At 46.4% G+C, this 115,892-nt stretch overlaps 1 protein-coding gene across 1 annotated transcript; it reads left to right on the top strand.

Annotated features, from left to right (window-relative positions):
* Positions 1-18,838: 18,838 nt before the first annotated feature.
* On the top strand, positions 18,839-92,018 carry znfx1 (zinc finger, NFX1-type containing 1). Its single transcript, XM_056274214.1, has 19 exons — positions 18,839-18,941; positions 29,355-29,447; positions 29,580-30,442; positions 33,137-33,371; positions 39,187-39,539; positions 41,488-41,667; positions 42,565-42,671; positions 46,642-46,880; positions 50,562-50,681; positions 53,452-53,594; positions 55,902-56,045; positions 56,809-56,935; positions 67,435-67,670; positions 75,464-75,603; positions 81,927-82,059; positions 82,498-82,665; positions 88,154-88,264; positions 89,031-89,126; positions 89,495-92,018. Exons 2-19 carry the CDS (start codon positions 29,402-29,404, stop codon positions 91,691-91,693), a joined length of 5,640 nt encoding a protein of 1,879 aa, XP_056130189.1. The 5' UTR covers positions 18,839-18,941; positions 29,355-29,401; the 3' UTR covers positions 91,694-92,018.
* Positions 92,019-115,892: the final 23,874 nt, after the last annotated feature.

Raw genomic sequence — 115,892 nt, 5'->3', positions numbered from 1 at the left:
TGCCAATAAAGCAACATTGAACTGAATTGACTAAAAGCCTCTCTCAGCTGCTGCTGCTGCGCATGTATTATGTCAACATAAAGATAACTTCAGGGGTCGGGAAAAACAAGTGTTTACTTCCTCCTACTCCTTTTCGAACATGTAACAAATAATCTGACGCATATGTCACGTGGACAAGAATCAAATCAAAAATCAAATCAAATCCATTTTATTTGTATAGCCCAATATCACAAATTACAAATTTGCCTCAGTGGGCTTAACAGCAACGCGACATCCTGTCCTTAGACCCTCTCATGGGATAAGGAAAAACTCCCTAAAAAAACCCTTTAACAGGGAGGAAAAATAGGAAGAAAGCTCAGGGAGAGCAGCAGAGGAGGGATCTCTCTCCCGAGACGGACAGCGTGCAATGGATGTTGTGTTCACGCAATTTACATAATACAACATTGAAAGAATGGCGTGAAGTTCACTCTGGTGCAACACATTCAATTTTTTGTCGGGAATCTGTTGGAAAATATGGAAATACAGTTCAGGTCAGAAGCGCTGTCTGTCGCGTGCATTTGAACTCATGACGTTCTGACGGCTCCCACTTTTACTGGCGCCAGCTACTGATGCCGAGTACAATGCATAGTGTGCCCTCTGCTGACAATACTTTGCGTAGCAGGAATAAAATAATCACAAATCCCAACAAAGGACCAACAGACTTAACTTTCACACTGGCCAAAAAAACAACAACAAAAAAAACCCCGCAGACATCCGCCTTTTTACACTGACCAAAGACGGACATCAGCGGGTTTTTTGCGCCACAATGAGCGCACGCCCCTGAATTACATTGCAACATGCATGAAGTGGACAGGGAAAGGATACAGGGTAAAGTCCGAGAGGCGGGACGGGAGTGGAGTCTGATGGGGATACTGGGAACAGGGGGAGAGGGGATTAAAATAAGAATTGAAGAAATAGGGTAAAATGACACGACGTTACACACTCTTGTGCAGTAGGTGGCGGTATGCACCTTAAAGTTGTTTGCGGCCCGCCATTAAACCGAGAGCACGTCACGACGTCGACGACCGTTGGCGCCCCTTTCTTCACTGGCGGGAAATCCGGAGGCTGAGGCGGGTGAGTATTTGATTCACAATTCACAAACGTTCTTTGAAAAAGTTCGCCTACTTGTTCTGACATGTCCACTCTGTCGGCGTAAAATATGTCGGACGTTATTATAATACAATATTCTCAAAATATGTCGGTTTGGGGGTCTTAGGACGTGTCTGGCAGTAGCGCCGTCGAAATGTGACTTCTTTTATACTTTCTTTACACTGTTTTTCACCTTTTACCAATGCTAAGCTTTAATATTGCAGCTATTTACTTTTAATTTATTTTTCAACTGAGGATAATGTAACCGGTTACTTTCTTGCCCGGTGCGGGATTCGATACTGGTGTATTGCACCATAAGGCGACATCACTACGTTAGTCCCTAGCTAACGGGTCTGATCCTTTAGCCGAGCGGTCAGTGACGTCGCCTTGTGGTGCAGTACACCCCGTATCGAATCCCGCACCGGGCAAGAAAATAACAGCTGCAACAGATGACAGCTGCATCTATCAGTAGATCCCAGAGTGTGTCTGAGTTGAGGTTGGACCGCCAATCACTTTTAACCTGTTTTATGGTGTTGAAGCTAGCACACAGCTAACGTTAGTGCAAGCTAGGTGTCACATACTAGTAGGATTACCAACATTCTATCCCAGGAAAATGGGATAGGAGGGATGGGAGGGTGGAGGTCATCAAGAAAAAATTGCCAGAGTAATAGCCTACATGACACTTTGTATAGGTAGCCCAGAGCCTTATGTAGCCCAAAGTGATTTTACATTTCAACACAGAAGATACTATAGTAGGCTAAGGATATAGAGTAAGCATATGTATGTTAAAGATATATCCAAACATATAATAATAACAATGTAACGGGTTATTTTCTTGCCCGGTGCGGGATTCGATACGGGGTGTACTGCACCACAAGGCGACATCACTAACCGCTCGGCTAAAGGGTCAGACCCGTTAGCTAGGGGCTAACGTGTCTTATTAGTAGTTTACAGTCGTCACCCTCGCCCGGAAGCGCGCCCTCGCGCTTTGTTATTCCCGCGCTCCGAAGAGACTTCTGAGGATCTGCACACTTCCGGATCCCACCGCTGCCACCAATGTAACGGGTTATTTTCTTGCCCGGTGCGGGATTCGATACGGGGTGTACTGCACCACAAGGCGACATCACTACCCGCTCGGCTAAAGGGTCAGACCCGCTAGCTGGGGACTAACGTGTCTTAATAGTAGTTTACAATAACAATAATAACTTTATCTATCGAGCACTTTTTGCTGTTAAGCTTATGTTACAGTCCATGCTGTTGTAGCTCAGTCCGTGTTTAACTGTAGGATATTGTAGCGAATTCGGGGGACAACGCAACCACAGGAACTGCCGCGGCCGGGACGCGAACCCCCCTCCTTCGGGAAGCGCGTCCCCGCGCTTAAGCATCTCAGCTCCTTCACGCCTCAGGGCGCCTACGCTTCCGATGGCCTTACGGCCGCTCCATCCCACTTCTGACACCAATGTAGCGAATTCGGGGGACAACGCAACCACAGGAACTGCCGCGGCCGAGAAGCGAACCCGTATCGCCCGCACCGCAGGAGACATCGCTAACCGCTAGACTAAAGGGTCAGACCCGCCAGCCAGCGGCCAGCGTGTCTTCTTATCCATGCACGTTTCAATATACAGATGAAATCATTTTCAGTAGTAGTCGTGGTGAAGAACTTGCTAAGGCTAGATGCACCTTTAGCTTGTGTAGTCCTCTTGTTGTGGCGGCGTGTCGTTTCACGTCGTTTTCTCCTCCGTGGCTGATCAAAAACTCCCGACGACACAGGCTGCAGAAATTTCTAGCCAAATGACTACTGACAGGCTTAACTCAGTTATAGACCCTTTCACAGTTGGTAAACTGATCACGTGATTTTGCTGCCAAAATGCGCGCGCATACTATGCGTGACGTAGGTCATATAAGGGTCCATTGAGCGGTCTTTCCCCCGGTGGAATGCTAGACCTGTTCTGGCAACCCCACAACACAACAAGAGGACATTTTAAAAACTGAAATATCAGTCGATCAAAAATCCACTTGCACTTTGCATTGACTGGAGATGGAGAAGGCGCCTCTGCTGCTGCCAAAATGCGCGCGCATGCCATGCGTGACGTAGGTCATAAAAAGCTCTATACTTCTTTTGCCACTGCTTATTGTATGTACACAACCTTTTCTTTTTCGGAGGGCCCGAATCGTCATCTACACTTGTACTCATTTTTCCCAACAGGATCGAGAGGAAGAGACGAGTAAGTTACACATACGGGCCAGTTAGTTTAAAATGATGCTTCTTTCCAACTGAGCGCCACCCATCGGTACGCCCACACAGCACACATAGGCCAGATTTAAAGGCAGTATACGTGTATGTATGTATATATATATATATATATATATATATATATATATATATATATATATATATATATGATATTTTTTAAATCATTCAGATACGGGGCAAATGTCCCATACGGGACGAACCACTTTTGATCTAAAGACGGGGCGTCCCGGCTAATACGGGACAGTTGGCAACTCTAAATACTAGTGCTAGCTGGCTAACGTTAGCTACAGCCAGCACGTTGTTTACGCTGTAAGGGAGCTTGCCTATGTTCCCACAGCTCTATGTTCCCACAGCCCTATGTTCCCAAATTTCTAAGATTTTTTTCCAAAATTAGGCCCTATGTTCCCACAGCCCTATGTTCCCAAATTTCTAAGATTTTTTTCAAAATTAGGCCCTATGTTCCCACAGCCCTATGTTCCCACATTTCTAAGATTTTTTTTTCAAAATTAGGCCCTATGTTCCCATAGCCCTAACCCTAACCCTTTGGAGAAAAATCTCAGAAATAAGAAAAATCTTAGAAATGTGGGAACATAGGGCTGTGGGAACAGAGGGCTGTGGGAACATAGGGCCTAATTTTGAAAAAAATCTTAGAAATGTGGGAACATAGGGCTGTGGGAACAGAGGGCTGTGGGAACATAGGGCCTAATTTTGAAAAAAATCTTAGAAATGTGGGAACATAGGGCTGTGGGAACAGAAGGCTGTGGGAACATAGGGCTGTGGGAACATAGGGCCTGATTTTCAAAATGTTCAGTGAAAAAAAAATTCTTAGAAATGTGGGAACATAGGGCTGTGGTAACATAGCGCTGTGGGACCATTGGGCTGTGGGAACATAGGGTTGACCACCGCTGGGGAAGGATATTTTGAGACGACAACTAAATTCACTTACTCGCACATCCATTCGAAGTCGGAGAGTGGTCTGGCCTTCTTGCCAGTGGCATGCACAGTCCTAAACATGTTCTGCATTTCCCTGCTGGTCTGCTCGGACACGGCTATTAGCGCCTTTACGGAGGACGTTGCGAGGAAAGGCTCCGACTGAGGCCGAGAGGCCTTCATACAGGTGATGTGACCTCTGGAGGTCTCATGTTCCTTGATGTTTTCTACCTTCATCATCTTGTTACCGATGACAAATGAGTTGCTACGGTTTTTGGCCTCCTGGCGACAGACGGAGCAACTCCTTATCACGGTCTGTGGGTTACACTCCAGCCAGCCTCTCGCTGCTCCTTTATCGCCATACCGCCACTTTTCACTAAACTACTTTTGTTCGGTTTGGTGGTGATGGTGGCTTCTTCCTCCTCTTCGGGGCATGGTTGTCTTTTTGGCCTTCTGAATATCGCCGCGTAACTGGTGTTGCTGGCTAACGTTACTTAAAAGAAGAGAGTAGGCCAGTGCCGAGTGTGACGGTGCTGCTGTCGTCGTTCCTCTCGAGTGTGGGCGTCATGTTACCCGCCAGCAGCGTCTAGCAACATTCTAATGCACTTTGGTTAGTTTCTGTTGTTGTTGTTGCTATGTTATTACTGTTGCTAAGGAGAGACAGGAAGAGAGAGAGAGAGAGAGATGGGGGGGGGGGTTAAGTGGTTGGATTTCACTTTTTTTGTTACTCGCCACATGGTGGGTAGGCTTCTGAGATTTACTCGCCAATCAGAAAATCTACTCGCCTTTGGCGGGTGGCGAGTGTTAATTTCTTTCATTTATCTTTCTATGACACCGAGTGGATATTTGGGTTGTACATACTGGCACTGAGATCTGTTTATTCTTGCTACATGACATCAGGATGCGGTTCTCTTTGTTCTTCTCTTCCTCCAGGTGTTTCTGAAGGGTGCTTTTTTTCTCTTATTGTTCACAGTAGTTGAGTTTGTATTGTGCAGCACAACTTGCATGAATCTGAACTACACAGTACAGTGGGAATTGAGCTTGAAATGTGTAGTAGCTGAATTAACTTAAGCGTAGGTGAGAAGTGGTAGGACAAAATAAGTGTATACTTCCTCCTATCTCTTTCCCAACATGTAACACATAATCTGATGGACACGGAGATGTGTTCGCTGAGTTTGATGTGTGGATTTGTTGATCACTTCAGATTATGGACGATGGCTTATCAATCAATCAATCAATCAATCAAGTTGCGTTTTATATAGCGCTTTTCTAGCCGCAACAGCCACTCACAGTGCTTTACAATGAATTCACACACACACACACACACACACACACACACACACACACACACACACACACACACACACACACACACACACACACACAATCTGCTTTTCTCAGGCATCATTTTCCGTATTTTCATATTTATTCATTTTGTTGTGTGGATTTCAGGGAGGAGGTAAGACAGGCGCTGGGTGGTAGTGAAGAGTTGCTGGATGGCTGGGCAAGCACTGCAGAAATAGTGAGGGAGACAGCTAGGAAGGTACTTGGTGTGTCATCAGGACAGAGGAAGAAAGACAAGGAGACTTGGTGGTGGAATGAGGAAGTACAGCAAAGTATACAGAGGAAGCGAAGTGAAGAAAGAGGTGGCAAAGGCCAAGGAAAAGGTGTATGGTGAGTTGTATGACAGATTAGACACTAAGGAAGGAGAAAAGGACTTGTACTGATTGGCTAGACAGAGCGACCGAGCTGGGAAGGATGTGCAGCAAGTTATGGTGATGAAGGATAGAGATGGAAATGTGCTGACAAGTGAGGAGAGTGTGCTGAGAAGGTGGAAGGAATACTTTGAGGGGCTGATGAATGAAGAAAATGAGAGAGAGAGAAGGTTGGATGATGTGGGGATAGTGAATCAGGAAGTGCGGTGGATTAGCAAGGAGGAAGTTGAGGGCAGCTATGAGGAGGATGAACATTGGAAAGGCAGTTGGTCCTGATGACATACCTATGGAGGCATGGAGGTGTTTAGGAGAGATGGCATGAGATTAACACAATCTTGGAAAGTGAGAGGATGCCTGAGGAGTGGAGAAGAAGCATACTGGTACCGATTTTCAAGAACAAGGGTGATGTGCAGAACTGCAGCAACTACAGAGGTATAAAGTTGATCAGCCACAGCATGAAGATATGGGAAAGAGTAATAGAAGCTAGGTTAAGAGGAGAGGTGATGATCAGCGAGCAGCAGTATGGTTTCATGCCATGAAAGAGCACCACAGAAGTGATGTTTGCTTTGAGAATGTTGATGGAGAAGTATAGAGAAGGCCAGAAAGAGTTGCATTGTGTCTTTGTAGATTTAGAGAAAGCATATGACAGGGTGCCAAGAGAGGAGGTGTGGTATTGTATGAGGAAGTCGGAGTTGCAGACACGTATATAGGAGTGGTGCAAGGATATGTATGAGGGAAGTGTGACAGTGGTGAGGTGTGCAGTTGGAATGACAGCTGGGTTCAAGGTGGAGGTGGGATTACATCAAGGATCAGCTCTGAGCCCTTTCTTGTTTGCAATGGTGATGGACAGGTTGATGGACGAGATCGGGCAGGAATCTGCGTGGATTATGATGTTTGCAGATGACACTGTGATCTGTAGCGAGAGTAGGGTGCAGGTTGAGGAGAGCCTGGAGAGGTGGAGGTATGCACTGGAGAGAAGAGGAATGAAAGTCAGTAGGAGCAAGATGGAATACCTATGCATGAATGAGAGGGAGGACAGTGGAATGGTGAGGATGAAAAGACAGGAGGTGGAGCTGGAAGTGACAGAGTTGAAGATGCTAAGATTTTCATTGGGAGTGATGAAGAAGGCCAGGATTAGGAACAGAAGGAGGAAGAGGAAAATGATGAAAGAATTAGAAAAGTTTAAAGAAAAACTGGCACAGGAAAAGAGAAAAGCAGAAAAATACAAAAATGGGTACCGGAGGATGAAGAGAGAAGCACCATCAGTGTCTCCTCATTCAAAACTCTGGAAATTGGTAAGAAGCCAAAATCTTAGGTCACCCATTAAGAAAGCCTTATTTCACACCACCCTGGTTGAGAACATCCAAAGAACATGTTGCTGAGTTAGGCCATTTTGGGTTATTGCACCCACAGATGCTGACCGTGTGTTCTCATGTGTTTTGCACAAACACATGCAAAACATGAGAACACACAACTCATGGCCAGATCCTCCACAGTCATGGTATGTTGTCCACCAAAAGCATTGAAGATATGGCCAACTCAGTCATGTGCGATTCAAAGACAAATGCACATCCTTACAGTGAGTGTAGGGAGTGCCTCCTCAATGCGTATCAGACTCTTAAACAACCTGGGGAAGCAGAGGTTTGTGTGGCCCAATGGACCACAGAAAGGATCCATAAAGAAGAAAAATCCTCCATGATTACAGTTAAGAGCTTGTTGTTTGCTGATATTAGACCGAGATTGTGGAGTTGCAACCTCAGAGTTGCTCGACTATGGTCAACTGAATCTGACCTGGTTAGCCAATTTCAAGAAAGGCTCGGCAGATTTAAGCCGGTCAAAAATGACCCGCATGCATTTCCTTTGGAATGTCATGGGAACCTTTGATTCTTATCAACTGTGGCTGTCAGGAATATATTTAGTGTGGACCACACAGACTATATCAGAAGTGTCACCCCTCAGGAAGATTATTTTACACATTAAGATCTGATACATGTAAGTATTATCTTCATTTTTTACCTCAGAAAATATTTGATGTCATGAAATTGATATATTCCAACAACATACTTACATTCATGTGTGTGTGCGTATCATTCATGACTATTGTGTGAGAGAGTATGTTATTATCATGTATCAACAAATTACCCTATTTTATAGTTAGCGAACACTAGCTAGCTAAAAAAGCTAGCTAACATTGCTGTACTGTGTCTGTATGTATGTATGTGTGCGCGTGTCATTCATGACTATTGTGTGAAAGAGTGTTATTATCATGTATCAACAAATTAGCCTATTTTATAGCTAAATAGTGATCGATAGGTTTGCTTTCATTCAAAAAAATATCTTCCTTTTATGTTTCCTCATCCAAGGTGTCATGGCTGCCAGGTATACAGTTGAAATGGTCCTACAGATGCTGGATGATGAAGAGGCAGTTATGGGGTTGGGCTCAGAATCTGAAATCTCAGATGATGAGGACCCAGACTATTGTCCAGGTGACGATGTCGGTCGTCTACCTGGAAACCCAACTCTACTAACTGAAGGGGATCAATCAGACACAGAAGATTCCTCTTGTGAGTCCTCTGAAGAAGAAAGTGAAGTCCAAATCACTCCCAACAGAAGGAGTCATAAGGGCTCCTACTGGAGCGAGTTACCTCCCACCCAGGGCAGAACACCAAGCCACAGTATCCTGAGAAGTCAGCCAGGGCCTGGACCAGGGCTTACCACCTCTGTCTTACCAAATGATGCATGGGAGCTCTTTATCACTGATAACATCATACAAGAAGAGATGAAGTACACGAACTTGGAGGGACAGCGAATCAGTATGCGATATATGAGAGTATAGAGGAATTATTTGTTATCAAACACTGGGGATGCACGCGCAGCTTGGCTGCAGGAAGAGTGTTACCCGACCGTTGATTACCGTCTCGGCTTGGTATGAAGAATTCCAAACTTTCGATGGTTTGATTTTAGTTTTTAAATGTTTTCCGCCTTCTACATCAGCTTGTCAGACTGGTAAGACCAGTTATGCTATGACATTAACCTTGGTGGATGGGATACGTCTTGGAGACCCATGCTTTAGGCGCAGGTCAGTGGGTTGATGACGAGACAAAATGGTCCAGTCTTCAGTGGCCAAATATTCAAGAATACCTGATCGACACACCAAGTCGACAAACTTGAAAGCGTACACGTCTCTGGATGCATACAACTATGTTACTAGCGGTCATGTCCAGTACATACTATTTCATGATTACAAAGTTGAAAACTTTGTAGTTCTGAGGACTGAGGTGCTGCCTAGCCAAACACAGGGCAGGAATACAGCGGTGTACAAGGTCTGGGTTGTTGTGAACAAGAGAAACAACTGTATTCTGACCGCAAACTGCACCTGTATGGCTGGGTATGTACAGTGCATCCGGAAAGTATTCACACCCCTTCACTTTCCCCACATGTTGTTATGTTACAGCCTTATTCCAAAATGGATTAAATTCCTTTTTTTTTCTCATCAATCTACACACAATACCCCATAATGACAAAGCCAAAAAGGTTTTGTAGAAATTTTTGCAAATTTATTAAAAATAAAAAACTGAATTATTGCATGTACTGTATTCACACCCTTTACTCAGCACTTGGTTGAGGCACCCTCGGCAGCGATTACAGCCTCAAGTCTTCTTGGGTACGAAGCTACAAGCTTGGCACACCTATATTTGGGGTATTTCTCCCATTCTTCTCTGCAGATCCTCTCGAGCTCTGTAAGGTTAGATGGGGAGCGTCGCTGCACAGCTATTTACAGGTCTTTCCAGAGATGTTCAATGGGGTTCAAGTCTGGGCTCTGGCTGGGCCACTCAAGGACATTCACAGACTTGTCCCGAAGCCACTCCTTCGTTGTCTTGGCTGTGTGCTTAGGGTCGTTGTTGTGTTGAAAGGTAAACCTTCACCCCAGTCTGAGGTCCTGAGCGCTCTGGAGCAGGTTTTCATCAAGGATCTCTCTGTACTTTGCTCCATTCATCTTTCCCTCGAACCTGACTAGTCTCCCAGTTCCTGCCGCTGAAAAACATCCCCACAGCATGATGCTGCCACCACCATGCTTCACTGTAGGGATGGTATTAGCGGGGTGATGAGAGGTGCCTGGTTTCCTACAGACGTGGCGTTTGGCATTCAGGCCAAAGAGTTCAATCTTGGTTTCATCAGACCAGAGAATCTTGTTTCTCATGGTCTGAGAGTCCTTTAGGTGCTTTCTGGCAAACTCCAAGCGGGCCGTCATGTGCCTTTTACTGAGCAGAGGCTTCCGTCTGGCCACTCTACCATAAAGGCCTGATTGGTGGAGTGCTGCAGAGATGGTTGTCCTTCTGGAAGGTTCTCCCATCTCCACAGAGGAACGCTGGAGCTCTGTCAGAGTGACCATCAGGTTCTTGGTCACCTCCCTGACCAAGGCCCTTCTCCCCGATTGCTCAGTTTGGCTGGGTGGCCAGCTCTAGGAAGAGTCCTGGTGGATCCAAACTTCTTCCATTTACGAATGATGGAGACCACTGGGCTCTTCGGGACCTTCAAAGCTGTAGAATTTTTTTTGTACCCTTCCCCAGATCTGTGCCTCGATACAATCCTGTCTCGGAGGTCCACCGACAATCCCTTTGACTTCATGGCTTGGTTTCTGCTCTGACATGCACTGTCAACAGTGGGACCTTATATAGACAGGTGTGTGCCTTTTCAAATCATGTCCAATCCGTTGAATTTACTACAGGTGGACTCCAGTCAAGATGTAGAAACATCTCAAGGATGATCAGTAGAAACAGGATGAACCTGAACTCAATTTTGAGTGTCATAGCAAAGGGTGTGAATACTGATGTACATGCAATATTTCAGTTTTTTATTTTTAATAAATTTGCAAAAATTTCTACAAAACCTTTTTCACTTTGTCATTATAGGGTATTGTGTGTAGATTGATGAGAAAAAAAAGGAATTTAATCAATTTTGGAATAAGGCTGTAACATAACAAAATGTGGGGAACGTGAAGGGGTGTGAATACTTTCCGGATGCACTGTAACTTAAGTTAATTTACTAAATGCTCTTAGCTTTCCATGACTATTTAACCTCTTCAGTCACTGTCGTTAATGTAGTAAACAAAATTTCACTGCTCATTTGCTGCAATTATACAGCTGTGCCTGTGGGCATATCTAGCCTGAACACCATTTAAACCAGTGTGTGTAATAAATTAGATTGCTAGGAATTAATCTCTATACTATTTTCTTGCAGCTTGGGGTCATGATGCAGGCATGCTGCTGCACTTATGCTCAAAAGTTGAGCTGTGGGTCAGATATGGAAAGACCGAGAAGTCTTGTACCTCAGGGACAAACAAGTGGCTCCTCACATCCAAAAGAGAGGTGACGCCAGCCAAACTGATGAAATCTGCATCAGGGAGCCGAGGAGGACAGACACCCAACTGCAACCAGCCAGAAAGGCCAATGTCAAAAGTATAATATATAAAATTAAAAAATGAATTTGCTTCATGTAAAGCTATTACTATCACACACATTGCACCCAGGGGTGTAGTGGAGGGTAAACCCAGTTAAACTCATTTTACCCACCATCTTTAAATGAGGCGGAGTGTTTACTCGCTTATTTTCTGATCAACTGTGTTAGTAAATGAGGGGAAACAGGTGGGTAAACTCTGCACTCGACAGAGTTTACCCACCTCTGTATTTCCCACTACACCCCTGATTGTACCACATTGTATCCCCCACAGTCATATTGATGCGTTATCTAAGATCTATTGTATCATGTATTCAGAGCTGAGGGACGAAGACATGAAGAAACTGAAACTACTGGAACCTAAGGCAGCTTTGCTCACTAGCCTGGACTGCAGTGACACCGACTCCACATCGGAATCGGACAAAGAGAACGGAGACCCGCTGGAGCCACTGGTAGCTCTGTATGATGTCAGTCTGAGAGGCCTCTGCCCAAGTGAATTACAGAAGAGTGAAGAGACCTTTTCCAAACAGGGGCAGGAATCAACACAGGAGCAGTGTGTAAACCTTGAGTGTATCACTAAAAATCAGGCCTAATCCCAGGCTTGGCCCACACACAGAGCCGGACGGATAACTAGCACCACCGTACATCGTGTATGCACTGTAAGAGCCGAGACAGCTAAAACGAACTTAGTCAACGGGTAATGCACTACGATGACAAAGACTTGTCTCATGTAAATGCAATAGACTGGGGAAGAAAGAACGAGGACACAGCAGTAAGGAAAGCACAACATCAAAACTTCCGATGTGAAACTCTGCGGTCTTGCTGTGTGTCCAGACAAACCGCATCTTGGGGCATCACCAGATGGAATGGCAAACTGTACCTGCTGTGGGAGAGGAAATGTAGAGATTAAGTGCCCATGCAAATACTGTGAAGGTCTGTCAGGAAGCAGTGAGGACACACAGTTTTGCTTAGACAAATCACTACACCTCAAGAAGAACCATGAATACTACCACCAAGTTCAGCTTCACGTGTTTGTATGTGACGTGCAGTACTGCGACTTTGTGGTTTGGATGGGGCAGGATGTAGCAGTCACTTGGTTAGCCAGAGATGAAGAAATGCTGCAAACAGTCCTGCCTATTGCTGAACAGTTCCTCAAACGAAGTGTTTTGCCTGAGCTCTTAACCCGTAGCATGGACCCAAACATACGTACAAGCACCTACAGTCTGCTCCCACTGTGAAAGGTCAGAGTTCGGAAAGATGACCACCTGTGCAAAGTGCGAGAACCATTTCTGCTACGAAGGTGCAAAAATCAAAAGAAAGGTTGTGGATTGGTATTGTGAACAGTGCATAAAAGGAAGTCAAAAAGATGCACTGTGAAACAAAACATTTGCATTGTCTGTAGTTGTATCTTAGGTTAAAACAATTGAATGTTGAATTAATCTCAATAATAACATTTTTTACAATAAGTGTGCATCTTGTAAAAAAAAAAAAAGAAATTATTACCTCATGTCACTGCGGCTGTACCTGCACATAAACGTATGACTAATAAAAACCTTGAACCTTGAAATTTATCTTTGACTCTGCATGCTGGAAAATGTAGATTACAATTTCACGGATCCTTTATCAAAACATTGACACGTTATTTTCTAGGGACTATACATCTACAAAGGGTTGTTAATGCTGCGCACACAACCACCGTGTCATCTAAGAGGTCTACCTGTGTGAGTGGAATACCAGTTGTCAGAAGTTTGAAATTCGTCCATCTACCTGTTACTCTTTCAATGTGTATTCTCACGTTAGACAAACGCCTCGATGTTTCCACTTCTTGAGCAGAGAGCTGCTTTTTACCTTTGGTAAAGTGAGGGATTCTAAGGGTGGCAAGCTCCTCTCTGATGGTGAAACCACGATCTGCTGGTATCTCATCATTTACTTCTAGAGGGTCGTAAACTCCAGACTCAGCTGTAAGTTGCTTATCAGAAACACGCCCACCCCAACCTGCGGGCAGAAAAGTAATGGCTCCTGCAGGGGACATGCCAACCAAATACTATACTTGGTGTTGTTGTGGCTCTTCTAATTCGAATATGTTTGGGCTCTGGAGGTTAGATTTGTGGGTTTTAATAAAAATGTCAGTGCAGTCAATAATGCATCACAGTTTCATCAGGATAGCCAATGGATGGTCCTCCAGGGACCATCTATTGGCCACGCACAACCTCTACACTGTCTCTAACCGTTTGGAGCAACCACTCAAAAATGACACTGGTCAGACCTGTGAAAGACAGAACCTGTGCTGCTTTGCATTTGGTAGAGCTAAAGGAAAACTGTGTGCTCCTGAGTGTTGCTTTTAGCTGTTCATTCTCGGCTTTTGAGCTTGTTGATGTCCACACGCAGGTTGTCACATTCGGTAGGAAGTCGGCTGTACTTCTGTTCGAGGTCATCAGGGAGAGCCCTCGGGACCGTGGCTTCTGAAAAAGAGATTAGATATAAAGGTAAATAGAAATTTCACAGTCCCATTTTTCATATCTGGGAAACGGCTACACTCTGGGTGATCATTCAGACTCCCCGTGTCTGCGTGGGTTTCCTCCGGGGGCTGCGGTTTCCTCCCACAGTCCAAAGACATGTAAGTCAGGTGAATTGGCGGTACTAAATTGTCCCTAGGAATGAATGGGTGTGTGTGTGTGTACCCTGTGTGATGGCCTGGCGGCCTGTCCAGGGTGTCTCCCCACCTGCCGCCCAATGACTGCTGGAATAGGCTCCAGCATCCCCGCGACCCTGAGAGCAGGATAAGCAGTTAAGACAATGGATGGATGGATGCAACCTGGTTAATCCTGGTAGTGACTGTCCTACTGTACAGTAGTTAAGATGTTAGAAGTTCTTATCAATGCAAGGACCAGCACCAGGCTCCATTCCGCAATCATTTGGGGGAGAGGGAAGCGCGTGTGGATTCCGATGCAGCCTCATCAACAACTTCTGTGGACTGATGTCCATTGTCTGGCCGTCTGTGGGGGGGTTTCATCCCTTCTTCTTTTCCTCTCATATCTAATACACACAGAAGAGAGCAAGCAGTTAGTACAAAACATTTAATTTACTCAGCTGGCCACAGGTTTATCACATCCTCAATTCAAGTCAGTGGAAATCACATAGCTCGCCTCAAAGGGCTTCGTGAGATAATGTAGACATAGCAGAAACTATCTGGCCTAACAGATAATCCTGACAAAAATATACCTACATCAAATTACTCACTATTTCTTCTCTGCACTTCCAGTCATGCTATGTCGAGTCATGCTGAGTGATCACAGTGAGCAACAAATCACAAGGAAGTGACCATATTTACCTCTCGTGTCTTGCATCGCCTTTGCTGGACTGGGTTGAGTAGGAGGAGACAGACGGGACAAAGTCAGGACTGTCGAAGTCCTCAGACGCCTCTCCTGTACAAATAAAGTGCATTCCAGTGACTTCCAGTAACCTTAACACGCCGAAACAGGTCAGTGGCCTACTGGTAACAGTTACTCGCAACACAACTTTAGCAAAATTGAACCAAGGTACGTTAGCTTCTAAGCTAGTTCAGCTCAAACTTGAACATATTTACTCCGTTTCTTGCAGACATCGTTCGTTATATATGCATAGGACTCAATAGTTACGGTATTTAACGTTTGTTGTTCTAAGTTAAAACGAGCGATGTAACGTTATGGCTGATTAGCCTGTTAGCCGAGGCCTAACGTTAACTTACCTGTGATGAATCGCTTCTTCTGATTGCTTGCAACCTAAGACGTCCCCGGTCAGCCTTACAAGGGGTGCGAGTTGACCCGAATTCGGTAAAACTTGAGCTTTTGTTTTGTTTTGTTTGTCAAAACAATTCTGGCAACCCACCGCACGACAAGACATGACGACGCCGGCCGCCTCCTTGCTGCAGCCGACATGCGCAGTAGAACCTGCGTGACTTTAGAGTGACGTAACTGATCATTCTGAGAGTAGCATATATCGGTACGCGAGTCTCACTGTGTGTGTGTGTGTGTGTGTGTGTGTGTGTACGTGTGCATGTTTGTGTGCATGTGTGAATGTGTGTGTGTGTGTGTGTGTGTGTGTGCATGTGTGTTTGTTCGTGTGTGCATGTGTGTTTGTGTGTTTTGGGATGTTTGTGTGTGTGTGTGTGTGTGTGTGTGTGTGTGTGTGTGTGTGTGTGTGTGTGTGTGTGTGTGAACACGTTCGGCGTGGCCACTCGCGGTTGCACGCGCGCGGGTGACGTCCTTGTCCGCGGTCGGTTACGTCACGTCGTAACTCCGCCTGATAAACGTTTATAAAAGTTGTGATTTTGACTTGAACGTGAACTAATTGTTGTATATTTTTATCTAAACAATATTTAATACCGGATATTACATTCTGCGTAAAGCCTGTCGAGGTGTGACGGAGATCGCTGTTTTAAACTCTTGATAAGTTTCGTTAAGGAGAAAACGGCCTGTCTGTCAACCTAAACTCCGCCCTGCTGCCGGTCCTCCTCCAGAAACGTGTCCACGTGAACCGAGTCAACGTCCTTTGACAGAATGAGTGATGATTTATTTCGAACATGTAAATAAGCAGGATACAACATACATTAATAATAAAGTTAACCAATTAATAAAATGTAAAATGAATAAGATAAATAAAGTAATAACATAAAAATAAATTCATAAAATTTTAAAATTCATAAAAATAATGAATATGGAAATTGATATTTATACAATTTAAAACTCCTCAAATTTAAAAGTAATACAATTACATTAAGGAAATAAGAAATTAATAGCAATAAATTAATAAATCAGTAACAAGTTAGAATTAATAAAAATGAATAAATACATATCTACTACTAGTTTCGGCTGCTCCCGTTAGGGGGCGCCACAGCGGATCATCCGTTTCCATCTCTTCCTGTCCTCTGCATCTTCCTCTGTCACACCGGCCACCTGCATGTCCTCCCTCTCCACATCCATAAACCTCCTCTTTGGCCTCCCTCTTCTCCTCTTCCCTGGCAGCTCCATATTCAGCATCCTTCTCCCAGTATACCCAGCGTCTCTCCTCCACACATGTCCACACCATCTCCATCTTGTCTCTCTTGCTTTGTCTCCAAACCGTCCAACCTGAGCTGTCCCTCTAATAGACTCGTTCCTAATCCTGTCCTCCTTCATCACTCCCAATGAAAATCTTATCATCTTCATCTCTGCCACCTCCAGCTCCACCTCCTGTCTTTTCATCAGTGCCACTGTCTCCAAACCATACAACATAGCTGGTCTCACTACCATCTTGTAAACCTTCCCTTTAACTCTTGCTGGCACCCTTCTGTCACACATCACTCCTGACACTCTCCTCCACCCACTCCACCCTCCAAATTCCAAATGCAGGAACAAATACAGTTCTATCTATAAAAGGCAATGTGACCAGTTTCTATACTGCTGGAATAGCAAAGAAACATAGGCAGTATTAAGAGGGGGTCTCGTGACTGCATAACGGAAAGCTAGCATGTTATATATTTTTTTGCTAATTCTAAACTGTCATAACACCTCCTGTAGATAGTATTATTTTGTGGTCTTGGTAAACTTGCATACATGTATTTTTCTTCTCTTCTGGAAACCTGCCATACTATCTCACATACATGAAGACCTTAGGGACATTATCTAATACCGGCACTATATTTAGAGAACACCAACCCTTTATCTGGTGTTGTGTACTCCTGATCCATGAAAAGCTACTCGGCAGGTTAAGCAGGATCTGGTTTAGCAGTACATACATACCATTCTCCAAAATCCCTCCCCTACAGGTAATATGAAGATACTACATGGCTGCTGTATTTTTTAAAATTTAAAATGTTTTATGGTGCCTACGAGTGTTGTCATGTTGATTACATTGTATTTGGCGGTGGAGAGTCGAGCCCTAACCCTAACCCTAACCCTAACCCTCACCCTAACCCTACCCTAACCCTCACCCTAATCATCGCCCCCTGCTGGCACTGCACCTTCATACACGCGTGTACTTTTCATGCCTGAACGAGGCAAACAGTGACACTGACACGGTGGACCGGCGGGTGTATTAGAGGGACCGCTCAGGTTGGACGGTTTGGAGACAAAGCAAGAGAGGCAAGATGGAGATGGTTTGGACATGTGTGGAGGAGAGATGCTGGGTATACTGGGAGAAGGATGCTGAAGATGGAGCTGCCAGGGAAGAGGAGAAGAGGAGGTTTATGGATGTGGTGAGGGAGGACATGCAGGTGGCTGGTGTGACAGAGGAAGACGCAGAAGACAGGAAGAGATGGAGACGGGTGATCCGCTGTGGCGCCCCCTAACGGGAGCAGCCGAAAGTAGTAGTAGTAGTAGTAGATCAACAATCAAATGTCCTCCATCACCAACTGCAATGTCACAGTGTAAGAAGACTAACCTGTCACATCCTCCCCGGTGAACTTGATGTGGTGTCCACAGAGTCCAGGTGGTCGGTGAAATGTGGTACGTCCTGAGATGTAATTTGAACCCAGGTGTCGTCCACAAATCTGAGCCAGTGGCTAGGTGGTGTCCCTGGATAGGACATCAGAGCCTCTTTTCCACTTCCTCCCTATACAAGTTGGCCACTACAGGTGAGACTGGGGAACCCATAGCGCCCCCATGCCTCTGCCTAGAGTACTGCCCCTACTGTACCCTCCCCTGGTGTCATTTGTCACATCCTCCCCCGGTGATCTTGATGTGGTTGTGCACAGAGTTAATGGTTGGTTTGGGTCGTTACGCCACCGTATTGTTTATAAGGGTGGGGATACCTGCAGTCAGCTGAGACCGAAGAGGTCGCTTAGACGAGCGACGACACGTCTCTGTCCGCAAACGTGTCCGGATGAACCGATTCCACCTTCTCCGACGAGTCTTCTTCGAGGCCTCCTCGTTAGCGAGGGGGGGGGGGTTGCCACGCTTGCCAAGCGAGCCTCCTCCAGCTCTCTCTGTCTGAGCTGCCTCCGACATATCCAGACTAAGCCGTTCTGTGACGTCATCACGGTGGCTTCTCTTTCGCTTTGCTGACGACAGAGGCAGTATCACGAGGACGTCAACGAACGTCATCGTGATACTGATTTGTGATCTTAGAGCAGGTTTTTTTTTTTGTCCGTTTCGTAGTTTATTCGTGTATATTTGCAAAAAAAAGGTATGTGATCTGAATAACTGTACCGAAATGAGCTTGTAATCATTTTTTGACACGGTTGTGCGTGGAGAGTGGATGGATGTTTTTGCTCCGGTCGGAACATGGCCACCAGAGGGCGTAGGTGTTCATTTCCCCTTTTGGTTGCGCAATTCTTTTTCAGGCGAAACGAAACTTATCGTCCTGCCCTCTTTCTCGGCAGGCTGGCTGGTCGCTCGAGCCGCCGGGATATTTCTCTACACGGACCAAATGAATGGCAGCCCTTTACTTCCACTCCTTGGAATAGTGCGCGTGAGTCTGCCTGGCGAGTTTTGGCCAAGGTAAGTTGCTGGGGAAGGCTCATCAGCCACTTCTGAATACGCAGAGAGAAATGTTAGAGAGGCATCACTGAGTGGTAGACTGAGCTTTAGGATGCTGCCGGTACTTAAACCAACCCCCCCCCCGCATTTCTTAGTTTAAAGTCCTATGCTGTCCATGCGGGGCAAAACCAACCCGAGAAGACGCAGCTTGAACTGGCGCATTAGATATGTGGGGACGACTTTACGCAGCCTCATCATCATCCAGGAGAGGGAAGTCACAGAAAGTTGAATCAGTTCATCTGCACGCAACAGAAACGTTTCACCACTCACCTGAGTGGCCTCTTCAGTCTCAACTGACTGCAGGTGTCCCCACTCTTACATATATATATTATTTCTATGTTGTAACGATGCTTCTTGGCAGTAAATCTTGTACCGTTGGAAAGCCTGTTTATTTGCCTTTTAAATGGGGCCACATGTGTAAGGAACATGCATCTGTGGGACTGAGTATGTGGGTTGCGCCCATGAAAAATTTGCCAAATCTTCTCTGCCAATGCCCAACAGCTTATTTTGCTGCTGCTATTGACTCTTGTTTTGAGCTTCTGGTACCCCAGGTGCTGACAATCAGCTGCCTGATATAAGATTTATTGCCAAGAAGCATTGTTACACCAAAGAAATAATCTACCAAACACATTTCCTTACTTTTTGTGCTAAATTTATATATATATATATATATGTACATACAGAGAGAGAGCGCCATAAGCAATCATCGGCTGTCAATATTGATAGCTGATGATTGTTTATGGCATGAAACATGCTTGTACTGTCTCATATGTCTCATTAGGAATTTACTTGACTCACTGGACTATATATGTGTGTGTATATATATATATATATATATATACATACAGAGAGAGAGAGCGCAATATTGATAGCTGATGATTGTTTATGGCATGAAACATGCTTGTACTGTCATATGTCTCATTAGGAATTTACTTGACTCACTGGATTATATATGTGTATATATATATATATATAGAGAGAGAGAGAGAGAGAGAGAGAGAGAGAGAGAGAGAGAGAGAGAGCGCCATAAGCAATCATCAGCTGTCAATATTGACAGCTGATGATTGTTTATGGCATGAAACATGCTTGTACTGTGTCATATGTCTCATTAGGAATTTACTTGACTCACTGGATTATATATATATATATATATATATATATAACTTTGTTAAAAGAAACACTCAATCGTAGGGAAAGTGCCCAACAAATAAGGAGCAAAGTAATCGATTATATGTCCTTATGCCACTGTGTTGTTTATAAGGGTGGGATACCTGCAGTCAGTGTGGCCTGGAGAGGTCACTTAGATGATGAAACGTATCTGTTAATACACGTGGTGTCCAGATGAACCGATTCATCTTTCCATCATCTGGGTTTGACGGTATCAAGTCAGTTTTTAGACGCCGACACTTGAAAATGAGTCTTGCTTAAATTACTATTTGATGACGTTATCTCTTTTGAAAGCCAGTTGATAGGCCAGTGTTGTGGAGGATGATAGGATGGGACCTTATCGTTTTCACTTATAGTTTTATAGGCCCTGTCAGGGGAAATGAAACCTATGCTCCTGCACATGTCCGTTTGGCTGCGCTCTTGTCGGATAAGGATTCCACATTCACACAGTCTCGAGTCTGAAAAGGAAGAACAGCTGCGTATCAAATATTAACTTCACAGTGAAACACCACAAACCACTACCTTGGCAAACATTGCCAACTATGTGCCATAGAATGTTGAGTGTCAAGATTCAAAAGGTTTATTTTTCATGTCAGAGTCAAGTCAAAGTATCTCTATCGTCCCTTGCAGGGAATTAGTTTGGAGCCAGTATAAAAACTCTCACGCAAAGACAAAACATACAAACACCAAGGCGGAATTGACAACAGGACATGGTGGGCAAGGAGAACCAAAGCAGGTCAAATAGAAAATATAAAAGATGTAAATACAAAATATACAGACCAAGGAAACTAGCGGACTGCAGACAACAGATAAATACTATGTACTACTTAACTGGATGGCAGTGGGGACAAAAGAAGCCCTGCATCTCTTAGTGTACAAGTACACTAAATGTACTTTGTGTACATGTACAATAAGCAGTGAAATTATTTTTGGCAAACTCCAAAAATGCAACAAGAGAAATGGAACAACAAGGTTAACAGAATAAGAATAAAATAAAAATACAATACATTTTAAAAAAAAAATCCGGAGTATACATAAGCTGTATCCCGATAAATGCAATGTGCAGCTGCTATACTATACAATACAAGTGTGCAAATAGACTGAACGATTAACGTGTCTAGTGTCTGGAAAGTGTCTGAGGTAAAGAGCAAGGGTATTACAAATGCAGAAACTCCCGAGTCTCTCGGTGTCGGTCTCTTGAAACGGTCCGTTACTGGGGCGATGGGACCCCATAATAATCCTTCTAGCCCTGGTCCTGCACCGCCTGGTTTAGAAGTCCTGTAGTGGGGCGATGTGGTCTCAGGGGTCCGCTCAGCTGACCGTACCACCCTCAGCAGGGCTTTTTGGTCTAGATAGGTGCAGTTCCCATACCAGGCAGTGGGGCACCCTGCCAGGATGCTCTCAGTGGCACCGGAATAAAAGGTTTTCTGGATTTGTGGGGAGACACCGAACTTCTGCAGAGTGACGCCACAGAGTCAGATTCGTAAAAAAGGGCCTTTGGTTCCTTCGAATATCTGAAAGTATTTTAACAAAATAGGGGGGGGGTTTGGGGGAACTACTCTATCAAGTGAGGTCACCGCAGACGCTTGCTGAAATCCGTATCAATATCATCGTCATTCCATGGTGGAACCCAGGCATCTTGTACAGCACCAAGTAAAGTCTTAACACATTATACGAATGTTGGTAGCAATAATTATATCACCATCGCGGTTCACCAGAGCGCCCGTGTGACGTGTCCTCGGCGATGCTGAAGACAGGCGAGCGTGGGTCTTCCGCCGTGCCTGCTGCGTTAGCTAGCATAGCGCCGTTAGCCTCGGAGCGCGCGGAGAGCGCGTTAGAATCCCCCCCCCCAGACCGAGAAAAGCGTCGACGCTCCCCCGCGGTGACGGGCCTGCCTCCGTCGTCCGTAACAGTCCCGTTAACCCCGGCCGGTGTCGGAAACCGGGAATACGGACTCCACTTTGTTCCCGTGCCGCCGCCGCCGCTTGGCGGCTCCCGCGGCTCCTCTTAGCCGACACGACGCCGCTTCGTGCTCGCCCGTCGGCCCCCCGACGCGAGTCCCGCGCCGCCGACAGCGGTCCGCGAGTTCAGGGCGTCCCTGGTGGATTCATCCACCCACCGGCTTCTGGTTGGAAAACACCCGCTAGTTACCGTTGGTTCGTCTTCTTCCTTTTCTTCCTTTTCTTCTTCTTCTTCTTCTTCTTCTTCTTCTTCTTCTTCTTCTTCTTCTTCCTTTTCTTCTTTTTCTTCTTCTTCGTCTGATGCTTCTTCTTCTTCGTTGGTAAAGAACGAATTGGCGCCCTACCGCCACCAGCTGGTATGGAGTGTGGATCAGAACGTCTTATTGTTATTTACGCGATTCTTTCCGAAACAAAACAAAACTCAAATCTTCTTGATTAAATGAGTTACGCTAAGAAACTGAAATGAGATGTTTATAACACCCAGTTGAATTCTCCTGTGGAATATCTACTAAATTGTATGTTTAGTTATCTGGGATTTCTGCCTCATATTTCTGACAATGCGTGTGTCATAACATGCTCTAATGGGTCTTCTGGTCCACAGGGGTCACATCTGCCTGTATGGTGTTGGCTTGTTTTGAAAAGTGTACTGTTCAGTCCAGTGTGTCCAAATCTGAGTCTTGCAGCTATCGTCTCATCTCTCCTGTTCCTTCATGCTCTCTTCATTTCTCCCACCTTCCTTTGAGACCGTGTAAAACCACCGTCCTCTCCTCCCTTCCTCCCACTGCTTTTGCCACCTTTCCTTCAATCTGTGCTGCTCTTTATCTCTGTCTTGCTTAAAGCAACCACCAAATCAGTGTGATTATGTTTTGTAGCCTTCCTTTGCAACCTCACCCGCTATTTCATTTGCCCCAATGCCATAAAAATGGTACTGTAAGACCCATCACTTGAATGCTATGAAATATTTGTTTGGACCTCGATTAAAATGCCCGGTCTGCTATGTGAATGGCTGTATTGTAAACTGGAGATAAAAACAAAACGAGGAACGCTTCAGGAATCTGCGTGTCATCCTAGTTACCGTTGCTACGACGTCGCCCACCACTCTAGCGACGCCCCTCAGCGCGCCTGCGGCGTGGCTTCTGATTGGACGGTCCAAGCGCTTCAGCTCCGGTCATTGGACCTTCCCGTACCAGCCACTGTTTATATTCGGTATCAGGAAGATGGCAGCAGCGTGGTCAGGGGTTTTTTGTTGTTGATGTTGTTTGGTCGTAACACCTATTGATTACCAGAAATTTGGAAAGCACGAAGATCCGCTTATTTATACGTTCTGAACATCTCGAATAAGAAAAAAATATATATATGAAAGAAAAAAAAAACGAGGTTATAGTGTGTACCCCACGTGGAGAAATGGGCAGATTCTGCGCATCTGCGCAGATTCGGTCCACGCAGGGAAGGGGCAGAACGTAAACACGCCTTTGTTCCCACTGTTGTGGCAAATCTAATGCCTGTTCAGGGACAATGAGATAAAATGAAAGGGACAGAATAGCTCCCTCACTGCTGGGATAGGCTCCAGCATCCCCGCGACCCTGAGAGCGGGATAAGCGGTTCGGATAATGGATGGACAGACTAGAAAAGAGTGGGAAACTCTTTTATATGGAAAAGAGTGGGGAACTGAAAGGGTTGGCGCTGGTACATCATCGCCCCCTAGTGGCTTCCATTAAGAAGACGCGCTATCTTAGGGAGACAGGAGACAGAAGCACATGGTGTGAACCATGTTTTCTCGCGTGGTCAGGTTTGCCGGACGGTGGGCGGTGGCTCTGTGGGCCTCTTTAACTGCGTGTAGCAGTGGTCTAAGCCTCTTCTGCCTGCATTCTGTTAGTTTGTCTGGAGACGTGCTCTGCCTGTTTTTGACGTCACCTTTGCCGTCGTTTTGGGACTTATCTGCGTTTACTCTTGGCACTCCGCGGCACATGATTGTCTTATCTGGCCTTTACTTTTGGATCTGGGCGATTCTTCAATTTGGGGCACTTTTGGCTTTTGAAATATTGAAAAAAATGAATTTCTTTTAACACAACATCGGTACTCAAAAGAGCCATGCATATATCTATGGCTCTGGTAGCGACGGGCGTTGGTAAACATCTGATCACAAAGAGCCACGCATATCAATAGCTCTGACAGCGACCCCTAGAGGATAAATACTGAGTCTCATCACCAGCCGGTCAGACTAGCTTGGTCTAGTCAGAAAGGCACGAACTGAGGAAGCCTCTTGGATGAGAGGCGAAACGTCTTCACGGATATATACCAAGTCCAGTTGCACTCGATTAAACTCCTTTGGATAACCATGACGTGGATGAATGAGAACATTCACAGACTTCTTTAAAATCTGTTTTTTTTCTTCCGAAAGCTCTGTTAAGTGGTGTGGAACAAATATCGTAGCATAGCTTCGACCGTCCTCCAAAACAAGTTTGGTATCGTGATTGTGACGTTACTTTATTAGAATGTGAGAAGAGAACTTTTATTTTGAAGTTTATTTGCTCCCTCTAGCCTTCCTCACGTGACTTTAATTCAGGAAATAGTTTGCTGCCTGGTAGTCATGGTAACAGTACAGTCCAGCTTTCCATGCGGAGTTTCATATGTTTGCCCAGCTCCTGTGTTTATTGCTTCTATCTACGTTTGTGCCTTGGAGAGCATCGTCTGTAAGTTCAACATCACAGCATCTCCCTGAACGATGTGCTACTTACCGGCCCGGATCTGAACAGAAGACCATGCAAAGGGACTGCAAAACTTGGACTTCGACGACAACTCCACCCTCATCCAACGCAGCCTGGGACTCAGCTGGGAACTCAAGCACGATATCTTCACCTTCAGAGCAACGGCCACAGAGAAGCCCTTCACCCGCAGAGGTGCTCTAGCCACGGTGAACAGCTTGTTTGACCCCCTCGGTCTCGTCGCTCCAGTCGTCATTCAGGGAAAGTTTCTGCTGCGAGAACTCACCTGCAATGAAGCTCTCGACTGGGACACCCCTCTACCAGGTGAAAATGAAGCAGAATGGAGGATGTGTAAAGATTCATTAGAGGACCTGAAAGACATCAGGATACCAAGAGTCTACACTCCCACCACCCTATCTACCACGCAAAGGAATGAGCTCCACGTCTTCTCTGACGCTTCAGTGAAGGCTATCGCCGCGGTAGCTTACCTCAAGGTGATCGACAGTGATGGAGAGTGTCATGTCGGTTTTGTCCTGGGAAAGGCGAAACTGGCGCCTCCGTCCGCTCATACTATCCCAAGACTGGAGCTCGGCGCCGCTGTGCTGGCAGTGGAAATGGCAGAGCTGGTGGAGAGGGAGTTGGACATCAGTCTTAGGGTACATATACAACCAGACCAGGCGGTTCTATGTGTACGTCTGCAACAGAGTGCAGCGAATCAGGAAGTTCACCAAACCAGAACAATGGAGCTACGTCCATACAGCTCAAAACCCAGCGGATCATGCTACCCGATCGGTACCTGCCGCCGAGCTAACAAACACTACATGGCTCACAGGACCCCCTTTCCTGTCCCCGCCTGACGGAGTTCACACTCCTGAAGAGGAGCCTCACGAACTCGTCGACCCGGATTCTGACAGTGAGGTGCGTTCTCATGCCATGACTCTCTCCATCCCTCCAACTAACCTGGGATCTCATCGCTTTGAGCGGTTCTCCTCATGGAAGTCTCTTGTGTGAGCTATCGCATCCCTAACCCGCATCTTGGAGCTCAAAAAAGCTGCTGTGGAAGACAACCTCAAAACCTGTACCGGACCCACAAAGCCTTGCACGGCGGAACAGCTATCGATGTCCGAGACTCTCATCATCAGCTGTGTGCAAAGAGAGACCTACAGAGAAGAGTTCACCTGCTTGGCTGCAGGGAAAAGTATTCCCAAACACAGTCCTCTAAGGAAGCTGGACTCCTACGTGGATGAAGATGGTCTTCTGATGATAGGGGGAAGACTCAAGCATGCAGCAATCGACACAAGAGAACAGTTCCCAGTCGTCATCCCAGCTCGCAGCCACATCGCGACGCTCCTTGTGAGGCATTACCATGAGAGTCAAACATCAGGGTCGTATCTTCACGGAAGGGTCCATCCGCACAGCAGGATTCTGGATCGTCGGAGCCAAGCGGTGCATCAACAGCGTCCTCCGCAAATGCGTGGCTTGCAACAAACTTCGAGGGAGGACGGCCGAATAGAAAATGGCGGACCTACCCTCCGACCGTCTGAGCACAGAGCCACCCTTCACCTACGTAGGACTCGACGTGTTCGGTCCTTGGGCTGTCACCACAAGACGAACCCGTGGCGGTCAAGCTAACAGCAAGAGGTGGGCAGTCCTCTTCACGTGCATGAGCACACGTGCCGTGCACATCGAACTCATCGAATCGATGGATACATCAAGTTCCATCAATGCCATACGACGATTCTTTGCACTGAGAGGCCCTGCGAAGCAGATTCGTTCTGACTGTGGTACGAACTTTACAGGCGCCTGCAAGGAGTTGCATACGCTCGTCACAGATCCCGAAGAGTCCAACGTCAGGAAGTACTTGGGTGAGGAAGGGTGTTCATGGGTATTTAATCCCTCCTCATTCCTCCCATATGGGAGGAGCCTGGGAGCGTATGATTGGAGTCTCCAGACGTATTCTTGACTCCATGCTCAGGGAAACCAGCCAATCACGCCTTACTCATGAGGTGTTGTCTACCTTAATGGCAGAAGTTACGGCAATCATCAACGCCAGGCCCCTCGCACCAATCTCCTCGGACCCAGAATCTCCCTTCCTCCTGATCCCTGCTTCGTTACTGACGCAAAAGGTGTGTACTCTCCCTCCCCCTCCGGGGACCTTCGACAGCAAGGATCTCCACCGCCAGCAGTGGAGGCAGGTGCAACATCTCGCCAACACCTTTTGGCACCGATGGAAGCGTGAGTACCTCCTCACACTCCAAAGTCGCAGCAAGTGGCAGGACATGCGTCCTAACGCCAAGGAGGGCGACCTAGTGTTGCTGAAGGACAATCAAGTGACGAGGAACGAGTGGCCCCTGGCTCTTGTTACAAAGACATTCCCTGGCCAGGATGGAAAGGTCAGGAAGATTGAGCTCAAGGTCACAAAATATGGATCTACAAAGACCTTCCTGAGGCCTGTCTCCTAGACAGTCCTACTAATGCCTGCTGAGGATATGTACTGAGTTAGTTTGTGTTCTCCGGACATGCTCCTCATGTTAGTTTAAGATAGTGGTATAGTAATTAAACCAGGCGGGGAGTGTGACGTTACTTTATTAGAATGTGAGAAGAGTACTTTTATTTTGAAGTTTATTTGCTCCCTCTAGCCTTCCTCACGTGACTTTAATTCAGGGAAATAGTTTGCTGCCTGATAGTCATGGTAACGGTACAGTCCAGCTTTCCATGCGGAGTTTCATATTGTAGCGAATTCGGGGGACAACGCAACCACAGGAAGTGCCGCGGCCGGGAAGCGAACCCGCATCGCCCGCACCGCAGGAGACATCGCGATCCGCTCGACTAAAGGGTCAGACTCGCCAGCCAGCGGCCAGCGTGTCTTCTTATCCATGCACGTTACAATATGTTTGCCCAGCTCCTGTGTTTATAGCTTCTGCGTTTGTGCCTTGGAGAGCATCGTCTGTAAGTTCAGTTGCGACATTATTTAAGTGATCGATGATGTCCGTTATAAGAACTTCGTTGTATTCATGTTGATATGAAAATAGCTATGTGTAACGTTAGCTTCTCCCATTTTCTGTTAGCTAGCCAGCCAGCCAGGCTTTCGGTTGCTAGTTAGCTGTGTCAGCTCCGTGGTAGAAATGTCACGTTATTCCGTCTACCCGTATTCCGCCTATATTATAGCATACTGATCTATGTTATATGCACATTATTTACAATAAGTTCATAAGTCATGTGTGATTTCGTCATTCCTAGGTTACGTACAGCTATTTACGTGCAGTTATGTAGCCTACAATTATTATTTACATGCAGTCATGTGCAGTTATTTACATGTGTTATGTAGTTATGTCACAGACATGTGATAACATTTTATAATTTGTGCGATGTTTATTGAAACATTCTTTCTCTGTATTGCCCCCCTATACAGTTTTACAAAAAAGGGTTGAATTCTCAAAGCTCGTCAGTAAAGTTCCTCAACTTGGACCGGGACTCTGTATTTCTTTGGGATTCTTCATGTTGGCTATCTGTCGGCCTGTTTATATTTGGACACAAACACGTAGGACAGAACAGTGACGCTTTTCAAAGTTGTAACAGCCCAATGTGATGGTCATGACACGTGATGGTCATGACACGTGATGTAACGACACGTGATGGTCGTGACACGTGATGTGACAACACGCGATGGTTATGACACGTGATGTAACGACACGTGATGGTCATGACACGTGATGCAACGACACGTGATGGTCATGACACGTGATGCTAATGACAAGTGATGGTCGTGACAATGTTCACTGTTTGGAGGAAAAGCTGGCTAAGTCTTAGACTTGCTAAGCTAACTTGTTAGCTAGCGTACAATGTACAATGAATATACGTGGATAAAGGGACATTTCTTATTTCTGAACTAAAATACTCAGTTAGTCACTTGTCCGGTAATAAACGTGCTCTCGGATCAGGACATGCAAATCTTCACGTTACATTTGTGGACAGAAGTCACGCTTCTGCCACGACCGCTCATGTGGCGCTTCTCGTTTCCATGGCAACCACGTTGGGTGTGACGGTGATGACAGCTGTAACAGCGCTATTTAACTATACAAATGTGCAGATTGCTCCTATATAAACCATATGAATTTGAAATACGTCTTTTTAAATTATTATGAGAAAATGCAAAGTTAAGCTTTGATTAATTTAACCATTTTTATTACTTTTATGAAAAGTCTGGGTTGGGGACAAGCCCAAAACGGTGGAATTTTGGCACATTTGAATTTTCAACATACTGAAAAAGTATTAAAATGTCATCATTGAGACACCAATCTTTTTTTTTTGGTTTTTGTTTCATAGCTAACACAACCTAACTCTAACAAATACAGTAATTGTTTTTTTTTGAAAAAAAATTTGTTTTTTTTCCATGAACATCTACCCTGGGGACAGAAAAACTCCCACCCACCGATTCTCCACCTTCAGAACCCTGTTTTATTTACAACCGAGTGTTTGTGTACTGATTTGGTCGGAAACAATTCACTAAAGCGTTTTCCACTTCTATCCCTCTCATTAAGGACCACTATCCCTGTCCTGGATTTCAAAGGTGTCCAGCAATAGCGGAATGGATAGAGTGACTCATAAGAAGGAGAGGAAGGGCCCCAACCACGGTAATCATTCCAGAGGTTTCCGAGTCATAAAGATATGTCAAAATGAAGCAAACAGGTGGATTTTGAAACTGCTTTTTTTTGTCTCTTATTGATACCACTGTACCGCTGTCTTGACATTGCTTTTTTTATCAGATACCGGAAGCTCCACTGAAAGAAGGAAGGGCGTGAAGCAGGACAGTCCAAGGAAAAAGAAGGGCAGTTTAAGCAGCAGGGATGAAGTAGAAAACTGTAAAGAGAGGGACAGCCGCGCGAGTAAGCCCGCTTCTGTGGAGAACGGCAGAGCGGGGGAGGCCGGGAGAGGAGGACGGAAGAAGCCGAGAGGGACCGGAGAAAAGGGGGGAGCGGATGGAGGGAAGGGAGGGGAAAGAGGAGGCAAAGGGATGAGAGGCGACGGAGGAAGGGGGAGAGAGAGAGGGCAAGGTGCAGTGAGAGGCGGCGCTGGCAGAGGACGAAGAGACGAGGAACAAGTCACGACTGTGCGAGCGTTAGCGAGACAAGATATAGTTGGTCAGCGAAGGGGAGCGCATGGTGGCGAGAGAGGGAGGGGAGGACGGGGAGGTGAGAGAGGAGATGAGGCCAGAGGAGTAGGAGGAGGAAGGCCAAAGAGGGATAATTGGGGGAGGTCAAATTCCTCAGCAAGGGCTCAGACACCACACAGTTTGATACAGAGCCTCGAAACACTGAAGAAGCTCTCTGGGAAAGACCCATCAGAGGTCGCCATCACCCTCTCTACCGACGTGGCCTTGCAACGCCTCCTGAATGAGAGGGTGATGAGCTGGGACACGGTGCAGCTTGTCTGCCTGGTCCTCAGCAAGGCCTTCCTGGCGAAGGATGACCGGAGCACACTCCGTTACCTGGCCGGCGTGGTTAAAGACTCAGAGTTCCTCCTCACCATACTGCCCCTCCACGTCAGCAGCGTGTGTTCAGAGGTCGACTCTGGCGGCAAGAGACAGCAACCGCAGCATCTGGACCACATCTTGTTTCTATTATCCAAGGTAAAGAATTAACAGAATAAATATGGAGCACTTCACAACACACTTGTTAACATTAACAGATGGCATGAAAATATGAAGGGCGGCGCTAAATGTAAATGTGAGAATGTGGACCCTCTTTTCTTACGACATTTTTTGAGGGAGTTGTTCCTTATCCGATGCGAGGGTCTAAGGACACATTTGTAATTTGCGATACTGGGCTATGCAAATAAAATTGACTTAACTTGACAAATGATGACAGACAAACGGCAAAATAAAGCTAAAAACAGCAGTAACGATGTAGCTTGTCATATAGTATCTTTTTCTACGGTTGTGCGTTACAGTGAGTTGCTGTAAATAGTGATCAATAAATGAGCAATAGGGGTGACTGGGTAGCGTAGCGGTCTGTTCCGTTGCCTACCAACACGGGGATCTCCGGTTCGAATCCCCGTGTTACCTCCGGCTTGGTCGGGCGTCCCTACAGACACAATTGGCCGTGTCTGCGGGTGGGAAGCCGGATGTGGGTATGTGTCCTGGTTGCTGCACTAGCGCCTCCTCTCGTCGGTCGGGGCGCCTGTTTGGGGGGGTAGGGGGAATAGCGTGATCCTCCCACGCGCTACATCCCCCTGGTGAAACTCCTCACTGTCAGGTGAAAAGAAGCGGCTGGCGACTCCACATGTAAGATTGACTGGTAAATTGAGAGCTTTGCCTTCCGGCTCAGCTCCCTCTTCACCACAACGGTCCGGTACAGCGTCCACATTACTGCTGATGCTGCACCGATCCGCCTGTCAATCTCCCACTCCATCCTACCCTCACTCGTGAACCCCGAGATACTTGAACTCCTTCACTTGAGGCAGCAACTCATCCCCAACTCGGAGGGAGCAATCCACCATTTTCTGGTAGAGAACCATGGCCTCAGACCTGGAGGCGCTGACTCTCATCCCGGCCATTTCACACTCAGCTGCAAACCGCCCCAGTGATAAACAATTGCTAATACTGGACATTTCAGGCAGTAAGCTTTTTTTTTGTTGAACATTTCCCTCCTTTTCTCCCCAATTGTATCCGGCCAACCACCCCAGTCTTCTGAGCTGTCCCGGTCGCTGCTCCACCCCCTCTGCTGATCCGGGGAGGGCTGCAGACTACCACAGGCCTCCTCCCATACATGTGGAGTCGCCAGCCGCTTCTTTTCACCTGACAGTGAGGAGTTTCACCAGGGGGACGTAGCGCGTCAGAGGATCACGCTATTCCCCCCAGTTCTCCCCCCCCCCCCCCCCGAACAGGCGCCCCGACCGACCAGAGGAGGCGTCAGTGCAGCGGCCAGGACACACACCCACATCCGGCCTCCCACCCACAGACACGGCCGATTGTTTCTGTAGGGACGCCCGACCAAGCCGGAGGTGACACGGGGGGCCCAAACTGGCGATCCTGTGTTGGCGGGCAATGCTCTTTTGTCACTTCCAAATGTGTGGTTTGGATAATTGGGTTGAATTGGACTTGTTGAAACATGTCTGACACGTGTGTCCGGTGGCCCCGTAGGACACCGTTGTAGAGCTGAGTCTCAGTGGTTGTCCAGCGGGGGATCTTGTATCGAAAATGAAGCTGGTGAGTAAAATTATATTATGACCAATCTGCACGATGGCAAAAACCAGAACATGAGACCCAGGATGTAACACCCCCCCCCCCCGAATTATCCTTGACCCTCTTCATAGTAGCACTTACCAGACTAGAACAAAAGGATTGTCCTAATTTTAAACATTCAGGACTTTGTGCCTGAACTTAGTCTTTGGGTTCGGAAATGTCGAGATAGGTAATAATGTTTTTAAGCCATCTGCTAATGTCAACAAGTGTACTGTATGAGCTTATAAGTACCCTATCACTCCTTTATTCGAAATTAAAAAGGAAAAGAAAAAAAGAAATGTTATAAATCACTATTCACAGCTACTCATTGTCACAACAATGCATTTTGCCAATGTTTTCAAATCACGTTTATGCTTTTATGGGGTTAAATGAAATAAGCTTGACTAGCTACACTGGGGGCGGGACAGTGGCGCAGTGGTTAGAGCGTTCGCCTCACGGCAAGAAGGTCCTGGGTTCGAGCCCCGGGGTAGTCCAACCTTGGGGGTCGTCCCGGGTCGTCCTCTGTGTGGTGTTTGCATGTTCTCCCCGTGTCTGCGTGGGTTTCCTCCCACAGTCCAAAGGCATGTAGATCAGGTGAATCGGCCATACTGAATTGTCCTGAGGTGTGAATGTGTGTGTGTGTGGGCCCTGTGATGGACTCGCGGCCTGTCCAGGGTGTCTCCCCGCCTGCTGCCCAATGACTGCTGGGATAGGCTCCAGCATCCCCGTGACCCTGGGAGCAGGATGAGCGGTTTGGGTAATGGATGGATGGATGCGTGGATGGATGACGACACTGGAGTGTGTCCAGATGGAATTGCGACGATGACATGCAGACATATTAGCATGTCTCCTGTGCATGGGCAGCACGGCAGTCCCTCCTCAGACACGGGGGCGAACAGGTTGAGAATCACTGCTGAGTCTCCTCTTCAGCGTCCACTATGACACAATTACTATGTAGCGCTCCATGATGCCAGTCAGTCACACTTAAATCCGTCTGCTAATCCCTGACTCTCTTGTAAGTTGCTTTGGATAAAACTGCTAAGTGAGTAAACGTAGGTGTAAAGTTAACATGACGCTAATACATCCCCACTGTCCAACAAGGTGTTCAGCGTCTTTCCAGGCAGCTTGGTCAACACGGTGTCCATGCTGGCCACCCTGCTTCAAGCGTCCATCAGCAGACTGACGGCGCTGGGCGTGGACGTCCATCCTGAGACGAAGAGGAGGCTGGAACAGCTTCAGGGTTTGGTCGACCTCTCTCAGCAGAAGTTAGCGGAGGGAACCCTCTATCTAGACAGGCCCGCCTATGCCCCTCTATCCACCAGCAGCGACAAGACTGGTGAGAGACATTTACTTTAGAGTAGTCCCAAATGTACATAGGTGGCACTAGGGAGGGGATTGGAGGTACCATAGCACCCCTTGGATGGTTGTAGCATCCCCATCGCACACCCAAGAAATTTCTGCTTTAGGTTTAAATCATAATTTATAATTTTATGTGTGAATACAAGCACTTCTTCCTTTTTCGGCTGCTCCCATTAGGGGGCGCCACAGCGGATAATCCGTTTCCATCTCTTCCTGTCCTCTGCATCTTCCTCTGTCACACCAGCCACCTGCATGTCCTCCCTCACCACATCCATACACCTCCTCTTTGGCCTTCCTCTTCCCTGGCAGCTCCATATTCAGCATCCTTCTCCTTTTAAATTTTTTTTTTCATCCTTCTCCTGATATCAGAATCAGAATCCGCTTTATTGGCCAAGTTGGCCTATGCACGTGAGTAATTTGACTCCGGCCCACAGCAGCTTCTAGCACTTAAAGACTCACCCAAAAAAACAAGGGGAAAAAAAACCATAAAAGAAATACAGAAGTAATAAATGGAACAACAACAGGACATTGGAAGCAAGCATGTCTGCACAGCAGGTATGTCACCACTGTAGATGTCACAGAAAGTTGGCTCTGTTCATCTGGACACAGTGTTTAGAGACGTCTCATCACTCATCTAATGCCCCCTTTCCACTGCATGGTACCAACTCGACTCAACTCGACTCGCTTTTCTTGGTTTTCCATTGAGCAAAAGTTAGAGATAGTACCTGGTGCCAGGTACTTTTTTTGGTACCACATCCGTCGAAGTTCCAAGTGAGCTGAGCCCATACTAAAAGGTGACATGAAAATACCACTACAAATAAATGAATAAAAAAGTATATATAAATAAATATAAATACATGCAATTAACTGTAAGCAGTTACTCAGGCTAATTGTGTTCACTTTTAAGAAGGAAAGGATTGGCACCATAGGAAGTTTATTGACCTGATCTGTGAATGGGCCCTGTGATGGCCTGGCGTCCTGTCCAGGGTGTCGCCCCGCCGCCCACCCAATGACTGCTGGGATAGGCTCCAGCATCCCCGCAACCCTGACAGCAGGATAAGCGGTTTCGATAATGGATGGATGGATAAATATATGTATATTTACTTAAATATAAAGAAAAATGTATAAAACAAACAAGTAAATGAAAATATTTACATTTAAATATAAGTGAAATATAAATAAAAATAAATAAATAAAATATAAAAAATAAATACAATTTATCTATATTTATTTAAATATAAATAAAAATAAATAAATAAAATATAAAAAATAACTACAATTTATCTATATTTATTTAAATATAAATAAAATCTGACTATTGATTTGTCAGAGAGAAATTGGACAGCTGTGTTTATAACGAGGAAATGCCAAAGCGAGTCTTATGAAACGTGTATTATAGTTGATGATCTGTCCATGCAAAAATGTATTTGTTGTCAGTGAATCTCTTAGTTACACTAATATTGTTCATGTGGAGCACACATTTACAGTTGGCCTTGTTGATTTTTTTGGAAATAAACACTCGTGTGGGGCGCTGGTAGACAAGGGAGGAAAAACTAGTGAACACGCCCACAAATGACCAGCGGGGCTTCGCCGTGAGGGGGCGCTATCTGCAGTGGAAAACCACATCCCAACAAGTAAAGCGAGTCGAGTCGAATAGAGTAGAGTCGAGTTGAGCCAGTACCATGCGGTGGAAAAGGGGCGTAAGTGACCAGTCTCAACTGACTGCAGGTATCCCCACCCTTCTAAACAATACAGTGGCGTAACGACCGAAAAGGGTGGGGAGACCTGCAGTCAGGTGAGACTGATGACGTCACTTAGATGATGATGAAACGTTTCTCTCGATAAATGTTGTGTCCAGCTGAACTGATTCAACCTGGATTATTAAGCATGCATGAAGATGCTACTATGAAGACTTATGTTATGGTTGACTAATCAACAACCTATGCCCATATATTGCTTATATTGGATATACACCACACTATACTATATACCATCCCACGACTCCACAACCCACCATGCCCGTACAATGCTTTATACGCCCGCTATGTTACACTATATTATGTTCCAGAAGAACACACAGTATGTTCACCTACCATCCAACTCACAACTGCATACTATATCATATATACCTATGGTACAATCACAACAATGACAGCAATAATTGTAATCAATATACAGCAGTTGCATATGTATTTACAGTTGTACATTTGTATTGAGCAAATGTATTTCACATCAGGTTTAAAGAGCTGGTGCACACATACCAGCATCTCTCCTCCACACACGTCCAAACCATCTCCATCTTGCCTCTCTTGCTTTGTCTCCAAACCGTCCAACCTGAGCTGTTCCTCTAATATACTCGTTCCTAATCCTGTCCTTCTTCATCACTCCCAGTGAAAATCTTATCATCTTCACCTCTGCCACCTCCAGCTCCACCTCCTGTCTTTTCATCAGTGTCACTGTCTCCAAATCATACAACATAGCTGGTCTCACAACCATCTTGTAAACCTTCCCTTTAACTCTTGCTGATACCCTTCTGTCACACATCACTCCTGACACTCTTCTCCACCCACTCCACCCTGCCTGCATTCTCTTCTTCACCTCTCTCCTGCACTCCCTGTTACTTTGGACAGTTGACCCCAAGTATTTAAACTCAAATGCCTTTGTCACCTCCACTCCTTGCATCCTGACCATCCCACTGTCCTCCCTCTCATTCACGCATAGGTATTCCGACTTGCTCCTACTGACTTTCATTCCTCTTCTCTCCAGTGCATACCTCCACCTCTCCAGGCTCTCCTCCACCTGCACCCTACTCTCACTACAGATCACAATGTCATCTGCGAACATCATCGTTCATGGAGACTCCTGCCTGATTTCATCCATCAACCTGTCAATCACCATTGCAAACAAGAAAGGGCTCAGAGCCGATCCTTGATGTAATCCCACCTCTACCTTGAAGCCATCTGTCATTCCAACCACACACCTCACCACTGTCACACTTCCCTCATACATATCCTGCACCACTCCTACATACTTCTCTGCAACTCCTGCCTTCCTCATACAATACCACACCTCCTCTCTCGGCACCCTGTCATATGCTTTCTCTAGATCTACAAAGACACAATGCAACTCTTTCTCGCCTCCTCTATACTTCCCCATCAACATTCTCAAAGCAAACATCACATCTGTGGTGCTCTTTCCTGGCATGAAACCATACTGCTGCTCGCTGATCATCACCTCTCCTCTTAACCTAGCTTCTATTACTCTTTCCCATATCTTCATGCTGTGGCTGATCAACTTTATACCTCTGTAGTTAGTATAGCCCATCACATCACCCTTATTCTTGGAAATCGATACCAGTATGCTTCTTCTCCACTCCTCAGGCCTCCTCTCACTTTCCAAGATTGTGTAAAACAATCTAGTTAGAAACTTCATTGCCATCTCTCCTAAACATCTCCATGCCTCCACAGGTATGTCATCTGGACCAACCGCCTTTCCACTCTTCATCTTCTTAGCTGCCCTCAGTTCATCTTTGCTAATCCACCACACTTCCTGGTTCACTAGCCCCACATCATCCAACCTTCTCTCGCTCTCATTTTCTTAATTCATCAGCCCCTCAAAGTACTCCTTCCACCTTCCCAGCACACTCTCCTCACTTGTCAGCACATTTCCATCTCTATCCTTCATCATCCCAACCTGCTGCACATCCTTCCCAGCTCGGTCCCTCTGTCTAGCCAATCAGCACAAGTCCTTTTCTCCTTCCTTAGTGTCTAACCTGTCGTACAACTCCCCATATGCCTTTTCTTTTGCCTTCACAACCTCTCTCTTCACTTTATGCCACATCTTTCTGTAGTCCTGTCTACTTTCTTCATCTCTCTTACTGTCCCACTTCTTCTTTGCCAACCTCTTCCTCTGTATACTTCGCTGTACTTCCTCATTCTACCACCAAGTGTCCTCGTCTTCCTTCCTCTGTCCAGATGACACACCAAGTACCTTCCTAGCTGTCTCCCTCACTATTTCTGCAGTGGTTGCCCAGCCATTCAGCAACTCTTCACTACCACCCAGTGCCTGTCTTACCTCCTCCCTTAACGCTAGACAACAGTCTTCCCTCTTCATCTTCCACCATTTGATCCCATGCGCTGCCTTCACTCTCTTCCTGTCCTTGATCTCAAAAGTAATCCTATAGACCAGGGGTGTCAAACTCCAGGCCTCGAGGGCCGCAGTGTCTGCAGATATTTGTTGCAACCATACACTACACCACCTGATTAAACTAGTTCCTTTCCCTCCTTGATCCAGGAGGTGAGCTAATTAGTTAAATCAGGTGGTGTAGTGCACGGTTGCAACAAATACCTTTCAGATTGTGCCTCCTGCATAAGATATAGTCAACCTATGTGCACTTTCGGGCGGCACGGTGGCACAGTGGTTAGTGGGGTCACCTCACAGCAGAAAGGTCCTGGGTTTGAGCCCCGCGTTTGTCCAACCTTGGGGATCATCCCAGGTTGTCCTCCGTGTGGAGTTTGCATGTTCTCCCCGTGTCTGCGTGGGTTTCCTCCGGGTGCTCCAGTTTCCTCCCACAGTCCAAAGACATGTAGGTCAGGTGTGACTCGGCCGTACTGAATTGTCCCTAGGTGTGAATGTGTTGGCCCTGTGATGGATTAGCAGCCTATCCAGGGTGTCTCCTCACCCAATGACTGCTGGGATAGGCTCCAGCATCCCATGACCCTAGGTAGGATAAATGGCTTGGATAATGGATGGATGAATGTGCACTTTCCTCCACTCTTACATCACCCTGTGTTCCTCCCTCTTCTTGAAATACGTATTCACAACAGCTATTTCCATCCTTTTTGCAAAATCCACCACCATCTGTCCTTCAACATTCCTCCCCTTGACGCCATACCTGCCCATCACCTCCGTTCCCATCACTAACATACCCATTTATGTCTGCTCAAATCATCCCTTTCTCCTCCTTGGGTACCCTCTCCACCACTTCATCCGACTCACTCCGGAATTTTTCTTTCTCTTCCATCTCACACCCAACTTGTGGGACATATGCACTGATAACATTCATCACCGCATCTTCGATTTCCAGCTTCATACTCATCACTCTGTCTGACACTCTCTTCACCTCCGACACACTCTTGGCATACTCTTCCCTCAGAATGACCCCTACCCAATTTCTCCTCCCTTCCACACCATAATAGGAGAGTTTGAACTCACCCTCACCCCCCTTCCACCAGGTCTCCTGCACACACAGTATACCTACCTTCCTTCCCCGCATCATATCAGCCAGCGCTCTCCCTTTACCAGTCATAATGCCAACAGTCAGAGTTTCAACTCTCACCTCCACACTTCGACCCTTCCTCCTCTCCTGCTGCCTCTGGACATGTCTTCCCCCTCTCCTCCTTCGCAGTAGCACAGTTTCCACTGGCACCCTACAGGTGGCAATCGTTGGTAACTCGGGCCTCGACCGATCTGATATGGAAATCTGATTTATGATCCTATTTGATTTGGCAAAGGTTTTCCGCTGGATGCCCTACCTGACACAACCCTCACCACTCTGCGCTTGAGACCAGCACTAAGAATCCACTGGGCTGTGCCTCCCCAGTGGCTGGGTTTTGTGAATACAAGTACTGCAACTGATCATTTTTAAAGTCGCGAAATTGTAAAGCCTATAACTTTTTGGACTGAGAGCGACGCTGTAACAGGTGGTCTGTTTGTTAGAACATTACACCCAGAGCCTCTTTGCCATTTTATTGTCAGTGAAATCTCAACCGCATCACCTCTCCCTAATCCAGGTGGAGAGGAGGAGCAGGACTTCAGGGACATATCCATCTATCCAACCTACGAAGAGTTCCACCAAGATCAGAGACCCGCCCTTCAGGTCAACCTCACCAGTCAGCGGTACGCAGACACCCATCACTACCTCGACACCCAGTTCCGGCTGCTGAGAGAGGACTTTGTGAGGCAGCTCCGCGAGGGCATTCACCAGCTGCTGCACAGTCAGCTGGGCGTGGGCGGAAATGGCAACCCCTCGAAAAAGAAGCAGTCTGATGACATCACAGTGTTTTCCGACACGCGATTTGTGGTGCCGGTGTACACGCACGCAGGCCTGGCCTACACAGTTCGCTTCGATTCTCGACCTCTGAAGGTCAGACACTGGATGCGAATTTGAATATGTTTTTTCCTCCTCTTTTTTTTTTTTTAAACTTGCCATGATATAGAGAGGGAAAGCGAAAACCTACACTCCCTAGTGGTTGTTCCTACCAGAGATGAATTGCAGAATTTTCCACTCACTCCTCCATTAACCCGTTTTTACGAAAATTATTACGAATCCATACCAGCATCGTTACTGGAATTGCAACTTTTTTGCTAAATATATATATGTGTGTGTGTGTGTGTGTGTGTGTGTGTGTGTGTATATGTATATATACATATACACACACACACACATATGTGTATATATATATATATATGTGTGTGTGTGTATATATGTATGTATATATATGTGTATATATATATATATATATATATATAGCAAAAAAGTTGCAATTGCAAAGACATGTATATAAAGTAGCGAACTATGGATTATAAAGAAAGAAGAAAAAAAACAATCGAACAAGTTCCAAGTTCATTTCGTGTGTAATTGCACAAAGATAATCAAACTCAACAAAGTTGGACTCAAATCATCTCTAATTGGCATTGCTGCTTTGATATCACAATGTAGCCTATTAAAAAAACAAAACACAACTCAGGCATCTGGGTGGCGTGGCGGTCTATCCCGTTGCCTACCAACACGGGGATCGCCGGTTCGAATCCCCGTGTTACCTCTGGCTCGGTCGGGCGTCCCTACAGACACAATTGGCCGTGTCTGCCAGAGGGAAGCCGGATGTGGGTATGTGTCCTGGTCGCTGCACTAGCGCCTCCTCTGGTTGGTTGGTCAGGGCGCGGAGGGAATGGGGGGGGGAATAGCGTGACCCTCCTACGCGCTACGTCCCCCTGGTGAAACTCCTCACTGTCAGGCGAAAAGAAGCGGCTGGCGACTCCGCATGTATTGGAGGAGGCATGTGGTAGTCTGCAGCCCTCCCGGGATCGGCAGAGGACCACCTCCCACTTCCCTCCCTGTACGACTGCCATTGTTTTTGTTATGTGATTATTACTGCCTTCATCAGACTGATTGTTTTAGTCACATTGTAACCACAGATATATCTAACTAGAGATGTAGACTTGTACTTTGTGAATGACAAAGATGTAATGCTATATGAAGAGCAGCTGTTAGTAGTGGCTGATAAATGAGTAATAGAGCATCTATAAGCTCGCACAACACACTCACTAACATTAGCAGACAGCTTGAAAATATTGATAACTTATTATTTCTAAATAATTGAAAATAATAGTGATGCAAGAAATGAGAAAATGTAAAATGGAATTAGAAATTGGACCTGACCTTCCCAGGTCCCAGGTTCCCAGGCGCTGTTCCCAGGTCCCAGGTTCCCAGGTCCCAGGTTCCCAGGCCGCTGGTCCCAGGTTCCCAGTTCCCAGGTCCCAGGTTCCCAGGCCGCTGGTCCCAGTTTCCCAGGTCCCGGGTCCCAGGTTCCCATACCGCTGGTCTCAGGTTCCCAGGTCCCAGGTTCCTAGATCCCAGGTCGTCCTCTATGCGGGGCGGCACGGTGGCGCAGTGGTTAGTGCGGTCGCCTCACAGCAGCAGTGTCCTGGGTTCGAACCCCGCGGTTGTCCAACCCTGGGGGGGTCATCCCAGGTCGTCCTCTGTGTGGAGTTTGCGTGGTGGGATGGATGGACCTGACCTTCTTGGAGCTTCTGGTTAAGTTTAGTTAAGTCCTGGAGTATTCAGGTGAATACAGATGTTTTGTTTGAAACCGTCTAGTCTGAATAAAGACCAGAAGACAGTAGATGCAGCACCCAAACCTCCATCAATAAGATAGTTATTGATATTTTCAAGCAGTCTGCTGTTAACAGGTGTGTTTGTAAAACCTCGGGTGTCCCGTTCCTCATTTATTAATCACCATTTACAGTGACTCATACACGGTTGATCACCCATACGACCAGTAATACCCTCCGCCCCAACATCTCTCCTCCAGTCCGTACGCTGGGAAAGCTCGAAGAAGTTGATCTACGGCTCGCTGGTTTGCCTGTCGTGTGACAACTTTGACAGCTTCCTGTTTGCCACGGTGTCGAATCGGGAGCCCAAAACTCTGAGGACTGGGCACGTCCAGCTCATTTTCACCGAGGACAGCAGATGCAAGCTGACCCAGATCCAGGTGGGACCGTACTTCATGTCTTATAACGGCCCTTTCTTTAAAGTTGGACCAAAAGAAATAATCAGATTTAAATGTTCATGTCTGGAAATCTTGAACACAGTATAAAAAAACATTTAGTAATGACTTTTCATTAATAAATGACTAATATTGTGTTTTTTTTGTTTTTATTATTCCTTTATCCGTAACTGTTCTCAGTTGTCTCAAGAGCTGTGAGGGAGTGGTCCAGTCCCCATTAATATTCAGGAGCTGATCTTTGATCTTCAGTCTGAACTACCTGGATTATTGAGCTTGCAAAAATAATATTAATAATGGCAGCACGGTGGCGCAGTGGTTAGCGCGGTCGCCTCACAGCAAGAAGGTTCTGGGTTCGAGCCCCGGGGTAGTCCAACCTTGGGGGTCGTCCCAGGTCGTCCACTGTGTGGAGTTTGCATGTTCTCCCCGTGTCTGTGTGGGTTTCCTCCGGATGCTCCGGTTTCCTCCCACAGTCCAAAGACATGTAGGTCAGGTGAATGGCCATACTAAATTGTCCCTAGGTGTGTATGTGTGTGTGTGGGCCCTGTGATGGACTCGCGGCCTTTCCAGGGTGTCTCCCCACCTGCCGCCCAGTGACTGCTGGGATAGGCTCCAGCATCCCCACGACCCTGAGAGCAGGATAAGCGGTTTGGATAATGAATGGATGGATGATAATAATATTGATATCATGGTGTCCTCTGCAAAGCAGGAGCTCATCTCCATGCCACTATTGTTCATACTCGTAAGGCAAACCCTGCACATCTCCAGGAGGCCCAGTTGGGAAAATCCTCTCGTTACTGTCTCGCTATACTGTGTTGTTAGTGGGTTTAGTTCCTTTAAAGCGTCGGTTATGGTTATCGTAACTAAGTCTGACCCATCTTGCAGATGGACCAGTCCTTCCTGATGGTGGAGACCCCAGCCTACTTTGAGGCCTACCGTTATGTCTTGGAGGGTCTACAGGAGCAAAAAGAGGATGAGCTGCCCTTCCAGAGGTGTTTTGTGTGTGTGTGTGTGTGCGTGTGTGTTCGCACGTGTAAATGTGTGTGGTTATCATATAAGTAAGTATCATAAAAGTAAGTGTGTTCCCAACCACATTGCTAATGCCCCTTTTCCACTGCATGGTACCGACTCGACTCGACTCGCTTCTGTGTCGTTTTCCGTTACTGTAACAGTACCCCCTCAGTGTAGCTGGTCGTCATAGCGACGCCTCGTTAAACTGCTGTGACATCATCTTCAGCGCGACCATTGCAAGAACAAGCGAGAACAATGGCGGACATCGAGGGGGTGCTGTACTTAATCCTCGGTTTGTGGCTGTTTGCCACCGCAAGAAGAAAACATTTGTTCCAGAAGAGGCCACAGAGCAAAACAACGGACTGCAGAAAAATGTCACAATGTACTTTTAGGATGATTCCACTTTGACCGCTTTGGAATTTAAAAATGCCAGGTCATATCCCATACGCGCAATAATAACGCAGTGACAAGTCAGAGGTCTTCATTGATTTTGGCGCCCGCTCCAGTTTGGTTTTTTTTGGAACCTCGACAAAGGTGGTACCAGAAAAGTGGTAACAGTTACCAAGACGCCGGTACGAAAAAAGGGCGAGTCGAGTCGAGTTGGGCCGGTACCATGTAGTGGAAAAGGGGGATAATGTGGCTTAATTTGTTGATGCCTCAGAAACTTTGAGCATTCAGAATGCTAAGAGCTCCATGGCACTCCCAGTGAGATTCTGCAGTAGATTTGGTCATCATGTCCATAGCCCCTGAAGGCCTCTGCTGAGCTATATGTTGTTGCTTTTTATATATATATATTGTAACGTACGCGGATAAGTAGACACGTTGGCCCTTGGCTAACGGGTCGGACCCTTTAGTCGACTGGTTAACATTGTCTCCCGTGGTGCAGGAGATACGGGTTTGTGTCCCGGCTGTGGCGGCGGTCTCGGGTTGCCCCCACGAATTCGCTACAATATATATGTGTGTATATATATACATATATACACACACACACACACACACACACACATATATATATATATATATATACAGTGCATCCGGAAAGTATTCACACCTCATCACTTTCCCCACATTTTGTTATGTTACAGCCTTATTCCAAAATGGATTAAATTCCTTTTTTTTCTCATCAATCTACATACAATACCCCATAATGACAAAGCCAAAAAGGTTTTGTAGAAATTTATTAAAAATAAAAAACTGAAATATTGCATGTCCATAAGTATTCACACCCTTTACTCAGTACTTGGTTGAGGCACCCTCGGCAGCGATTACAGCCTCAAGTCTTCTTGGGTATGAAGCTACAAGCTTGGCACACCTATATTTGGGGTATTTCTCCCATTCTTCTCTGCAGATCCTCTCCAGCTCTGTAAGGTTAGATGGGGAGCGTCGCTGCACAGCTATTTTCAGGTCTTTCCAGAGATGTTCAATGGGGTTCAAGTCTGGGCTCTGGCTGGGCCACTCAAGGACATTCACAGACTTGTCCCGACAGGTGTGTGCCTTTCCAAATCACGTCCAATCAGTTGAGTTTACTACAGGTGGACTCCAGTCAAGATGTAGAAACATCTCAAGGATGATCAGTGGAAACAGGATGAACCTGAGCTCAATTTTGAGTGTCATAGCAAAGGATGCGAATACTTATGTACATGCAATATTTCAGTTTTTTATTTTTAATAAATTTGCAAAAATTTCTGCAAAACCTTTTTCACTTTGTCATTATGGGGTATTGTGTGTAGATTGATGGGGAAAAAAAGGAATTTAATCAGTTTTGGAATAAGGCTGTAACATAACAAAATGTGGGGAAAGTGAAGGGGTGTGAATACTTTCCGGATGCACTGTGTATATATACACTGCTCAAAAAAATAAAGGGAACACATAAGCAATGCAATGTAGCTCCAAGTCAATCACACTTTTGAGATATCAACCTGTCCAGTTAGGAAGCAACACTGATTTGTGAATCAATTTCACCTGTTGGTAAATTGTCTAATTTCCACCTGGTGGAAATTAGACAATTTGCAAGACAACCCCTATAACAGGAATGGATTTGCAGGTGGTGGCCACAGACCATTTGCCTGTCCTCATCTTTTCTGGCCGATCTTTGGTTAGTTTTTCATTGTGCTAGTGCCCTCACCACTAGAGGTGGCATGAGGCGGTATCTGCAACCTACAGAAGTTGCTTAGGTAGTGCAGCTCATCCAGGATGGCACATCAATGGGTGCTGTGGCAAGAAGATTTGATGTGTCTCCCAGCACAGTGTCCAGAGCATGGAGGAGGTACCAGGAGACAGGCCAGTACACCAGGAGACGTGGAGGGGGCCGCAGGAGGACAACCACCCCGCAGCAGGACCGCTATCTGGTCCTTTGTGCAAGGAGGAACAGGAGGAGCACTGCCGGAGCCCTACAAAACGACCTTCAACAGGCCACTAATGTACAGGTTTCTGCTCAAACAGTGAGAAACAGAATGCATGAGGATGGTATGAGGGCCCGACGTCCACAATTGGGGCCTGTGCTCACAGCCCAACACCGTGAAGCCCGATTGACCTTTGCCAGAGAACATCTTGGTTGGCAGATTCGCCATTGGCGCCCTGTGCTCTTCACAGATGAGAGCAGGTTCACACTGAACACATGTGACAGACGTGAGAGAGTCTGGAGACGCTGTGGAGAACGTTCTGCTGCCTGCAACATCCTCCAGCATGACCGGTTTGGCGGTGGGTCAGTGATGGTCTGGGGAGGCATATCCTTGGAGGGCCGCACAGACCTCTACGTGCTAGCCAGAGGTACCGTGACTGCCATTAGGTACCGGGATGAGATCCTCAGACCCCTTGTCAGACCATATGCTGGTGCAGTGGGCCCTGGGTTCCTGCTCATGCATGACAATGCTCGTCCTCATGTGGCCAGAGTGTGTCAGCAGTTCCTGTATGTCGAGGGCATTGATGCTATGGACTGGCCTGCACGTTCCCCAGACCTGAATCCAATTGAGCACCTCTGGGACATCATGTCTCGTACCATCCGCCAACGCGATGTCGCACCACAGACTGTCCAGGAGTTGACCGATGCCCTGATCCAGGTCTGGGAGGAGATCCCTCAGGAGACCATCCGTCGTCTCATCAGGAGCATGCCCAGACGTTGTAGGGAGTGCATACAGGCACGTGGAGGCCACACACACTACTGAGCCTCATTTTGAATCGTCTTGAAGAATTTCCACAGAAGTTGGATCAGCCTATGTTCTCATTTTCCACTTTGATTTTGAGTATGATTCTGAATCCAGACCTTAATGGGCTAATGATTTTGATTTCCATTGATCATTCTTAGGTTATTTTGCTCTAAACACATTCCTCTGTCTAATAAATAAAGATTTTCAGCTGAAATATTTCATTCATCGAGGTCTATATTGTGTTTTTAGGTGTTCCCTTTATTTTTTTGAGCAGTGTATATATATATATATATATATACATACATACACACACACACACACACACACACATACTTGTATATATATTGTATGCACACACACACACACACACACACACACATATTATATATATGTATATATACACACACACACACACTCATATAAATAAATAAATAAATAAATAAATGTATTTATTTTATTACAACCTAAATACATGGAAAACGTGAATAAAAAGAAAAAAATATATTGAAATAATAGAAAAATATGAACAAAATAGATAAAACAATAAATTAGAATTCAAATAAAATTTCAGTAAAATAAAATATAAATAAAAAAATACATAGACTTATTACATAATAAAAAGACAAAAACTACTACACAACACGAACTAAAAGAATGGAAGTAGTGTCAGGGAACGGTTTGAGTTCATGCTCGATCTGATCCCTTTCTTTAAAACTTGCCATTAAACCATAGCCTCTTCGTTCTCGTCTTTCTCCAGTCGACTGGCAATCAGGGATAGACTCACCTTATCTCTTAATGCTTCTAGGTACATCGTGGAGTGCTGCACGGATGTGCGCCCCCCTGCTTATCTGCTAAAAACAGATATTTACGACCTGTCGTCCATCACTGACCCGAAGCACCAGCGCAGAGCCCGGCTCTTCCACAGCCTGCGGTCGGAGGCTTGGCCTAGAAAGGAGGAGCTGGGTCTGGATGAGTCTCAGATGAAGGCCCTTCAGCTGGCCCTCACCAAGGAGCTGGCCATCATACAAGGACCTCCTGGCACCGGTAAGAAGGCCGCCGGTTACTGTCGGGTGGATTAAGAAGTTAGGGTTATGAAAGACCGTTCAGTTGTTGAGGCCAGAAATGTGTTATGATACATGAGGAAATCCGAGTCTTGGCAATATATGGAATAATATCCGGCACATTCTGTAGATATTGGAAAATGGTGTGTTCGTAGTAGTAGGGAGACGAGACAGAATTAACAAGTATTGTTTGTTTTAGAGACGTTTATTGGTTGAAACTACTGCTGTCTCTGATTAAGAGTCGATTTTTTTTGGAAAAACGACTTGAGTGTCGATCTCCACCTCAGTTTGTTTTGTAATTACCGTTACACCTTCAAGATTAGAACGTATGCATCTTTATGGTTAAGTCAGATAAATATGCTCACGCTGCGTGTCACGGGTTCAAATCCAGCTCATCAAAAAGAAACGAGTGTTAGGGTTAATACTCCTGGCTGTGCCCCTGAGCAAGGCATTGGAAAGAAGAACTGGAGTTGGTCCCTCGGTGCTGCACGGCAGCTGCCCACTGCTCCTAGCTACACAGCTAGGCTGGGTTAAACGCAGAGAAAGAATTACCCCACGGGAATCTATACAGTAGTAAAAAAAAGTTTACACACACACACACACACACACACACACATATATATATACACTACCGTTCAAAAGTTTGGGATCACCCAAACAATTTTGTGTTTTCCATGAAAAGTCACACTTATTCACCACCATATGTTGTGAAATGAATAGAAAATAGAGTCAAGACATTGACAAGGTTAGAAATAATGATTTGTATTTGAAATAAGATTTTTTTTACATCAAACTTTGCTTTCGTCAAAGAATCCTCCATTTGCAGCAATTACAGCATTGCAGACCTTTGGCATTCTAGCTGTTAATTTGTTGAGGTAATCTGGAGAAATTGCACCCCACGCTTCCAGAAGCAGCTCCCACAAGTTGGATTGGTTGGATGGGCACTTCTTTGAGCAGATTGAGTTTCTGGAGCATCACATTTGTGGGGTCAATTAAACGCTCAAAATGGCCAGAAAAAGAGAACTTTCATCTGAAACTCGACAGTCTATTCTTGTTCTTAGAAATGAAGGCTATTCCATGCGAGAAATTGCTAAGAAATTGAAGATTTCCTACACCGGTGTGTACTACTCCCTTCAGAGGACAGCACAAACAGGCTCTAACCAGAGTAGAAAAAGAAGTGGGAGGCCGCGTTGCACAACTGAGCAAGAAGATAAGTACATTAGAGTCTCTAGTTTGAGAAACAGACGCCTCACAGGTCCCCAACTGGCATCTTCATTAAATAGTACCTGTTAGAGCCTGTTTGTGCTGTCCTCTGAAGGGAGTAGTACACACCGGTGTAGGAAATCTTCAATTTCTTAGCAATTTCTCGCATGGAATAGCCTTCATTTCTAAGAACAAGAATAGACTGTCGAGTTTCAGATGAAAGTTCTCTTTTTCTGGCCATTTTGAGCGTTTAATTGACCCCACAAATGTGATGCTCCAGAAACTCAATCTGCTCAAAGAAGTGCCCATCCAACCAATCCAACTTGTGGGAGCTGCTTCTGGAAGCGTGGGGTGCAATTTCTCCAGATTACCTCAACAAATTAACAGCTAGAATGCCAAAGGTCTGCAATGCTGTAATTGCTGCAAATGGAGGATTCTTTGACGAAAGCAAAGTTTGATGTAAAAAAAATCTTATTTCAAATACAAATCATTATTTCTAACCTTGTCAATGTCTTGACTCTATTTTCTATTCATTTCACAACATATGGTGGTGAATAAGTGTGACTTTTCATGGAAAACACGAAATTGTTTGGGTGATCCCAAACTGTTGAACGGTAGTGTATATATATATTGCTCATAATATGGCTTTGTTAAAAGAAACACTGAACGGTAGGGAAAGTGCTCAACAAATAAGGAGCAAAATAATCCAGTGAGTCAAGTAAATTCTTTATGCGACAGTACAAGCCTGTTTCATGCCATTAAGTGTATATATATACATATATATATATATATATATATATATATATATATATACACTTACATACATACATACATACATACACACACACACACACATATATATATATATATATATATATATATATACAGTGCATCCGGAAAGTATTCACACCTCTTCACTTTCCCCACATTTTGTTATGCTACAGCCTTATTCCAAAATGGATTAAATTCCTTTTTTTTCTCATCAATCTACACACAATACCCCATAATGACAAAGCGAAAAAGATTTTGTAGAATTTTTTGCAAATTTATTAAAAATAAAAAACTGAAATATTGCATGTCCATAAGTATTCACACCCTTTACTCAGTACTTGGTTGAGGCACCCTCGGCAGCGATTACAGCCTCAAGTCTTCTTGGGTATGAAGCTACAAGCTTGGCACACCTATATTTGGGGTATTTCTCCCATTCTTCTCTGCAGATCCTCTCCAGCTCTGTAAGGTTAGATGGGGGGCGTCGCTGCACAGCTATTTTCAGGTCTTTCCAGAGATGTTCAATGGGGTTCAAGTCTGGGCTCTGGCTGGGCCACTCAAGGACATTCACAGACTTGTCCTGAAGCCACTCCTTCGTTGTCTTGGCTGTGTGCTTAGGGTCGTTGTTGTGTTGAAAAGTAAACCTTCGCCCCAGTCTGAGGTCCTGAGCGCTCCGGAGCAGGTTTTCATCAAGGATCTCTCTGTACTTTGCTCCATTCATCTTTCCCTCGATCCTGACTAGTCTCCCAGTTGCTGCCGCTGAAGAACATCCCCACAGCATGATGCTGCCACCACCATGCTTCACTGTAGGGATGGTATGAGCAAGGTGATGAGAGGGGCCTGGTTTCCTCCAGACGTGACGTTTGGCATTCAGGCCAAAGAGTTCAATCTTGGTTTCATCAGACCAGAGAATCTTGTTTCTCATGGTCTGAGAGTCCTTTAGGTGCTTTCTGGCAAACTCCAAGCGGGCTGTCATGTGCCTTTTACTGAGCAGAGGCTTCCGTCTGGCCACTCTACCATAAAGGCCTGATTGGTGGAGTGCTGCAGAGATGGTTGTCCTTCTGGAAGGTTCTCCCATCTCCACAGAGGAACGCTGGAGCTCTGTCAGAGTGACCATTGGGTTCTTGGTCACCTCCCTGACCAAGGCCCTTCTCCCCCGATTGCTCAGTTTGGCTGGGTGGCCAGCTCTAGGAAGAGTCCTGGTGGATCCAAACTTCTTCCATTTACGAATGATGGAGACCACTGTGCTCTTCTGGACCTTCAAAGCTGTAGACATTTTTTTGTACCCTTCCCCAGATCTGTGCCTCGATACAATCCTGTCTCGGAGGTCCCCCGACAATTCCTTTGACTTCATGGCTTGGTTTCTGCTCTGACATGCACTGTCAACAGTGGGACCTTATATAGGCAGGTGTGTGCCTTTCCAAATCATGGCCAATCAATTGAATTTACTACAGGTGGACTCCAATCAAGATGTAGAAACATCTCAAGGATGATCAGTGGAAACAGGATGAACCTGAGCTCAATTTTGAGTGTCATAGCAAAGGGTGTGAATACTTTACATATATATATATATATATATATATATATATATATATATATATAGACATACTATGATTTCAATAGAAATTGTCTTTTGAGATTTTGACTACTTTTTAATGCTGACGTTGCCTCTCCTTCACATTTGTGTACTCAGGAAAGACCTTTGTTGGCCTAAAAATTGCTAAGGCTATGCTGACCAATCACAACCTGTTCAAAAACACTCCAGTACTGGTGGTGTGCTACACAAACCATGCCCTGGATCAGTTCCTGGAAGGTAAGCATGTGTGCAAGTTCAACTTTAAAAAAAAAACGTAATTTTTTTTTTCAATGGAGCCATTTAGCAGTGAAACAAAATCAGTGTGAACACACCTAATGCTTTTGACTGAAGCGTTCATTTATTCCATGTAAGAGTCCTGAACAACTGCAGCATTGTCAGGGCTGCGTTACAAATGTGCCGTGTTGCAATTTAAGTGTCGCATGTTTTGCAATTATCCTTCGTTTGCCTCGTACGTGCATGTGTAAATTAAACCAGAAGCTGTCATGGTGACAGTGAAATTCAGACTAAATCTGTATAATTAGAAAGTAAGCTGACATATGGTTACATTGTTATGAGCATAATATGTAAAGACCCCACAATGTAAGTATTTACATAAATTGTAAGAGCATCCTACGATCAACAGTGATTTTTTTCTTTTTTTTTTCTATTCCCCCCTTTCTCCTAATTGCATCTGGCCAATTATCCCACTCTTCCGAGCCGCTGCTCCACCCCCTCTGATCCGGGGAGGGTTGCAGACTACCACAGGCCTCCTCCCATACATGTGGAGTCACCAGCCACTACTTTTCCCCTGACAGTGAGGAGTTTCACCAGGAGGGACGTAGCGCGTGGGAGGATCACGCTATTCCCCCCAGTTCCCCCTCCCCCCCCGAACAGGCGCCCCGACCAACTAGAGGAGGCGCTAGTGCAGCGACCAGGACACATACCCACATCCGGCTTCTCGCCCGCAGACACGGCCAGTTGTGTCTGTAGGGACGCCCGACCAAGTCATGGGTAACACGGGGATCCAAACTGGCGACCCCCGTGTTGGTAGACAACGAAATAGCCCGCCACGCCACCTGGACGACAGTTGTTTTTCACCAGGGCCCATGTTTAGTGTTTAAATTTCTACAAGTATTTAAAGTAGGGATGCACCAATAGCAGGCTAAAATGGAGCATTGGTATCAGAGATTTTACCCAAGGCTGAGTTCTGATATCGACAGTTGGGAGTCCCATGTCGAAAGCAACACCAACATGGCTGGATGTACTGCGTTTTTTTAGCACATGGAAGCCTGCATTTCTGTCGTGGTAGACAAAAAAGATTATTCGATTTCAATTATTTTGCCAATTGACCCCAAGTAAATGCCCTAAATCTTTGAAGTTCAGTAAACGTATTGGATTGGCTCGGTACTCGCCAAGTTAGTTTTCTTAAAAGGCTCTGCAATCACTGCAATATACGTGTACGTGTCGGCTGATGCTTAAAAGACACGTATTGCACTTGTTCTTGGTGTAATGTTGGTGCAGCCCTGATCTAAAGAAATGCTGTACGACTCAGTTATACATCCATCCTTAACTCCAGGGGAAGCCACTAGCATACTGCTCTGCACCATATTTACATGAAAATTACACAGACAGGGCATGGCGGTCTATTCCATTGCCTACCAACACGGGGATCGCCGGTTCGAATCCCCATATGGGGGAGGGAAGTCTGTGGCTATGTGTCCTGGTTGCTACACTAGCGCCTCCTCTGGTTGGTCGGGGTGCCTGTTTGGGGGGGGGGGGGCTGAGGGGAATAGTGTGATCCTCCCACGCGCTACGTCCCCCTGGTGAAACTCCTCACTGTCAGGTGAAAAGAAGGGGCCGGCGACTCCATGTGTATGGGAGGAGGCACGTGGTAGTCTGCAACCCTCCTCGGATCGGCAGAGGGGGTGGAGCCAAAGTCAAAGTGTCTTTATTGTCCCTTACAGGGAAATTAGTTTTCAGCCAGTATAATAAAACTCTCACACAAAAAACAAAACATACAAACACCAAGGCAGAACTGACAACAGGACACAGCGGGCAAGGAGAACCAAAGGAGTTCAAATATGCAGACCAAGGAAACCAGTGACCTGCAGACAACAGGCGAATACTATCTACCATTTAACAACTGGATGGCAGTGGGGGACAAAGGAAGCCCTGTATCTCTTACTCCTAATACAGGGCATCCTCGACCGACAACCTGAGGTAACGGCTCAAACTCTGGCCGAAGGGGGTGACCTTGGCACTCCTGAAGGGAAGTAGCCTTTCTGAACACCCTCCTATTATAAAGCTCAGTAAGCTGGGCGTGACTTCCCCCCTCAAATCTTGCTAGCCCATTGGATGAGTCTGTCAAGCCGCTTTTTTATTGGCCAGAGTCAAGTTACAGCATTTACAAGTTACGCCATTTGTACAAGGAGCAGCGACTGGGGCGGCTCGGAAGAGCGGGGTAATTGGCCGAGTACAATTGGAAGAAAAAAGGGGGGGGAATACCCCCTCCCCCCACAAAAAAGAGACAAGCAAACGCATGTTGATCATTAAGTGTGTTCTCACCATTTTGCTCCACATGTAGTACAGCAGGTGAAGACTGACAGATGATTTGACCACATGGGTGCTCCCTTTGAGTATCGAGGCTACATCTAATTGCTGATAATAATGATAATAATGATAATTCTTGGCAGGTATGTTGCCGTGGTAAACAGTAGAGATGGTATGGACTGTATCAAAAAGACATGCATGTTAAGGTTAATACTCCTGCCAGTGCCCATGGGCAAGGCAATGTGAAGAAGAACTGGAGTTGGTCCCCGGGCGCTGCAGCTGCCCACTGCTCCTGTACAATAGGATGACTTAAATGCAGAGAACACATTCACTGTAATGTCGAATAAAGTGGCTTTCACGTCTGAGAGTATAGAGACGAGAAAGAAGACGTACGAAGTCATGCTACAGTTAAACGTGACTCGGATGCTCATGTCCTCGGGTAACCTCTGTGGTGAAGGTATCCACAGGTTTCTGCCGGAGGGCATCGTGAGGGTCGGAGGCCGCAGCAACAGTGAAGTCCTGAAGCCTTTCAATCTGCGGGAGATCTTCAGGTCGTCGAAGTTCAAACTGCCCAAACACATTCGCCACGCCTACAGCGAGGTGAGACGGACTGCATCCGACATCTCATACTGGCACGCTATTTAGTGTGTAGTACGTACCAGTTATTTTTAGTATGTCTGAAACCATAGCATGCATCAGATAGTGTCCGAAAAGTACCCGGATGTCATATCACATCGAGAAAAATATCAGAGTATGCAAACATTGGATACTACACTGGCACGAGTGTCCCACAATGCATTGCGATACTTAAACAACAGCACCAACAATGGCCGAGGGCGATACAAAACCCAAACGGTGGAACCGTTTCAATGTAAGTAGCAGGACGTACTTGAATCAACTTTTGTTTTTACGTTTTATAGAAAGATGAGGGTCACCACATTGGTGGAAGTTTATATGCTGTGTGTCGTCATTAATCTCCAAAGAGCTGACAGGAAGTGACACGGCTCTATTACGAAGTAGTATGTTTGAATAGCCATTGTATTTGTTACTCCAATGCTAATGGTACGCTGAAAGATAGTACACGTAGAGTATTTAGTGTGTAGTATGTGATTCGGATTCAGAGTCAGAATCGTTGACTCACTAAGTGGAACTCAGAAACCAGGAATTGAACCTCAAACCTGGGCCATTAGTCTCTCATCTCATCTCATCTCATCTCATCTCATCTCATCTCATCTCATCTCATCTCATCTCATCTCATCTCATCTCATCTCATCATCAGCCACTTCTCTGGGGTCCGGGTAGCGGTGGCAGCAAGCTAAGTAGGGCACTCCAGACGTCCCTCTCCCCAGCAACACCCTCCAGCTCCTCCTGGGGAATCCCAAGGCGTTCCCAGGGACATGTAGACCCTCCAGTGAGTTCTGGGTCTACCCCGGGGTCTCCTCCCAGTTGGCTGTGTCTGGTAAACCTCCAAAGGGAGGCGCCCAGGAGGCATCCTAATCAGATGCCTAAACCACCTCAACTGGCTCCTTTCGATGCGAAGGAGCAGCGGCTCTACTCCGAGCTCCCTCCGGATGTGCGAGCTCCTCCCCCTATCTCTAAGGCTGAGCCCAGACACCCTATGGAGGAAACTCATTTCAGCCGCTTGTATCCGCGATCTCACCCTTTTGGTCACTACCCAAAGCTCATGACCATAGGTGAGGGTTGGAACAAAGATTGACTGGTAAATTGAGAGCTTTGCCTTCTGGCTCAGCTCCCTCTTCACCACAACGGTCCAGTACAACGTCCACATTACTGCTGATGCTGCACCAATCCGCCTGTCAACCTCCCGCTCCACCCTACCCTCACTCGTGAACAAGACCCTGAGATACTTGAACTCCTTCACTTAAGGCAACAACTCATCCCCAACCCGGAGGGAGACCTGAGCCATTAGTATTCTACTGCAATCAAACATCACTTTCCATCTCATAACATTTTATTGACCGGAACTAAAGAGGAATGTCTTTGTGTTATCTTGGTGTTAGACTTCTTACCTACAGTTTTTCTCCACTGTCGTCACACATTCATCAAGTTTCACCGAAGAAAGTACCCATGCCCACACATGCTTCCGCTACCGGTGTCGGAGGATGGTGGCGCGAGTTCACATTTGCGGCGGCCTCGCCCAGTACCGTCCATGCAGTGTTTTTGTTCACATCTGCATCTAAGTTTTGCCTTCATTTGATGGCTGGGAGAGCGGGGCAGGCTAAGCTAACTGCTAGCCCATGCAGACCGGCAGTTCCGACAACACCGAGGGCGGTGCAGCGGCGGCCTCAGCTGGTGTTGACTGTGGTGTTTTGATGTCGTCGTGAGGAGTGCGTGGAGGTGTGTCGAGGGTGTCTGGCTGGGAGAGCTGGCGCTGGATTGTCTGGGGGAGCTTGGTCTGCTGCGTCCGGTGGGCCTGGGGACCACGGCCCCTGCCTGGAGCTGCGCCCGAGAACGAAACGCCGAGGGCGGTCCGACGGGACACGTCAGGGCAGGCTAAGCTAACTGCTAGCCCATGCAGACTGGCGGTTCCGACAGTCATCCTGGCTGGCGTTCCTTCCCTTGGACAGTGATTTGTTTGTTTAGTTTGGACATATGTGTTGGTTTGGGTATGTGTTCTTGTAGTTTTTGGATGTGTGTTTTTGTCTTTGTGTTGGGGGGGGGACGATATTTTGTTTCTTTTCTTGTACACAAGTACATGAAGTATAATGACAAAGTGCTCCAGAAAGCCAAACAACACACTATATATAGCTGAACAAGAACACACACACACACACACCCACACATGGATTTAGTTAACAGATTTAGTCAGGTTTAGTTAACATATAATGCACTCTCTCATTTAATTTCACGCCAGAACATGTTCCCTCTCAACGCCCCCTCTCTCAGGTCTACAAGCAGATGCTGCAGGAGGAGCAACACCTGCACACTCTGATTACCAAGATGCAGATAAGTCAGCGGGGTTTGCTGCAAGCAACCGTCCTGCAGAGGTCCATTTCACCCCAGCACTGGACCAGCCTGCACAAGCCGCCGGTGAGTCGCCCGGGCCGAGCGAGTCGGTTAGCCATTGTGGCCATTTAAGTTAAGAGAGTGTGCCGATGGTACGCTAAAACGCACAAACAAGATTCTTCATCGTCACCGCAACAAGTACGACGACATTTTGTTTAGCAGTAAATAGACGTAAAAATATACAATGCAGAATAGAAATATAAACATTACCCGGATAGCATCCGGATGTGGGCCACTTCAGGCAGTGATGCTGCACTGGTGGCCTTCTTCTGGCCCTGACAAAACGGATGTGAGCCTGAAGTGGCCCACATGTATAACAGCAAATATGGCCCAAATACGCCAAATCAAATGTGGGCCTTTTCTGGCAAAGATGTGGCGCTCTGGGCAACATGTAATCTGGATGTGACCCTGAAGTGGCCCGTGTGGTAAATGGTGAATATGGCCCAAATATCACAAAACAAATATGGCCACCTTTGGCAAATACTAGGTGGCACATGCGGCATTGCTATGGCTTGGTTCTGACCCAGATCTGGCAAACAGGAGCGGACCGCCCAAGTGCCATAATTCCATGTGGTATGTGGGCCGGATGGAAGTATTGTTATCTGTGAAAAAAGGTGCAGAGTGTTTAACCAAAAAAAAAAAAGAAAGAAAAAAAAATCCCACTAGCCTCATACTGATCATGAGTATGTTTACATGCAAAGGAGACATCCAGTCGTGAGGAGTGATGACTGGGTGGCATTTTGATGACAAACTCATCCGTTCATGTTTGTGTGATGTTTTATGCCAGACACGGGATGAATGTGGGACCATGGATGAGAAGGCAGAGCTGATGATGCGCTGGCTGGGTTTGGAGTCCACCGTCTTCCAGCAGAGGGCGACAGAGAACGTAAAACCACAGACAGGCGACGCTGATGGTAGTGTATTGAACTGGAGCTGAGAGGGAAAAGTTGCAATTAAAAAAAAAAACACACAACTTGAGCAGCAGCTGTACGCCACCCAACAAACCACTGTAGCACACACACACATGCGTGGAGGGTTTATGGTTGAATCTTATTTGTAGTTTAGAGCAGCGGGGGCAGACTCCAGGCCTCGAGGGCCGCAGTGTCTGCAGGTATTTGTTGCAAGCATGCACCTGATTAAACTAGTTCCTTTCCCTCCTTGATCCAGGAGGTGAGCTAATTAGTGAAATCGGGTGGTGTGGTGCACGGTTGCAACAAATACCTGCAGACACTGCGGCCCTCGAGGCCTGGAGTCTGACACCCCTGGTTTAGAGGTTTAATGAAGGCGGGGCTTAAATGACCCTTAAGACAAGGGCAGTATACACAGTGTGTGGCCAACACCAGGGTTAAATAGCAACGGATGACTGGTGTGCAAAATCCATTGATTTACATTGATCAACATGGAGTATTGATACAGTCTGAGTGAACAATACAGTAGATGGATATACATATCCATCTACACCAGACTATACTGTACATTGTCAAGATAAAGTGCTATATAAATGTAATCCTTTATTATTATTATTATTATTATTGTTACTATATCTATTTACAGTATACGTTGCCGTATCAGGTACTCTGAAGGTATGGAAGTTTATATTGGACTTTAATAGTTCTAACCCAGAGTAGACAATCCACAGATGTGTACCACCATGAGCCACAAATATTTCACTATCCATAAACGTGTTTTTTTATTTGAGTTGACTTAATTCATATCCCCCCCCCAAAAAAATCAGCAATTTGCAAATATCCACAACACGCCGTAAACATGTATTTTAATTTCACATCATATTTTCAAATGGAAATAGGTTCACCACGACAAACACATGTAAAGAAATACTCACACGTTTGTGGAGCCGTTGTACATGTGAAACGGGTTTTGCACATTTGTTGATTGTGTCATGTCAGTTTGAGGGCCACGTGATATTTTGGCAAGTCTGCAGCGCTGTGTAAGGCTAGGACAACTACTGCTACTACTACTACTACTACTACTACTACTACTACTACTAGTACTGCTACTAGTACTACTACTACTACTACTTACGGTTGCTCCCGTTAGGGGGCGCCACAGCGGATCATCCGTTTCCATCTCTTCCTGTCCTCTGCATCTTCCTCTGTCACACCAGCCACCTGCATGTCCTCCCTCACCACCTCCATAAACCTCCTCTTTGGCCTTCCTCTTCTCCTCTTCCCTGGCAGCTCCATATTCAGCATCCTTCTCCCAATATACCCAGCATCTCTCCTCCACACATGTCCAAACCATCTCAATCTTGTCTCGCTTGCTTTGTCTCCAAACCGTCCAACCTGAGCGGTCCCTCTAATATACTCGTTCCTAATCCTGTCCTTCTTCATCACTCCCAGTGAAAATCTTATCATCTTCATCTCTGCCACCTCCAGCTCCACCTCCTGTCTTTTCGTCAGTGCCACTGTCTCCTAACCATACAACATAGCTGGTCTCACCACCATCTTGTAAACCTTCCCTTTAACTCTTGCTGGTACCCTTCTGTCACACATCACTCCTGACACTCTTCTCCACCCACTCCACCCTGCCTGCACTCTCTTCTTCACCTCTCTTCTGCACTCCCCGTTACTTTGAACAGTTGACCCCAAGTATTTAAACTCATACACATTCGTCACCTCTACTCCTTGCATCCTGACCATTCCACTGTCCTCCCTCTCATTCACACATATGTATTCCGTCTTGCTCCTACTGACTTTCATTCCTCTTCTCTCCAGTGCATACCTCCACCTCTCCAGGCTCTCCTCCACCTGCTCCCTACTCTCACTACAGATCACAATGTCATCCGCGAACATCATCGTCCATGTAGACTCCTGCCTGATCTCGTCCGTCAACCTGTCCATCACCATTGCAAACAAGAAAGGGCTCAGAGCCGATCCTTGATGTAATCCCACCTCCACCTTGAACCCATCTGTCATTCCAACCACACACCTCACCACTGTCACACTGCCCTCATACATATCCTGCACCACTCCTACATACTTCTCTGCAACTCCTGATTTCCTCATACAATAAAACACCTCCTCTCTCAGCACCCTGTCGTATGCTTTCTCTAAATCCACAAAGACACAATGCAACTCCTTCTGACCTTCTCTATACTTCTCCATCAACATTCTCAAAGCAAACATCACATCTGTGGTGCTCTTTCCTGGCATGAAACCATACTGCTGCTCACTGATCATCACCTCTCCTCTTAACCTAGCTTCTATTACTCTTTCCCATATCTTCATGCTGTGGCTGATCAACTCTATACCTCTTACTGTGTTGTATCATTTTCATTGTACTATAGGTCAAAGATAATTTACTGATCACCGTTTTCCATTGTAATTTTAATTTAACATATCCTCCCAACTTCTTCTGATTTGGGGTTGTACATTACTACTGTATTTACCCATCCATCCCATCCATCCATCAGTTATCCAATCCGCTTATCCTGCTCTCAGGGTCGCAGAGATGCTGGAGCCTGTCCCAGCAGTCACTGGGTGGCAGGCGGGGAGACACCCTGGACAGGCCGCCAGGCCATCACACACACACACACACACACACACACACACACACACCCACACACACCCACACACACAGACCTAGGGACAATTTAGTATGGTCGAGTCACCTGACATACAGGTCTTTGGACTGTGGGAGGAAACCGGAACCCCCGGAGGAAACCCACACAGACACGGGGAGAACATTGAAACGCCACACAGAGGACGACCCAGGATGACTCCCAAGGTTGGACCACCCCAGGGCTCAAACCCAGGACCTTCTTGCTATGAGGCGACAGTGCTAACCACTGTGCCGCCTGACTGTATTTACTTAGTAAAATAAATATTTGTATTACACACACTGGTATTGTCGGCCAAGAGTATTTAATCAGGAGTCAGGAACACGTTATTCATGGATGCAGTGCCATTTCGTTTTTTTTAATGAAAGCTTTGTAAAACTCTATTATGTACATTGTCAAGTTTATTCCATGAAGACCACTTCAGGACACTGCATTCCAGCGTGCCGTTGCACTTGTTGTGCACGGTTTGGTTTTAAAAAGTAATACACTTTTTCAAGTACAACTATAAAGGCGCTGCATATTAATGTGGCGTAATGCTTAGCGCTGTCACCGCACGGCAAGAAGGTTCTGGGTTCACTTCCTGTCCAGCCAGGGTCTTTCTGTGTGGAGTCTGCCTGTTCTCCCCCCGCAGTCCGAACACAGGCAGGCCAGGTGAGCCGGAGACGCTAAATTGTGCCTAGTTGTGAATGTTTCTGCCCTGAGATTGACGGGCGACCTGCCCCCAGGGTGTTTCCCCGCCTTCCACCCGGGGAGCGCCGGGATAGGCTCCATCACCCCGCGGCCCTAATTAGGATACGCGTTTTGGAAAACGAATGAATGAATGAACGTGAATGTACTCATAAGGGTATTTAAATCCAACTTGATTAAAGTATTCTTTAAGACAGTACATCAAAACATGAAGTAAATACACTTTTTCATGTTCAGATATATAATACAAAAAGTAATAATGTGCATTAAATGCACTCGTTGCTTTCCTTTACATTTGAAGTACGCTTAAGTTCATGTTATTTCTTTTAAACAGGGTTTATTTTCAGTTTTCAAAACATACACACAACTCCAGTCCCAACCCCCCCCCCCCCCCCACAGACCCATCCAACATCCCCCATCACACTCTGAGCCATCTATGGGGCTAACCCTAACCCTAACCCTAACCCTAACCCTTCACACAGGCAGATCTGGCATGCTACCCGAGATAACATGAATTAAATTAAACCGTAACAAAAACTAACTAAGTAAACAAGTAACGAGCACACATTAAATGAACAAAAGAAAAGGGGAAAATTAACTAAAAAATAAATAAATAAATAAGAGAAAGGGAAAAGGAGAGCGGAAGAGAAAGGGTTGCGAACGAGATTGCAAATTCGTCGACCCCAGCTGCCCAACCCGAGCAGCTAACTCCTCCACCAAGTCTAAAACGGGCTTACATGTTGGGTGGGTTTTGGGTGTAGATCCTCTCACGGTACATCTGATCTTTTCTAATTAACGACTGCGTAACCTCTGCAGTCCAATGTGCGAAAGTAGGAGGGGAGGCCTCCTTGCATTTGAACAGTATCAATCTGCTAGCTAATAGAGCGGTGTAGGCCAACAGATCTGCCTGAGTAGCATTTAAATGTGCACCAGCTGGAGCAACCCCATAGATGGCGCTCAGGGGAGGAGGTTCAAGTGGGAAACGTAAAAAGGCAGCCAGGGCCTGAAAGATGGAACACCAGACGTGAGTTAGTTTTGGGCAGGACCAGAACATATGTAAGAGACTGGGAGGGGCTTGTTTGCACCTGTCACATGTTGGGTCTAAATCTGGGTTAATTTTAGCCAATTTCTCTTTGCACCAATGAAGGTGGTGCACTACGTTGAACTGGATTACGCCATGTGTTGTGCATATTATAGAGTAGGAATGTATCCTCTTAATTATTAAATCCCACGTATCACTCGGCCGTCAGTTATTTTTTTTTTAGGGGTTCAAGTGGTATTTGGCCAAAAGTATTAATTGCATAATATTTACTGATGTACCCTTTTTCAGCAGGATTAATTTCGAGAATGTGGCCCAGTTGGGTCTTTGGATGCAGAACTGGGGAAACGATTAAATTTAGATCAAGTAAAATCACGAATGTGCAAATATCTGAAAAAGTGACTTCGAGGTAAATTAAACTTCTCAGACAGCTGATCGAAAGACACAAAAGCATCATCAATAAATATGTCATCCAAAGTGAATATTTGATTGAGTCTCCAAAGCTCAAAGGCTCCAGGGGACAAAAGACTGATTTTTTTTTGTAATAGGGGTAGCAATAGGGAGATCTTTAAATCTGAAAGCCTGTCTAAATCGTTTACAAATGTTAACAGACTCATATGACTGAGTTATCAGTAAATCTGGATATAGGGTGACCCCAAGGGAGTGCTGAGCAGAGAAGCGAGTGCAAAGGTACATGAGAGACAGATGACATCTCAAAGACTAACCAACATGGAATTTCGGTGCCTATGAACGTCGACTGCCAAAAGGACAGTGCCCTTACATTACAGGACCGGTAATATTGATGAAAAATTGGTAAGGCCACTCCACTAGCTTCAGATGGTTTCTGAAGGACTGCTTTGCTTAGCCAAGGCATTTTTCCATTCCAAATAAATGATGAAATAAATTTATCTAGTGAAGAGGAGAATGTCTTTTTAATATAAACTGGTATAGACTGAAAGAGGTGTAACAATCTGGGAAAGATATTCATCACTTTAACTGCATTAATACAAACTGCAAGAGATAGAGGGAGCCCAGACCAGCAGTCTAGAGCAAGTTTAGTATGGCCCAGCAGAGTTAGAATGTTACATTTTTCTAGATCAAGTTTGGTATGGCCTAGCAGAGTTAGAAAGTTACGTTTTTCTAGACCAAGTTTAATATGGCCCAGCAGTTGGAAAGTTACGTTTTTCTAGACCAAGTTTAATATGGCCCGGCAGTTGGAAAGTTACGTTTTTCTAGACCAAGTTTAATATGGCCCAGCAGTTAGAAAGTTACGTTTTTCTAGATCAAGTTTAATATGGCCCAGCAGCGTTAGAAAGTTATGTTTTTTCTAGATAATAATAATAATAATAATAATAATAAATCAATCTTATATAGCGCTTTTCAAGTACTCAAAGTCGCTTTACAATAAATGGAGTGAAACAAGATGACAGATCAAGTTTAATATGGCCCAGCAGAGTTAGAAAGTTATGTTTTTCCTAGATCAAGTTTAATATGGCCCAGGAGAGTTAGAAAGTTATGTTTTTCTAGATCAAGTTTAATATGGCCCAGGAGAGTTAGAACGTTACGTTTTTCTAGATCAAGTTTAGTATGGCCCAGGAGAGTTAGAAAGTTGGGGTTTTTTCTAGATCAAGTTAAGTATGGCCCAGGAGAGTTAGAAAGTTAGGGTTTTTCTAGATAAAGTTTAGTATGGCCCAGGAGAGTTAGAAAGTTAGGGTTTTTCTAGATCAAGTTTAGTATGACTCAGCAGAGTTAGAAAGTTACGTTTTTATAGATGAAGTTTAGTATGGCCCAGGAGAGTTAGAAAGTTAGAATTTTCTAGATCAAGTTTAATATGGCCTAGGAGAGTTAGAAAGTTACGTTTTTCTAGATCAAGTTTAGTATGGCTCAGCAGAGTTAGAAGGTTAAAAAGATCATTATATCTCCGTGTTACAACAATGCCAAGATAAGTACATTTGTTAGGTGAAATCTTGAACGGAAGGGAGCTCAGCGTTCTTCCAGAACAGACGGCTGTTCCGTCAGCTCATATGAGGGAATGTCACCACCTGCTGGTGTAGCTAGTATCTGCACCTCAAGTTTTTTTTAACTTAATTTAGATTTTTTTTAAGTTATTCTCAAAAATACACACAAAAATCAAAACACATTAACCCCCTCCCCCCACTCCCCTGGACACAAAAAACAAAAACAAAACAAACAAAAAAACCAAAAACAAAACCAAGCAAATCAAGAGAGGAAAAAAAAACAAACAAAGAAAATCATCAAATAAACATGTATGAAAACAAAGGGACTTTGTTTGTTACAGTTGGAACCAATCAATAGTCAGACACCTCGTGCTAAGTACATATATGCACACAAACATGAACATATATACAGACACAGAGATATATAGAGTACATACACTTACTTGCACACAAATAAAGAGATATACATGCCCACCCATCTCAGTGCACATATCTGAGTATAGGCGGACAGGCTCATCGACAATAACACATGGGTAAGGCACTTATTCCAGCTAAATCATCCCAAATTATTAAAGCGTCACCCATTCCTAGTCCTAATACTTAGAATAGAAGGGTAGCTGCTGTAACCGGGGAGAAAGAGATCTATTCTGGTATTTCTAAAAGAAACAGAGCAAGAGTGAATTCTGTAAAGGGAGACCAGACATCCATAAGTTTCTGACGGGACTTACATCTGTTGTATCTAAGTTTTTCTAATGGAAGTAAAGATAGCACTTCTTTCCCCCAACTTGTGAATGATGGGGGGGCTTATCAGACTTCTAGTTGCGAAGAATTAGTCTCCGGGCTTGAAGCGAGCCAAACGCTGTAGAGTTAGCTTGGGCTGTAGTGATGTCTACGCCCTCACTGGGAACTCCAAAAATGGCCGTGACTGGGCTGGGTTCGATCGTTTTACAACAAATAAATGAGAAAGCTTCGAGGATACGACCCCAAAATGTGGTCAAAGATGGGCATTCCCAAAACATGTGCCCAACTGTGGCTGGGTTCAGGTGGCACCTGGTACAAGTAGGATCGATACTGGGATAGAATTTGGGCAGTTTCTCTCTCGTGTAATGTAAACGACATAACACTTTGGATTGAATAAGGCCGTGCCTAGGGCAGAGAGGGGTGGTGTGAATGCCTAGGGCAGAGAGGGGTGGTGTGAATGCCTAGGGCAGAGAGGGGTGGTGTGAATGCCTAGGGCAGAGAGGGGTGGTGTGAATGCCTAGGGCAGAGAGAGGGGTGGTGTGAATGCCTAGGGCAGAGAGAGGTGGTGTGAATGCCTAGGGCAGAGAGGGGTGGTGTGAATGCCTAGGGCAGAGAGGGGTGGTGTGAATGGGCTGTAAGGAACGTTTCCACATCTCTTCAGTGAGCTCGATGTTTAAATCCTGTTCCCAGGCGGATTTTGTTTTGTCGAAGGAAGGTGAGCCAATAGCTTGGATAATCGTACATATTTTAGAAACGTTTCCGCTATTCAGGTCCCAGTCCAACATGATGTCTAGCATGCTCTTTTCCTGCAGGGCAGGAAACGAGTAGTGTTCTCTGGCAAAGCTGCGGGCCTGGAAGTATCTTAAAAATGCGTGTCTTCGATATGTTATGGTCCTTTTGGAGAATTTCAAATGAAGCAAAAATGCCATCTACAATTAAGTCGCTAAAAAAGATCAAACCGTTGTTAGGCCACGTTTGAAATGCTGCATCAGTCTGGGAAGGAGGACCAAGATGGTTATGTGTCAAGGGCATGCCCTGTTGAAGTTAAAGTGTTTTCTGAATCGATGCCAAATACCAAGAGAGCTTTTTATCACAGGATTATTGACATGTTTAATAGTTCCTCTGGGTAGTGGAGAAGTCAGTTTGATATAGGAGAGACTTTGGGATTAGAACGGGTCTCCATAAGGGCCCAGGTGGGGCCACTTTTATTTTCAAACACTGCCGTCCAGTGCATTCATTTAACTATGTTGGCTGACCAGTAATAAAACATGAAATTAGGCAGTCCCAGGCCTCCTGTTAACCCAGGCATCTCCAAAAGGTTTTTTTTTTCCGACTGTGGCCTGGATCTATTCCAAACAGAGATGCACCTCACATATGTCGATTCTTTTTTTCTACGGATCTGCTGCTGTACAAAATCTGCAAACAAACAGGAGGGGAGTCACAAATGTCACTCGGCCCACAAACTGACATGAAACAATCCACGAACGTGCAAAACCTGTTTCACATGTACAAATGGATCCATAAATGCATATTTCTTTACATTTATTTGTTGGGTAACACTTTAGTATGGGGAACATAAAAAAACGTAATTACTAGTGAATTAGTAATGATCAAGGTGCCACTTTAGTATGGGGAACATATTCTAAGTAACAAAAACTTAATTAATAGTGAATTAGTAATGATCAAGATGTCACTTTAGTATGGGGAACATATTCTAAGTAACAAAAACTTAATTACTAGTGAATTAGTAATGATCAAGATGTCACTTTAGTATGGGGAACATATTCTAAGTAACAAAAACTTAATTACTAGTGAATTAGTAATGATCAAGATGTCACTTTAGTATGGGGAACATATTCTAAGTAACAAAACCTTAATTACTAGTGAATTAGTAATGACCAAGATGTCACTTTAGTATGGGGAACATATTCTAAGTAACAAAACCTTAATTACTAGTGAATTAGTAATGATCAAGATGTCACTTTAGTATGGGGAACATATTCTAAGTAACAAAACTTAATTACTAGTGAGTTAGTAATGATCAAGATGTCACTTTAGTATGGGGAACATATTCTAAGTAAAAAAAACTTAATTACTAGTGAATTACTAATGATCAAGATGTCACTTTAGTATGGGGAACATATTCTAAGTAACAAAACCTTAATTACTAGTGAATTAGTAATGATCAAGATGTCACTTTAGTATGGGGAACATATTCTAAGTAAAAAAACTTAATTACTAGTGAGTTAGTAATGATCAAGATGCCACTTTAGTATGGGGAACATATTCTAAGTAACAAAAACTTAATTTACAGTAATTTAACACTATGAACACTTGTAGTTTTGTGTTTTGTTATGTAAGAACAGAGCATATTCATTAAGTGTTAGTAAGGGAGAATAAGTCTTCTTGTGGTACTACCACCTTATAAAGGCCATACTAAGCAAAGCATAGTGAGATGGTACTACTAATAAGCAATACTTCTGAGGTTATAGAGGGAAAACTCATAGTTAATGGCTTACTGGTTGTATAATAAGGCCATGCAGAATAAGGCATTAATGAGTACGTAATAATGACCAATTAAGAGCCAATATGTTGCCAATTTGCATGCTCATAAGCACCTAATTAATGGTGACTACGTTCCCCATACTAAAGTGTTGTTGTGGTGAACCTATTTACATTTGTAAAACTTCTAACATTTTTGTGCGACATTAAGATATGTATTTACAGCCTAAGTTATGCATATTTGCAAATCGCCCTGTATTTTTTGGGTATGACTTTACACACCATAATTTAAAAAAAGATGGGTCCGCGGTGGCGTAGCGGTCTAAGCATCGGCTTGGTGTCGATGCAGTTGCCCACTGGGGACTGGGGTTCGCGCCCCGGTCTCGTCAGATCCCACTATGGCCGGACTCGATGAAGCAGCAATCATTGGCAACGCTGTCTTCGGGAGGGGGGCGGAGTCGGCTTGTGTTCGTCATGTGAATGCGTCTCTGTGTGTGTCGGAAAAACAGTGGTTCGGCTTGGATTCGCCTTGTCACGAAAGTGGGGAGGCGTCTCCTTCGAGACTGCCGGCCGGAGAGATGCAGTTGGCGAACGCATGCAATATGAGGGTGGGTGTTTGAATTAAAATAGGGATCAATTGGCCACTAAATTGGGAGAAAAAAGGGAAAAATCAGAAATAAATTATTAAAAAAAAAAAAAAAGATGTTGGTGGAAAGTGAAGTATTTGTGGACCATGGTACACATTTGTGGATGGTCTACTGTGGGTTACAAATATTAAAGTCCAACAAAAACTTCCACATAAAGTCCGCTCGTCTCCCTACGGTGTGTGAATTAGAACTGTAAATACCAAGTCTTTCAGTGGCGAATGTGAGAATTCACTACCTGTCTGTGATGAATTGGATGCAGTGACAATGGAGGAGGTGGCGATGGAGGAAGATGACCTGCTTTACATCGCAGAGGAGGCCGATCTGATCCAGGCGGAGCGGATCATCGAGGATGTCTATGATCAGACAGACTGTGGAGACAGGCAGAAGAGGTCCGAAGACATGGAGAAGGCCACCAGAGAACTGGAGGGAGCGATGCTGGCTATGAACCTGGAGGACTGTGAGATACAAGCAGAGCAGAGCGAGGAGGGATGGGAGGTAAGGTCAACCCAGAAACACTCGGAAAGAGGCCCTGTTTAGGATGGGCATCTTGTATCCAGATATATCCGGGTTGTGTCTGAGATGGATTCCATTCACAGCTAATATCAGACAACAAATGCCCACGTATTACATCACTTCTGCAGTGTTCCTTCAGAGAACTTCCCCTATTAGACGCTGGTTTTGACAGGAATCCTGGAGATTAGTTAAAGCTGACTCTTCACACCAGACAGAAAGTAGACACCTGGTGTCGCTGTTGCTCCATACACAGGTGTCCATTGTGGCAAACGTTTTGACGATGGAGTCGATTCGCGATTTTGATAACCACAGCGGCATGTGAAGGTATACTGATTTCCACGAAGGACAATCTTAGCGCTTAGATGGTGGCACTGACATCGTAAGGCCATGCACAGTCATGATGTTGGTGACACGGACAAATTGCAGTGCCCTTTTCTGCAAGAAAATCCAACAGTCACAGGTTCAGATTCACGTAGCTGCAGTTCTGTCATTTACCACAGATCATATGCAAATTCCCACTGATTCCTGAAGTGGTGGATAGCACGTGTACAAGCATTGGTAAAGTAGGGGGAAAAAACATTTATTTTGTTGTTGTAAAAACAGCATCGTTTAGAAACAAACTTTAACACTTCATGTTGTGTACAATTTGCCGGTGTTGCTGCATATGGAATGTAAATGATATGTGTCTCAGACCCCATTGTAAATGTTGGGGGTCCAGTCTTGTGGGTCAAGAACTTACAGCCCAGCAACCTCTCAAAGAGGGGGTGAAACGGCTTCTCTAGAGAGACCGTGCTGTCCTAAGAAGTTAGGATGCTAATGCACTCAATACTGTATTGCACACTATATTACCAATGTGGGCGGCACGGTGGCGCGGTGGTTAGCACAGTCGCCTCACAGCAAGAAGGTCCCGAGTTCGAGTCCAACCTTGGGGGTCGTCCCGAGTCGTCCTGTGTGTGGAGTTTGCATGTTCTCCCCATGTCTGCATGGGTTTCCTGCGGGCACTCCGGTTTCCTCCCACAGTCCAAATACATATAGGTCAGGTGAATCGGCCGAACTAAATTGTCCCGAGGTATGAATGTGTGTGTGTGTGTGTGTGTGTGTGTGTGTATATGTGTGTGTGGGCCCTGTGTGATGGTCTGGCGGCCTGTCCAGGGTGTCTCCCCGCCTGCCGCCCAATGACTGCTGGGATAGGCTCTAGCACAGGGGTCGGGAACCTTTTTGACTGGGAGAGCCATAAAAGCCAAATATTTCTAAATATATTTCATTGAGAGCCATATAGTATTTTTAACGTATAATAAATTAAATATGTCTTACTTTTAATGCGACTTCTGGTGCTGCATGGTTTTGCTGATGGCCTTGTAGTCTGGTTCATACGTGGTGAGGTTGAGCTTCATGCAGGCGTTGAGGCTTCCATCAGTTAAACGTGAGCGTAGGTTGGTCTTAATGTTCCTCATATGCGAGAAAGACTGTTCACATGCATATGTAGAGCCAAACATGGTCAATACGGCAATACTCACACGCTGCATTGTGTGGTATGTCACAGGAAGCTCGTTCCAAGTTTTAAGAATCAGCTGGTCTTCAGGTTGAAGATTTTTAATTTCTGTCCACTTGTGTTCCCTCGCCAGCTCTGCTCGCTGTCGCGCAAGACTTTCCAACTCTCCATTAAGTGACTTGAACTTACTCATCCACATGTCTGATGCCTTCAGGTCAGCAACTTCCAGCTCAAAGTCTCCGATAGAGACCCCGGGGATGCATGTCAGGTCGATTTTGTCCACTGCACACTCATGTGGATGAGTGATGAACTTGAAAAGACCAGTGCGCGCACGAAATTCTCCAAAACGTGCTTTGAATGACTGCAGGAGATTGAACGTAAAGCCAGCTAGCTGCTGGAGATCCAGATGTTGAGTGGAGTCACTTGCTAAGCATGCATCTCTAAATTGTTGCAGTCTTTCAAAGTGCAGAAGACGACCTGTTTCAATGTCCCTGAGAAAGACTTCCGGCTTGCTTTCAAATGCAAACACTGCTTGTTGAAGGGATGAGATTGTATTTCCAATACCTTGCATTTTCACATTGAGCTGGTTCAGATGGCCAGTTATGTCCACGAGATAGTGAAACTGCAGGAGCCAGTCAGTGTTGTCTAGCTCAGGATGCTTGACGCCTTTCATTTCAAGAAAAGTCCAGATTTCACTCAGGCAAGCTGCAAAACGGCTGAGCACCTTCCCCCTTGACAACCAACGCACGTTGCTGTGTAAAAGCAGACCGGGATAATGATTCCCAACTTCTTCTAACAGAGCTTTAAACTGGCAATCATTTAAAGCTCGGGCAACAATAAAGTTGACCACTCGAATGACCAGAGACATCACCTCGCCAAGCTCCTGGCCACACGTCTGAGCGCAAAGCGCCTCCTGGTGCAGGATGCAATGAAAACTTAGGATGGCTCTCTTTTCATGTTCACGGAGAAGCGCTACAAATCCTTTGTTCTTCCCCAACATACAGGGTGCACCATCAGTACAGACAGAAATAAGTTTATCCATCAGTAGTTTTTTTTCTTTAGCAAACTCCATGAAAGACATGAATAAATCCTCTCCTCTTGTTGTCCCTTTCATTGGCAAAACAGCCAAGCTTTCCTCACGCAGTGTGTCACCTGCAGCATACCTGGCAATGATACTGCACTGAGATAGATGGCTAACGTCTGTTGACTCATCTAACGCGAGAGAAAAGTATGTCCCGGCGTTTATGTCCTTAAGTTGTGTTTCCTCGACTTGATTTGCCATCATGATGCTACGATCGTGCACAGTTCTTGCTGACAGGGGCATGTCTTTTATTCGTTTGATTATCTTGTCTTTATTTGGGAAGTCATCAAACAGTTCATTGGCCACATCAAGCATGAATGTTTTGGCATACTCGCCATCTGTGAATGACTTTCCATTCCTTACTATTGCCAAAGCCCCCGCAAAGCTAGCGGAATTCCCGTCACCTTGCTTGGTCCACACACGTAGTTGCTGCTGACTCGTCTGCACTCTCCGCTGTAGCTCCTCGCATGCCCTTTTCCTGCTGTCCCCCGCTGGATATTTCGATGCAAATGAAGCATGGTGCGTATCGAAGTGCCGCTTTATATTTGACCGTTTCATCGATGCAATTTTATCATTGCATATTAGACATACCGCAGATCCTGCTCTCTCCACAAATGCAAATTCCTCTGTCCACGCAGCCTGGAATGCACGGTAATCATCGTCTTTTTTTCTTTTCGCCATCTTTTCCGTTACAAGGGTTGAAGCGGATAAACTAGTTGGCTATCTGATAAAATTGATTTCTTCACCTTTACAATGACCCGGACATGCTCGCGAGCCATTGGTTCCCGACCCGACCCACGGGTGACCCGTGACCCGTGAAATTTATCTTCAAAACTAATTTCTGTTTACTTTAAAATGACACAGTATTATTAAGAAATATCACAAGTATTTTAAAATCAGTTCCAAACTGATTCTTTTGAAAAAAAAATAATTTTCAAATCAAAATTGTCTGGGAGCCATATGCCGTCACCGGAAGAGCCATATATGGCTCGCGAGCCATAGGTTCCCGACCGCTGCTCTAGCATCCCCGTGACCCTGAGAGCAGGATAAGTAGTTCAGATAATGGTTGAATGATTACCAATGTGGTCACATACGTCTCTGAACACAAATGCTCTAGGCTCAGTTCAAACAAGGGCTAAACAATATACCATTTCAGTATCAACATCGCAGTATACATGTGCAAAAGCCCCATTGCAACGATTGTAATGTTAGGCAAATTGGGCCCATCAGTCATGTTGGGCTAAAACTCCTGTTGCTTGATGGAAAATGAAATCCAGTGAGGTCTGCCTTTTATGACTACTCTTGTAATTTAGTCTGGTTTGATGACTTCCTTGACAACTGCCCTATTTCCCCTCTAAAATTACCCTCATCCTTAGTAGAGTGATAAATTCTTTGCAAACGGTGCTTTGAAAATTAATCGGCAGGGCTACAGACTACCACATGCCTCCTCCGATACATGTGGAGTTGCCAGCCGCTTCTTTTCACCTGACAGTGAGGGGTTTCGCCAGGAGGACGTAGCGCATGGGAGGGTCACGCTATTTCCCCCAGTTCCCCCTCCCCCCCGAACAGGCGCCCCAACCGACCAGAGGAGGCACTAGTGCAGCAACCAGGATACAGACCCACATCCGCCCTCCCACCCGCAGACACGGCCAATTGTGTCTGTAGGGAAACCCGACCAAGCCGGAGGTAACACGGGGGTTCAAACTGGCGATCCCCGTGTAGGTAGGCAACGGATATAGACCGCTACGCTACCCGGATGCCCCAGTTTACACATTTTATCTCTTCTGTACTTATGATACAATGGAGTTCCTCTCAATATTGAGCGTATGTGGTGACATGCGCCACCTCGTGGGAGTAGAACAGCAGTACAAAATTACATTCAAAAGTACTCTCACAACTTTCTCATAAATGGTCAAACGTTCCTGGAAGTTATTTCATGGACTCCAACCCAAGATACTATGTGATACTATATTCAATGTGAAGCGCTTTGGCTGTCTAGAAAAGCGCTATATAAATGTATTATTATTATTATAATTGTTATTATTTCTTTCGTGTTTCCTGTTTTACATCCTGTAGAGCCGGGTCCAAATTATGAACCTGAGGCACTATAGGGCAGATGTCACTTGATTGACAGTACTCGTCATAATATGTGGACTGTTCCGAGTAGGGTGATCTTCTGGACCGGACAGATGCTGATGTTGCCTGGGATACGGTTGGTGAACTTTTCCATTCCCTCCTTCATGAGTCCTAGAGCTCCGATGACCACTGGTGTTGTCCCGGTCTTCATTCCCCACATCCTGTTGGTTTCAGTCTCCAGGTCTTTGTCCTTGGTCAGCTTCTCTGTGACTTTCACTGAGCTGCTTGTTTTGGATGGTGTTGCCATGTCGATGAGCCTGCACCTCTTTTCCTTCCTGTCCTTGATAATGATGTCAGGCTTGTTGGCTTTTATCTCTCTGTCAGTGTGGATGGGCGTGTCCCACAGGATGGTGACATCATTGTTCTCAGTGACCGTTTTTGGCTGATGTTGGTACCACTTCTCAGTCGTCTTGATCTTGCAGCTCCTGCAGATCTTCCAGTGCAGGTGTGTTGCTGCCTTGTTCTGCCTGTACATGTACTCGGTCTTTGCCAGTTGCGGGCAGCCTGAGACGATGTGGTCGATGGCTTCTTCGTACATTCCACAGATTCTGCATTTTGGGTCTGTTCCATCTTTGATGATGCCATGGTGATGGGATCTGGTTTCCAGGCTCTGGTCTTGTGCAGTGATTATCAGGCCCTCCGTCTCTGCTTTCATCCCGGTGCTCCTCAGCCACTGGTGTGTATTTTGTTGGTCCACGTCTGCCTCTTTCATTCTTTTTGGGTACTTCCCATGCATTGCTTTGTCCTCCCAGGTTTTTTTGCAGTTGCCGCTGGCCATGGTGGTTTGCCTTCTGCTTCACTCGTTTGGCGTAGATGGTAGTTGCTTCATTTTCTGTTGGTGGGGTTTCTGGGACATCAAGCTCTTTCTTGAATTGCGCAGCTTCTTTATTGATGGAGTAGATCTGATGTTTTACTATTTGAAGGAGTGGGTCATCCGTTTTTGTCAGGTATGGATCCAGCCCGATAGTGGTAGTCTTGAAGGTCAGTTCGAGTTGTACTAGGCCTCGTCCTCCTGAAGCTCTTGGTAGGTACACCCTGTCGACATCTGCTTTCGGGTGGTGTGTCTTCTCCATGCTCAGCACCTCTCTTGTCTTGGTGTCTAGTCTCTTGATGTCGTTCAGTTTCCAGTTGATTTATTGGAAACTGAATGACATCATTATTATTATTATTATTATTATTATTATTATTATGTTTTCTTTTCACATTTACTATCGCTTTAAACCTTAAAGCTATTACTGCCACCTAGTGTCCAGGGTCAGTATAGACCTGAGAAGGTAGTACTGATGGATGAATTTGAACATGCTACTTTCCAAAGGCTGAGAGGCTGTTTACCAGTGGGGGCTGGTGCTAAAATTTTTTTGGGGGGGGCGCAGTGTACCTTGGTGCAGCACACCTGACAGCTGCTTTAATGTCCACACAGTCACAGAGTTATTAAGAAGGAGAATGTAGCCTATAGATTTTATCAGGGTTCGTACATGATTGACAGTTGAGACGAGGTGTCGTGGTGGGTGTGAACATGATTGAAAGCCACGAGAATTGTCCAGTCACATTAGATCAAAACACATTAAAACAATATTCACTGCCAATAAAAGTGGGAGTGTCTGGGGCGGCACAGAACTGCGCCCCCTGGAAAATCTGAAGAAGCCAATCAGACAGCAGCCTCAGGTCACCTGCTCGCCACAGGTTCGAGGGCTTACATGAGGTATGGTTTGGCCGGCGCCCCTCACCCAGGAAGTATATGTATTCAGACAGGAATCAACCAAACACCATTTGGAACCAATATTTAATGCTGCTGACAGGCGCTCACAGACTGACAACACTTTTATTTCATCATTATTTGCATCATACAGCTAAATTATATTAAACATGTTTAAGTAGATTTTCATCTCTTGATGTTTGAAGGGGGCGGCCTGTACTGGCCAGCCGCCACTGAAACACATACAGAAGCATGAGGAGAGTGGTGGTCTGTTCCGTTGCCTACCAACATGGGGGATCGCTGGTTCGAATCCCCATGTTCGGGACGGCTCGGAAGAGTGGGGGTAATTGGCCAAGTACAACTGCGGAGAAAAAGTGGGGGGGGGGGAACAACCACGAGGAGAGAGGAGTTGAAGCAACAGGCATTTAACAAAACGAGACATCCTTGCTCTCTTGAGCCTCATTTTAATGCACCGTCAACTAGTATGACGCATTAGGCGCATTCGCATCTGTAAGTTATTACTGTCAATTATTCCACCAATTTATGTCGTCATGCAAAATCTGAAGTGCTCTTAAGGAAACAAAATAAATTATCCCATATCCCACGTATCCTAACTCCAGTGCTTTTATTTCCATCCCGCTTTATTGTGAGGCACAGCGGGTTTTTAAAAAGGACTGCGTACATAAACGGTATTATTCTGATGATGATGATTGCGACCCATCTGAAAGCCTTCAGACCCCCTGACCTGATATATTGCATTTAGTCTCGTTGTGGGTAAATAGTTTCACAATATTGCAGTGACGTGGACGCAGCTAATGCATGCTGCTGCTGCGCCAGATGGAGACAAATCATCTGATGAGGGGCATCAACTGAGTCACTTAGCAGCGGTTTGCCTTCTTTCATTTTGCACTCAAAGCACACAGCGAACGTTGAGACTCGTTCCAAAAACTCATTATGTGGGGGCATCCAGGTAGCGTGGCAGTCTATTCCGTTGCCTACCAACACGGGGCTTGCTGGTTCAAATCCCCGTGTTTACCTTTGTCTATGAACCCTGATCAAATCTATAGGCTACGTTGTCCTCCTTAATAACTCTGTGACTGTGTGGACATTAAAGCAGCTGTCAGGTGTGCTGCGCCAAGGTAAATCCCCCCCCCCCCCACAAAATTTTTTAGCACCAGCCGCCACTGGTGCATTCACACCTGCCCACTTGTGGTTGGACCACCCAAGGCACATGTTAATGCCAGGTGTGAACAGCCCCTGAGAGTGAGAGGAGTTGAGATTTTCATGGATCTGAAGCTGAGAGTTGACGTTGACAATCTGGCCGTCTAGTTGAGGTCGGGTTCAAACTGATTTCCTGACTGTTTCTCCAGTTCCAGCGAGAGTACAGTAAGAAGATGAAGGACAGCATCAAGAGGGAGCTGAACAATAGCTCGACTATGACTGAGGAAGAAGAGAGAGGCGTCCTGGATGTCTGGAGACTCCATTTGGAAGACAGATGGCGACTCTACAGGTTTGTTTTTGTTAATTATGCTTGTTTTTCAAACCCCCCCCCCCGTCATTTCACAAGTTTTGCATCCCACCTTTGCATAGCGATGCCTGTTTGAGGAAAGAAGTATTCAGACCTTTTACTTCGGTGAAAGTACAAATACCCTGACACAAAATTACTCTAGTAAAAGTGCCATGCTGACCTCTCTATTTACAAAAAAGTAGATACGTACTTGCTCCTAAAGTACTCGTCATATTCAGTACCTTGATACAACAGAGCCAGAAATATGGCTTTAAGTATGCCTACTGTACTTTTTTCCTGCGGATGAATGCTAATGCGGTACTATTTTCCAAAAAGAACATAGAATAGGTAGTCTTAGAAATTTACCAGGATATGGGGCATCCAGGTAGTGTAGTGGTCTATTCCGTTGCCTACCAACACGGAGATCGCCAGTTCAAATCCCCGTGTTACCTCCGGCTTGGTCGGGCGTCCCTACAGACACAGTTGGCCATGTCTGCTGGTGGGAAGCCGGATGTGGGTACCTGTCCTGGTCGCTGCACTAACGCCCCCTCTGGTCGGTCAGGGCGCCTGTTCAGGGGGGAGGGGAAACTGGGGGGGGGAATAGTGTGATCCTCCCATGCGCTATGTCCCCCTGGTGAAACTCCTCACGGTCAGGTGAAAAGAAGCGGCTGGCGACTCCACATGTATTGGAGGAGGCATGTGGTAATGTGCAGCCCTCCACAGAGGAAGTGGAGCAGCGACCGGGATGGCTCGGAAGAGTGGGGTAATTGGCCGGATACAATTTGGGAGAAAAAGGGGAACCCCCCCCTAAAAAAAAAGAGCGTTACCAGGATATGGGTCCAATCAATCACTGACGAGCGTTCCTAAATCAACAGTCATTTTACGTGTTTCATAAATCCAGTCCCTGATTTGTTTCAGTAACACAAACCAAATTTCCCCCTTGTGAAAATGACAGAATTTTTATATCTTTCTATAAATCAGAATGGGATAGTCTTCTCCAAGCTCACCGAAACACTGAACTGCAGTCAGGCAAAAGAAAACAATGGTAACCAACCCTAAAAACAATGACGCTGCTCATATTGTACACATATTTACGATACAGTGCCACCATGGCGTGGTGTGGTGGTGGTGGAGAAGCTTGCATTGTACCGATGATCCCAAGAGCTATGCTGTCCGGAGCTTGGCTCCTGGTAGGGTCACCCAAGGTGGACAGGTCAAGGGGGAGGTTCCAGACGAGGCGTGATCCAACAAAGACCTCAATGGTGGAACTGGCGGAGATGTCTCCAGGTCACAACAGCAGTGAAGGTGGATGAAGGCTGCAACAGAGAGCGGTCCCCAATCTTCTTGGTTCTCCGTGCCATTGGACTCTGGCCACCCCCTGCCAACGACAGTGTGATGGCTGCAGGTGCATCAGCCACTCCACGTAAAGAGCTGTCACGCACAGGCGTCCTCCCATTGTGCGGCTCCAGGATCGGCCTCTATGCCCACCTGAAGACTCAGAGGGAGGATGGTCATATTCGACCCCGAGTGACCACTGATGATGACACCTATTTAACAATATATGCAAAAGAAAATACAAACAAAAATTTCTTTGGATTTATTTTTTTTGGGGATTTTATTCCCCTCCTTTTTCTCCCCAATTGTACTTTGCCAATTACCCTATTTTCCAAGCCGTCCCGGTTGCTGCTCCAACCGGGACGGCTTGGAAATCCAGGGAGGGCTGCAGACTACCACATGCCTCCTCCAATACATGTGGAGTCGCCAGCCGCTTCTTTTCACCTGACAGTGAGGAGTTTCCCCAGGGGGATGTAGCACGTGGGAGGATCACACTATCCCCCCCCCCCCCGAACAGGCGCCCCGACTGACCAGAGGAGGCGCTAGTGCAGTGACCAGGACACATAGCCACGTCCAGCTTCCCACCCGCAGACACGGCCAACTGTGTCTGTAGGGACGCCCGACCAAGCCGGAGGTAACACGAGGATTCGAACCGGCGATCCCTGTGTCGGTAGGCAACAGAATAGACCCCCACGCTACCCGGACGCCCCCCACGCTACCCGGACGCCCCTGTATTTTTGTATCAAAGTCCAATTTTCCTCCCCGTAAAACAAAACATGATGTGTGCTTACATACCCTTGAACCAACCAGTTTCAACCAATATCATGACATCCATCCATCAATCAATATTCAACTTAAGCGGCACAGCGCTAAGAGACATTAGTTAGCTAGCTAGCAACACCCCCACTTTTCAACGTTCAAATCTAATTCCTCCAAACGTTGTGTCAAGCCTGTCTATCTGGTGTCACTCGGAAATCTCTAACGATGCAGACATCAGATACTCTCAGAGCTCAGCTGGACTTCAGAACATCTGAACAAAATGTCAGATTGGCACCCTGGTATTTTTGATGTATACGTAACCTACAAAAAGACTCACCGGCCGAACGCCAGGGGGACGGCCCCTTTTAGTTGAGCGGTTAGCGATGCCGCCTTGTGGTGGGTGCGGCACATCTCGGATCGAATCCCGCACCGGGTGAGAAAGTAGTTGGGTGACGTATGCGAATATAAAAGTTTTTCAAGTAATGCAACTGGTTTAGAAATGAGGAAATTATGGATATTTGCTTTGAAAGCGGAGTAAGTCGGAAGGCTCCAGAATTTTCTGTACTTAAGTACAGAAACTTGTAAAATGCACTTAAGTGCGGTAAGGAAGTACCTGGCACTTTGTTGCTTTCCATCGCCTTCTCTTTCATCCTTCCCCTGTTGTTTTCTCTCCCACTTCCTCTCATTCCTGAAAAAAAAAAACCCCAGTCTGGTGGAACTACTGTCTTCTCCCAGTGTGGATAATTAAGTCAACTAATCACCAGGAAAATGCATCCCAGAGGAACGTCTCACTTCAGAGAGCCAACGCATGAATCGGAAAGTTAGCACAACTGCAGAAACCAGACAAAACTGCTGGAGTTGTATTTACACAGCCTTATAAGAGCTACACACCTACACATTACGAAATAAACAAAATAATGTCCTATACCGTAAAACTACAGACAAGGCTTATTGTGTCTGTAGGGATGCCTGACGCAACACGGGGATTCGAACCGCCGATCCCCGTGTTGGTAGGCAACGGAATAGACTGCCACGTTACCGGACACCCGGTGAGTTTCCTGATCAGCAGCCCCAAATAACATAAAATACACCCAAAAGTGTTCAGGAAGCAAAATCTTCGTTGTCAAGTAATGGAAACACAAATCAATGCAGCATGGTTTGACTCGGTGCAGCAAAAAGTGCCAATGGGGACCCCCCCCCCCTGGGGACCCCCCCCACACACACACACACACAGATAAGATCATTGAAGAAAGAGCGTTGAATCAGTTCATCTGGACGTTTCATCACTCATCTAAGTGACTTCTTCAGTCTCATCTGACTGCAGGTACCCCCACCCTTATAAACAATACAGTGACTGCAGGTGTTCCCACCCTTATAAACAATACAGTGACTGCAGGTGTCCCCACCCTTATAAACAACACAGTGACTGCAGGTACCCCCACCCTTATAAACAATACAGTGACTGCAGGTGTCCCCACCCTTATAAACAGTACAGTGGCATAACGACCCAAACCAACCACCAGTTTCATATGCAAATATGGGTGTGACCATTAACAGAGTTTCAATGGTCATGTGTACTGTTCACAGAGGATTTGGGAATGTTTTCAATCACAACACTGTAAGATGGTGACAGATGTACTCTTAGCCTCCCCCCGTCCAAAGAGTACACCAGCCAATCGAAGACAGGACAAGGACAACAGCTGCTTAAGTGTAAACCATGGGTGATTCTGTATGTGGCAGGAGTGTCGGAAAATTTGAGATGTGCATTTTCCAAACACCGAGTCTCAGCTGCTTTCAAACCCCAAAACACGCTGCACCAGAAGTTGGTCCACCCCAAGGATGGGGTCTCCCAGCACAAACAGACGCTGGCCAAGAGGATGGCACAACACAGGAGAGCTAACACGTCAGACCAGGACTCCAGTCTACACCTTCTACAGTCTACACCAGCTACACAGTCTACACCATCTACAGTCTACACCAGCTACACAGTCTACACCATCTACAGGCCAGAGGCCACTGTTTCAAGGATGAGGATGTGCACATCCTTGGTAGGGAGGAACGCTGGTTTGAATGGGGAGTCAAGAGGCCGTCTGTGTGAAGAGGGAACGACCATCCCTGAACCGAGAGGGGGCCTAAGTGTACACCTGTCACCATCTTACAATGCTGTGATTGCATCATCATCATCATCAACATCATCATCAGTTCCATAAGCTGTGGAGGTCGTAGTAGCACAGCTGATGCCTCAACAGGTTGAGTCATCATTGTGTTCCTGTAGGGGGAGTACCTGGTGGTCCCTATCTCCTCTCCAGGCATGGATGGCCGGTGGTTCACAGAGGAACTCATCCGCCCTTTGACAGGTTTTGTTTTTAGTCCTGCTGGGTGCCCACACACCCTCCTCACAACAACCCAAGGGTTGAAGTGGGGGTGCGGGTTTAGCCGCCGACGGCCCGGCGGTTGCAGTTTAATGTCTTACCCAGGACGCTGTGATTGCAAACATTCCCAAATTCTCCATGAATAGTACACGTGGCCATTGTAACTCCAGTTAATGGTCATGCCCATATTTGCACATGAAACTGGTTGTAGGTTTGGTCGTTGTGCCACTGTACTGTTTATAAGGGTGGGGCACCTGCAGTCAGTGTGGACTGAAGAGGTCACTGAGATGATGATGAAACGTTTCTGTCAATAAAACTTGTGTCCAAATAAACTGATTCAACCCTCTTTGATTTTCTTACCTGGATTATTGAGCAGCGTCAGGACGTCTGATTGTTATACTTGACAGAGCACCCTGAAGCGACAAAGCTGCCGCCCTGTGCGTGTTTTGAACTTGAGCTCTTTGTCGAGCAAGACGAGGTGTTTACTGTCAAATTCAAATCAGCAAGGGAAAGGAAGGGAATTTTCATGTTCCGATAGACTTTTTCCCCAAAGATGACCCGTCTACTCCCACTTTGTCTTCGTAGGGTGAAGCTCTGCTCTCATTGTCCGCGGTGTTAGAAAGCCGGCTTCCTGCGACCTTCCGTTGTTTCTGTGATCGCTTATTTTGTGTTTCAGCATCGTATATAACACAACACAGGCGTCGTCATCGATATTGTAGCCTACAGGAAGACTCGCTGGCCGATCACCAGGGGGTCGGACCCCATTAGTTGAGCGGTTAGCGATGCCACCTCGTGGTGCAGTATAACCCTGGATCGAACCCGCAGCCGAGCATGTCAGCTGCCTCACGCCTCTGGGCACACGCGCCTCCGGCGGCCTCACGGTCTCAGCATCCCACTTCTCACACCAGTGGGGCGAATTCAGGGGGCAGCCTGGGAACCGCCACAGCCGGGACGCAAACCCGGATCTCCCGCACCACGGGCGACTACGCTAACCAGTCGACTAAAAGGCCCGACCCGTTAGCCAAGGGCTAGCGAGTCTACTTGTATAGTTGTGTTAGAGAAGAAGAGTTTATTAGTGGGTTTGTGGAGGGAGCACCTTTATTGGGACTGGGGCAGGAGGGAGGGGGATGTTGGATTTTGGTTAAATAGTGTAGTGTGTGTGGTGTATGTGTGTTTTTCCCTTTTATTCTCCCCAATTGTATCCGGCCAATTACCCCACTCTTCCAAGCTGTCCCGCTCGCTGCTCCACCCCCTCTGCTGATCCGGGGAGGGCTGCAGACTACCACATGCCTCCTCCCATACATGTGGAGTCGCCAGCCGCTTCTTTTCACCTGCCAGTGAGGAGTTTCACCAGGGGGACGTAGCGCGTGGGAGGATCACACTATTCCCCCCAGTTCCCCCCCGAACAGGCGCCCCGACCAACCAGAGGGGGCGCTAGAGCAGCGACCAGGACACATACTCACATCCGGCTTCCATCCCATTGTGTCTGTAGGGACGCCCGACCAAGCCGGAGGCAACACGGGGATTCGAACCAGTGATCCCCATCTTGGTAGGCAACGGAATAGACCGCCACGCTACCCGGACACCCTTCGATTTCTTTGATTTGGTGGTGGTGGTTGGGGGTGTTGGGGGTGGGGGGGGTCTGTAGGCTGGAAGCCGTGCCAAAGCCTACAGGTTACTACACTATGTTCTGTCTTGTGTACCTGCGTTTTAACCTTCTCATCCTCTTTGATTCTAGAGTTCCGTGGGGGTTGTGAAATATCTTATTTCCCTGCTGGTTTGATATATGTATGTTGCATTTTGAAGGTTTTTTTCTATAAAATTAAATTAAATAAAAAAAAAACGACCTCCTGATCGCAGGTTGTGGGCGTCGCGGTTCAGATCGGAGGTTTGTGCGGAGGTGCAGGAGTCTGAGCTGGCCTACCAGAACGCGGCAGACCGGCTGGCCGACGTGCAGCGCCACAAAACCCTCTGTGTCCTCAGCCGAGCCAAGGTACAGCGAAAGCACCGAAGTATAACGGTTCTCTCAGACTGTGGGGGAACCGAAACCCTGTCCCGTAAAGAAAAGAAATCCTCTCGATGTAAATCAGTCCAAACGTTGAACTGTATATGAGAAAAGAAATATCTACCACTACTACTACTACTTTCAGCAGTAGTACTGCGTTTAGTATTATAATAGTAGTACTATAAATATATTCATATAATACTGTATATATTTAAATTTAATATAATTATTATATTTTATTTATTATTATAATATAAATATTTAATTAATTAATTGATTAATTGATTTTATTAAAAGAAATTAATTTAGCTTGTATTGAAAGGAACAATAGTTGTAGCAGTAATAATATTAATAGTAGCATAATTATTATAGGACACACACACACATAATTATGCAAAACATAACGGAGAACAACCCACTCCTCAGGTGATCGGCATGACGACAACGGGTGCGGCCAAGTTCCGGAAGGTTCTCCAGGAAGTGTGTCCATGCCTGGTGATTGTGGAAGAGGCCGCACAGGTTCTGGAGGCCCACATCATCACCACACTGAGCCAGGCCTGCCAGCACCTCATCCTCATAGGAGACCACCAGCAGGTACCACCAACCTACTACAATCAACAGCAACACACATCCAACATGGAGTCCGGGTCCTTAAACAAACAGACATGTCTTTATATCCCAGGCTGCAGCAGTGTGTGTGTGTGTGTGTGTGTGTGTGTGTGTGTGTGTGTGTGTGTGTGTGTGTGTGTGTGTGTGTGTGACAGCCTTCTCCATGGGGCACGGGGTAAAATGGGTGGTAAAAACAAGTGTGTCACTAATTCACATAGTAAAACACTTATTAAAGGGAGGGAAACTCAGGACATCCATCCATCCATCCATCCATTATCCAAGCTGCTTACCCTAATCAGGGTGGTGGGGATGCTGGAGCCTATCCCAGCAGTCACTGGGCGGCAGGCGGGGAGACACCCTGGATAGACTGACACACACACATGTTCACACCTGGGGACAATGTAGTATGGCCGAGTCACCTGACCTACATGTCTTTGGACTGTGGGAGGAAACCGGAGCCCCCGGAGGAAACCCACACAGACACGGGGAGAACATGCAAACTCCACACAGAGGACGACCCGGGACGACCCCCAAGGTTGGACTAACCTGGGGTTTGAATCCAGGACCTTCTTGCTGTGAGGCCACCGTGCCGCCAACTCAGGACATTAGAGGATTATTAGAACAGGGTGCCAGTGCTGGATAAAGACCTGGCTAGGTAGCCTGCCTATGAAATGACCATGCCGATGTTTTTTTTTTTTTTTGCATATTTTAGACCATTAACTTCAAATAGTCTATACTTTACAGTACTCCTGATCATTTTCCAGTTTTCCACAGGTTCAAAAGTTCCCTTTGGAAAAAGCGCAACTCGGATTTAGCAGAAGACGCACAAGTTGCAGCTTCCTGTTTATACAACCTGCTGTTCCTTTAAACGATTACAGGTGGTGTAAACACAGTGATGCAAGAAGCGAGTTTTAGCCTGTTGACTTGTTCATTGTGGGCGGCACGGTGGCGCAGTGGTTAGCACGGTCGCCTCACAGCAAGAAGGTCCTGGGTTCGAGCCCCGGGGTGGTCCAACCTTAGGGGTCGTCCTCTGTGTGGAGTTTGCATGGTGTCTGTGTGGGTTTCCTCCGGGGGCTGTGGTTTCCTCCCACAGTCCAAAGACGTGTAGGTCAGGTGAATCAGCCGTACTACATTGTCCCTAGGTGTGAATGTGTTGGCCCTGTGATGGACTGGCGGCCTGTCCAGGGTGTCTCCCCGCCTGCTGCCCAACGACTGCTGGGATAGGCTCCAGCATCCCTGTGAGCAGGATAATGGATGGATGGACTTGTTCAGTATATTGTTATTTATCTATTTATTATTTTTTTTCTTAAAAGCCAAGCGAGACTTGTCATATTGATCTGGTGTCCTCTGACTCTGTGAACAGCTCCTTTGTTGTTGTGAAAGCCTAAGCCCGAATCTGGGGATGTAATGGAGGTGGATGGATCACACTTCCACAGTAAAATGAGCTCTGACGTTGCTGTGCTGTTCATTAATCACAGGTTTGGTGTTGAATCAAGCGGAACACAATGCTTCAAATTTATATAAGAATTTGTCTTGCCTCCCCCGCACCGCTCCCACATGCACAAAGTACAATCACACACTGCCCTGTAGCTCACACACACACAAACACACACACACACAAACACACACACACACACACACACGAACAAGCAAAGCAGCCAAAAAACAAAACAGGGAAGCAGAAAGTTAAAGTGCATTTGCATACAGTCTGCATTCCCTTCCAGCCTACAACCAGGAAGACAAAGCGGACTTTTGTTCAGCTACACAGCAATACAGCAGGGTGCTCTTATCCATCCCGGCCTTGCTGCATGGGTCTGGCTTTGACCTGCGACTGTGTAAATGTCCTCGGCCTCCAGTTAACCCATCGGTCTCCGTCTTTTGCCACACACGCCAAAACCCTGTAAACTCAACTGAGCCGTGTGCCCGTGGAAGTGGAGTACCTTGTGCTCCCACAGATCTATCAGTGAACAAGGACACATAGTGTCCTAGATTCATTCATTCATTCATTCATCTTCAGCCGCTTCTCCGGGGTGGGGTCGCGGTGGCAGCAAGCTAAGTAGGGCACTCCAGACGTCCCTCTCCCCAGCAACGCCCTCCAGCTCCTCCTGGGGGATCCCAAGGCGTTCCCAGGCCAGATTGGACATGTAGTCCCTCCAGCGAGTTCTGGGTCTACCCCAGGGTCTCCTCCCAGTTGGCCGAGCCCGGTAAACCTCCGAAGGAAGGCGCCCAGGAGGCATCCTAATCAGATGCCCGAACCTCCTCAACTGGCTCCTTTCGATAGGAAGGAGCAGCGGCTCTACTCCGAGCTCCCTCCAGATGTCCAAGCTCCTCCCCCTATCTCTAAGGCTGAGCCCAGACACCCTACGGAGGAAACTCATTTCAGCTTCATTATAGTCATTAGAGTCATTCATTCATCCATTATCCAAACTGCTTATCCTGCTCTCGGGGTTGCGGGGATGCTGGAGCCTATCCCAGCAGTAATTGGGTGGCAAGTGGGGAGACACCCTGGACAGGCCGCTAGTTCATCACAGGGCTGACACACACAAACACATTCAGACTTAGGGACAATTCAGTACGGTCGAGTCACCTGACCTACATGTTTTTGGACTGTGGGAGGAAACCCACGCAGACATGGGGAGAACATGCAAACTCCACACAGAGGACGACCCCCAAGTTTGGACTACCCCAGCGCTCGAACCCAGGACCTTCTTATTGTGAGGCGACCACACTTACCACTGCGCCACCGTGCCACCCAAATATAGTGTCATAGATGTGAAGCACAACCGTTGTGTCACTCTGTTGTGACAAGAACAATACAGGATCCTTGTCTTAAGTTTGCAATTTGAAGTAGGTCTGGTATTGACCGTGCCTTTTCAACTGAGTAGCTAACATTACATATTATTGACATCATATACTGACTGGACACTTAACATTGGCATTATAAAATAGATGCTTCTGCAGCAGTTCAACAGAGCTAAAGTAAACTCATCTCAGTCATGCTTTAAGCGAGACAGCAACCCAGAAAAACAAGCTGATAGATAAAATGTATCTAAGAACTGATTCGTTTGAGCGGGTTAAAGTTCATAGAGAATGTCGGTAACATTTGATTTTAGGGGGTCAGAAATTACCTAGTAATTTCTTAGTAATAAGGTGGTAGTTTTTACAGGTAATTTTACAGCTAACCCTAACCCAAATTACAAGGTAATTTCAACCTTATTTCTAAGAAACTACATGATAATCACCATCTTATTCGTCGAAAATAAAGTGTAAACAGAATGTTGTACTTACATCTGTCGATGGTGTTTTTGTCCTTAGACCAGTGTTTCTCAACCCGGTCCTCAAGGACCCCCTATCCTGCATATCTTCTTTGCAACCCTGAATAGGTACCTGTTTGTAGTTGTTCAACCAATCAGCAATGAATTTTGTCAGACGTTGCACACCTTGCATAATTAAGTGCTGCGAGATGATTGGTCGAGTAAGTACAAGCAGGGCTACTAACTACGCAGGGTTACAATGAAAATCTGCAGGATAGGGGTTCCTTGAGGACTAGGTTGAGAAACACTGCCTTAGACCCTTGCATCAGGTCCCATACCCGAGCTTTAAACCACTCAACAAATAAATACTAGTGAATAGAAAAGTTTAGGAAGAAATCACTCAAACCTTTTGTTATATACACAGTGGATATAAAAGGTCTACACACCCCAGTTTCAAATGGCAGGTTTTTGTGATGTAAAAAAAAATGGAACTAAGATAAATCACTTCAAAATTTTTCCAAATTTTTTTTTTGCAACCTATAAAAATAAAGTGAAAAACAATCAGAAACATTTGGGGGGGGGGGATTAAAAATTCAAAACTTACAATAAGCTGGTTGCATAAGTTGCACACGTTTTTATAATTGGGGATGTGGCTGTGTTCAGAATTAAGTCAGGTCAGTTTTATTTGTACAGCCCATTATCACAAATTACAAATTTGCCTCAGGGGGCTTTACTGTTGTGCGTTGGAGAGGAACCAGTGCAGGGGTCCGGCAGGGTCAAGCCCGTAGGCACGTTTATTCCTATTCAGGGAAGGGAAATGCGGGATGTTTAGGGTGCAACTGGAGTCCTGGATGTGGGGTGTGTAAAAGACTATGTGTTGGTGTGCAGGGCGAGTGTGGTGCGTGTGTGCAGGAATGTAAATGACTGGAGGGTGTTTGTGCGTGTGCATGCGTGCTGGTGATGTGCAAGTCCAGGACTAGGGGTTCTGCGGGAGGCGGCGTGGGAGCACTAGGGAGGGGTCCGAGGAACACAAAGGATGCGAGGAAGACAGAGCCCGAGAAGCTCTAGGAGGACGGGGGAGAGAGACAAAATTAGACTCAGGAATCACAACGCAGGAATTGCAGGAGAAAAACGCAGCCAGAGTGTCTGGCGAGCTACTGGGTAACTACCGTACTAGATGGCACAATCTGGCACGTCAGCGTCCTCTCTTATAGCTGGCTGCAGATCGGCTTCAGGCGCGCTGATCACCGATGAGCCTCTGGTTCGTGGCTGCGCTCTCAGCGAGCGCGCTGATTGAACCCTGCCGGTAGACTCAGGCGGAGACGCGCCTTGCGTCTGGACCACAACATTTACAGCAATACAACATCCTGTCCTTAGACCCTCGCATCAGATAAGGAACAACTCCCCAAAATAAACCAGTCATTCAAATTCATGTTAGATATTAGTTAGTGTACATGTGACTGATTAACCCCAAATAAAGTTCGGCTGTTCCTGTAGGATTTTCCTGACATTGTTGCATCCAAGTGCAAAAGCCATGGTCCACAAAGACTGACAAAGCATGAACGGGATCTCATTGTTGAACGGTATCGATCAGGAGACGGGTTCAAAATAATTTCCAGGACATTAGATACACCATGGAACACAGTGGCGAGATCGAGTCGGGAGGCGACAACTTGCGTTGGTGTCTCCTGACTCGATCCATGCTTGTGTCGTATTAACTCTCAGATGTACATCGCGTTGGATAAAAGCATCTGCTTAAATGAAACTGAAACACTGTAACATTGTAGCGTTGAGGTAGATTAGCCGTTTGAGTATGATCGTCAGCCCTTTTTGACACATATAGCGGAGTATCATCTGCATAGCAGTGGATATATATTCCATGACGGTGTATAATTTGGCTAAGAGGTGAAATGTAAAGAGAGAAAAGTAGAGGGCCCTGTGATGGCCTGGCGGCCTGTCCAGGGTGTCTCCCCGCCTGCCGTCCAATGACTGCTGGGACAGGCTCCAGCATCCCCGCGACCCTGAGAGCAGGATAAGTGGTTTGGATAATGGCTGGATGGATGGATGGATGGATGGATAGTCTTGAGGTAGGACATGAGCCCAGGTTAGTATCAGAATCCACTCAAATCGTGGCTCTCTACAAGTCATAAGGACACCTCCAGATGTTGTCATCAGGTGTGGACATTGTGGACAGTAATTGTGCTTGTCTCTGTTCATAGCTGCGTCCCAGTGCGACGGTGTATGATCTGGCTAGGAACTACAACCTTGAGGTCTCCATGTTTGAGAGGCTGGTGAAAATGGAATTTCCGTACGTCCGACTCAGCCGCCAGGTAAGTGTTGCAGAGATGGCTGAATTCCTTATCGGCACAGCAGGAACAATATGAAAATCTATTAATGAAACGTAGAAAACTAAACATGATGTATTTTGGGACTAAGTTCAAAAAAAGATCTGTTGTGGCTGACTTGTGTTGTGTGCCTGTGTATAACATGGATGCAGATGTGTTAGACGTGTGTGTGTGTGTGTGTGTGTGTGTGTGTGTGTGTGTGTGCACGTATAATGTGGGTGCAGATGTGTTAGAAGAGGTGTGTGTAACACGGGGATCGCCAGTTCGAATCCCCGTGTTACCTCCAGCTTGGTCGGGCGTCCCTACAGACACAATTGGCCGTGTCCGCGGGTGGGAAGCCGGATGTGGGTATGTATCCTGGTCGCTGCACTAGTGCCTCCTCTGGTCGGTCGGGGCGCTTGTTCAGGGGGAGGGGGAACTGGGGGGGAATAGCATGATCCTCCAATGCGCTACGTCCCCCCTGGTGAAACTCCTCACTGTCAGGTGAAAAGAAGCGGCTGGCGACTCCACATGTATGGGAGGAGGCATGTGGTAGTCTGCAGCCCTCCCCGGATCGGCAGAGGGGGTGGAGCAGCGACCGGGACGGCTCGGAAGAGTGAGGTAATTAGCCAAGTACAACTGGGGAGAAAAAAGGGGGTGGGGGGGCGGTGTATAATGTGTGAGTGTGTGTGTGTGTGTTTGCAATTGTATGCATGTGTTGGCTCTGTTTTGCTTGTATTTGAATACTTATTTGTGGCTTTTCTCCTGGTAGCACCGTATGAGGCCAGACATTGCGCGATTGCTGACCCCACACATTTACCCTGACCTGGAAAACCACTCTTCTGTCCTGGACTACGAGAGCATCAAGGTGCGAGCTCTTCTCTGCGTGTTCTTCCACCGTCTCTCAGTCCTACTTTGCTATTTTTCCATTAGTTAACACTTGTTTACTTGCCTGAATGGACTTAAAAGCCTCTGCATGTGCTTTTAAAGGCTTTTATGCAGTTGTGGATGAAGTCTGGTCTCGATAAATGTACTCTCCGGTCAAAATAGTTTTTTCCAAGTCTACCCGCGAATTGTCAGATGAAAGTATCTTGAGTACAGTTTGAGGAAGATATGTACGATTTTGTGTGTATGATTTTGCACGTGTGTGTGTGTATATCCCTTGGTTGATGACATTATCGGTAAAAATGCAGTAAATATCAAAGTTCAACGTTTTCATGAACTGCTGTCTTACAGGGCCTCAAAGAAAGCTTGTTCTTTGTGGAGCACAACCACCTGGAGAGAGAGTCCAAAGATACCAAGAGCCACCAGAACCAACACGAGGCCATGTTTTTAGTTTCTCTGTGTCGCTACCTCCTCTTCCAGGACTACAAACCAGAGCAGATTACCATCCTCACCACTTACACCAGCCAGCTGCTCTGCCTGGGCAACCTTATGCCTGCTAAACAGTTTGCAGGGGTCAAAGTGCTTGTGGTAGACAAATACCAAGGGGAAGAGAACGACATTGTCCTGCTGTCGTTGGTCCGCAGTAACGCGCAGGGCAAGGTTGGCTTTTTGAGCATCCCCAACCGCGTGTGTGTAGCGTTATCACGCGCCAAGAAAGGGCTGTACATTATTGGAAACAGCACACTGCTGGGCAGAGTCAAACTGTGGAGCAACATCTTCCAAACCTTGGGAGAGAATGGCCAGATGGGTAATGCGCTTACTCTGTGCTGTCAAACCCACCCAGACCGACAGGTCCAAGTCTCTTGTGCTGAGGATTTCAAACAAGCGCCCGACGGAGGCTGTGAGAAGCCTTGCAGCTATCAATTGGATTGCGGCCATGTTTGCACCAGATTCTGCCACGCCTATGACCCTGAGCACAAGAAGTATAGGTGTGTCAAGAAGTGTGAGAAGGTTTTATGTGACCTTGGACACCGGTGCCCACTGGAATGCTGTCAGACGTGTCCTGGGAAGTGTTCAGTAAAGGTTGAGAAGACCATACCAGTGTGTCAACACACACAGCTGGTTCCTTGCCACCAGGACCCCAATGTGTTTCGCTGCCAGGAGCCCTGCCAAAAAACGCTCCAGTGTGGACACAAGTGCAATTTGGTTTGCGGGGTGCCGTGCACCTCTGAATGCCAAGTGGCGGTTACCTTCACGCACAAGTGTGGACATAGCCAGGAAGGCACCTGCTATCTCAAAGAACAGGGAATGGTGCCAAATTGTGCGACCCCATGTCGCCAACTGTTGAAATGTGGTCACAAGTGCCGCGGGAAATGCCACAAGTGCCACCAGGGGCGCTATCACATCCCGTGTTCCCAAAAGTGTAAACATCTCCTGATTTGCTCCCACAAGTGCCAGGGAACCTGCACTCCTTATTGCCCTCCTTGTGGGCTGCCGTGTGAGAATCGCTGCGTTCACCGTGAATGTAAGAACCAGTGCACCCAGCCCTGTACCCCGTGTTGTGAGCCCTGCGCTCGGCAGTGCCCTCACCAGAAATGCAGTAAACTCTGCCACCAGATATGTGATTGCCCACCTTGCACTCAACCCTGTGCCAAGACCCTGGTCTGCGGCCACCCATGCATCGGCCTGTGCGGAGACAAGTGTCCCGACAAATGTCTGATCTGCCATCATGAGGAGGTTGCCGAGTTGTTCTTTGGCACAGAGAGTAACCCTGGAGCGCGCTACGTTCAATTAGAAGACTGCGGACACATTTTTGAGTTAACAGGACTTGACAAATGGATGGATGACCACCAACAGGCTGGTGGAGAAGAGCAAATGGCTGTAAAACTAAGAGAGTGTCCCAGATGCCACACCCCGATTCGTCAGACCCTCCGCTACAGTGCCCAGATAAAGAGCAGCCTGGCTGAGATAGAGAAGGTAAAGCAGACGATCAATGGACGTCAGGCAGATATTGCAAAGCAGAGGGAGGCACTGAAGAAGCAGTGGATGGAGAGAGAGGATTTCCTGAAGGATCTAGCAGTGGATTGCAGTTACATCAGTAATAGACTGAGTTCCCCTCATCTTGAAGCTAATGACCTTTTGATCCTGAAAAAACAAATGGTTTTCCTTACAAGTGTTGAAAAGCTACTGGAGACAAGCGAGCAGATGTCCACCACACAAGGCTACATCTTTCGAAGGAAATGTGAGGAGTTCTTGAGCTGGCTGGTTGACTTTCATCAGAAATTCACCGACCAACAGGTTTCAGATTTAGAGAATGAGCTGATGAGACTCAGCCTCTTGGCCATACTCAACACCTGCCTCTGCCGAATGGAGGAGGCAGGAGGAATAATGTTTGACGTTGATCATGAGTTTCAATCTATCAGGCAGGTTCTGGAAAAAGCTGGTCCCTTCACGAAGCAAGATGAACCTGAGTTGACACAGGCCTTGAATCGCCTGACTGACAAGCTGCCACACGCCGGCCTCGGATCAGCAGGGGTGAGCAGGAGATGATTTCCCAAACTTGAAGATACCACTTGGACAATACCACACATTCCCCAACTGCCATATCTATCTGAGACAACCTGGTCTCACAGGAATACGTGAAATGACCACGACCTCTTAACACTCACATTATGTGCCGGCACCATGGAAGCAATGCCACTGGACAGTCAATTAGGACCGGTGTTCAATATTTTCTAGTTAACACATTTTTATTTTATTGCTATTTTTATTTTCATTTGACTGAATTTTTTGTAGCGCCTTAGTTACGATTTTCTGTTCTCTAAAAACACTGAATTGTGTGTGATGTAACTCATTTTGATGTAAGGAGGTTAGGGTTTTTAGAGAACAAAAAATCGTAACTAAGGCACTATAATAAAATTCAGTCAAATGACAATCAAAATAACAATAAAATACCATTTTGTTAACCAGAAAATATTAAACACCGCTCATCGCAGGATGTTGTTGAATCAGGGAATTTGTGTGTCCAGCACGACAAAGGATCCTAATTGACTTTCCACTGGCATTGCTTCCGTGGCGCCGGCACGTAATTTTTACACGTTATGCGCCGCCGCCACGTAACGCGAGTGTCAAGGGGTCGTGGTCATTTCACGTATTGCTATGCAATAAGGTTGATCTGATACCAAGCATGGAAGGGCTGTGGAGAGTCACCGCTGCCCTGATTGTGATGCCACCATGGGGGAAATGCCACTATGGGGGGGGGGCATGACCTGGAAAATAGCAACCTTACAGCATCAGGGCATGGGTGGGGGCATTGCGTACTTTTTTATCAGTCTTCGGCCAACAGCTCGCTGAGTTTTGGCTGATTTGGCGTTTGATTTGATTTTGGATGTGTGTGTTTAGCTGTTAAATTTGGAGTTACAACATTTTGTGGTGTAAATGTTTACATGGACCACCCTGTCCGCCTGCTGGTGGCAGTCACACGCTCTACTCCGCCATCATTCCAAGAATCCTACGCACCGGAGTGACGCCTGCTTCCACAGAAAACGAACGAGAGGCAAGACTTCAGCTTTCTCGCTCTCCTGGCATGTAAATGCATGCTAGCATTCTGTTAGCATGCTGTTAGCATGATTAGCATGCTGTTACAAAAAAAAAGCATTAAAATGTTGTGTAGATGATTTAAAAGCGTGGTTGATGTTGTTTAACAAACATACCAGTTGCAGGTCATGAATAGTCATGAGCCACTCGGACGCATGATTGACAGGTGACGGTATGTGGTGAAAACATAACGGTAGCATTTGTTCACTGAGAAACCCAGTAACCCCTGGAAGATGTTCACCACTCACTTGTAAGCCTGTCTGTGCTGTTGTGCTGTAACAAAAGATGGCAGTAAAGCTCTGTTCACAACTAAACACAGATGCGTCTCCATGTCTCTCTGCCTGCTGAAATGGAACAAAAGAGGTTTCTGAACCCCATAAAAAGTGAAAGCGGCGCATTCCTTTTCTCTACTTTGACATGCACGTGCACGTGCATATGCACATATGCATGCGCCGGCACAGCGGTGAAGAAGTCAGGGATAACTATATTTTAAGGGGAAAACCAAAAGAGTCAGACGGCACGTGGCTAAAGACATCTAGTTCAACTGAACAAAAAGCAGACGTGGAAGCTTTGTGCAAAGAGCGGTTGTGTCCAAGAAACAAAACATCCCCCGCCCCCATATTTTCATTAAACCCTTCAGAATCAGAATCGTGTTTATTGGTAGGGTTGCCAACCGTTCCTTAAAATAAGGAATTGTTCCTTTTATATATAAATTATATCTATATATATGTGTGTGTATATGTGCAAGTGTGTATAGTGTAGGGCACATTATATTTGTTATGCCCGCACTGCCCCGTCCATCCAACCCCCGTCCCTGTCCCCTGTTCCCTATTTCCATGTCAAGGAGTTGGCAACCCTGTTTATTGGCCATGTAGGTTTGCACTACATGGAATGTGACTCCGGTCTCGTGGCCCTCTCAGTGTACTTAACATAGAATAACAACACAACAATGTTCAGATATATACACAAATTTGACTTATACGTGCGAAATAAGAGGTGATAAGTGTCTGTGAATGTTCTCATTCATCCAGGTCATGGTTATCCAGACTAGCTTGGTCTAGTCGGAAAGGCACGAACTGATGAAGCCTCTTGGACGAAAGGCGAAACATCTTCATGGATATATACCAAGTCCAGTTGCCCTCGATTCAACTCCTTTGGATAAGAGGTGATAAGGCGCAGTGGTGCAGAGAATATATCAGAGATGCTGAAATAGATGTTAGAAGGTTACTTACATGCATGCCTGAGGTAGATGGACACGACAGAGGGTACCAGTATACATACAATGTACGGTACAGTACATTTATTTTGATATACTCTACTGATCCCTGTGGGGAAACCATGCTCTGCATTTAACCCATGCTAGCTGTGTAGCGAGGAGCAGCGGGCCGCCGCCGTGCAGCACCAGGGGACCAACTCCAGTTCGTCTCGCCATGCCTCGCTCAGGGGCACAGACAGGAGTATTAATCCGAACATGCATGTCTTTTTGATGGTGGGGTAAACCGTAGCACCCGGAGAAACCCCACCACAGACACGGGGAGAACATGCAGACTCCACACAGAGGACAACCTGGGATGACCCCCAACCCAGATAGCGAAGTTGTTGTGGCCCGGACCCGTCCCACACCCGACACTTTCATCCGGCCCACATACAGCGTGGAATGACGGCACTTGGGCGTTCCGCTCCTGTTTGCCAGATCTGGGCCAGAACCGAGCCATAGCAATGCCGCATGTGCCACATATTTCACCATTTACCACACGGGCCACTTCTAGGTCACATCCAGATCACATGTTGCCCAGAGCACCGCAGCTTTGCCAAAAAAGGCCCACGTTTGATTTGGCATATTTGGGCCATATTTGCTATTATACATGTGGGCCACTTCAGGCTCACATCCATTTTGTCAGGGCCAGAAGAAGACCATCAGTGCCGCATCATTGCCTGAAGTGGCCCACATCCGGGTGCTATCTGGGAAGGTTGGACACCGTGCCGCAAAACAAATAAGTCAGTAGAACAAATGATCATTCATGAGGATACTTTTTTTTAGCCACTCGCGGCGTCGTAACCCGCTCTCCTTTCAGGATGGTTGGCTTTATTGACAGTGTTGAGCGTTCATTTGAATGACAACCTGCGGAAATAAACTGTTTTCACATCTGATTGTTTTGGGGGGTACAGTGCTCTGTAGCGCCTACCAAAGGGGAGGAGTTGGAACAGGTTGTGACCAGGATGTGATGGGTCCCTATATTGGCAAGGTGATGGAATCTGCAGAGTAACAGTCGTGACACATTTAAGCCCGCTTGTATAAACAAAGAGACACGTACACCAGATAGCAAAGAATATTTGGCCCGAATATGGCCCACATCTGCAGTTATCTTACGGCCCACATCTGGCCTTGAATGACGGCGTTGACTCAGGGTGAGTGTGGCTGCCTCAACTCAGCCACACTTGGGCCACATCTGGCCCACATAGTATGTGCTGGGACCCAAGTCAAGTCCGGTTCATTACATTTGGGCCATGTCTGGCCCACGCAACACTTTGCCGTAACCCGAGTCAGGCCCGGCTTATGACATTTGGGCCACATCTGGCCCGCACAACAGTTACCAGTGCCGTAACTGAGCCGTAAGTACCAAAGGTGCCCCAGATTAGGCCCATTTGCCCCTATGCATGCACACACACAACATTCTTTGTGCAGCATTTTAGGCAGATTGCTGGTTTATACAAGCTTTGACTCCAAGATGCATAATGGGGGGGGGGCTCCCTCCTTGCTGGGTACACACACACACACACACACACACACACACACACACACACACACACACACACACAGTGTGCCACCGAACAGTACATTAATGGTGTGCTCAAGTGAACATCCTTGTCAGTGAGAACAGACCCCCAGTACCTGAAATGGCTCCAACTCCTCTGTAGTACAAACAGGATTTACGGTCACCGGCTTTCATTTTGGCGTTTTGCAACAGCTTGTATCACTTTATTACATGATGAATGTCTCCCTGTCGCACACCGGGCTCTGATGCAAACTGCGCTGTCTGCAGAAAAAAACAAAAACACACACCGCCACCACCACCGCCACCGCCACCGCCATCACCACCAACAAAACGTTCTGTCAGGACCAACGGCAAAAACAAGCAAACTTTAAACAGACGCCACGCTGAATTTATAGGCTTGAGGCCCGGGCGAGAGCTGTACTCGAGAAAGTACTGTAGGGAAAACAAGGAGGGTGGAGGGGGGGGGCCGGAAATCTTTCAGGGCAGGCCATCTCATCTATCATGTCAGATGGCCTTAAAGGATGCTGTTGTCAGAGTCCCAGTGAGTCTAGGCCTGCGTTAAAGCCTGCAAAGGTGCTCTCTCTCCCCCCCCCCCTCTCTCTCTCCCCCTCCCTCCCTCCCCCCCACCCCTGTCAGTGTGCAGTACGTGGTTTGATCACAGATCCTGGCAGGTCTGATAGGGAGCGGGTGGGTGGAAACAGCGAAAGCTGAAAATAAGGAGGAGCTGACACGACAAGCGCGCGCTGATCTGTGACGGGAAGTGGGGGGGGGGGCGCCGCTGGGAGCGCAGGAAGGAGGAATGAAGCGAAAGGGTTGCCTGGCCTCCAGAGGACAATTCTCCCTCCCCCCCCCCGCCCCGGAAATGAAATTGACGTTAAGTTACCGCTCAGAACTTAGGCAATGCGATCCGAATTTGCGAACCTGAGCAGGTTTCCAGAAGCTGGGAAGCATTTGCGGACGCTCCCGTCAGCCTGGGTAATTTTCCCGCCACATTGGTGAGATACTTCTCATTGTGATGTCGGTGGGGCGTCTGTAAAATAACTGACACGGATCCGTTGGGGTTGTCTTAGTGTCCCGAGTTTGTTAACGTTCTCGTATAAGCAGCCCGCTCAGTAACAACCAACCGGAGTTGTGCTCCACGGCCAAACTCTCGCAGCGCGACCTGACATGCGCAGTAGACTATTTCCTGAATACCAATCATATGAATTCCTATTTTTGATTTTGATATTGTAACCGGTTATTTTCTTGCCCGGTGCGGGATTCGATACGGGATGTACTGCACCACAAGGCGACATCACTAACCGCTCGACTAAAGGGTCAGACCCGTTAGCTAGGGACTAACGTGTCTTACTAGTAGTTTACAGTCGTCACCCTCTCCCGGAAGCGCGCCCTCGCGCTTTGTTATTCCCGCGCTCCGGAGAGACTTCTGAGGATCTGCACACTTTCGGATCCCGCCGCTGCAACCGGTTATTTTCTTGCCCGGTGCGGGATTCGATACGGGGTGTACTGCACCACAAGGCGACATCACTAACCGCTCGACTAAAGGGTCAGACCCGTTAGCTAGGGGCTAACGTGTCTTATTAGTAGTTTAAAATATTAATCCTTCTGGGGAAATTAACCCATCCCAGCTGTGTAGCTAGGAGCAGTGGGCAGCCGCCGTGCAGCGCCCGGGGACCAACTCCAGTTCGTCTTGCCATTGCCTTGCTCAGGGGCACAGACAGGAGTAGTAACCCTAACATGCGTGTCTTTTTGATGGTGGGGGAAACCCGGAGCACCCGGAGAAAACCCACCGCAGACACGGGGAGAACACGCTAACTCCACACAGAGGACGACCCGGGACGACGACATCCAAGGTTGGATTGCCCTGGGGCTCGAACCCAGGACCTTGCTGTGAGGCGACAGCGCTACCCACTGGGCCACCGCGCCACCCCTATTCGTTACACCTCCCCCCTAAAATATACTTTCCAGGTAAGTACCCAATGAAACAGTCCACTTTACTGTAAACTCGAACATACATTCGGGATGACCTACGTCGGCTACCAAAAAACATCTGCTTAAGGTTCCTAACAATTAGCAAGCAAGCAAAATGTTGTTTACATAGCACTTTTTAAAAACATACAGTTGCAAAGTGCTTTACACGCCATCCACAAAATACGAATAAATACATAAAATAAATTGAATGAATATAAAACATGGCATCGGGAGTAACAGAGCAAGCTAAAACTGAAACAGAACAGCAGTCAGGGGTGGGGATCTATAAGAAGGCTTGCCAGAAACGATGGGTTTTCAAAAGCCACTTAAAACAGTCCAAAGATTCAGCGAATCTAATGGATTGGGGCAGATTATTCCAGAGGCTTGGGGCTAAAACTGCAAAGGTGCGGTCACCTTTTGTTCTGCAGTTGGAATGAGGGGTGGATAAAGGGCCGAGGTTCGAGGATCGGAGGGGTCAGGAATGAGGAATGAGAAGATCAGAAATATAACTCGAGGCAAGATCATGCAGTGCTTTAAATGTAATCAATAAAATCTTCTAGATTATTCTGACTTTCACGGGGAGCCAATGGAGGGATGGAAGAATAGGGGTAATATGGGGTCTACGGCTAGTTCTGGTAAATAGTCTAGTTCTGGTTAGTAGTCTAGCTCGGTTGAGGCCAGAGTAGAGGGAGTCGCAGTAATCTAGAGGGGAGAAAACGAAAGTGTGGATTGATATTTCAATATCCTTAAAAGACAAAATATTTCTGATTTTTGCAATATTTCGTAGCTGAAGAAAACAGGATTGGACAAGCTCAGTAACGTGGTGATCAAAAGACATATTCTGATCAAAGATGATACCAAGATTTTTAGGTTTGACGTTTGAACGAAGTGGACCAATAAACTGATCAACTGCAGTGGCAAAGTTCTCAGGACCAATTAATAACCGTTACTATAACAAGAGTAACCTCATTCCCTAAGCTCAGGCTTTTATGTGAGATTCTAATCAACGTGTCTATAACAATATGAGCAATTTTTCCATTGTTTAACATTCTTGTATCTTTTTCCCATTCACCTGTTAACAACGAATACTGACATTCATATTCTGTATTACTCAACGCCCCCTTTTAACCGTTATACTCACAACTTTTTTTCCCCTTTGGAAGAGTCCTCTCATTTTACTATACACAGCCCAGAATGCTATTGATCCAGCCTTGAAACGGGCTTACTCAATCTGCCGTAGTGAGAGATTTTAGTCTCTAGGGTGTGTGTATGTCCAGCACCTCTGTGAGCATCTGTGTGGAGGCAGTAACTGTCTCTCCTGGTTTCCCACTCATCTCGGAGTGCATAGGCCCCTCCTGTGTGGCTTGGTCGGAGGTTGCTACCCTGGGAGTGGTTGTGTTTTTCACTCTCTGCTGCAGGTGTCATTTGTTCCACCTATACTGCCCAACTTGAGACATTCCAGCAGATATGACTATTGGGTAGAGCTGGGGCCTTGGACAACAGCTGGAGTTTCCCATAATTTTTGTCCAACCAGTTTCATGAGGACGGTGTCGCATTGGATCAAAGGAGGTAGGATTCTCATTCAGTTCCTGCGGTCATAGTAAAACGCCTGTTTCTTTTTGGAAGTGGCATCTGCCTGTCTGACCTTCTCCAGATCAGGTCATTTTGGTCTCGGCTTGTCCCCCAGAGTGGGTAGTGTTGTCCTATTCTTCCTTCCCATCAGCAGTTCAACAGGGCTGACCCCAGTGGAGGAGGAGGGTCTGGCTCTGTATGTCTTCCTGCCTAAATATACCCTTGGCTACTCGAACAGCCCTTTCTGTATTAATGTTTGCATGTTCACGCCATGCCTACATGGGGTTTCCTCTGGGTGCTCTGGTTTCCCCCAATATGAAAAAAAAGAAAGACATGCATGTTGGGGTTAATACACCTATCTATGCTCCTCACCAAGGCAATGGAAAGAAGAACTGGAGTTGGCCCCCGGGCTGCAGCTGCCCACTGCTCCTGTACAGTTGGATGGGTTAAAAGCAGAAGACAAATTTCATTGTAACCAAAACAACTGTACATGACAAAAATAAAGTGGATTTCTTCTTTCTGTATGGCCTTTGCTCTGAGCATGATGTGGGCTGGATGTCCCATGTGCAAAGTTGTGGTAGTCGCTGAACTCCTTAAACTCTCCTGAAGCCAGCTGAGGCCCATCATTGCTTACTAACACTTCTGGTATCCCCCTAGCACTTTCACATGTCACCTGGATCCAATTCCCACAACCCTAGTTAAAACATGCCTGTCCTCTTTCATCTCCTTGATAACCCCCATCATCAACTACTCTCTGTCCATTGGTATAGTTCCCCCTTCACCGAAGGTTGCCATGATTAGACCAACTCTGAAAAGATTTAATTTACATTCTACTGACCAAAATAACTACCAGCCTATTTCCAATTTACCATTCATCTTCAAAATCCTTGAGAGGGTAGTTACATCTCAACTCCAGAGCTACCTTGATAACAATAATCTTTGAGCAATTCCTATCTGGCTTTTGCCCCAAACTTAACACAAGATCACGAATCCCCTGCTTTGTGCAGCTGACACCAGTCTACTCTCTATTCTGATCATCCTTGACCTCACCGCAGCCTTTGATGCTATATCTCATCAGCTCCCCTTGATGGATCGTCTGGCTAGCGTTGGAGTTGAGGGGCACTGTGTATCAGTGGTTTGCTTCCTACCTTACAGATAGGACACATTTTGTACAAATTCAGAATTGCTGGTCAGAAAGTTCAATAGTTCCTCATGGAGTTCCACAGGGTTCAGTGTTGGGGCCACTTCTTTTTATCCTCTCATCATCTCATTAACCTTTGGCTTAAGGTGTTCAGTTAAACTTAAGATCTTTCTTGTGTTCATGGATGATCCGGCCATTATCCAAACCACTTATCCTGCTCAGGGTCACGGGGATGCTGGAGCCTATCCCAGCAGTCATTGGGCGGCAGGCGGGAGACACCCTGGACAGGCCGCCAGATGGACTTCTGTTTATTATTTATTATTATTTATTGCCTCTTGACAATATCTTCCAGCACTATGGTATCCACTTCCACTGCTATGCTGATGATACACAGCTTTCTGTGTCCACTAAGGCCACTTACACTCTCCCCTCCAGTACCCTCACTGCTTGTCTCCATGATATACAGATATGAATGAATAACAATTATCTGAAATTCAACAGTATTAAACTGAGCTACTCCTCATTGGTGCCAAATCTAAATATCAAAAACGAATATTTTCTCACTCCCCATTATTGGAGTCACCAGACCTGTCTCCACTCACACTAAGAGCTTTGGTGTTATCCTAGATAGTACCCTTTCCTTTTCCAGTCATATAAACAATGTCTCCCAGATTGCCTTTTCCATCTGTGAAATATCTCCAAACTATGCCTTGTTTTAACAGAATGCTCCACGGAAATTTCCATCAATGCTTTGGTCACATCGTGCATGCGTTGACTACTGCAATGTGATCCTGGCAGGCATCCCCAACAAACTTATTCACCAACTTTAACTCATCCAGAATTCTGCAGCATGGATTATTACACATTCAAAGTCCACTGACCATGTCTTTCCCCTGCTGATTCAATTACCCATGCTTCCTGTGTCACAGCAGATTAATTTTAAAATTTCATTATCAACATTCAAAGCTCTTCATAATTTATCCCCTGCTTATCTCACAGAACTCCATGCCATCTCGCTCTCTGCAGTCTTCACCAGCAGGTCTATTGGCACTACCAGCCATCAACTTCAGCACAATGGGTGCCAGGGCTTTCTCCTATTCTGCAACCAAACTCTGGAACTCCACTCCCTGTCATATCCGCTTACTGGACTCCATTACAGAATTCAAAACTGCTCTTAAAACCCAACATTTTAAACAAGCATACTAACCTTAACAGCATTAACAGCATCAAATTCATCTTTCTTTTTTTTAACTCCTGCTGATGTATGCTCTATTGCTTATTGTGCGTTTTACTGTTGATTGCACTGAGGTGTTTTACTGCATTGTTTATATAAGGTGAGTTTGTGTCATGAAAGGTGCCTTTAAATGAAATGTTTATTAATTATTATAACAGGCAAATGTGGCTTTAAGCCTAGTAACAGCCTGACTGTTAGTTGTAGGGAGGTGGAGTATTTCTATGAATCTAGACTAATAGTCAGATACCACCAGGTAATTTTGCTTTTTGTGTTTGCATAAGTCTATAGCTCATTTCTGCCAAGGCCTGGAGGGTAACTCACTTGGCATCAGCGGCTCCTTTCTCTGTGTGCTCTTATGCTGTCTGCAGAATGTGCATTGCTGGACTTATGCTGTAATCTCTTGTGAGATTTTGGGCCACCAAACTGACTGATTTGCTCTCTCCCTACAATTAAAGTAGGCTTTGGTGCCCATCATGAATCCTTTCCAGGCTTACTGTTCTCATACATGTGGGTATGACTCCCTCTAACCACTAGCCCATGAGTCCCTGATAAATTCCCCCTCACCTGATAAAAGTCTTTGACGGCTTCAGGTGTTTTCTCTGCATATTCTGGCCACCCATTCCTGACGAACCACAGCACAGACTGCAGCTCAACGTTGGCTTCTGTGTTAAGTCTGATCTCCTCCATCTTCCGGGAAGTTAATGGCATTTGACTCGCAATGGGATCAGTGTGTGTTGTCATGCCATTGTGTGTGGCAGTGTCACCATAGTTCTTCACAGGACTCCTTGAGAAAGCATCGGCAACAGCAAGGGTCTTCCCAGGGGCGTACTCAGCTGTTGCACTGAAACGCGTAAGCCTCATTAATAGTCTCTGATATCTGATGGAGACATTGTCTAAGCCCTTGCTGTTCAGAAGGGGCATAAGGGGCTTATGATCAGTTACCAATCTAAAGTTTTCAAGCCCATACAAATATTTGTCAAAGTGCTCACAAGTCCATATGCTGGCTAAACACAATTTCTCAATCTGGGCGTACCTTGTCTCTGCATCACTCAAGTGTCTCCATGTTGCTGGAGCAGGACCTCCCCTAGCCCATAGTTGCTGGCATCTGCTGACACCAGACTAGGCACCAGACTATCTGAAATCATAGAAGGCTAACGCTGGGGCCAGTAGTTAGCACTGTTTTCAGTCTCTGAAATGCTGCCTGCTCTTTGTGTCCCCATGACCACTCTACTCTTACTATGAGCAGTTCATAGAGTGGCTGTCCCACCATGGAGAGGTCAGGAACATACCTCCCTAAATAGTTTACCATCCCAAGAAATCTCTTGAGCTCTGTCCCGTTATGGGACTGGGGTGAGTTCTCTATTTTCCCTGTTCTACCCGTAACCTTCTCAGGGGCTGGCTTGATGCCTGTCTCATTGATGATATGTCCCAGAAAGTGGATTTTGCTTTGTTTGAACTAGCACTTAGCCTTGGTCAGCTTTAGACTGGCTTCCTGTATGACCTTCAACATCTTTGCCAACAACCGGCCATGTAGCTCCTCTGTCTCTGCATGGACCAATATATTGTCCATATAAATCTCTGTGTCCTCGAGCCCCTGAAGGGTCGCCATCATTTTTCTGCTGAAAGATGGGTCGCCATCATTTTTCTGCTGAAAGATTTCAGGAGCACTAGTAATACCAAGTGGTAGGCGGTGGAAAGCGTACCTCCCAAAATGGAGTGATAAAAGTAGTAAACATTGTGCTCTTCTCTTTTAGAGCGATCTGGTAAAACCCACTTGCTGCCTCTGGTGAATTAAACACCTTGGACCTTGAGCATTTTGGTATTATCTCCTACATTGTGGGTATCGCATATTTCTCACACTTTACTGCTCAATTCAGTCTCCTTAAAATCAGTGCAACAGAAAACCTCAGTTTTATTTGGTTTTAGTATTGGCACCACGGCAGCACACCCTTCTGTTGGCTGTGTGACCTCAATTATACTCTCATCTTCAATGTGTTTAAGTTCTTTCTTTACCAGAGGCAACAGAATTCTCCTGGCTGCAAGAACTGCATATGGTGGGGCATCCACTTTAAGGATGATTTTAACTAGTTCTGTTTTAAGCAATCCACTGGACCCAAACAAATTGCTAACCTCACTAACCCATTTTACCAGGCCCATCTTTATAGCTTCAATGCAGCCAAGCAGGTTGTTGATATACCCTCCCCGCACCACAAGTAGACTATACCTTTGGCCCTTGTGACTAGTGGTAGTTGAAACTTGCCAATGCATGTTAGCTTACCTCCACGGCTTGTAAAGGCTATATCAGCAGGGCACAAGTTTCTCGCTATAGAGAGTTGCTCAAATGTCTCTTCACTCATAATATTGTCACAGGCCTGGCCAACTAAGCCTACGTCAGTAGCAGAGTTCACAGTGTTATTTTGAAAATGTTGTACCAGTTTGAAGTAGCACAAATAATTCTTACCAATCAAGGAAAAGAAATTATCAAAAAAGTATGAGTTTCGATCACTTTTCGAGCAAAAACTGTAACTAATAACTAGTATTGACTACTTTATACTCATTCCATATGAGTACTCACAAATAATGTAACCGTGGTGCTGTTAAACACTCATCTGCACCATTTTTACAAAACTGAACACTGAAGTGTGTCTGGTTTTGGGGATCAGGAGGAGTCTGTGTGCCCCATACGACCCCCAGACCAATGGTTTGGTGAAGAGGCTAAATCAAACGATACAGAGGTTAGAAGAGATGTCTACTACTACCAGATATGTTTGTATCTTTTTACCTTGTTTTAACAATTAAATAAGAAAGAGGTTAAAATCTTCAAACGAGGATCCTGTTGGGTGAAGGAGAAGGAGAGGGGGAAGACATATCCAGAGGCAGCGGGATAGGAGGAAGGGTAGGAGTGTTGGAACATTGAGTGATGGCACTATGACTGGTAAAGGGAGAGAGCTGGCTGATAAGATGGAGAGAAGGGAGGTAGATGTACTGTATGGACAAGAGACCAGGTGGAAGGGGAGTAAGGCCAGGAGCACTGGAGGTAGGTTCCAGCGCATCTTTCATGGTGCAAATAGGAGGAGAAATGGGGTAGGGGTAATTCTGAAATAAGAGTATGTGAAGAGTGTGTTGGAGGTGAAGAGAGTGTCAGACAGAGTGATGAGTATGAAGCTAGAAGAGTAATGAGTATGAAGCTGAAAATCGAAGGTATGATGATGAATGTTATCGGTACATATGCCCTGGATTGGTCGAGACCCAGGTTACCAATGATCGCCACCGGTACTGTTGGCCAGAAGGGTGCTGGTGGAAAATATGCTACTGTTGGGCGAAGGTGAAAGAGAGGGGGAAGGCATGTCCAGAGGCAGTGGGAGAGGAGGAAGGGTAGGAGTGTGGAGGTGAGAGTTGGAACTTTGAATGTTGGCACTAGGACTGGAAAAGGGAGAGAGCTGGCTGATATGATGGAGAGAAGGAAGGTAGATATGTATGTATGTATGTATGTATGTATGTATGTATGTATGTATGTATGTATGTATGTATGTATGTATGTATGTATGTATGTATGTATGTATGTATGTATGTATGTGCAAGAGATCAGTTGGAAGGGGAGTAAAGCCAGGAGCATCGCAGGTGCATTCAAACTCTTCTACCATGGTGCGGATAGGAGGAGAAATGGGGTAGGGGTAATTCTGAAGGAAGAACAGGTCAAGAGCGTGTTGGAGGTGAAGAGAGTGTCAGACAGAGCGGTGAGTATGAAGCTGGAAATCGAAGGTGTATTGATGAATGTTATCAGCACATATACCCCGCAAGTTGGGTGTGAGATGGAGGAGAAAGAAGAATTCTGGAGTGAGTTGGATGAAGTGGTGGAGTGTGTACCCAAGGAGGAGGGAGTGGTGATTGGAGTGGACTTCAATGGGTATGTTGGTGAAGGGAACAGAAATGATGGGCAGGTATGGTGTCAAGGAGAGAAATGTGGAAGGACAGATGGTGGTGGATTTGGTGAAACGGATGGAAATGGCTGTGGTGAATATGTATTTCAAGAAGAGGGAGGAACACAGGGAGACAGCTGGGAAGGTACTTGGTACCAGCAAGAGTTAAAGGGAAGGTTTACAAGATGGGTTGTGAGACCAGCTATGTTATATGCTTTGGAGACAGTGGCACTGATGAGAAGACAGGAGGTGGAGCTGGAGGTGGCAGAGTTGAAGATGCTAAGATTTTCATTGGAGTGATGAGAAGGACAGGATTAGGAACAAGTATATTAGAGGGACCGCTCAGGTTGGACGGTTTGGAGACAAAGCAAGAGAGGTGAGATTGAGATGGTTTGGACATGTGTGGAGGAGAGATGCTGGGTATGTTGGGAGAAGGATGCTGAATATGGAGCTGCCAGGGAAGAGGAGAAGAGGAAGGCCAAAGAGGAGGTGTACGGATGTGGTGAGGGAGGACATGCAGGTGGCTGGTGTGACAGAGGAAGATGCAGAGGACAGGAAGAGATGGAAACGGATGATCCGCTGTGGAGACCCCTAATGGGAGCAGCCGAAAGTAGTAGTAGTAGTAGTAGTGGTAGTAGTAGTAATAGTAGTAGTAGTAGTAGTAGAAAATATTGGTGTTTCAATTTCAGTTTGACTCAAACTGTCATCCAGCGATCACCCTTACCCATCAGAACTGCAGGCACAGAGGATTTGCAATTTTGCTTTTTTTCTTTAATTCTAGCAGACTATCCTTTATTGTGTGCAGTTTTCTTTCTTTAGCATCTTTGTTTGCTTTGTTATTTTTACTTATTCTTGTCTAAACAGTTATCTCCCTACCCTTTCTCAAGATAAGGTAGGAAAAACAAAATCTGCCTTCAGCCTGCTCTTCTCTCATAGGTCTCTGAAGACCGAGCCAGAAGTCAGAGGAAGGTGCAGAAGACAGTACTATGTAAGATTCATGACATTTTTTTTTAATTGGCACCTGATCAGAGCCTGGGTGGTGTATTAACCACCGACGAGCTTGTTACCCTCTGGAGGTGTAGCTACTCGCAGAGTGTGTGTCATCGTGTCACAACCCCCGATCACATTTCCTCCCCCATTCCCAGGTTGATTTAAATCTATATTGCATTTATCTAGATACACTTGTATTTCAACAGCCTCCCCCTACATTCTCTTAACTGAAAGAGAGAGAGAGACAGGGAGAGAGAGACAGGGAGAGAGAGACAGGGAGAGAGAAACAGAGAGAGAGAGAGACAGGGAGAGAGGGGCAGAGAGAGAGAGACAGGGAGAGAGAGACAGAGAAAGAGAGACAGAGAGAGACAGGGGCAGAGAGAGAGACGGAGAGAGAGACAGGGAGAGAGAGACAGAGAGAGAGATACAGGGAGAGAGAGACAGAGAGAGAGAGAGAGAGAGAGAGAGAGAGAGAGACAGGGAGAGAGAGACAGAGAGAGAGAGACAGAGAGAGAGAGAGAGAGAGAGAGAGAGAGAGAGAGAGAGAGAGAGAGAGAGAGAGAGAGAGGGGCAGAGAGAGAGACGGAGTGAGAGACAGGGAGAGAGAGACAGAGAGAGAGAGACAGAGAGAGAGAGACGGAGAGAGAGATACAGGGAGAGAGAGACAGAGAGAGAGAGAGAGAGAGAGAGAGAGAGACAGGGAGAGAGAGACAGAGAGAGAGAGACAGAGAGAGAGAGACAGAGAGAGAGAGAGAGAGAGAGAGAGAGAGACAGGGAGGGAGAGGCAGAGAGAGAGAGACAGAGAGAGAGAGACAGGGAGAGAAAGACAGAGAGAGAGAGAGAGAGAGAGAGAGAGAGAGAGAGAGAGAGAGAGAGACAGGGAGAGAGAGACAGAGAGAGAGAGACAGAGAGAGAGAGATAGGGAGAGAGAGGCAGAGAGAGAGAGACAGAGAGAGAGACAGGGAGGGAGAGAGAGACAGGGAGAGAGAGAGGCAGAGACAGGGAGAGAGAGACAGGAGGGAGAGACAGAGAGAGAGAGAGACAGAGAGAGAGACAGGGAGAGAGAGACAGGGAGAGAGAGAGGCAGAGAGAGAGACAGGGAGAGAGACAGAGAGAGAGAGAGACAGAGAGAGAGACAGGGAGAGAGAGACAGGGAGAGAGAGAGACAGAGAGAGAGACAGGGAGAGAGAGACAGGGAGAGAGAGACAGAGAGAGGAGAGGACAGAGAGAGAGACAGGGAGAGAGACAGAGAGAGAGAGAGACAGAGAGAGAGACAGGGAGAGAGAGACAGGGAGAGAGAGAGACAGAGAGAGAGACAGGGAGAGAGAGACAGGGAGAGAGAGACAGAGAGAGAGAGAGACAGAGAGAGAGACAGGGAGAGAGAGACAGGGAGAGAGAGAGGCAGAGACAGGGAGAGAGAGACAGGGAGGGAGCTTTAACCAAGCCTTTAATGGTCCAATTCTTCATTCACATCAGATAACAACATTAACACAGGTACTCATATACACAGTGGAAACACAACAATCACCACACACAGTGGAAACAGAAGGATACAGACCTTCCCTTTTTTTCCAGAAATTAAGAAGAAGCACTTGTTCTCTACAGTGCACAGCACCTCCCATGTCCCCAAATAGAAATAAATTCTTCCAAGTTATTTCAAACTTGGAAGAGAGAGAGCGAGAGAGAGACACACACACACACACACACACACACACACACACACACACACACACACACACACACACACACACACACACACACACACACACACACACACACACACACACAGACTTTGACTTTCAACAATACTTTAATAAAAATGACAACACAAAGACCAACACGGTCAGTAACCTCAGATTGACAGAATCTAAACCATCTCAGGACGCTCCCCAAGACCGGCTCATCACCCACAACACAGCAAAGCACTTTTTTACAACACCACACACTGCAAAAACTTCCCCGATCCCCATCGATTTAAAGGAGCAAAAATCTACCTTCTAACGAGCCCTTAACATTTTTATGACACAAAACCAGCATCATCATCATCATGCCCAGCGTCTCCGGTCTGCTTCTTCCGCTCAGGTACACGGCCATCTCTGCACTCCCCAGAACGGCACGAAGAAGCTGCATTTGGCCTTGTTTTTCCCGAGAGTCCTGTAGCCCAGAATGAACACGGGTTTGGAAAAGACGTCCCAAACGACCCAGAAACATTTTCCAGCAATGTGAACATGGCGGCGGTCGACAGCCTTCCCTGAAGCAATGAAAGACAGTTGCACCATTCGAGCAAAATGGGCGATCATGGCTAACGTCAGAATTAATAACAGAGACAAAAGCATCAACAGCCACGACACCATGTAGGACCCTCCACTGCAGGTCTGCAGCTCTATTGACCAACGGTGGTTTGTACAGCGTCTCCACTCAGGACCAACCCTGTCCCTCAGACCCAGGCGAGCCCTCCATGGGGTGTCAGGTTTACCATGTAATTTGTCCCTGTGCAGAACTTTAACGTACATTTTGTACACTGACCTTCCATTTGGACCCCGAAAAGAAAACACAGAGGGATTCTCACTTCTTAAAAGAGGTCCTGTACAGTCCTTAAAATCTGGGGAAATGTTCATTGAGGGGAAAACATCCTTCTCACCGGGTCTAACAGGGCCCTTATAGTAATGCTGGACCAACAGCGTCCGCTCGCCACTTGCGAGAGCTTCTCTCCATTTGGTAAGCAGCAGAGTGAGGACATGAGTAGATCTCAGCTCTAAGCGGGGGGCAAGAGGATCTGGATTGGTCCAAGTCTGGGCCGGCAAGCTGAACCACATGTCCCAGAGTCACCACGTTCGACACACAGAACCGCCTCAGCAGAGTTGGCCCCACTTGACAGACTGCACTGAAACGGAAGCCATGTATGATTGGCTCCTGGAGCAGCCAAAACAAAGAGCTGTGTTGTCTCAGTCTCCCTTTGTTTAACAAGTTCCACACCTTGAGCAGCCCACAGTAGAAGTCAGGTAGGTCCTTGATGTTAAGCTGTTTCAAGTCCATCAAAACCAAAGATCTGTCCAGTCCCAGGCCACCCAGCCGACTCAGAATGGTGCAAGCCAGCGACCTCCACACTAACTCAGCAGGACCGTACAGAAACCTTTGCAGGAACTGGAAACAGAAGGTAGCCCCCCTGCTGCTCAGGTGGATCAGGCCCTGCCCTCCTTCAACCCTCGGCAGGTACAGCATACACTGAGGCACCCAGTGCAGTTTGTCCCAGAAGAAGTCGATAAGAAGAGCCTGGATCTTGGACAGCAGGTCTGGTGGTGGGGGGGTCAACAGCTGACAGGCGATGCCATAACATCGATGATATCGAGTTGTTGACGATCAGAACTCGACCTCTGTAGGACATCTCAGTTATGATCCACTTCCACTTTGCCAACCGACCTTTGACCTTTCCAAGAACAGTTTCCCAGTTTTTAAGAACAACGGACTGATCACCCAGAAACACCCCTAAAAAATTCAGCCCCCCCACCTTCCAATTCAACCCCCTAGGCAACTGGAGCTTTTTCTCCAGTACACCCCAACATATACAGAGAAAGAGACAGAGAGAGAGACAGGGAGATAGAGACAGAGAGAGAGAGACAGGGAGATAGAGCGAGAGACAGAGAGAGACAGGGAGATAGAGCGAGAGACAGAGAGAGACAGGGAGAGAGCGAGAAAGAGACAGAGACGGAGAGAGCAACAGAGAGAGAGACAGAGAGAGACATAGACAGAGAGAGAGAGAGACAGGGAGATAGAGTGAAAGACAGAGAAAGACAGAGAGTGAGAGACAGGGAGAGAGCAACGGAGAGACAGAGATGGAGAGAGAGACAGAGACAGAGAGAGCGACAGAGAGAGAGAGACAGGGAGATAAAGCGAGAGACAGAGACAGAGAGAGCGACAGAGAGAGAGAGAGACAGGGAGAGACAGAGTGAGAGACAGGGAGAGAGCGACAGAGACAGAGAGAGACAGAGAGAGACAGAGTGAGAGACGGAGAGAGCGACAGAGAGACAGAGACAGAGAGAGCGACAGAGAGAGAGACAGGGAGATAAAGCGAGAGACAGAGACAGAGAGAGCGACAGAGAGAGAGAGAGACAGGGAGAGACAGAGTGAGAGACAGGGAGAGAGCGACAGAGAGAGAGAGAGACAGAGAGAGACAGAGTGAGAGACGGAGAGAGCGACAGAGAGACAGAGACGGAGAGAGCGACAGAGAGAGAGAGAGAGACAGGGAGGTAGAGCGAGAGACAGAGAGAGACAGAGAGTGAGAGACAGGGGGAGAGCGACAGAGAGACAGAGACGGAGAGAGCAACAGAGACAGAGAGAGACAGAGACAGAGAGTGAGAGACAGGGAGAGAGCGAGAGAGAGCGACAGAGACAGAGAGAGAGAGAGACAGAGAGGAGGGGGAATGAAAGGACATCGGTGGTGGTGGTTGTGTCCAGTCGAGCGTCTCGACTCAGAAAGTGTGTGTTTGATTCTACAGTCATTTTGAATGAGTGTGCGGGAAGGCAAATGTGGCTTAATTGAGCCTCGCTCCTCCGAACACCTGCAGCTGGATTACTGACCGACATCAACTTGTTTTTCTTGTGCCGCGCTTCCAAGTGCTGCTCCCAGCGCCTCATAACTTTGGCTTTAGCTCCAAAATGTTAATATGAGACCATATGTGCTGCATGGAATATGCAGGGAGCCCGGGCACGGTGTTTGCAGGGAGCAGCGGTGAAACATGGGCCAGAGAGGGGAAATGATACCCCGGCTAATCCATCCTACTCTCCCCCACCTGGATGCTGTGACATACGGTGTTTTATTACCATCAGTGTACGATTATCAATATATATTAGAGCATCTCACCATCGCAGGCCTCAAATAAACCCTGTTCCCACTTTACCGGGAGGATACGTTAAGCAAGCATGCCCCCCCCCCGGATAGCATCCGGATGTGGGCCACTTCAGGCAGTGATGCGGCACTGATGGCCTTCTGACAAAATGGATGTGAGCCTGAAGTGGCCCACATGTATAACAGCAAATATGGCCAAATATGCCAAATCAAATGTGGGCCTTTTCTGGCAAAGAAGCGGTGCTCTGGGCAACATGTAATCTGGATGTGACCCTGAAGTGGCCCGTGTGGTAAATGGTGAATATGGCCCAAATATCACAACACAAATATGGCCACCTTTGGCAAATATGTGGCACATGCGGCATTGCTATGGCTTGGTTCTGGCCCAGATCTGGCAAACAGGAGCGGACCACCCAAGCGCCATCATTCCACACGGTATGTGGGCCGGATGAAAGTGTCGGGTGTGGGACGGGTCCGGGCCACAGCAGTTTTGCTATCTGGGCTCCCACCGCTCCCCGATGTTTCCCTCGCCCAGCTGAATCTTGCGGTGAAAGTTGAATGGGTATTTGTGTAAGCCCGGCATCCACTTCGTCCTGGTTTGTGTCAGCTTTCTGTATGCCTGTGTGGCCGTGTGATTTGTGCACTGGAAAACCCATTGATCCGCTCCAAATTAGAACCATTACTGCTGCCCCCCAACCCCCCCCTCCCAGCTCTGCCTTTCATTAAATGTGGTCGTCAATATGCCTTTTTATGGCAGAATGAATGGGAAGCAGTGCAGACACTCTGATCACAGTACATCACCAAGAAGAGGCACCGAAGATGAAAAGGACGGATGAGAGAAGGCTGAAGGATGGAACAGAGATGGGAGAAATATTGGTGAAGAAGCTGTTTCTAGAGGGATGGAGCAGTCGCTGCAGAACAATAGGAGTCTAAATGTGTGACAATATGTGTTGGCGGTGAGCAGGGAGGAATGGGAATGGGAATCTGAGCCAGGAGCAGTCCAACTGGAAAATTAAGTTCACCTGCAGAGAGAGAGAGAGAGAGAGAGAGAGAGAGAGAGAGAGAGAGGGGCTACATACAGAAAAGACATCCTGAAAAAGGCTGACTGCACATGAGCTGTTGTGCCCACCCCTAAAAGAACAGCTTCTACATTTAGAGGGCGTGGACTCATCTCAGACAGCATCCGGATGTGGGCCACTTCAGGCAGTGATGCGGCACTGGTGGTCTTCTTCTGGCCCTGACAACATGGATGTGAGCCTGAAGTGGCCCACATGTATAACAGCAAATATGGCCCAAATATGCCAAATCAAATGTGGGCCTTATTTGGCAAAGAAGCGGTGCTCTGGGCAACATGTGGTCTGGATGTGACCCTGAAGTGGCCCGTGTGGTAAATGGTGAATATGGCCCAAATATCACAACACAAATACGGGCCACCTTTGACAAATATGTGGCGCATGCGGCGTTGCTATGGCTTGGTTCTGGCCCAGATCTGGCAAACAGGAGCGGGCCGCCCGAGTGCCATGATCATGCAGTATGTGGGCCGGATGAAGTGTCGGGTGTGGGACGGGTCCGGGCCACAGCAGTTTTGCCATCCGGGAATGCTTCATCTGAAATAAAGTGAACTGAAATGGACATGCGTTCAGCACCGGTGGTGTGTGAGCTAAAGTTGCATGGTGTCGGCGCTGACTTGAGTCATACTGGGACCAAAACAGCCCCTACTGCGCCCACGGCTAATTAACGCTGTTCATCATAATTGAATATCATTCACCTCTGGCATCGTATTAACGTTAAAACATTTCCAGCGACTGGGAGACGTTGCCGTGACAAACTACCACTTGGTTGTTCCTATTTGTATTCTAATTTTCTATGTTTAAAGGTTATCACGGGTGTTGTCATAATGAACACAAATCACAAAAGCAGGAAAAAGGACAAAAAAAGTGCACATTTTCTTATTCACCTGCAGGGATTAGTGTAAAATTGAATATAAGATTGGATATTGTCAGACTGTGCGCACAAATCTCTCATTACTGCAAAGTTAGGGCAAATTTTATTGATACATAACGTCACGGACGCTTTTAGAAATGAGACAAACAAACAAACAAACAAAAAACTATTCACTTTTCCTGGTGCCCAAAGAACAATCTTAGAGGTCCATGTGGGATGGTGCCACCTACTGGTTAGGATGTCATCCAGCAACAGGCGAAATCTGAGTCCACACAGGGCAAATGCTGCAATCCAAAACTTTGCAAATACTGCGAGCACCACATCAATCAATCAACCAATCAACCAATCAATCAATCCATCAATCAATCACATTACTCATATAGCACATTTTGCACTTAATCAATCAATCAACCACATTATTCATGTAGCACATTTTGCACTTAATCAATCAATCAATCACATTATTCATATAGCAAATTTTGCACTTAATCAATCAATCAATCAACCACATTATTCATGTAGCACATTTTGCACTTAATCAATCAGTCAATCAACCACATTATTCATGTAGCACATTTTGCACTTAATCAATCAACCAATCAATCAATCACATTATTCATATAGCACATTTTGCACTTAATCAATCAATCAACCACATTATTCATATAGCACATTTTGCACTTAATCAATCAATCAATCAATCAATCAATCAATCAATCAATCAACCACATTATTCATGTAGCACATTTTGCACTTTCAAATGCAAAACCCAGCCACTGAGGATGCAGAAGCCAGTACCTTCCCGAGTCCGGATAAATGGGGGGGGGGGGTTGCGTCAGGAAGCGCATCCGGCAACCTTTGGCAAATCAAATATGCGGATCATAAATCACACACACACACAACTAGGAAGGAAGGTACTTGGTGTGTCATCTGGACAGAGGAAGGGAGACAAGGAGACTTGGTGGTGGGATGAGGAAGTACAGCAAGGTATACAGAGGAAGAGGTTGGCAGAGAAGATTGGGATAGTCAAGTCAAGTCCATTTTATTTGTGTAGCCCAATATCACAAACTACGTACAAGGAGATGCAGCGTAAGACAAAGAGGGAGGTGGTGGAGGCAAAGGAAAAGGTGTATGACGAGCTGTATGAGAGGTTAGACACTGAGGAAGGAGAAAAGGACTTGTACTGATTGGCTAGACAGAGAGCGCGAGCTGGGAAGGATGCGCAGCAGGTCGGGGTGATCAAGGACAGAGATGTAAACGTGCTGACGAGCGAGGAGAGTGTGCTGAGGAGGTGGGAGGAGTACTCTGAGGGGCTGATGAATGACGGAAAGGAGAGAGAGAGAGAGAGAGAGGTTGGATGACGTGGGGACAGTGAATCAGGAAGTGCGGTGGATTAGCAAGGAGGAAGTGAGGGCAGCTATGAGGAGGATGAAGAGTGGAAAGGCGGTTGGTCCAGATGACGTACCTGTGGAGGCATGGAGGTGTTTTGACCCCCCCCCAACGGACTATATGTACACAGTCTTCCGCATTCCGACTCGGCCACAGCTCGATCATTTCCGGGCGGCGCCGGAAGTGATACGGACACCTGACAACAACAGCGAAGCAATGGCGTTTTTCACTCGGCCTCTTCAAGAGCTACCCAAACTCACGGACAGTTAACGACGGTAGTCGCGTTATCCAAGAAGCATGCCATACGTCAGCTACCAAAAAGGAGAAGGGCGTTTGAAGCTACGTCCACAACGACGAAGGTAAGATCCGGACGTGTAATGTTAGCACCTAGCATGTTTTTGTACTAGCTAATGCTAGCATAGCGAGAAGTTGCTATTGTAAACTACTAATAAGACCCGTTAGCCCCTAGCTAGCGAGTCTGACCCTTTAGCCGAGCGGTTAGCGATGTCGCCTTGTGGTGCAGTACACCCCGTATCGAATCCCGCACCGGGCAAGAAAATAACCGGTTACATTGGTGGAGGCGGCGGGATCCGGAAGTGTGCAGATCCTCAGAAGTCTCTTCGGAGCGCGGGAAGAACAAAGCGCGAGGGCGCGCTTCCGGTAGAGGGTGACGACTGTAAACTACTAATAAGACACGTTAGCCCCTAGTTAACGGGTCTGACCCTTTAGCCGAGCGGTTAGTGACGTCGCCTTGTGGTGCAGTACACCCCGTATCGAATCCCGCACCGGGCAACAAAGTAACCGGTTACACTACTAACGTTCCGTTTCTATGTGTCAATCACTGTGAGTTTTCCCAACGCCATTGTCCGTCTCAGTTTCAAACACGGATTCGGCAGGAGAACTGTCCATCAGGGCGGATGTGCTGTAGATCTGGGAGGAAAGGCCAAAGTCCTCACGGTCTGAGCGTAACGTAAGGGAAAGTGATCCTGCAGGTTCAGTGCAGACTGGTTCATGAGACAGATTCCTGTTGGTCGGGTCAATAGACGTGTTCCTTTGTTCACATGCGCCAAATGTGCGTGCGCAGACTGTGAGGCAAAAAGGGGGCCACGAGCCTTGTTACATTTCGAATAGATCATTACGGAGAACTTGATTTCAAACGACACGCCTCACAGTTGTTGCGCTGTCGGTTGTACAAACCGTAAAGATGGTAAAAAAAAACAAACAAGCGTCTGTATTTTGATCGCCTGCCGGAAGGGAAAACGCCAATGAAAAAACGAAGAAGACAGGCGTGGATTCACGCGGTCCGTCGGGAGGACTGGAAGACCTGGTCAGATATCAAACGCGAAGACTTGCGGAGAACATTTCATA

This window comes from Lampris incognitus, chromosome 2 (genome assembly GCF_029633865.1).
Source record: "Lampris incognitus isolate fLamInc1 chromosome 2, fLamInc1.hap2, whole genome shotgun sequence".
NCBI lineage: Eukaryota > Metazoa > Chordata > Actinopteri > Lampriformes > Lampridae > Lampris > Lampris incognitus.
Note: the sequence above shows the minus strand (reverse complement) of the source record. Positions and strands in the feature narration are given on the sequence as shown.

What these genes read in the sequence shown, in the direction of transcription:
- znfx1 (XM_056274214.1), top strand. Translation starts at nt 29,402, where the DNA reads ATGGATAGAGTGACTCATAAGAAGGAGAGGAAGGGCCCCAACCACG. An exon ending in GATGAGCTGCCCTTCCAGAG is followed by an intron (nt 42,672 to 46,641) that starts GTGTTTTGTGTG and finishes TAATGCTTCTAG; the next exon opens with GTACATCGTGGAGTGCTGCA. An exon ending in ACGTCCGACTCAGCCGCCAG is followed by an intron (nt 88,265 to 89,030) that starts GTAAGTGTTGCA and finishes TTCTCCTGGTAG; the next exon opens with CACCGTATGAGGCCAGACAT.